The 118,501-nt window shown below is 41.1% G+C and overlaps 3 protein-coding genes across 8 annotated transcripts; 2 read left to right on the top strand and 1 right to left on the bottom strand.

Annotated features, from left to right (window-relative positions):
• Positions 1–4,111: 4,111 nt before the first annotated feature.
• On the top strand, positions 4,112–75,706 carry ptprz1b (protein tyrosine phosphatase receptor type Z1b). Of its 3 annotated transcripts, XM_056368072.1 has the most exons (32): positions 4,112–4,421; positions 29,369–29,437; positions 47,678–47,857; positions 50,241–50,392; positions 50,489–50,584; positions 50,712–50,778; positions 51,693–51,850; positions 53,005–53,155; positions 55,320–55,504; positions 56,976–57,102; positions 57,263–57,315; positions 57,740–58,243; positions 58,478–58,667; positions 60,167–60,394; positions 64,375–64,519; positions 64,641–64,732; positions 64,846–64,931; positions 66,755–66,775; positions 67,385–67,481; positions 67,558–67,640; positions 67,734–67,868; positions 69,183–69,314; positions 69,452–69,609; positions 69,734–69,869; positions 70,005–70,151; positions 70,257–70,350; positions 71,453–71,526; positions 71,618–71,746; positions 71,852–72,004; positions 72,136–72,278; positions 72,467–72,602; positions 72,785–75,706. In XM_056368072.1, exons 1-32 carry the CDS (start codon positions 4,358–4,360, stop codon positions 72,926–72,928), a joined length of 4,329 nt encoding a protein of 1,442 aa, XP_056224047.1. In that variant the 5' UTR covers positions 4,112–4,357; the 3' UTR covers positions 72,929–75,706. The 3 variants fall into 3 exon arrangements, with proteins under 3 accessions (XP_056224047.1, XP_056224048.1, XP_056224049.1); XM_056368073.1 differs by lacking the exon at positions 66,755–66,775 and having other exon boundaries at positions 4,113–4,421; XM_056368074.1 differs by lacking the exons at positions 4,112–4,421; positions 29,369–29,437; positions 47,678–47,857; ... (9 more) ...; positions 58,478–58,667; positions 60,167–60,394 and adding an exon at positions 61,245–62,862.
• Positions 75,707–76,111: 405 nt separating this feature from the next.
• On the bottom strand, positions 76,112–85,106 carry LOC130163725 (HMG box-containing protein 1-like). Of its 2 annotated transcripts, none has more exons than XM_056368079.1 (13): positions 85,072–85,106; positions 83,855–83,959; positions 82,922–83,029; positions 82,572–82,782; positions 81,781–81,916; positions 81,483–81,594; positions 81,262–81,371; positions 80,839–80,995; positions 80,610–80,754; positions 80,324–80,448; positions 80,013–80,196; positions 79,783–79,924; positions 76,112–79,705 (listed from the first exon to the last, which is right to left on the bottom strand). In XM_056368079.1, exons 2-13 carry the CDS (start codon positions 83,943–83,945, stop codon positions 79,688–79,690), a joined length of 1,539 nt encoding a protein of 512 aa, XP_056224054.1. In that variant the 5' UTR covers positions 83,946–83,959; positions 85,072–85,106; the 3' UTR covers positions 76,112–79,687. The 2 variants fall into 2 exon arrangements, with proteins under 2 accessions (XP_056224054.1, XP_056224055.1); XM_056368080.1 differs by lacking the exon at positions 85,072–85,106 and adding an exon at positions 84,327–84,433.
• Positions 81,501–103,193, top strand: pik3cg (phosphatidylinositol-4,5-bisphosphate 3-kinase, catalytic subunit gamma). Of its 3 annotated transcripts, XM_056368078.1 has the most exons (25): positions 81,501–81,628; positions 81,732–81,941; positions 88,320–88,539; positions 88,656–88,827; positions 88,913–89,175; positions 89,381–89,467; positions 89,578–89,678; positions 89,833–90,002; positions 90,108–90,295; positions 90,996–91,103; positions 91,229–91,313; positions 91,396–91,837; positions 91,935–92,033; positions 92,126–92,261; positions 95,119–95,184; positions 95,415–95,558; positions 96,126–96,207; positions 96,491–96,594; positions 97,248–97,394; positions 97,479–97,569; positions 97,663–97,793; positions 99,206–99,317; positions 100,233–100,390; positions 100,626–100,707; positions 100,922–103,193. In XM_056368078.1, the coding sequence occupies exons 3-25, from the start codon at positions 88,327–88,329 to the stop codon at positions 101,119–101,121; spliced, it is 3,381 nt and encodes a 1,126-aa protein (XP_056224053.1). In that variant the 5' UTR covers positions 81,501–81,628; positions 81,732–81,941; positions 88,320–88,326; the 3' UTR covers positions 101,122–103,193. The 3 variants fall into 3 exon arrangements, with proteins under 3 accessions (XP_056224053.1, XP_056224050.1, XP_056224052.1); XM_056368075.1 differs by lacking the exons at positions 81,501–81,628; positions 81,732–81,941 and adding an exon at positions 86,777–86,950; XM_056368077.1 differs by lacking the exons at positions 81,501–81,628; positions 81,732–81,941 and adding an exon at positions 86,777–86,950 and having other exon boundaries at positions 88,324–88,539.
• The last annotated feature ends 15,308 nt before the right edge of the window (positions 103,194–118,501 follow it).

Below are 118,501 nucleotides of genomic sequence, written 5' to 3' on the forward strand. Positions count from 1 at the left end.
ATGAGCTAAATGAGCTGTTCATGAAGTGTCCTTGTGAAAACACTGGTTGGTCCACTTGTCTCTCTTTCTCTCTCTGGGGACTCATACAAACTGTCAGGTAAACACACTGATCTGCTTCATTGGAATAATGCTAATGTCAATGTACAATCTACAATCTACACAACTGGATTTCTGCTCTGTCCTCCCAGTAATTAACATATGCTAAAGACACCATATGCTTTATTTTTATATTTTACAGTATTTATGGGGCCATAAAGTCCCATATAGTATAAAGGTGGATGTCCATGTGTTGTTTGATTATAAAGCAGGTCTAGGTTCTATATTAATACTGTGAAAGTATCAAAGCGCTCAGTCCACAGAGAAATGCACACAGCCTGTATTCAGAAACTGAGCCTTAAAACCAGTCGTCAGGACTTCTGTAACTTTGTGATGTCACAACAAAGCAGTCACAACTCTCAGCCATGCACCAAGCCCCGCCCACCTGGACCCACCATCCAACCTTGCAGGATTTGGTTTCTCTGAGTGTTTACACCAAATCTACTATAATCAGAAAACAGTCAGCCAATCAGAAGAGAGGCTCAGAGCCTCCTCTCTTCTGATTGGCTCACTGACCTGTTGTTACTAGAGTTCCAGAGAGAATCCTGAGAGAGGAGATGTAAAACTACATGCAGATGGTTTTTGGTTCTTAAAACCACAAATATATCTTCTTATGGATCAACACTTCAAATAAAACACAAGGAGAAGAGAATAATATGGGACCTTAAAAAAATAATAATTTTAGGTCGATAATTAGAGAAATTGTGGTTCAAAAGCGAATAGCGTGAAATGTTGTAATACGTGGTAATCCTCATTCTTCACATGATGAGTAGAGAGTGTCTCATGGGTGAGATGAGTCATATGACTTTAAGATCTGTAGTGAAACCTTTAATAAGCCAGGGAGGTAAATGTCAGATCACAGTCAGACACACACACACACAAAAAAAAAGGCCAAAACACACACACACTCTTGATCACTTTCAGTTTCACTCTCAGAAACACACACACATAGATACAGGCAGGCAGCTCTCACAGTTTTCTGAAGCTGGTTGATGCAGATGACAAATGACAACCTTGGCATTACTCTACTCTCCACAAGATGTCAGATCCTGGGCTCTTTGATTTCCTGTACTCTTCTTTCCTGAAAGAGGGATGATCCTGAAAGGAAAAATGGATCTTGAAGAATAAGAATTTATTGATCGCTACAGGGAGTAGATTCCCTCTAAAGGAACATTTTCTTTCTGCAGTGGGTCTCGGCCAGAATTAACGGGAACACAACAACACTAGCATCTATTGGGTGTGTTAACAGAGCGTCCTTGACCACAGTGTTTACATGCTAATATTTAAACATACACCAGACAATAGCTTCACACACACACACACACACACACACACACACACACACACACACACATTAATAAGCCATACACATGCAGGGCTAAGTTGCGCCATGGCAGGCATCAACCATTGATGGCATCTCGTGCACACACACACACAACACACACACACACACACACACACACACACACACACACACACACACACCAACACGCACACACATCGACCGTATTTGTCAGCCCAGAGGTGCCCAGGATATTGACCTCCAGTTGCCACCGCTGGAAGTCAATATCACTGTCAACCGGCAAACAGCATCCACTGTCATGGCAACAGGGGTTCTGACACACACACATGCACGTAAACAAAACGTGAGGTGGATATAGTGATTAAAAAAAACCAAACTATTGCAGCATTTTTTCCATTTAGTTGTAATACTACTGATGACTTCTTCAGTTGAGCTTTTAGAGAAAGAAAATGTTCAGCAGGATGTCTCCAAGCTACTTAATTACTCATATCTTATGGTAACAAGGTTCATATTAAGTGGTCTATATAGATTTTTTTCATGTTTGGATATTCTTGTGTGCCCCCCTTGTTTTTTGCTCTGTGAGTAGTGTTGTCTGAAGATGGTCAGGTTGGTTGATTTCCCTTATTTTAGGTGTTCATGGTCCCCAGATGAGTAACCCCACCTATAACATAATATTGGTAATTATAGTGGTAGTTTTTAGGTCATTAAGACTTTTTTGTTTCGTCAAACTCAGTTCACAAACACCTTGTTGAATCAATATGTCGTAGAGTCGATTAAATTAATTGTCACGTCCCCTTCGAACAACCAGCGTAACAGTAAAAATTATGGAGTGAAGCTATGTTGTGCATCTTTTCCCAGAGCTTCATTCAAGTGTGATCAGTGAGATATTCTGAGTGATAGACAGAGCAGGGCCTGATACGTTACAATGGTCGACCTAAATGAACTCCAGCTGAGTTGTTGACTTTGTTCCACTCTCGGTATGAATGCACAGTCAGAGAGGAAAGAGAGAGCAAACACATAATCCATAATCCATAGCTGCCAGTGTGCAGTGAAAACAGAATCAGCTTTCCACAGTTACAGGATGTGTAAAAGCTGGGGATATTTTGCAGGAGGCGAATCACACGGCTCGTGTCTGTACACCTGTCACAGCGCACAGCTGCTCTGTGTGTTTTGTTGAGATGATGATGCTTTACTTTTTCTTCTTTTTACACTCACGTTGTGTCATTTGGCTTCAGGTCAAAGAACGCTGTGTGTGCATGAAAGTGTGTTTGTGTCCTAGTGTGTGTGTGTGTGTGTGTGTGTGTGTGTGTGTTATATAATACTCCATAAGAGCACTTTTTTCCTAGTAATTTTTATGTTCTATTCTTTCTATTTTTGTCTGTAATTACACAGACTGATGTTAAAATCAACATGTTGCTATTCCACAAGCCACACACACACACACACACACACACACACACACACACACACACACACACAAGCTTATGTCCTGGAAGCACGGAGGCAGAGAGGATATTGTAACAAGCATCTGAAAAAATGTTGGTCCAACAAGTGAGACAAGGCTCCCGTCTGAATTAAAGAGGATTATCTCTCTTAATTTATGCTAATTAATGCACACAGAGTAACGAGAGCAGCATGTTATTGTGTGAATGAAGCCTGCCTCACACACTCCCGCTCTCACAAACATTTACGAGCTTCCACAGCTGTGTGTTATTCCACCATTGAAGCCTGTTGCTTGTGGAACTACACTCATTCTTTTTCACCACACACACACACACACACACACACACAACACACACACACACACACACACACACACACTGAGTATTATGCCATTGTGTACTTCATGGGAATCTTGTAGTCCAACCATCACACACACACACACACACACACAACACACACACACACACACACACACACACACACACTGATTCTGCTGTGGGACCGTCCTGGCTTGGTTGGATCTACATTCTTGCTCCATTATGTGATTCTTCCTCTGCTCAGCAGACCAAAGAGGTTTCTTCCTGATTCTCTTTCAAGTAACTCAAATGAAACCTCTCATGGAAAAGCACCAACATAACAAGATATAGACCTGTTGACTGTCTGGTACCCAGCAGTAAGATTAGAGATGTTATTGTACCTGTTGTTTACTTCCTATGATGTCACCGCTGCTGTTTACCTGTAAGGACCTTATTTGTTATCCTTATTTCCTATCAAGCACTTGTCTTGTTGTAATAATCAGGTCGGATTGTGGAAATACGATAAAACACAGCCCATCATTCCCTCTATAAATACTGTCACATGATCATCACCATAGGAATAACATTTAAGGTAACTCAGCGTAGAGCACCCAATGGTGAATATTCAGTGACAAATCTACCAGACGCTGCTGCATGGTATAGAATTATCATTACAGGGACACTGTTGGAGATGAGGTGGTAAAACGCACATAGATACGCTATTGTTTGTAATATCAGGACAAGTTCATAGTAAATAGTGTTTTTTTACGGCAGATATTATAAAGATACCACAGGAATATCATATGAATCCCACACTGCTGCCCTGCTAGATAACAGCCACTCCATCACAGCCGCCCGCTGCAGACGCACACTGTGTCCCTGGAGTAATATCATAAGAATATTACAGGAGTGATTTCCATTAAGGGCACTGGGAGGCGCGCGCGCCCAATCCGCCTCTTATTGCTATACGCGCGAGTGCGCGTCCCTAATCATCCAACCAGCCCGCGAGACTGCACTCCTCAAACCAAACCCAGCCGAACCAAGCTGAGCCGAGCTGAGCCGAGCCAAACCAGTCCGAGCATTCAGCCCCTGCCGCCCCGCACAGAGGCAGCGGAGGAGGAACGATGACCTGGTAGCGCATCTTTACGCACCCGACCCGCCGTCCGTCCCTCAGAAACCCTCATTCTGTCTCTTTACGTTTAATTCTCACGCCGACACTATGGAGACGGCAGTTCCCAGGACCGAGCTGATCATTCCCCAGCTGCTGCTATTCAGCCAAATAGGTAAGAAACTGAGAAAGAAAAAAAAAATCCCGATTGAATTGCCTGTGGTGGCTGACATGTGATGCTGTGGACGTTTTGAACGCTGTCAAAGATTGAGCGGTGCGTCTGTGTTATCCCCTCGGAGATTCTGCACACTCCAGAATCTGCAGTCGGCGCCAATGAAAGGTGAATTTTACACGTAAGATGACATTTGTTCAAACACGCGTTGCCTACGTGGAAATTTGCTCCTACAATATGTTCCACGGCTGAATGTTCCCGTCCGCTCAGATTTTGTTTGAAGTGAATCCTCTGCAGTGCACGCGGGGATTTCTCTAACCATGATCTGAACATGCTGAACCATTTTTCCAAACACAAGTTGGAGTCTGAATGAGATGCAGTGTTGTGTGTGCAGTGTGACGATGCTCTGTTGTGTTCTGTGCTCCCACAGCCTCTGTTGAACTTACTTGATGAAGGCGTTTATTCATGTGTTGCTGGCGTTTCCTTCAAAATCTCAGCTGGAGTTCCTGCAACAAAACGCTCTAATTGTCCCTTTAATACATATTTTCTATACTATATATACTATTGGATGCTGAATATCCATTTTAAATTTACCATAGCTCTTCTTAAAGAAAAAGCTTTGGGAAATTTAAGTCCACAAAGTTTTAGGCATGTAGCTCTAAAACTTCTCAGGAATCACCTGGTTGATTTTTTTAATACACTATATAGGCTGCTGAAGTGTCAGCACAGCAGATGTCAAATCTCAGATCCTCCCACAGACATCCAAGAGTAGAGCTTGGTTCTAATTTGAGTAACTGGGTCGCAGATGGGGAACTAAAATAAAAAAAACAAACAAACAAACATAATTCCTTTACATACTGTTTGTGTACTAATTCCCAAAAAGAAAAAAAAACCCAGCAACACACACATTGTCCTCCAGTCAGTAACAAGATGAGTCATCACTTCAGGTTTCATCAAAACCAGACTAGTGGAGCAGTCTGAGATTTCCACCTGTTACTATCACCTCATCATCAGATCAGTCAGTGCAGGCTTTTAACATAATGTCATGCCTTTACATAGTGAGTCCTCCAGAGAGCGCTGATGAGTCCCACTCGGTATACTATAAAAATGTCTGTTATATTTTTATGTTAAGAATATTAGCTGATGTATTGGTACCAGATTTTAAATCCTCGAATATTGATATTGGCCTCAAAAGTAAAAAAAAAAAAAAAAAAAAGATCTTAATTCAAACTATAAAGAGAGCCATATTTACAGTATCATCAGCTAATCTATGTGAAGTTTTGTCCAGACTCAAGGACAAAGCCTTTTTCACCAAAGTTGAAAATTAAAATCAGAAATCTGTTGAGGACTTTGAACTCTCTGAAGGAGAGCCGTCTGCTTCTCGCCATCTTCAGTCCGGCTTTGGTCGACGTTTTGGTTTGACCTTTGAGAAATCAAATCGCACGCTAAAATGTCCAGCATTGACTCTTAACGAGGTTATCTTATTGTTCAATCAGAGAGCAGGAGATGAGTCTCAGGACATGACGTTCAGGAAGCGTCAGCGATCAGAGGTTTCTAAATGTTTTCGTGTCCTGAACACAAACCTGCATGTCCCTATTTGATGAGATTTTGTGTGGTCAGATTAACTCAGATGACTCTGTGAGGCTTTTTTTTTTTTTTTTATATTCTTTGACTTGGTGCAGAAATAGACAAATGGTGAAAGATTTGTTGAGTGAGCTCTGTTAATGTCTTAAACTTTCTGTAGCTCCTAATCGCAGATCTTGTTTCACAAAGTAAGTAACATTTCCCATAAACACAGCTGGCTTTGGCTTCATCCACTGTCACCAGAGGCAAAAAAACTGTCCCCTGTTATGCTGGATCCTAAATTCGGCTCAACTAGCCTGAGATCATTTTTTGGTGGAATCTTTTAAGCGCTCAGTGTCTGTTTTCCTGGGGCCTGTTGCACAAAACACCTTGAGATTTCTACTTAAGTATAACAATTTCTCCTTAGCTGAAGGAGTTACTTAAGGATGTTGCACAGAATCTCTTAAAAGGTTTCCATAATTAAGGAAAAAAAAGTTAAGGCTTTTGCAGCAGTGAAATAGATTTTAAATTCCACTGTTTCCATGGAGACTGTTGTTTTGCTTCCATTAGCACCAGTAGAGTGATCTAACGCCAGACGTTCAGACCAATTATAAGCTGACTGCCGGTCAAATCTGTGATTCCTGCGTTCCTCATCGTTCATGGTGTCCATTTGTGTTCTCCCACTCTTCCTGGGTTGTGTTCATTTTCTTAATCTATCACCATAAACTCAGCCCATGTTGCAGTCAAGATAGAGTCAGAGGTACCTTTAGTTTTTTTTTCTTTACCTTATATGAACAACGGTTGGCTCTGCTGTGAAGCTGCAGCCGTCGAGTTAGTTTCAGAGGACGTCGATTAACTTTGGCTGCATTGTTACAGCTCATGCAAGTTGGTTATTTTCCTTTGAGATGTTTGTGTCAAAGATTCTGGGTTTTTGTTGTTGTTGTTGTTTACATACACAGAGAGAAAAAGATTGTTTCCTTCAGGGAAGAGAACAAGAGCATCCTCCAACCATCTGTCCTGCAATATGCCTGGACGCCACTCAATATCACACACCAGCACATCCTCTTACTTGGCCCTTTTCAGTCATGTCTCCTCCATGCGAACCCGACTTACAAATCTCTGTGGTGATTGGAGTGCACTCGTTGTGACTTTGTTCTGCCAGTGAATGCAATCTTCGAGCTGGAGTCCTTCTCTCTACCATATGCTTTTTCAACAGCATGGCTCCCTCTGTACATTATACATCATGCATCTGACTTCTCAGGGGCTGCTCACCTGCTGCCTGCCATTCCATATGTGCCGTTCTGCAGGAAGCCGGGGGGGGGGTGGAATGCATCCAGTATTTTGACAGTGGATACATGTAGACTCACAGCCGTCAGAAGTGTTAGAAAATCCCCGTAAGAGATCTAAAATGAATGAGATTCAGCTCAGCATGACGGTTGTATCTGTGTGCATCTCTTCTTCTCTGGTGTTCGTAACACTTGACTCCAGACCCCCAGACTTCAATTTGTTCTATTCAGCTCTCCAAACAGGAAATTGCTTCTGATGCTTTCGGACAATAATTGCTTGTGTTTGTTGGTTGTTTCCTGTTGTTAGCGGTGATACATGTACTGTCCTATCAGTCCGCATCTGATGACTCCCTGTTATGTTTTCAGGGGGTTTTGTTGCAAGGATGTTTTACAACCAGTGCTCACGAGGCTTTTGTCTCAGTGTCTTAAATGGCAAGTAGTCTCGCTACAGTCAGTGGCACTATTTAGATGTTTTATTAGTGAGTTGTTTAGCCACAGTGATTGAATTGGAAATGGTAGCAAATGCTGTGGAATTAATAGATTGGAGGTGCATGGTGATTGGTTAGCTGGAGCGACACAGCCTGCAAGCCATTGATCATTCAGCAGCTCAGTGGGATCTATACTGGAGTATACAGGCACCATTCACTGTGTTTGTATGTGTGTTTACTATACAGGGATGTGCTAGTTCCAACACTCTCACCACTGTTAATCTTATTTAAATTCCTCTAATGATAAACAAAAATCTCAGCATCAAATAAGTAGCACACACTAATACATCTCCTCAAGAAAAATCTGGCCAACATACGACCGTACCCAATGTGTAATAGCTAATGTGTTATGTTTAATGTGAGTTCAGTGATCGCATGTTCTCCTTGTGAGATACCATCTGGCCACCCAGTGCACTCGCAGCATTTGAACCAGAGGGGTTTCATCCGGTGGCATAATAGGATGCCTGATGGTGTAATAGTAATTGCCTACAAAATACTGGCACACACACATTCTGGCACACTCGGCATACTGAGTGTGTAAATCCATAAATAATATAAATAGAGCAGCGATGACAAACAGTGAAATACATAGTAAATACAGTAGGGATGAAAGTGTCTTGAGTTACAGAAAAGTATGCTTTTAAATGTATCAGCAAATTTACATACGACTAAACCTGCTACAGAAACAAAAAGCTGCCGACAATATATTATTTGTTAATTGGTGGCTTCACTTTCATTAGTGAATATAACAAGCCCCTACCATTGACTGTAAATAAAGATGGACGTGGCCTCCATGACGTCACCCACAGGTTTCTAAAGAGCGGTTTTGAAGCTCAGAGTGACCTGCTCATCTTGGCAGTGCCCGACTCCCAGCTAATCCGAAAATGGGAAAAGAGGCGGAAGCGTGTGGGGAGCCAAGACTTGCGCATGTCGGTTTAATAACCGTGGCAAGCATCAATAGCACAGCTGGGCGTCTTGCTCGAAGGCTAACCCAAAGTTAATTCATTTGCTGGCTAATTAGCTAGTTAACGAGCTTAGCTAACAAGCCAAGTATGACGAGTACAGATACTGATACCTGCTATTTAGCGTTAACATATAAATAAAATGATACTAAAATTTCGATCACCTCACAAAACAGGAGCACATGTTCTGTTCATCAATTAACCTACAACAAGTCAAATTATCTGTCTGATATTTACATCAAAAATCCTCCAAAGGACACCGACACCACAAACACGGCCGAGAGCTCACGTTCACTGACTGAATTAGCTGAGGTGATGCCGAGCAGACAGCTAGCGGTTAGCCACCTATGATAGCCCCCACCTGCTACTCAAAGTGACCACGCCCTCAATTATGCATAACCTTAAGCCGTGATAAAATGTAGACAGGTGAGTTATAAAAGAATTCACCCTCGTACATTTGTCACGAAGGAAGAAATTAGCTGTAGAGACCAAAACTGTTTTTTATACCAGGGTGTAAACATGTTTATGTCTGCTGTAAATTTTGACATTTTAACATGAGATTCTGTGGGGACTGACTCGCTTTTAGAGCCAGACTCTAGTGTTCATTCGAGGAACTGCAGTTTTTTGTCATTTCCGTATTGGCTTCAGTTTTCAGCCCTGGAAGTTGCTGCTTGGTCTCTACACTGCAGTCACGTTAGCATTCAATCTGAATTTGGAACACATCTCACAAGACACTTAAACTAGGGACACAAACATCCGGGCTTCTTATCTACCAAAAAATGTTCCAATAATAAACTCAGGGTATCTGCTGCTTTTTTTTTTTTTTTTTTTTTTACCAAATTTAAAATCTGTAACAGCTTGAAGCTCACTGTGTGCAACTCATTGGGATGAGTAAGACAGTTATTATACTCCAGGATCTTGTAGTAAGGGACCACAGTGACTGAAAAAATTTAACTTGATATAGGAAACAGTGAATTTTATAATGACATTGACAAAGAAACTATATCAAATGGCGATTGGCCTCATTGAGTAACAGGACCTGGGATATGATCTGATGCATCCCTTACTTTAACAATGTTTTAATGGATTAAATACCACAGTTAATTTGGATCTTGCTGACTATCACTGTAAAGCTGCATAACAGGCAACTTTTTAGCAGAATTGGCAAATCATCTTGAAATCCTCTGGTGTGACACACTAAGAGACTGGTCTGTTAACTCAGGGACTCTGGCACCAACATCATATATCAGTGTCGAAGCCAAAGTGTTCACTCATATTCTGTGAAGCACCACTGTTCATCTCAGTCTCTCTATTCTCTACTCCTCTGTTTTGTGACTGTATATAGTACATGAGATATAATTGTGTGTCTCCTTCCTTCTAGCTTTAACTCCATGCTTAAGATGAGATTATGTGTGCACTAACACACACACACACACACACACACACACACACACACACACACACACACACACACACACACACACACACACACACACACACTCGCGTGATGGAGTCAAGCTCTGTAAACCAGCCAAATAAAAATCTTCACTGAGGGAAATAAATCTTGTTAGCAAGATTTTCCAAAGCCTTCTTAACTGTCTGGTTTTAGCGGAAAAAATATAATCAGATTTCTTTTTTTGGCACTCAAATTTGAGAGGTGATGATATTGTAGTAAAAAGTCTCAGTCTAAAATGTCCTAATGCAACTTGTTAAATCATCAGAATGAGGCTATTCTTTTTAATTTTGTAGAAATTGCGACTTTTATCTACACCAAACTTGAATGTATTCTGAGTACACTGATAGAAGTGGGTTGCACTGTTATCATCGCCACAGTGTTGGCAATGCTACAAACCACAGATGTTACATTGAATAATTGATTTGCTGCTTTCTACTGTGGTATTTTGTCTTCCTTCCCTCTGTCTCGCCCTCTCTCTCTCTCTGCTGCGTTTTCATCTGGCCTCTCCATCTAAAGCATTTTATTCATAAGTGCTCTTATTCTTTAATCCACTTAGCTGTAGTCTGCTCTCAGTGTGGCAGCGTACGGTCACAGTTATTTTAGAGCCGGTCTGTGCCACAAAGACAGCTGGATCCCTTTGATGCTGAGCCGCCCGGACAGGAAACTCCGCTCAGCGAAACACTTATGTCACTCAAAAGTTTGTTCAGTAGTTACCGTGGCTGCTCTCCTTAGCAGGGATTGGTAGACGTACAAAGTCTCAAAGGTAAAAGTGGAATACTATAATGGGAAGGCGGAAATCCACAGAGCAGATTTAAATATAAGCCTAATACTGGTAACAAACAATAAGAGTTGTTTGCACAGATAAATTGTGTCTAAAGGTTCCAGGTTTTGGTTTTTCCTTCTCCCTTCTTCCTTCCTTTAACTTCTTCACTTTATCCCATCTAACTGTGAAAAGTTTACAGCCTGCTTTGGTGTAGAACAGCAACATTAGTCAGCTTTCCAATAGGGCTGAACAATTAATTGAAAGAAGATGGCACTCCTCTGCCACACAGTTGAAAAAACGAAATATCTCGGTGTTTGGCTTGACATGTAAATCCCATATTAATCATGTCCTACATAAAGTCAACTATGGCATCAACATTTTACATCGTTCAAGAAACTGTTTTACACTCGCTGTCCATAAAAAAAACTTGCCTCGCGGCTCATTCTTCCATTCTTTGATTACTATGATGTTATTTATCAGAATGCTTCACTTAACACAGCATACATTACACTCTGCAGATTTGTCCTTGGATGTCCATTTACTACCCATCACTGCTCAATCTATGCTACATTAAACTGGCCATCTCCGAATATAAGAAGACATATACACTGGCTTCAACTCACATTTCAACTACCCATCGTACTTATAACAATATCTTGTTCCCCTCACATCACAATACCAAACTGGACACTCTGATCAGCTCTATTTCTCTGTCCCTCATTACAATAAAACTTTTGGTAAAAGAGCTTTTAAGTTTAAATCCCCAACTGATGAGACTTCCTACTTTATGATACACCTGTCACTTTGTATTCCATCTGTTTTTACTTGTGAATTACTTGTAAATCATCATATCGTTCAGCTCTAGTTTCCAATGGTGACCTAGGGTCATGTGGCAGAAATAGAAACTTCTCAAACATCTCTTGCAGCATCATCCAGTTCTTCACTGTTGAATCACTAAATCAACACATTTTGTTAGAGCTTCTGAGTTACGAGGAGGAGAGTAAGTGGTGTAATTAGCTATGATGTGGATGAGTGTTCGGAGCAACATGAACATGAGGCTCAGTAATAGAGAAGTGTATCATGCAGCTAATGATGGTTTGATAATTTCCTATTATGACTTCTACATTGGAATCCATTGTAACACAGCACACTGCTCTGAATCCAGGCAAACTACAGATAGAGTCCTCCGCAAAGGAGCAAGCTGAAAACCTTCCAGAGCCACTTTTCAAGGTTAAACAGGAAGTTAGCATTTGAGGCTAATAAGATACAGTAGACTTTAAGTGAAGTATTTCTTTTTGTTTTGCCCTCCTTTTTCCCCTTTTATTTTAAAACAACATAGCAGAACATATCAGAAGAGCAATATTCACAAAGGGTCATTTTAAATACAAACCTTTCTTTAAGAGCTGTCCTGAAGAAATGTATTGAGGGAGGACCACTCTTTTACAAATTCATCTACGGTTCCATTAAATACACTGGAGGTGCGATCCCATCGCCTAGTGGTTCCCTGTGAAGTGGACTGCACACGGTATTCATTAAGATTCCAAACTGTAGGGAGCAAAAGGTGCTCAGTTCGAAGGGAAGCAGAGAACAAGAACTGAGCAACCGTTCATCAGTTCGCCAGAAGTTGACAAGAAGATTACCCATCAGTCATTGTGCCTCGCAGGTGCAGCAAAAACGACGATGGACAACAGCTTGTAAATCAATCAAATCACATTTATTCACAAGTTACATACATTTAAATAGAATGAGTTTTTGTAATGGTGTCAGTTTTTGTTTCAATATATATTCAGTATTTCATTTCAGTAGTGTTAAATGTCCACAGTAGCAGCAACATGTCTCTGAGGTGTTTACGTCACCAGGATGACGCATGAAGGAAGGAGGATGTCCAATGAATGAGAATGAAGGAATTTTGTCGAAGGAAGTTCCCTTAACTGATATTCCCTGAGCAGGGAACAGGAAGTACTGTTAATGTACACTGTGGATCGGAACGCAACCAACCATCTTTCAGAAAATGTGTTTAAATACACGAGCTGTTCTGAATGGCCGCAGGGAGAGGGACGAGATGTAATAATCACAATCAGTTTTAGAACAGACATTTTTGGATGCAGCCTCCTCAGTTTTGGTGCCGCAGAGATGGAGGTTCAGATGCCGTTCGACCATCTGATAAGCACCTCAGTTGGAGCGTGGTTGATGTTTAGCTTTCCCTGGAATAACGACCACTATGCCAATGAGAGGTAATTGTGACCTTTCAGTACTTCCTGCCTGAGGAGTCAGGTATTAATAGTAGAAAATAATGGTTTGTCTCTGATATCTTTCCTCTGTCAGTCTCTAAAAATGTAGTGGATATAATTAGAAAGGGAAGGAAGGAGGATGGTTGGTTCCACGGAGGAACGACTAGAGAAAGAATTTAGGAAGTAAAAGAGGATAACGAGTGAGGTAGAAAAGGAGCATGGCACGATCGCAGTGAACAAAAGGTGAAAAGGAGAGGAAGAGTGAAACCAAGTCACTGAAACCACAAAATGCCAATGCTCTCTCGGCGGTCTCTCCAGTTGAGGAGGTCTGTCTGAAGTTACAGCGGCTGACAATGGCCGTCTGTCTCTGTCCGTGCCCACATACAAAAGCCACTGTTGTGTTTTTAAAAGGCTGGCACCAAGGACTGAGGCTACCGGAGAGGGAGAGAGTCCTACTACCACTCGGCCGGCCAGCTGATTGGCATGTGAGACTTTTACATGTACCAACATGAACACACACATACAAACACACACTTCGGCCTTCACGGCAGTTCCTCACAAGATATACATTTAAAGTTGGAGAAGTGTTAAAGTGATAATCCGACTACTGACCTTAATCTAAGTAAGAACTGGACACATCTGGTTAAATGAGCAGCGTATTTCATTCATATTCATATTTCCATCCTATGGAGCAGAGCTTGATTAATGAGTGAAGATGTTCCCTCCGCAGTGCTTCACGACCGTGGGGTTTCTCTGTTGTATAGTATTGTTCTTTCTGTCACGGTGCTCCTGTTGTTCACCCCTGTGGCTGTTGTCTTGCAAATTTTGCAGACACTGATTCAAAGCCTTTGTTTAACATCTATAGACCTACATCAGAGGCTCAGCCCGGTGCACTGCTCCTGTGAGCTTGCCTTGTTCTGTTGCGTGATGTTGCAAATGCCGTGCGTTTGATTATTACTTGTCTGTTGTAGAATATCAGTGATGAAACACTGCATAATATTTAATCCACTAAGACCTAAGTCTCCCTCTCAAACCTCAGCACTGTTTGAAAACAACCTCCTAAAACCGGAGGGTTTTCTGAGAAACTTGACATTCACTAAAACCTTTATCTCTCAGACTCTGAAGCAGATAGAAACGTGGTAAAAACCATCTGAATCCTCAAACCTTTGACCTTTATTTTTAATCATTGGCTTTGCCTTGTTAAGAAAAACAAGCACATTTATCAACATTCACAGTTCAGTTCAACATTTTTAACGTGTATTGAATTTTTTTTTTTTATTGTTGATGAACATTCGGGTAAAAGCCAAATGTTTAAGACCTCAAATGGTTTTTATTTCATGTTTCTGTCTCCTTCAGAGGCTGAGAAATAAAGGTTTGAGTGACAGCGTTGCATCAGGTGAATCTTTACCTCTGCTGGTTTGCCGAAATCCAGGTAACAGCCGTACCCTGCTTCAGTATTGCTCTCCTCGTGCAGATCGTCAGCCATTGAACGAACCGCGACTTTTTTGCAAAACTTTTTTACACCGAAAAAACAAACGAAATATATTCCCCATGATTCACCTTACTGTAACGAATTTCATCGATCACAAGTCTTAAAACGATGAAATCGAATACTAAGTGTGTATGTCTGATCACTTTAATGATTTTCTGGTGTTGTATAGGATACAATGATGCTTAGAGCTGCACCAATTAGTTGATTAGTGAACTAATGACTGATGTTTTTTAAAGGAAAACCGCCAAACATGGTTCCAGCTCCTCAAGAGTCAGTTTATTCTGAATCAAGCCATCACGTCTTGCTCGTTTCCAATTAGCGTCCACACTGACACCAGTGATGATATATTTGCAGTATCCTCTGAGTTGGGATGCCCTTTCTGTTGTAACTCCAATTTATGACTTAATTTGAATTGACAACGAGACATTAAACCAAGTCAGGGAGCCAGTCAGACAGAAAACAGGAGCATTTGTTGAAGTTCGTCAAGTTTAGATTTTTTTTTGGTATGTGAAAAGCCACTGTGAAAAAGAGTATGAATGAAAGTAAGAGAGGGACACGCAGAGTGAATACAAGAAGTGCTGTCAAATATGGCTTCGATTGCACAGATGATCAAAGAGAGAAACATAGACAGAAAACTGAGTATCTCCTTTTTTTTTCTGACATTTTGCTGCAGTGTTTTCATCTCATGAGCTGCAGGTAGGTTTGTTCACTCAGGCGATGAAGTTAAGTGGGAACCAAAACCAGTAGGTGTGATGGAAGTTAATGGGGGCTTTGTGGAATTCAGAGAGGAGCGGAGTGGAAGTGAAGTCGATCCAGCGCGGGACGATCTTTCTTTTTCCCATTGGGAAAGTTCTTCAGGGGGCTGCAACTGTGACTAATTGGTGGGTTGCAAGTTGATTAACCCCCCCCCCCCAGTCACACACATTTCAATAGAAATCCTTGGGTTGGCACTTGGAGTTGTCTCCCCTCCAAGATGACCACATACATAAAGCACACACTAAAACAACACTCTGATGCGTATACAAATACACGTGTGGAAGGGTTATGCTTGCAGACGTATGAGTGCAAATGTGTATGAATACCTGTCTCTTTGTGTCGTTATCCCTTTTTGTGTGTGTGTGTGAGTGTGTGTGTGTGTGTGTGTGTGTGTGTGTGAGTCTGCCGCCTGCCAGACAAGTGAGGAATTGGGGGCGTGACCCCGCAATGAAAGATAGAGAAGCGAGGGGATGGTTTTGTATCCATGGCGATAGAGAGAGTCGGAGCAGGAAGCCGACAGGAAGTCAGGGTGTTCCACACGCCATCGGGGGCTCTTCCGTTGTCATGACGCTGTGAACTGTTGTCATGGAAACTCCGCTGATTGAGTCTGAATGCTGATGTAAAACATGTTCACTGGAGAGTTTATCATCCTCCGCCTCAACACAACTTTTTAAGGTTGTTCCTGTAAACCGTCTCTAGATCTACTCAACTCTCTCTGCTCTTTGTTGTCAGGACAGAAAACCCTGAAGTGAAATCATTTCTTTCAGGCTTTAATGAAGCCAGATGTGTTTTCTTTTTTTTTTCCTTCTTTGTGTACTTTTACATCTTCTCCCACAGATTAAAACAGCAGCCTCTGCTCTCCTCATAAACAAGTGATCAACGCTTTCAGATAGCAGAAAATATTACAGAAGTTGCTGTATTAGTTTGCAGCTGTGCTTCACTGAACTGCTACAGGATTACTAATCACATACAGTACACGTGCGCACACACACACACACACACACACACACACACACACACACTGTAGAGTATTTTCTCAATTTGTACCGAGCAGATGGAAATGGTGCATCTCACTGCTCTAACTGTGCAGGCAGATTAGTGACACACACACACACACACACACACACACACTCACACACACTCACACTCAGCTCCCTTGCAGCTGAGGTGGACATGTGCAATCATACATGCTCGGTGGATAAACTAGAAGTTGCTGCTTGCTTGCACAGAACTCACACGACAACCAATGGGGAGTGAGAAATTGGGTTGTAACATTGAATACACTCGCATATAAACACACACATACACAATTGTGTGTCAACTGGCAGTCCCCTGAGTTCATTTGTCACCCCTCATTTGTCAGACACATTGGTCTGTGTATGTCCATGTCCGAATCACTGTGTGTGTGTGTGTGTGTGTGTGTGTGTGTGTTTAAGCATGTCTCTGTGTCGCCGTGCGTCTTTTATTCATAGCTTTTAGATAAGATACGTCCTGCCTGGTTCTTAGCTCGGAGCAAAGATTTGAGGTCAGTCCCCTGCAGGGCCTCTAGCACTCACAGCTGATCAGAAATATCTCAGCTCCAGGGTAAACGGTGGAGGAAACGTGCTCCACCCTGCCCTTAACACCCAGCTTCAAACCAGAGCTCGGGGGGATCCGGGTGTAATTGGGCCGCTCAGAAAAAGGAAGAAACTCGAGGTTTAACAGCAAAATGCACCGAGGGAGAAACAGCATTTGAACCAAATGAAAAGGACAAGAGACAGGAGCTCTCCTGCATCTCTCTTGAACAAGTACAGTGCAAGTATGAACAACTGAAATATCAGCTGACCTTTCAATTATACTCAGTTTCATAGTGATCAAGGTTATGTCATGTCTGACATTACTGAGTGTTCAGTAGGACATTATAGATAATGGTTTTTATCATTGAATCATGCTTTTCCTAGTTATACATGATATAAATGGATTAAAATGACAAATCAAATTAAAGTTAAATTTAGTTTGTTAAATTAGCAGATTTATCGTAATGAAAGTAAATAGTTGCAGCTTTATGCATTTTAAAACTTAGTATAGCTGCATTATTGCCAATGTAGCCTAGAATAGGCAGATGTAGATGTTTTACAGCTGAATAGCTGTAGGCCAGGAACACACTGCTTGTGTTGCGTGTGTGTGGCGGCTGCGTTTCTGAACTGCTGTTTTTTCAACATAGAGTTTTTAGGCTACTTGAATGTTGGATTTCTTTTCATTATAAATGAATGTCTGATTTTTTTTGATAGAAACATACAGCTGCTAAAATGGTTAAAAAATACAATTTCTATTGTTTCATGTCAATGTCATCTTCAGATTCAGCCTAGACATTGATACTATAGTGAGAGTTTTTTCACTGGGAGTCGTACGAGCACCACACCTGAAAAATAGGTGAGACGTCGAATCTGTAGCTCACACGGCCACGGGGCGGTCAGCGCATTCGCTCAAACCCATTAACATGGGCGCCAAAATGAAAACCAAGATGTTCCACAGCCGCCACGCAGCCAGTGTGTTCCTGACCTTAGAAAAGGAAAGTCTCAATCCCAGCTTTCATTTTGTGTTTAAACAAAAGCTTCACCTCCAAACTGTAGTTGAAATGGAGGCGAGGCGACCGTGTTCTTGAACCCTGAGCAGCTCTGCCTGCATCACTCGCTGACTCATGCCGTCAGTGAGGGTGTTACTCATCCAAATTGCTGTTACTAAACACACAGATCTGTCTGAAGTTCAGAGTGTGTTAGGAAACAGTGACTTTATGAGCACTGTGGCTCATTTTATGCATTTGGTGTACTGGAGCGTACTAGGTTTCAATAACACGAAGGTTCAGAAAGTCTGGCTTCGTGCTGTACATGTGGTTGCTAACTGTGGCTGTCCCCAGCTCTGCCTTTGAGTAATGACTGAGTATCAAAACTCTGATCTATTGCCTTGAAACGTATTAAACCTGTTGCTCTTTTGCGACCCGACAGAAACGTAACCATGCGATCACTTCTCAGCTGTTTTTGGTCAAAGCTGAGCAGAGGTTTGAATATCAGAACAGTTCGGTTTTATTAGACTTTAGTGGAGCCAAAGGTCTGCAGAGGAAAATTGTGATACCCCATCTGGCTGCACATAGCGGGGTGATACCTGACACTGTGTGTGTGTGCGCGTTTGTATGTGTGTGTGTATGTGCTCGTGTGTGTTTTTTAACCCCGCCAGCTGTTCAGCTGCATTACCACCTCCAACACAGGGCCCCAGATTCTCACGGTCACCTCCAAACACACACACACACACACACACACACACACACACACACACACACACACACAAAACTTACTCACTTGTCCCCACCAGAACAACTGGAGTGCACGACACTCCACACACTCTATTACACACACACACACACACAACACACACACACACACACACACACACACACACACACACACACAGAGATTCTAGTGATAGGCTTGTCTGATAAGGTTTTATATTGCGGCTTTAATACAGTGGAGTCCCTGTGGAACAATGCTCGGTTTGTTTAGCACTCAGAAACAATATCCTCCATTTAATAAGGAGCCTAATCTCGTTAACTCATAACCTGTGCTGCCGGACTTCACTGTGAGGCTTCGTTCATCCAACCGGACTGAAGAGATGAATCAGAGACGTCGGTCTCAAATGGATCATGACGGATCCCAAGCTGCCTGGGCTCATATGAGCTAATTAATGATTTTAAAGTCGCGTTAGAAAATGTTCACTAACCAGACGACATGTTACGAATCCTCTCTCGCTCTTCTCTGCTCAGACTGTGTGTGTGTCACCATCCTGTTAATGGTTCTTTAAAATATAGCGATAAAACAATGAGACAGGGAATGAGGGAGAAGTCAAGCGTACTGATTTAACCAGCTGACACTCGACGCAGCTGAACGCTATATAAGTTATAGCTTGGCCCCTGGAGGTATGTGCCTGTGTGTGTGTGTGTGTGTGTGTGTGTGTGTGTGTGTGTGTGTGTGTGTGTGTGTGTGTGTGTGTGTGTGTGTGCCTGTGTGTGTGTGTGTGTGCCTGTGTGTGTGTGTGTGTGCCTGTGTGTGTGTGTGTGTGAGAGAGACACTGAGGTCAACAGGTGACACGTTTCCTGTGTTCGTCTGTGATCACTCATGTCAGCTGTTGTCTGAATCCTTTCACTTAGCGAAAGATTTTTACCAGTCATCAGTTGAATTTGTCTGAGTTTTACTGTCTCTGATCACAGAGGGCTCCATAGATGTACTGTGCTGTGCTTGAAGGACAGCATGGAGTTGCTGTGAACACCTTCTATTTCTATACAGTCAAAAGCAGATTTACCATCATGCTTTGCTTTGCTTTTGTAGTAAATGAGAACATTGCGAGTTAATTGAATACATTTTTCTACCATTGGTGCTGGTATGGTTGTGAATTACCTTGTGGCTCAATTACTACTCTTGTTTACTGTGTTATGAACTTTACACTTCCTGCTCCAGTACTGAATGTAAACATGTTGTTTGAAGACAGATGAAGGAATGACAGATGCTCTCATTTTTCTACAGAAAGCAGTTTTGCCTGTGAGTATAAATCCACAAAACCTCAGACGCGCTTTTCCTCGTGTGAGTTGAACACAGAGGAGTTCTGCCCCTGAAGGAACACAGGGCTTCTTTTAATGAAACAGTAACCACATCTACTGTTAAAAATCAGTTTGTGGCGGTGAAAACGCAGCCGTTGAACGATTCCCTGACGTGAGGGATTCTGGCTAAATCAGTCCCAGGAGTCGTGTAATCCAACACGGTGCTATTCATCAGTGTTCAGCTGGGACCGGTTCACTTATCCCAGCACTAATAACACAAAGCCAGCTTCAGTGAATCCTCCCTGCAGCGTCTCCATCCCAAAAAGCCATATAGGGCTGTTGCTGCACGTAGTTTAAAAATCCACCCAAATACTAGCTACTACTGGGCTTGAATTTAATGCAGTTTTAGATACCACTGATCCAGTACAAGCCCAAGGGTTCACGAACTCCAGTCGACCCGCTACTGTAGCCATGTTTCTTTGCCCATACGTCTCCATTTGATGGAATGCAACAAGTCCACGCGCCGTCTCTGGGGGTCGTCGAAAGGCCCTTCTAGGAAACATAAGAAACCAGTAACTGAAGAAGTGCAAGGGCCAAAACACCAAAACGGTAAATTTCAACACTTCATCACAAAATCACTGCCGGACATGATGGATAGATGTAAGTGGATCAGAGGGGACACACTAGCCTGTCTGGAGGGTGAGAAAGGCTGTGATCGTCATGTGAGGATCGAACTCGTCGTTATTTCTTCAATACTGTTCACCTGATTGACATATAGATGATCGGAAAGACAGTATGAAAAGATAGACGATAAAGAATTAGATAGTAGGTAAAACTTCCCAAATACTGCACAATTCTATATGGAACTAGAATCACCGTCTCGTTGTTGTATCCCTCCACCAAACAGCCAAGTTGCAGTAAGTATGGTCACCACCTCTCCTTCCTGAGTTACAGCTTGAGTGTTTTTGCAGAACATTGTGATGTCACAATGAAGTTGATGTTTGACCATATGGATATTAAATGCCATCCCTTGATTTTATCCTTGAAGATATTTGGGTTAAATTGTGTCATAATTAGTGTATGAATTTGTGAGTTATGGCCACAACGTGTTTTGTGAGGTCACAGTGTCCTTGACCTTTGACCTCCAAATTCTAATCAGTTCATCGCTGAGTCTTAGTGAATATTTGTTGTAGATTTGAAAAAATTCCCTCAAGGCGTTACTGTGATATACACGAGAATGTGAAGGACCTACAACCTGACAACATAATGCCTGCGGCTCTGGCTGCTGCCGGCGCGGAGGCATAAAAGAGGAAAAAACATGACTTGAAGCAAACTCATTACCAGCTCAAAAAGATCAACGTTAAGTGTTTTTTCCATTGTGCCTTTTCAATTTGTGCCTCACAAAACCTGTGTGGAAATACGAGACATTCAAAAAACCTTCGAAATTTAGTGTATCAATAAAAACAAAATGGCACAAACAGCCATGTTAACAGACAAACAGGCAAATAAATCATGACATAGAAATTGCAGGAAAATAGTGACCGACAAATTCTTTCTTTCGCTGCACGAATGTGTGCGTCTTTTTAACATTAAAAGCACAAAAATGGCCTTAAAAACCAAGACAAAAGTAGGGAGTTAATCACCCCAAAAACCATCTTTCTTAAAGAGACAGTGTCACTCTATCCACAGACCTAGACAACTTACATTACAGTTAGAGCCACTGAAGAGACAAAGAATAGTGGGAGACGATCTGAAACATGAACCAAGCTTAAATCTCACATTCCTGTAACATTTCCCACATGGTTTTAGTTTTACTTTTGATTGGCGTTCTTTTAATTAAATTGTCTCACTGTGTCCTTGTGTGATGGTCTAATGGCACTAGAGCATCCGAACAATGTGCACAATTCTTAATATTGGCATAATAGTAGTGGATGGAAACACACATTTACTTTTGCAGATTTTCTGAAAATTAATTTTTTGGGTACTTTTCTTTTCATATTCTAAATATCCCAGAAAATCTCACCTGTGTTTGCATGATGTCAGTCAAGGACTTAAATTACCTACTACATGATTTAAGTAGCATACTCAGCTCAGCTCAGATGTCCCTTTTATTGGGAAATGCCTCAAATAGTGAAAGGTCCTTTGCCATGATAGGGATTTTAAAATCCAGCTGACTGACAAGTGAGAAGTAATGGTCTTTATTCTGGTCAACATGTTTATGAGTAGTGCTCTTGCAGTAAATTATGCTCAGTGACACTTCAGTATGAGAGTATCAGGTGTCTGGCTGACACACATCCTCATTTGGCATTTCATTTCGCCTCATTATTCTGTCTCACTCTGACAGACGCGGACTCATCCTCCCTCTTGCTAAAACACGGGGGCATAGTTCAAATAGGGCTGAAGCATAATTTTGTTCCAGATTCATAACTGTAAGCCAGACTTTTACTGTCACATTGTGTGAATGTATGAATGTGTGAGGGTGAAGCAGAGCATTGTTGGAAAACTGCGAGTCTGTTAACCTTTCCTATATGAATAAAGCACCATCCGTAGAAAATGTCTTGTTGCTGCAGCAGTCACCTAAACCTTTAATGTCAGGGCTCTGAATCCCCCTGGGAAATCCGATAAAGCAGATCGAGTGCAGATGGGTGGAATAATACAGTGATTCAGCTGCAAGCTTCATGCGTGGCCAACCTGCAGCGATGAAGTCCCATCACTATCCGCTGTGCTCTTAAAGCCGAGCACCAGTGTCTCTCTGCTCCTGGCCCGTGCAGTACCGCCTCATCGCCTCACTCCTCTCCTATGACTGACAACCACTCTGAGTGTCTCTTGAGCTCTTACTACAAGCACACCACTGCTTTAGAGTCCATTAAAAGCATTTTGTCTTTTTTTTATCTTGAATGGTTTTAAAATGGAAATTAATCTTAGTTTCTGCAGATTCCACTGATTGTAAAATTATGGCACAATAACCTTTCCCCTTGAAATAAACATAGAAAGATATCTGGTGAGAAAGATGTTAATATTTATGTGACTGAAAGAAATCATTCAGGCTTCTGTTATAAAATCAAAGACTTACTGTAAGTACTAATGATATATGTATAATAATGTATAGGAATCGGGTGCATTTGAGTGCGTTTAGTGCGAGTATTTTCTGGGACATTGTTAAGGAGAGGGAGATGCAGCTGCATTCAAATCTGGTTCATGGTCAGTGAATTAACCCACTCTGGCAGCTGTGCATTGATTCATCTGAAATGAAGTCTCTGTTACGTACTTGCATAGTTGTTACATAGTTCATTTTGGATCTTTGTGATCCTTAACTCATGAACTGTTTACCAGTCTTATAAGAAAGTAAAAGTCATTGATTAAGGTTTTGTTTATCATGGTTTTCCCACAAAATAAGTGAAAAAAGAAGGGTCTGAAGCTCATCTATTCTTACTTCCTCAATGACAAGTTCTGTATCAGGCCTTGTGCCCCGCCCACCACCTGCTTGCTCCGGGTGGACAGGTGAAAGAGCAGAGAGTATCAGACTCAGATGAGGAGTCTGTTGAGACCAGAACCAGAGACTAGCAGACGGATCAGAACGGTTTGCGTAGTTAGCATCTTTTATTTGTTTATGTTGTTTGTTAGCAGTGGCTGACACAGTGTTAGTGGTCGTGCTAATGCTAACTTTATGTCGCTATACTGACAAGGTTTCAGGTTTATTTAGCCCCGCCCCTCGTCCCAGACATCCCAGGTTATGCAGACAGTTTGAACACTGCAGGTTGGAGCAACAAAAACATTTCTCTCCAACAGTAATCTGTAAAGAGCTGCTCAGACACAGCGGTCGGCTGAGAGGTGTCATCCATCACTGTAAAAGAATTGACTTGGCCACATTGCTCCTGTGCAGCTTCACTGAGGTGTCTAAAAGAAACTTTTAATTGATAGTCCCGTCAGGATACATCAGCTGATCGACCTGACTCAAAGACAACAGGTGTCAGTCGGTTCACCTGGTTTTACTTTAGTAAATGTGGCCAGATGCAGTTTGAGGAAAGATATTGTGAAGAGCAGGAGAATGTTATGCAACACAGACATGGACAAAATCAGCCAGATGGGATGTATAGCTGCCATCCTAAAGAACATACAGTAGATTGATCATGTCGTCCAAAATTTCAATTCAATATTTCAGACGAACTTTTAATGCATTTCCACTACCTCATCGTTCATTTCCCATGCATAAAAGTAAATTAAAAACCATTTCAATTGTACAACTTCTCTTCCCTATGCCAAAAAATATAAAATTAGATTGATTTCCTTTTCAAATGGAAACTCTGTTCTCTAATAAGATCTCAAAAATTACAGTGTGTGTGTGGGTCTGTGTGTGTTGTACTGAGTTGCCAGGGGCAAGTTAGATTAAAATCCCTCATAGTGTGATGTTAATGAAGCCATTATTGATGCTACAGCCCCACAGTCAACTCCATTTTTCGCCCTTTCCCCTGCTTTCATTCATTTCTCTTTCTCTTTCTCTTTCTCTCTCTCTTTGTGCCGACATGAATGTGATCATCAGATACACAGAACTCACAGAGAGCAGTCTGAATGATGCTGGACTCTCACAGTACAGACTGGTACACATCTTTCAAGTTTCTTTACATGATCTGCTTTTGTGACACAGACATTTAGGTCCATCTATCTTCACAATATAATATATTGGTCTTGTACTGTGTAGCACTGATCATGTTTACTAAACTTAAATGCACACTCTATAACTTCTGCCACTAGGAGTCTCTCAATCAAAACAAAAAGAAAAGATGCCGTTTGGTGATGTTGTGAAGCAGCATGGGATCATGGGAGTTGTTGTCTTCACCATCATTGCCATCTCAGTTTGGATTCCTTCAGTGTCGTTCAGGAGGTTTTTACCTGGAGCTGAATTATCCACAGAGGTCTCCTCCTCTCCTGAACAAACAGACCAGGGGATTAAAACCAGTAGAAACTCTGAATAAAGCAGTTTCACATTTAAAGTCAGTGATTCACTGACGCAGTTCAGTGGACACAGGACGTCTTGGAGGAGCTGGGAGCTGAGCTGTCTAACATTTACTTGGCTTTTTTCTCTGATAACTTAAAGGGATAGTTCAGGGTTTTTTGGGGTTTTTTTTACGTGGTGTTGTGTGAGTTGGTCAAATGTAGGTGGTACAGTAGTTTATGATGAGCACAGTCACAGTTAGGAAAGCTGACCGGGGCACCGGCAGAGTGGCAGAATGCACCTGCAGAGTGCACTGTATTACTCCGCAGCCGCAGATCAACTGAGTGAATCAGAAAGCGGCGTAATACAGTGCACTCCGTAGGTGCACTGTATTACGCAATTTTATTACAGAATTCGGTAGTGCCAAAGAAAAGTGCTGTTTTCACAGAAAGATAACCCGCTGAAAGTATTCTACATGAAGTTAAACTGATATTTGATTGTTTCTTTGGACGTCTAAAACATGCTTTTTCTAATGGCCTCGTGCACAGCAAAACATTGCTCTGCTGCTCTGCCGGTGCACCCGGTCAGCTTTCCTAACTGGGACCGTGCACAACATAATCTACTGTAGGTAATGTACCAACTACATATGACTACCTCACACAACCCCACGTCAAAAACCCCCAACTATCCCCTTAAGATCCAGACGTCCGATGACTAAAATCCTTCCTCTGGTTAAAATACAGAGTTAAAAAAGACCAAATTGTAAAATATTTATCTTAAAAATGTGGCTTAAAACTGGATAAAAAGGAAAAACATGACACTGACGCATACACATAGGGGTTATGACGTCACTGACAGGCAACCAAATGAAACGTACCGTTACCATGATTAAAATCACAGATCTCCACAGGTTTGGAAACATTGGGGATAATGTAAGTACACAACTCAACAACATTTATAACATAGGTCTCATCATCTTTAGACATTTTAATGTGGTAAAGTTACATATTTTAACTTTAGAATATAATTTCCCACAGGAATTCATCCATCACATACACATTCCCATTCATTAGCTATTTCTAAAATGCATTTCTCTATGCTTTTTTCTCAACTTATTCCCAGGACTCAAGAATGAACTTTCAAAGGTGAAGAAGCATCATGAAAAATGCTGTGATTACATGTCATTAAATTTTTTTTAATGCCTAATAACTGAGTTACTTCTCAGACTCTTAAAGACCCATAAATACCCTGTTCTTAGCTCCGCATCCAACTAGTCAGCAGAGAGCTCCATGCAACCTCCAAAAGCAGAAAAAAAGGAGAATATTTTTTACTTTTAGCATCAGTCTCTCATGGGAAAATGGGAAAGAGGCAAAAGTAAGTGAAACAAGTCTTGAAGCACAACATTAAAATCCCCCTGTGGCTGCATCTGTATCAAGGTTTGTTGAATATTCATTGATGTGGAAGATTTTACAGATGACACAGGAGGCTTTTTTGTTTTCAGAGTGGATGCGCTTCATGTTACAGTTTGATAAGAACTGTATGAACAAGTGCAAGTTCTCGCATATGTGCAGTAATTTACCCAGTGTTTTATCCTGCTGCTCTGCACGGTAAACAATAGGATTATGCTGAGTTCATCTGTGCCACATGGACAGACTTGTGGATGTGATGATAGTTGTCCATGTCCTAAATCTGACTCAACACAGGGCTTTCATCTTGTTGGAGGACAGGTTTGTGATTAACTGTGTTTGTAAGCAGCAACAAAAAAGAGAAGGATTGGTTTATTCCCTTTACTTTCTGTTTATTTGTGTTGTTTAATGCTAATTCCCCTTTATTTCTATTATAATCTGTATTAGCATGTGACCAATGCTCCCCCCTCCTCACTATATAGGGGTAGTGCAGCAGTTGTCTAAGTGCCTGCTAGTTTTAACTCCACGTAAAAAACAAGATATGCCATCTGTCTATGTTTTAAGTGCTTTACGGTATCACTGTAAATACATATGCGTACATTAGACTGCAAAAACTCAAAATTAAAATGCTGAGGATGAACTGTGTCACTCTTCTAACACAATTAAAACTTTTAAAACATGAAGCATGTTTTCAGTTTGTGTCATTATAATGAGAATGAAATCTTGGCAGGGTTATTGTGTTAATATTGGGATAGTTGGATAAATGACGTTCTCATCAGGGCGTTATACTTGATAATGTTGCTGCCATTAGCTACAAATCAGATACAAATTAAAGGTCCTTTACACTTTTCCCTTGTTTTGTTTGAAGTGTTGATCCTTAAGAAGATATATTTGTGGTTTTAAGAATCAGAAACGTCAAAAACCATCTCAATGTAGTTTTACATCTCCTCTCTCAGGCTTCTCTCTGGAGCTCTAGTAACAACAGGCCAATCAGAAGAGAGGAGGCTCTGAGCCTCTCTTCTGATTGGCTGACTGTTTTTGGTGTGGTCGAATAAAAATTTAGCAGATTTCAGGTAAACACTCAGAGAAACAAAATCCTGCAAGGGTGGATGGTGGGTCCAGGTGGGCGGGGCTTGAGGCATGGCTGGGAGTGGTGACTGTTTTGTTGTGACATCACAAAGTTCCAGAAGTCCTGTCAGCTGGTTTTAAGGCTCAGGTTCTGAATACAGGCTGTGTGCATTTCTCTGTGGACTGAGACTTTGATACTTTCACAGTATTAATATAGAACCAAGGCCTGCTTTATAATCAAACAACACATGGACATCTACCTTTATACTATATGAGACCTTTAAAGGATTAAAAATACTGGTTAGCACAGTGTTCATGCCAGCTATGGAAAAAAGCACCATCTGTGAGGTCTTTTTATAAAGATACAGTGAATTCTTTGTAATCACATTTTTGACCATTACACACAGCACTGACTCACTCCAGTTAAGGTTAGCAGGAAGAGAAAGAGTGGGAGAGAGAGAGAAAGTGAGAACAGAGAGAGAGAGAGACTGACTTTAGTAGAGGAAGAGAGAGCTATGCTTATGTGTGTTTGTGTGTTTATTCAGTGTCATATGTCAAGGAGTAAGAGTGGAGAGCTAGAGAGGGACACAAAGCTGTTAGTGAACAGATAGATTTAGATTCAGTTAGATGATTATCTCTCTCTCTCTCTCTCTCTCTCTCTCTCTCTCTCTAACACACAAACACATACACACACACTGATTCCTTCACCTGTGACTTCATACATCAGTGTATCCTCTACTGTCCCTGAGTGAAAATTACTACCATGAAATAGATAGTGTGTGCTTGTGTGTGTGTGTGTGTGTTTGAAAATAATGATAGTGGTTAATGGTGATGTAGTGCCCCTTGCACCCTGTAAAGTGGTGAACTGTGTGGTGATAACAAATGATGTTGGTACCGTGTGTGCATGCAGTGTGTGTGTGATCCAGGTATTACTCATGTTGTGGGGGCCTACTTCTGTTTACACACTCACATCATGGGGCCTTGTCTTCCTTATGGGGACAAAAAACCGGCCTCATAATGGAAATCATTAAATTCTAAGGTGATGACATGTTTTGAGGTTAAGGTCAGGTTTAATTGATACTAGAGCTAAAGCATAATTACTATACTTGTGACGCTTGGCTGCTTTGTGGGAACCAAAATATGTTTAAATGGCTGTTTGAGGGTTGAGATTTGGTTTCAGGGTTAGAGGGTTGGGGTTAGGCCTTCAGTTATGATGGTTAAGGTTAGAGTAAGGGGCCAGGGAATGGGTGTTTGTCTGTCAGAGAGGCCAGAGGTTAGTGTTGCATTTCTGCTACAACTCAGAAACTTGTATGTGTTGCTAAGAAATGATTTCACTCTCACCTTTTGAAAAAATATATTAAAAAAAAAAAAATCCACTTCATGTACAGTGGAGCTGAAAAAAGTTGTGAAAGAAAGAAACACTAGAACACAGAACACTATGTTAGTCGCCATCTTTGGTATATATATGGCATTTGTAAAATATGCAAATGTCCCTAATGCAGGACTGATAAAGAACTTATCTTATGTAGCTTTTGTTACGTAGGCTGAAGATTGGTTGTTATACATATATATATATATATATATATACATATATACGTATATATATATGTATATATATATATATATATATATATATGTATATATGTATATATATATATATATATATATGTATATATATATATATATATATATGTATATATATACATATATATATATACGTATATATATATATATATACAACAGTGACATCATATATGACAGTGTTAGCACGTTTGGCTCCTTTCAGTCAGAGAAGAGAAGTCGGTCTCTCTCCTAACAGGCTGAACAGTTATGAAATGTATCCCATGACAGAAAAGCTTGCCACTTATCATATGTCAGTGCCACACAGCAGCTGCTCTGGTCATGGTTTCACCTGTCAGTCTGTGAGTTGTTGAAAATGCAAAATGACACTAAGAAATCTCTGTCTCTCTCTCCTGTAGTTGTGGCAGCGGAGCCGCTGCTCCGAGGCCTGAAGAAACTCCCCGAAGACATCGACTGGTCGTACTCAGGTCTGTAAGAGCCACTCGTTATGGTTTTGATTTCTTGTCCTTGTAATTGTGAAAGACGTTCAAGTGTCATGTGATGTAAGCTCTTTGCCACACCAGATTACACAGATTTACAGTGTTTTCAGTGGAGGTGTTATTGTGACAGGAGGTGGAAATTTTTGGGAGTGCCCAACAGAGAAAAAGGCAGCAACAGGCCTTTGTAGTGAGTGAAAGATTAAACCCAGAATAAAAGAAATCAGTCAGTAGAAAACTAAAACTACTAAAATTGCAAAATCATATCATTGCTGGTGTGACTGGTAGTATCTTATCTTTGTCATCTGCTACAGTCACATAGTACATCATACAGGTATTTAGCTGAGACTTTAAATAAAGATGCACAAAGCCTCTGTGACATCACCCACAGGTTTCTAAAGAGCAGTTTTGAAGCTCAGAGCGAGCTGCTCCGCCGTTGCCATCTTGCCAACTTGCCAGTGCCTGACTCTGCCCCTAACTCCTGGTTAATCTAAAAATGGGCAAAGAGGAGGGGCGTGTGGAACTAAGACTTGGGTGAATGCCGGTTTGTGGCAGACATACTCACACTCACCCACCTGTCACTCAAATTGGCCATGCCCTCAGTTATTCAGAATGTTAAGCCTGAATAAAATTGAAATAGTTGGGTTATATAAAAATTGACTCCCCTAACAGTTGTCATGAAGGAGGAAATTAGCTGTAGAGACCAAAACTGTTTTTGTACCAGGCTGTAAACATGTTTGTTTCTGCTGTAAAGTTGGACATTTTAACATGGGAGTCTATGGGGATTGACTCACTTTATAATAATAAAGAAGCAATATAACATAGGTAGAATAAAATAACACTGCTGTACACTGCAAACAGAACTGTTTCTCTGGGTCCTTCAATAACTCAAATTTGATTTAACCATCAATCAGTGACGGGAAGCTTAAGTTGGAAAGTCTGTGTCGTTCTGCTTACCTTTCAAAGCCACACAGACACTTCCTGAGGCAGACAATACAGGAGACAGCTACATCAGACTGTTAAATATCAGTCTGAATATCACATGAGCCGAAGGATTTATCCATTAACATCTCCTGTGGGAGAGCCTTGATCTGCCTCAGACCATATGGTTAGGCGACATCAGCTAACTCAGCACTGAGCCCCTGCTGCGCTAAGCTGTGGTCCCACAGAAACAAAGACAGTAATGGTCCCAGAGGGAGACATTAGCTCCTTACTGATCAGGGGGGAATCAGGACAAGCGATCAAGCTCAACAGGTCGCCAGTGAGCTAAACACAGAGCTGCTAAACCTGTTAACCTGCACCCAAATGGATAGCTGGTGATAACTGACACGTGTCATTTGAGTCGCATAATATGATGCAATACAAAGTATAAAATACAACTTCCTTTAGAATGACTGTGAAGCAGAACAGCAGCTTATTGGCTGCGAGGCTGTTGATAATGGTTTGTTCACTTTTAGCTGCAGCTGATGCATTAAACCTGTAGTGAATAAAAACAGATTGATAAAGGTCTCAGTTATAGAGACCCAGTAATTATAGTAACTTTAGGACACTGTACATTTTTATTAATCATGTACATCATTACAGTAATAGCCACAACATGTTAAATGCTTAAACATCAACTACATAAAAACAAGCTCACTGCAGTCTATACCAGATCTTTCGACAGCAGCCATCTGACCACAGAGCTGCTCAAAGTGCAAGATGGTGGTCAACCAAACTTTCTACCATATCAGAGATTCATCAGTTTTCCAACAGTCAGATCTTTAATCATTCGGGCAATTAGCTCAGACGGTTACTGAAATCGCGCCCCCCCCTCACCCCCTCACCCCCTCACCCTAAACTGACCGTCAAATGACAGCCGATCTGGTGGAGATTCAGCAGGATTCTATAATTAGTTGGGGGTGAGAGAATGGTGCTTAATCTGTATGTGTGTCGGCTCCCATAACATGACTGCTAGTGAGATTTTGAGCAGGCAGTTGGTAACACTGTTCTCCCGTACACTACATCCAGCTCTCAGGAGCCGCGCCTTTGCAAAGACGCACAGCCAATGTCACTCCGTCACTCAAAAACCGAACAGGAGCCAAAATGCAAAAAAGGAAATGATGCGTGAGACGTGATAAACACTATGTATTTATTTTCTTTCATTTACCTGAAAGATTCTTTTTTTGTTCATCATTCCTTCACCCATATTTCTAAAAATCCCCACAAAACCATGCCTGAACAATTAATTTTAATTAGTTTTTAAGTAATTATTTGGGCATTTGTAAGCCTTTATTTGATAGCACAGTGTAGAGTGACAGGAAACTGAGACCAGGGGAATGACATGCAGCAAAGAGCCCGGACAGTTGGGAGTTGTTGAAATATTATTGAAATCGCAATACAGCAAATGCAACGTCCAAATCGAAGGGGTGCAGTTTTTTTGATAAAGGTAATATGTGTCACAGCAGACGATAAATGAAGCGTCGTGGTGCTACAGGCCTGCAAATGATTTTCTCCAGATGTAAAGGATCATGCTCGTCCGTTCCAGCTGAAACTGTGACTCATATCACAATCGCAATATCTCCTAAAATAATCTATATATGATTTATTCGCTTATCATTGAGCCCAACTGAAGGAACCTTCTGCTGGACTGACACAGACACGTGACTTCAGCTCTTGTCAAACTTTCTTCAGGGACGTCTGCTCAATGTGCTTTGGAAGAGCAGATTTATTATTCTTCATTTATTATTCATTCATCAGTCATTATATAGTCCTTACATTCTTGTACTTACATTGAGTAAGTATGAAATAAGCTCACTGTATTAAAATCAATTAAAATGAAACATGTAACCCCAAACAGAATCGAGTTAGTGCAACAACTGTGATTACATGAACTTAATCGCTTTTCATGGGTCTGAACATCCATTTAAATAAAGTATTTGCACACAGCGTTGAATGTGAGAATGCAATGACTTGAGCCACACACACACACACACACACACACACACACACACACACACACAAAGTGCAGCCGTGAGATTTAGTTTATCTGACTTATTCCCGCTCACATTTGACAAAGCAGCATGAATATCAATAGATTCACACGTATTACCATCCTGCAGATTGTTTTCTTCCCCTCTGTCAAATCTTACAATCAAGTCTGAGGCCTGTACACACACACACACACACACACACACACACACTCAAAGTGTAATAGATTTTCTTGTGTGATACACAGGAATGGTCATGAATGATGAAAAGCCTGTGGAGATCCATCGTTGTCTTCCATTTGTAATATTAGTTTTTCTTTCTTTCTTTTCTTTCTTTCTTTCTTATTAAATTCTGTGCTTCTCATTTTTCACTCTGTTGGGTTTCTTAGTTCATCATCACAACTGAAGGCAACTCAGTGGCAGTTCATTTGGATTCACTGTAACTTTAGCCATTCTGCGGTGTGTGTGTATGTGTGTGTGTGTACATAGTCTTGTTTTTCCTGACCAGGTCTGTTTCTTGCCTTGCGCTGTGCACTGAGCCGTGAGTAAAAAGCATTAACATTTGAAAGAAACGCACTTCATTGTGAGGCTGTGCGCACAGCTTTTTAGTTAGGTCAGAAGTAGGGGGGGGACAAAAGGAAAATAAAGGCAAATAAAAGAAAGAGGGGGGCAGGAGAGTGAGAGGGTGACTGACGAAGGGAAGGAGAGCTGAATAAAAAGAAGAGCTGTGCTGAAAGGACAAGAGGGGCAGAGGAGGAAAGTTTAAAATCAGGTTACATCAAAATTGCAATCCACTTCTTCAAGTAGCTTACATTACACATCTGTGCCTGCTTGGTTTATTTTTAACAACAGGTTTAAACTTTTAGGTAACTAAAACATAATTACTTATATCAGTTTGTTATATGTTAAAATTAGTGGCAGGGCACAGTGACAGTAAACTCATGAAATATAAATTGTGTAGAGCTAATGAACGGAATCAGAGGAATACAAAGTGATCACAGAGGTATAATATTGATTAGTTACGTTCATGCTCATAGTTTCTTTGAGCCCGTTGTTTATTTCCAGAACAGTTCATGATCTAATGTGTTAAACCGAGAGGACTGGCAGTTTGGGTGATTGTGAAACTGTTGAGGATGAGACCCGTGTGGCATATGCGCCTGCAGGCGGCCCGCCAGTCTGTGAAGTTATAATCTGTGGGATTTCGGTCCTGGTTGCTTTTGGCAACACTTGTGATGACTGCGGAAATTGCAAGTGCAGTTTGATACCACATGTCCCAGAATTCTGGGGGGGTATAAAACACTTGTTGAGCAGCTTCTTTATCAGAAGTGCAACAGAAAAAAGCAATCAGTGAGTCTGTTACAGTGCAGCCAAACAAACACACGTTGATGTAATAATTTTCTCAGTAATTTGAACCATGAACTGGTTTCATGCTGCAGATGTTTTTTGTTTTTTTTTTGTAGTTGGAGGCATGCAGCCTTTCTGCCTGCAGCTCACTGTGGCTGCCGACCTCCTCTTATTACTCACTACATAGTTATTATATATATATATATAATGTGGTAAAATGATCAGGTCTTGTTTTGAAGACACATTTTAGATTGACGATTGCTGTCAGCACTGATCTCTGTGACGAATGCAGCTTATTTTCTGTGGCTGCTTCACAATAAACCACCTCATATTCTGTCTGTCAAATGGTTTTAATGTAAACTAGCAGCAGCAGCAGGAATGTTTGGTTTGCATTAGCAGTAACTTAATCCAGCTCTGATACAGTGTCAGGAGAGAGAGTTGTAACGGTGAGGCTGAAATAAAATTACACACTAACATCCCTTGTGTGTGAAGGCAATTTGAACCCCAGGCAGGAATGACCACTAACAATAGAAACTAGTACATACAGAGAAAATTATGAATGTAAACATGTTGAATGATGTAATACATACATAGTAAAGCTTTGATTTCATGAAAACCTTAAAGATTATCTCTGTAAAAAAAATGATTTAAGATGTTCAATTGGAATTTGCTGCATTTGAAATCATATCAGTCAGGTTCATGAGTGTTGTGACTATTTTCTGAGTGATCCAATAAAAATATATCAGATTTCAGCACTCAAAACTGGGCGGGGCTTGGGGCATGACTGAGGGCTTTGTTGTGACATCACAATGTCACAGAAGTCCTGATGGCTGGTTTTAAGGCTCAGTTTCTGAATACAGGCTGTGTGCATTTCTCTGTGGACTGAGCGCTTTGATACTTTCACAGTATTAATATAGAACCTAGACCTGCTTTATAATCAAACAAGACATGGACATCTACCTTTATACTATATGAGACCCTTTCAATTTGATCACTTATGCTTATGGCAGCTTGCTTTCTTTATTTTGGGCTTAAACTCAGTCGAAATTTAAATCTTGGTAGCTTTAAAATGTGTTCAGAAGTATTAACAATAAACCTGCAGGTACACTCTGTATATGTGTGTTTGTGCATGAAAGATTCCCCTTTCTCCTCCATTCCTCTCTGCTTTGTCTCTAGGGGGGGTCCCTGGGATCCTTCTGCCTGGAAGACACCCCCTAGGGCCCCATCTGTTATGTGTGTGTATGGGTGTGTGCGTGTGTATGTGTGTGCATGTTGGTGTGTAATTGTGTGCTCTGATAACCCAGAGTTTCCTTTTCAAGCCAAATGCAATGAGACTCAAAACACTTCTCAAAGGATAATATTCAAATTACACAGACTCACAAACACTACTGAGATCCTTTACCATCACTACTACTTATAATTAACATCCATCAAAATAATTTAGGGGTTTCTTTCTCTTATTTTGAGTGGTATTAGAGCGCCATTATAAACCATTTACCTCGGAACAACTTCAATATGAAGCAGCAGAACAGTCGAGATTACAGATTGAATACCACCTAGAATTAAATGCAGAGGGAGCAAATTTATTCATGCCCTCCACTGCAACAGTAATATCTGTTTTAAGAGCAAGACATAAGAAAAGAATATAATTTTATCAAAATGTTGGATTCATTACTGATTAAGTTGAGTATGTTTTGTTCACCCTCTTTTTTTCTGTACCTCTGTATCTGTGTCTCTCCCTCTCCTCTCTGTGTCTGTCTCTCTGTCTCTTCTCTCTTCTTGATCCAACTAAGTCATAGCCGGAGGGCATGCAGGCTTCAGTACTCCCCTAGTGCTTTGTCTGGAGAACACACACACACACACACACACACACAGACACACAGACTGATTTTGAAAATGAATACATCTTCCTGTCCGCATGAATTCATAAGACTCTGTCGTTAAACCATTCCTTTATGTTGTCTGTATGTTGTGAGTCCGATCACACCCTGGATGAAATGGTGCAGTAGTCTCCTTGAAACATGCGTGTCTCTCCTCAGCGTTCGTACGGGCAGCTTGTCCTCATGCACCACCATCATTAGGATTAGGCTGATATGGATAACATGAGAGGCTGCGTGATGGCTCCGTCTAATACCCCAGAAGAAATCTTTATGTAAAATTCACACTCATCATGGTAATACAAATTTGGGTCAGTGTGCGAGTGCGAACAGTTCACACACTCATTTCTATGTATAAGTGTACCTGTCATTTTTGAAATTAAAGGGGAGATAACATCAACAAAAGAGTCATTTTCAAGACGCAAAAGGCTCCAGCAGGGTGATCAGCAAAGAGGGCAAAACACAATATCACGCATCATGGCAACAGAACTGTATTTGTCATATACATGAGTAGATGACTTTGTAACATGGAAAAACATAAATCTCCTGTTTATTCACAATCACTGATACAGACAATAAAATGATTGTTGCTATGACAACTTCAAAGAGCTGTCGAATCCAGTCTCATAGTTCTGTGCAACACCATGCAGTGTTTCGGTGTCTGAGAAGCCTTCACGCTCGTGGACTGATCACTCGAACGGTCATGTGTCGACCATATTTTATCTCGTCAGTGGAGCCTGAAGCAACGTGCTCCCACCAACATGAGCCCCTTGATTTCTTTTTTTTTTTTAGATGCAGTTCTGTTTTCAGTATGAAGGCCTGCTAAAATGTTTCACACAGACTGACACCTTATCTGTGGTAACTAGGTTAAAAAAATATGCTAACACTTAAACATGGTATGAAAAGTAGGTTTGGGCGATATCCAAAATTTGAAGGTCCCATATTTTACACGTCTCCGGTGTTTATTGGAAGTGTTGATCCATAAGAAGATATATTTGTGGTTTTAAGAACCAAAAACCATCTCAACGTAGTTCTACATCTCCTTCTCAGGCTTTTCTCTGGAGCTCTAGTAACAACAGGTCGGTGAGCCGCTCTGGGTTTCTCTTCTGAGGCAGACTGCAAAAACAAAAAGTCGCTCATGGAGGGAAATACTGTGATGTATCAATCTTATCAAATATGTGCCGAAAGCTGATGAGAAGTAATTACAGGTGATTAGCATAATCCTGGCAGTGAGACAATGAATTATATTTTATTTGAGATTTTACTAAACCCGCTTGGCTTGGCAAATTGAGACAAAAAGAGCACAACTTAAAGCTGCACTAAGCAATATTTTATGATAACAATGGATCAAATTTGTGTAATGAGAAAGGAGTTGCTTTTAGTGATGAACCCAAAGAGAATTATCACCCGACACCACAGTTCCCCTTAACTCTGCAAAGCATTTTAGGCTACGTCCACTACTAGGAACAAGGAACAGCAAAGACAGGTGTAATGTCAAAATGCAGAATTTAACTGAACAACAGCTGCTAGCAAAGACTACAACGTCAGTAACACTTGTATTCACCACTGGTAGTGGAAACTGATAAGACCCCGTGAGGGAGCAACCGCGGGTGTCTACATCATCGTTTCCAAAGGTCTCAGTTTTCGCCCGTGCAGACTACAACAGTTTTCAAACTAAAATGGGGCCAGTATCATTTCTTTCCAAAAGTCTACGTTTTCGGTGCTCGGTAACTCCGGAGTAGTGTGGACGGCACATCAACGTAGCAAAAGAGATCTGTGATTTTCAGCTAATTGTTTTGGTTCTACTGGCTGTAACTTTACTGTAGTGGTTCAGTCCCACCCCTCTCATCATCAGCTCTGGTTGAAAGCTCTGATGAATCAACTGGACAGACGGACTTAGTGACTAGCTGGTGAATATTGTAGCTTTAGCAGCTGAAGACCAAGATATTTTCCTCAAAAGTAGGTAAAGTGAAGCCAAAAGAAGAGAGAATGTTGCAGTCATCAGGAGGCCAGAAACGTGACTCCACATGAACCATAATGTTGCTCTGTCCCTGCAGGATGTAAGAATAGGCTACTCTTTGCAGACACGTTCCTTATAACAAAGTGACAATATGTCAGTGTTGTGTTCTCAGCTTTTGCCCAGGTCCCAAGTGGCCAAAGAAAGACCTCAAAACAAATCAGTGAATACTGCTTTACTGTCAGATCCTATGTGCGATAGCCAGATAACTACAACCGTTGGCACTGCTGACTCCTAATGGACTTCACAAATCATGAGGACAGATTTTGTTTTCAAGTGTTATCAATCTGCCGGCCAGAAAATGAAACCCCTGCCAATTTTGGATGATTAATTTGTTTATCATACTCACAATAATGCTCTGTGATTAGCGAACATACACAGCGTCAGTGTCCTGCAGTCATTTGAAAGTCAGATCAGTCTTCATCCTTGCATGTGTATAATGCAGTTTATTTGAATACATATTTATTGTGTTATTTATCAGTGGGTATCTGCTGGAAGCCGTCGACCTGAATAGGTTGTAATCCTCGTAGGATTAAGGATAAGTGTGCGTCCCCACGTCTTTGTTGTTCTGTCATTACCACATTATTAATAAGGGGTTTTAGAGTCCCATCATGGTCTAAAGGCTGTTGCAGAGGCTTTTACACTGCGACAAGCAGAGAACACTGAAGCTTTGATCCCAGTTATTTGAGTGTCTCTGAGCCAGCCTTCTCTCGTCTCATGCGTCCGTTGTCTCTTTTTCTGTGTTCATGCGAGTGTTCACCACCCACCACGTTCTCAACTGCTCTCTTAGTCACCAAATACTTTAGGCTGGCTGCTCTTCTGCTCCAGTTGTTGCTCAGCCTGTGTGGCTGCTCCTGGAGCCTTGTAATGATGCAGAGGTGTGTGTGTGTGTGTGTGTGTGTGTATGTTTCTTTATTCACAAATACACACTCTGCGCTCCCCAGATTCTGTCCTTGCTTGTGCCAGTGTGTAGCTGGTGTAATGAGTTCAGTGGCTGTAATCCCCCCGACCATCAGAGGTAACTGTGAAGTGTGAGGACTTCAATAGGAAAACTGTTTGTTGATTTACTAACTTAATAAATATAATAATAATGATGATGTAGGAAGAGCAAAAACGTCTGTATGACTGTACTTTGTATTTATGATTTCCTGTTTTATTTTTAAATTGTTTTCCTTGCCTCCCTTATGTATTTAATGTCGGCCTCTCACATTCTTGCTCAGTTCAGTTCGCTGCCTCCTGTTTGCTGCTGGAGAACGTGTCATTGAACGTCTGCACTGTCTGCATGAAGCAAGACTAAAAACCGATGATAAGATTAAACATGTTTAATTTTTTCAGAACGCTAAGACGAAAAATAGACTGACGCAAAACAATCGAGATGACAGGAGTGCGACGCAGCTCTCACATTGGAAACGACAGTGAAGTCTCTTGAAAAGTGATTTAGTGTGAGACCAACATAACGGTCACAGCTTGGCAGACTGGACTCTTAAGTTATACAAACGCAGGCAGGAGTAGGAGGCACTGAAGAAGCACTAAAAAGTACTAAAAAAGCAGGGACTTTTTCAAGTAAGTTTTATTTTTGTTCTTAACTTTCATTTTATACATTTAGCTAAACATTAAAATCTGTTCAGAGCCTCTCCCAGTGTTTAATATTTCACTGAGCTGCTCCATGCAGAGAGTCTCGTCCCGGTCGCGTCTCGCTCCAGAGACTTTTTCATGTTCATGTCTAGACGGAGTCATCAGAGATCACATGAAGAGCATACGGGGGGACTCTGATTCATACCCCGAGTCTTTTTTTTTTTTTTTTTTTTAATCTTCTTTTTCTTTTTGAATAATCTGACAGGTCTGATTGTCAGATACGGCGGCTGCTGACAGTCCGTCATTACCATATAGTAGATCTCACTGAATGAGTGATGTGCGAGTGTGTGTGTGTGTAGTCCTTTCTCTGCCATACATAATAGATTCATTTAGTAGCTTAGATCTTGTCAGCTTCAGGCTTTCTCCATTATGTCATTGTGTGTGTGTGTGTGTGTGTGTGTGTGTGTGTGTGTGTGTGTGTGTGTGTGTGTGTGTGTGTGTGTGTGTGTGTGTGTGTGTGTGTGTGTGTGTGTGTGTGTGTGTGTGTGTGTGAATACATTCAGAGACATTGATTCCGCAGACTAAAGATGACTGAAGTCTCCTTTCACAGAGAGGAACAATTCTGATTTCTGTGCTCAGGCTCAGGCTGCGTTATAATCAAAGAGTTTTACTGATTGAAACACATCACACCAGCTATGACAGAACAGTTGTTCTTCAACAGTGAAATTCACCATTGAATGTGAACACAGTGATTTATTCTCTCTGCTAAGAAACAAACTGTTGTGACTTTTATATAAGTTTGCACACCGACTGTGCTGTATTCAACAGTTTTAAAGCGAACCCTACCAGTAGTTACACAGAGATATGCTGCATGTAGCATGATCTGTCAAATGAATTGAGATGATGTCGGTGTAATTTCAAAAATAAAACAACAGCAATATAAGATTATTTCCCATCAGCCTTCTCCACATCAGCGGCAGTTGAGAAAGGAGACGGTGCACTTCCTGTATGTGTCGTGTGGGTTTCTACACCTCTCCGCCCCTTTAGGAGACCAGCAGCAGGTCTGAGTTTTTTCACTCTAATGGGAGAAGTGAACCTGATCACAGATTGTGATTCTTTTGCCCCATAGTCAGTGAAATAAATGTTAGACACAATTTTCACAAGCCACGGATCTCCCAAACATTCTGACACTAAAATGTCATTTTTCAGACAAATCAGGAGAAAATCTGATTCGAGACCTGTCTCAGTAACACACTCTGAGATCTGGCAACACAGATCTCTCTTCTCTCTGTTGGTTCTGATTCTGGTTACACTGCTGCCAATGTCACTTTTCAACCAGGTAAACAGAAGCTTGAGGGACTTGAGGGATAATACTATTGTTGTCACTATTATTTCACTGTTTTTGGAGGGAAAACAGAGAATAGTATTAGACTGATATGATCTTGTACTGGGTTGATCAGATATTAGGCTGGCAGATAAAAACAAGCTGCAAAATCAGGGACAATTTTGTACTGTATCTAGTGTTGTATTCATCATAGTGTAAAAAAATACCTGCAATGAACAGGAAAAACATGTCTGTCTTTTCTTTCTCAAAGGATGCAGACAGTTAAGTCTGCATCAGGTTAGATATTAATATTAGCTGCTGTCACATTTCATAGCAGTTGCACAGGCCTGAATGAGCTAGCTGGTGCCGCTTTGCAACACCCACTTCAGAGACCTGAGGTGTATAGCATTTCATATCATTGGCGTTGCTTGTAATGCGTCATTGTTGTCCACATCACTGAAGAGCAGACATTTGAAAGGGTTTTTCTATCAGCTGCTGTCTTCTATCATCAGAAAGTCTAAAAGGTTTTGCTCCATCCTCTTCCTGTTTGTTTTCCCAGGAACAACCAGAGTAACTAAGATAGCACTACCTCTAGCAAGCTAAACTGCTTGTATACTTTTTTATTCTATAGGATAAACAGTTGATTGGTTGACTTATGGATTATGAATATAAGCAGTGGTTCTAAAACAGTGTGTCTAAATTCATAAAATGCTAAAACATTCAGGAGATAAAGGGCTCTCAGTGAGTGAAATGAGGTTAAACTATTCAGCTGCCTCTGCTTTATGCTGCCAGACAATAATGCAGATTCTGAAGCGCCACCGTGGGTTAAACTAAACCAAGAGACAGTTTTTGCTTTAATATTTGATACATATTCAGCTATTTTTGCCGGCAGTGATGCAAACAGGAGCAGACAGTCACCAAAAAAGTCAAGCCCTACATTATTCAATTTAATAATCCTGCAGGTTTTCTGAACAGTTGGCTCTCTCAGCAGCACACAACCTTTTCACACAGGGTGAAATCAGCTCTGTGTGTGTGTGTGTGTGTGTGTGTGTGTGTGTGTGTGTGTGTGTGTGTGTGTGTGTGTGTGTGTGTGTGTGTGTGTGTGTGTGTGTGTGTGTGTGTGTGTGTGTGTTTGTGTTTGTTTGTGTGTGTGTGTGTGTGTGTTTGTGTGTGTGTTTGGGTGTGTTTGTGCGTGTGCTGTTCCAGGGAGCTTAACTGATGTAAGCATAGGCAGGAGAGAGTGTCAGTTGCTGTATATCTGCATGAAACACACATCTGTACAGTATATCAGTGCCTGCATACACACACACACACACAGACACACACACACACATTTACACTCTTTATTTTCTTCCTTTTGTCTCCTCTCTTTGTCCTCCTTGTCTTCTTCTTGTCTCATACACCTCTTCTTTTTTGTCTCATCCATTTTTTCTTTCTCCTCCTTTTGTGTCTTCTCTTGTTTTTTCTCTATCACCTCTCTACTCCTCTGTCTTCCTCTTACCTTTGTGTCCCCCGCTGCTGTATCTCCGTTCCTCGCTTTGTCCTCTGTGCACTCTCCTCCCCTCTCATCTCCCCTCTCCTCCCTGGACAGCGAGGGGTGAGGTGAAATCATCGGGGTGTTGTGTTAAAAAGAGCAGCCGCATCAGGTGTAAATGGTTTCTGTCTTGACCACTTTAACAGCTGGCTGCTCCTCTGGCAGCTGCAGAGAACAAAGTTTCTTCACAGAAAGTTTCCCCACTCATCTTTACTCGTTGCTGTTACAGCTTCAGTTGGTAAATCAAACTGAACTAAAAATTTAACTTAAACAAATCATGATGCCAGATTAGTATCATTTCCTTCATCCACTTTACAAAGGAGCATGAATTAAATCCAAGATGGCCGAACATGAGCACGGATTTTGAGCAAACGTGTGTGTATATGTTCACACTCAAAGCCTGAAGTGTTAAACACAAAAGTTGAAGGAGCATCCTTATGCTGACAAGTTAGCTTAACGTTTTTAGATAAGCTGTGTTGGTTGTTAAGCTGTAAACTGCTGTTTGCCAAGTTTACACTCGACTTTTTTGTCATCGATTTTAACAAAATGAAGCCACGCCGTTGACGTCTTTGACACAGTGTCAGTTAGTTTGGCAGCAGAGTGCAAAGAGGCGGGCTGGACGGAATCACCCAGTAGAAGTTGGATGTGGAGGCTTTGTGGGTAAATCTGCCATCCAACTTCTCCGGCAGCGAGTTTGACTCAAGCAGCAACATCAGAGGCTGAAAAATGAAGCCAACATGGAGCTATCAGAAACTGTAGTTCTTGCAATGGCCGCTTGAGGCTGGCTCCAAAAGCAAGTGAATCCCCAAAATGTCCAATTTTACAGCAGAAATAAACATGTTTCAGCCTGGTAAAAGAAACCTCTACAGCTAATTTCCTCCCTCATGACGTAGTCTCAGTTCCAAACATGCCCCTCCTGTTTGCCCATTTTAATCAGGAGGCTGTGTCCATCTTGATTTTCAGTCTATGGTTTGACTAGAGGGCCATCAAAGACCTGGCTGGGGGGGGGCTCAGGAGTCCAGTGACTGGTTGTGGCTCCGGAGGAGGGACGGTTTCTGGGGCTCGACTCCCCAATAAGGGGAAGCTGCAGGGGGTGGCGGGGAGATGTCCCCAAACAGCTATTGCCCCTCCCACCCTGGCAGGGGTCGATACATCAGTGAACGGTGGCTCCAGCTGACGATCCTGCAACTGACCCAGTATGCACATGCAAAGTTTTGGGGTTCAGAGCCGACCTCAAGTGAACGTTCAGTACAGACCTAAGCCCTGCTTGAAATTCGTATTTCATTATTTCTAAAATTATCTATATAAGTTTGTTTAAAAAGATGAAGAGAAAGTTCAAGAAAGGACAAAAGAAGGAAAAATAATACTGATTATAATTTGTTATCAAATATGGCAGACTCTCTGCTGTAAAAGCCCCCCCAGATAAATTTGACAACAATAGGTACAACATCCTTACACCGGCAGCATCAACGGACCTTATTCTGGGACTTCTGTGGAAAAGCAAGTGGAACTCAGAGATATGAAATGTAATTTCCATATTTAATCATATAAGTTTTACCCCTTCACTGAATGCGAGTGTGTGTGTGTGTGTGTGTGTGAGTGTGAGTGTGTGTGTGTGTGTGAGTGTGTGTGTGTGTGTGTGTGTGTGTGTGTGTGTGTGTGTGTGTCTGTGTGTGTGTGAAGAAGAAGACCGGAAAGTCTAGCTTTTAGCTTTAAGGGATTTTTGTTTTTTCCTTTCTCCAACCTGTCAGTGACTTGTTGCCATGGTAGCATTAAGACAGAGGAGAAACTCAGTGAGTGTGTTTGTGTGACTGTGTGTGAAGCTGATGGATGAGGCTGCAGTGGCCAGATGTGGTCATCGACACACCCCCTGTCATTTCACTGGCACACACACACACACGCACTGTATTAGCACTTTCACACAAAATATAGATGAAGATTGAAATGTGGAACTGACAAGATAGTAGTCAAATTAAAAAAATTAGTTGTGCTACAAGAAGACAAACAGTTTTGTGAAAAACGTGATAAAAATGTTTAAACACGTCCATAATTGTGTTTCGACCTTAAATTCCGTTCAGTCAGTGTAATCTCAGTAAAATGTTGAGAACTTACTGCACTGAGGAGACATGTAAAGGCTCAGTGGTTGATCGTGTATCTGTAAAATCTTGGGTAATAAACCTGAATTCATCTGTACGCCTCAATACCACAAGGGATAACTAAGCAAACTCTCTCTCTCTCTCTCTCTCTCTCTCTCAATGGTTTTTTTTTCAATTCAATATGCTTTATTGGTATGATTGTCAGACAGTATTGCCAAAGCGTTACAGACAATATGATAATCATAACAAGAAAAAATACACGTACACACATATAATGTATTAAGTAAAACAGAATGAATCAGTAAAAAGAACAAGAACACTAATCATTATAATCATTGTATAGAAGTCCGACCAAAGTAATTAGTGTTTAGGATCAATAAAGAAACAATTAACAACAATATATTGTTACAAAATGGTGAGTATGAGATGTGACATAAATAAATGAAAAGGCAGTGTGGGGAGACTGACTATAGCTGTCATGGGTTTTCGTGCCGTGACATGCTCTAACGTGTCACGCTGCTTCTATGGCGCTGAATTTTTATTCTGGTCACAGAGGGAATCAAAACTTTTAGTTTTTGTTAAAGAACTCGTGTAGCAAGTGTGGCAGGAAACGTCTCTGTGTCTCCACCCGTCTCTGTGGACAGAGCTGACACGGCCTGTCTTCTCTTGGCGGCCGGGTCTCACCTGTGTCGGCCAGTTTCTATGTCCCGGCTGTGATGATTGCGTCTGTACATAGTCGGGGTCTTTCTCAGTGTCTGATCCCTCATGATGGTCACACAGTCTGCTGCTGCGTACTGACTGTTTACAGCCAAATAACATTGAAGTTTGTGTTGTATTTGTGTGCTCCATGTACAATCACACCAGTTCTGTTAGAGTCTTATACTGTGTGATGCTTATAATGAACTGTAAACAGTCTTATTATGCACCCTGTGGACTGTGAACCACGACTCATGAAAAGCTTGGTTGTGGGTTCTGATGGTTAAAATTAAGACTGTCATCAGTTCGTGTCAAAATTGTGTCATTTTCATTTTCACATCACACTCATGAACATCTCCTACAGCAGACTGCACCAGCATATTGACTAGTAAACAACTCCATGTAAACAAACAGCTGGATGCTGTTGAACCAGTGAACTTACTGGACATATTCACTTCAGTCCGTTTAACTGGATACAGCAATACAACAAGGATGAAACTGATTTAGTTGAACTGGGATTGAAAAACACACACACACGCACACACACACACACACACACACACACACACACACACACGCACACACACACACACACACACACACACACAGAGGAATGTTGAGCCAATACCTGTTAAGTCATGTGTGACCAGTAACAGTTAAACCATCTGCTCTGACCTCTTTAGACCCATTGTCTTCACTGTATACTGTAAAGCACAGTCACACACACACACAATAACAAGAAGCTAAATCAAACCTAATGCTGAATAATGTTACTGAATCATAATCATTATAGCACTTACGGCTTGTGGATTCATATGATACAATATTTGTCAGTTTCTAACCTTCTCTGCTGTAACTTCTGAAATATTAGTGAGCGTGATAATTAAGAGTGTTTACTCTCTGAGACCTGGAGGGAAGAACGGATAAATGGATGCACAGTAACACATTCACTCATGCAAAGACGAGAACTGATCATGTTCGCATGTGAACAGATACGTAACTTGCACCTGTGAATAAATATTTTACAAACACTTGCAAATAGTGCATGACAATAAATGAGAAGGAGCTGTATATATATATACAAAAGATAAATAAGTAACAAGTAAAAGCATATCAAGCTTATGTTAGATGCAGATAGTCTGACACTCGTGTCTTTAAATATCTTAAATACAAATTGTAAATTCAGACATGCGCTCATAAACAATTAATTCACTCACACATTTTGAGCTAGACCCGGTGATACTAAGAGTAACACTTGTGCTGTGTGCTACGTGTCACGTGTTATGCGTTATGTGTTATGTGCGTGTTACGCTACTCCCACAAGCACTACTATAGAAAAATTTCACTTTTGCTTTTCCTATTTTGCTTCTTTGATTGGATTTATTGTGTTGCGTGTTTGGCCTCAAAAATGTTTCCAGATGCTGTTAAAATTATTTTACATTATTCATGTGAAAAGCACTCCCTGTTTAAAACACACACACACGCACACACACGCACACACACACACACACACACACACACATACGCACACACACGCGCACACACACACATACACACACACACACACATCAATAAGACAGAATTCATGCTGTGCTCTCCGAAAAACAATTTACAAACACATATCCACACATGCACAGAACATCAATAAATGTACACAGAATATAAGGTGTGCACTCATGCATTAACAATGTACACACACACACACACACACACACACATACACACTCACACAAATACACGCATACCCTCACACTCAGGGTGCTGGAATAAAGTGTGACCTGAGGCCAGCCAGTCACGTCTGACCACAGGTTGACCATCTGCCCTCCTTAAGGCTGGACTCATTTAGCAGATGGCTTAACAGCAATACACATTTCTGAATGCATTGTACAGATACATTAAAGGTGCTATGTGACACTTTTCCACATCTATAAATCATGACTGCATTAGTGTTATTTTCATACACTGGGGTAACTGGTAGACTCTGCCAGCCTCAGAATTTTACATTGGTTGATTTTCATCAGAAAAGGAAGAGGGTGCTGTTTTCCAACACAAACACAATGGTGCTTCCAGAGTTTCTGGTGACAGCTGATGTAAAAGAAAAAAGGTTTTATAATGAACTTTCAGGTAGTTTTACATTTTCACATCTGTTGTCCTTGAACACTTTTATCTCTTTATCTATCTCACTCAAATTCAAATTCAAAGGTGCTTTATTGACACAACAGATTTAGCAAGAAAAATGTTGCCAAAAGCATCAAAATGTAATATCCAAAAGTACTAAATACAAAATGCAACAACACCAAGGTTAGGTCTAGGTCAGACCAAGGACTTCACCATTAAAATAAAACTCACAGATCATCTAACTCCTCAAACATCCCCAAAAACCAATAGGGCTTCTACTTCAGTAGTACTGTGGCGAGCTTGCATGTCATCCTCTCTCTCTCTCCCCAACTATCCTATCCCTCTCTCTCTCACTGTGACTATTGTAAAAGGCAAAAAGCCAAAAAAATAACAAAAAAAACAACCAATTCAAGTAATAATGTTTGAATTTACATATGAGTTGATTTATAATTGAAAACAACACGTATACACTCCTCACTGCTAGGTCTTGTGCTCACTCGCAGACAGTTTGAGAAACACAAAATTTAACATGATATTCTAACACATTTACTGCCCGACCACAAGGGGTCGCTTTCCACGGACCACTCTTTTGAGAAAGGCTGGCCAAGGTCAGTCACTGTCCCCTCAGGTCGATATACTGTATATCATTCAGCAAGCTCTCACTCCCTCTCTCACATCCAGGTACCCTGAACCAGCGCAGCTGGGGTAAGAAGTACCCGTCCTGTAACAGCGCCAGGCAGTCTCCCGTGGACATCGACGAAACGTTTACCCAGGTTCGGCTGCAGTACCAAAACCTGCAACTAGAGGGCTGGGACCGACTGACGGCGGAGTCCAGCACCATTCACAACAATGGGAAGACTGGTATGTTGATGTTTCCCCATGTTTCTCCTTAATGTTCGTTCCCTGCAGTGCCTGGTATTTAGCATTTTGAGAAAAAACAAATATCACCATAAACAATATCAACATAATAAAAAGACATTAAATCTAAGTTGCTGAAGCCATGTTAGCAATGCTGTCATACAAGAAATCAAACAACAAGCTGTTTCACTTGTATTGAGAGAGAAGCAACATGTAGGGTTTTTCTTTTTCTCTTCAATCCCAGACAAGAGCTTATTGAAGCAGCAAGCAGAGTAGGAAGCTGCAGTATGTAATAGATCCTACGAACATGATTGAGACATTATTCTGCTGCTGTAAAACACAACATCTTAATCCCTAGATGTGGAAAGAAGCTTAAGTCTCAGATCCCCCCCCAAAAAAAACAATTCACAACCTGGAGGTTAATGAAGAAGAGAAGCAGCGAGGATTTAAAGGAGAAAGAGTCAGACAATGAAAGAGAAGAAGACGGAGAGAGCAAGTAATTCAGAGAGAAGCAACCAGAGGGACAGCAGCACAGAGAGATCATGTGGAGAGAGACGGAAGATTGATAGAGATGAAACTGAGCAACAGAAAAAAGGCAGCAAAAAAGCAAGCAAGAGTTGTGTAAAGTGTGTGTGTGTTTGTGTGTGTGTGTGTGTGTGTGTGTGTGTGTGTGTGTGTCATACATACATAGATAGAAAAAAGGAGCAGGTGAGAGAAATGTGGATGATGTGAAGGGACAGTGAGAAGAAGGAGAAAGGCAGAGTGTGGACTGAAAAACAAATGAAAAGATGTCTGAGCTATCTTCACCATCTTTCCAATATCGCCTGGTGTGTGTGTGTGTGTCTGTGTGTGTGTGCGTGTGTCTGCCCCCTCTATATGTTAATGGTCCTAAAATTGATCTCCCTTTTTCTCTGTGAAGTCAGAGAGGAAATTGCATATTTTAACAGAGATTGCGTAGCTGCCATGTTATTATGAGAGAAATATACGGCGGCTCTGTTTCGCTGCACTGAATGTCCTACGATCAACACAGTGACTGTCACAGAAATGTGTTAAGAAACTGTTATCCAGCATTAATCATTTGGATTTTTTTTTTCTTTTTTGTCTTGTTTTTTGCTTTGTTTTTTGATTTACCGCCTCATCAAACAAACTCCAAAATCCTCTACATTTTACACACAGCTATTAGAGCGTGGAGACGTTATTTCAATCCTCTGAAAAGATATGGGGATTGAAATTAACATAACTTCTGTACTTTTCTAGTGGCCAATGTTTTTAGTTTAAGTCTCCAAATGTGAGATTCCTCACTGATGGAAATATCAGGATATTATTTTCACTTATATTTTGTTTTGTTTCTTCACCTGCAGTCCGCCCACAATCAGGGATGGGAATTAATAAGATTTTATTGATATTAATGCCATTACCATATTTTCTTAACTATTCCTGATCAATTTTCTGTGTGAAAAAAAAAAATCTTCAAATATAAAAAAACTGTTCATACTATAACTTGGCTGAATACATGATGGTTACTATTTTGTTGTTATTTACTGAGAGATGTGCATCCGTATATCCCAGTATGCCGAGCTAATAAACAATATTTAATCAATAGTCAATGTCAATCCATCTTGCATTCGTCCAGAGTTGTTACTAAACCTCGACTGAGAGACTAAATAATGACTGTCCTGTTTTAGGATGATGGCTGTTATTAAGTAGCAGAACAGCCCTGAAAGTGGGTGGTGAGCGAAAGGCTAGAGACGCACAGACAGAGAGCGCTGCACTGTAAGCTAGCACCAACAAGTTCATTGCTGTTCCCTGCAATTCGCTGCCATTGTGTTGTTTTCTCTTCATGACCAGAAGGATAGTTCCGCTTCATCCTCTCATCAAAGCTGTAAACACTGACACCAGCTTTCACGTGAAAGAGAGGCTGGGTCCTTGCGTAGTTTGCGGAGCCCTATACAACTTGCGTCGTGAGCATATAGACCCGCCCGGCTCTGAAAACATGCAGGCATCCATAAAAGCTCGGTGGCATACGATTCTGATGGTTCAGACAATTAAGATCCAGTTTTTTGATTCCCATCCCAACCCACAATCACTTTTAACTAGCACCCATCATTAAAATATAGTTTTTGCAGGTTACATGTTGGTTTATCTTTGTCTCTGGTCTGGGTTTCCCTGAAAACAGCCTCTAGTCTCCATTAAACTACCTGTGTCTTAAGGCACTTGAACTTTAGCTTCATGTTCTTGGTTGTTAAACCAAGGAAAAAAAAAAAACATTTTACAAATCAACCCATCATGTGCATTTTATCGGACCCTCCCATTCTTTGCCACACATCACCTTTTCAACACGTTGGTTTCCACAAAGGTTAAATTTAAGCGCATGTGTGTGTTTTAGTGGCCATCAATGTGGAAGGGGAGTTCTTTGTGAGTGGAGGAGGGCTGAGCTCCAGGTTTCGTGTCAGTAGGATCACCTTCCACTGGGGCCGCTGCAATGCAACGTCAGATGGGTCCGAGCACAGCCTGAATGGGATGAAATACCCTCTGGAGGTAAAGAAAGTGCCCTTTGTCCTCTCGCTGTTCCTACATGTGTCCACCATTGAAGCCTGAGTTCAGCAAACCTCCCTGTTTCTTGCTCTCATTCAGATGCAGATCTACTGTTACGATCCAGATGACTTTCATAGTCTGGATGATGCGATTAGGGAGGGAGGGAGGGTGGCTGCCTTGGTTGTGCTCTTTGAGGTAGGTTGACGAGTTGGTTTGTGACCCAGTGTCAGGGATCAATCTGTTCCTCCTCAGATAAACTCAAGTAATATGGCAGCTTCCTGTCTGTGAAAGCCAAAACAGAATGTCACGTTCTCATCCGCAGATCAGCCTGGACGACAACGAGAACGTTAATCCAGTTGTTGATGCCGTCAACACCGTCAGCAGGTTTGGTAAGTCACTTCTACATAACAAAAATGCAGGTGTAGCTGGGTACAGATGGTAACATAATACTCTTTAACCTGGAGGGAGTAGAATAACAACACACATTGAACACTGTACAGATTTGTTTTTTTCCAAGTAGAAAACACACTGAAGTAAATTTGATTTGTTATTCATCAGCTAAAATTATAACAGTGTTCAGGAGAATATTTTATTTAAAGGTCCCATATAGTCTAAACGTCTCTGTCCATGTGTTGTTTGATTATAAAGCAGGTCTAGGTTCTATATTAATACTGTGAAAGTATCAAAGCGCTCAGTCCACAGAGAAATGCACACAGTCTGTATTCAGAAACTGAGTCTTAATACCAGCCGTCAGGAATTCTGTAACTTTGTGATGTCACAACAAAGCAGTCACCACTCTCAGCCATGTCCCCAGCTCCCAGACCCGACATCCAACCTTTTTTTGATGTTGATGTTTTTTCTGAAATGCAGTGTGTCACTCAGAAAACAGTCAGCCAATCAGAACGTTCAGAGCCTCGAATAAAACACAGGAAAAGTGTAAGTTACGGGACATAAAATCAACAGAGAGAGCAGCAGAATAATGGTGGTCAGCAGAGCAACTAACAGATAAATCATGATAGCCCGCACATTCATTCTAAATAAGAGTTTGAGACAGTGTACTCTAATGTCTTTGGTGTTAAAATTGTGGATCAAAGCAGCGTTGTTTCATGCGAAAACACTAGAAGTATAATTACACAAGAAATGATGCTTTTCTCTCTTAAATGATACAAATATTAAAGATCTCTCATTGGCTCATCATGAATATCATAGACTTAACAAACAAACATTTTAAAACGCTTGATTCAAGGTCGTCATTCAGCTCAGGACATTTTTTCGTGATGAAATTTTTTTTTTTCTTTGCCAGGTAAGAGCGGGTCATTGGAAGCTTTCACCCTGCGCTCCCTGCTGCCCAACAACACAGATAAATATTACATTTACAACGGTTCCCTGACCGCTCCTCCCTGCTCTGAAACGGTGGAATGGGTCGTCTTCAAACAAACCGTGGCCATATCAGAAACACAGGTCAGTAGGTTTTGACACACACATTCACACAGGTGTCCACTGTGACTAACCAGCGCTCGTTTCTTTCTGAACAGATCAGCATCTAGAATCACAAATCCTGTAATAAATAGAAGAGTCGGCTTGAGTCAAATTGGTTTTCATTCACTCGCAGTCATGAAAAAAGCTTCTTTTGAAATCACTGACAGCAGCTACTACGACCAAATGGATGCAGCATTGTGTCTGATGAGAGCTCGCAAGCTTTATGATGCAAATTTTCAATTTTTAATGTCAGACACTCGCAGTCACACTCATGTAGAGCTTTGAAATAATGAAAAAAAGAAAAGTCCATATGGGTTTTTTGGTGCTGCCTCATGTAAAAGTCATAAAAAAACATCAATGGACGTTGGCTTCAGGGTTCAGTGTAAAAAGACAAACGTCTCTTCATTGCCGCCGGTGGCTGTTGTGTCTGGTAGTTTGTGGCTGGTTTCAGGTCAGCCGTCTTTGACGTGTGCACAACAGAAAAACCAAACGTCACACTGAAGTGATGCAATGTGACAGGCTCAGTAAAATGTGAATGTACAAAATAGGGTTTTTGCAGAGGTATAATCTGGCGAAGAAGAAGACAGCCTGCCGTGCAGTGACAACACACACTGACACTGTCGCATTACTGCAGTTTGATCCAAGACATTTTAGGAGGATACTCCTTTTGTCTGAGGATGAAATCATCTGTGTAATAACCATCAATTATGTAGCTGAATAATAGAGAGTGGATAAGGTCACGCCACGTGATTGTGTGTGTTTTGTATGTGCATACTTGTGTGTGTATGCTTGTGTTTGTCTGTGTTTGCGTGATTGAAACGGGGGTGGTAAGGCACGGGCACATCGTAGCTAACCAAAAATAGAGCAGTGCTGTCTCTCTGCTGCTGCCTGGCACCAACACAAGCCTCTTAAACACACACACACACACACACACACACACACACACACACACACACACACACACACACACACACACACACACACACACACACAAACACACTCACATGTTTCAGTTTCTGGTTTATTTTGGCAACTGCCAGGAAAAACAGGAGAAATGCAACAGACACATGTTTCTTTGCCGTCCGTCTGTTCACCCTGTTCTCTGTCTCTTCTGCGTCCGCCTGTCTTCTCGCCAGTTGGAGGCGTTTTGTGAGGTGATGACCATGGAGCAGGCCGGATATGTGATGCTGACAGATTACCTCCAGAACAACTTCAGGGAGCAGCAGCAGCAGTTCATGGGTCAGGTGTTTGCCTCGTACACCGGAGTGGAGGACGTGCTCACACCCAGTACGTCAAGTTTTCTGCTTGTTTGTTTCATTTTAGTTGATTTCTACCTTTAACTCACAATAATGCAATTCAGTTAATTCATTTAATTTTGCATTCAGTTACTTCACTTCCATATAAAGTTTTTTAATCATAGGAAAACACACTGTACATGTATTTTCATGTTGCTTCTAAATTTCAGAGAGAAATATTTTACTTTTTACCCTTCTACATTTATTTAACAAAAGTAGTTACTAGTTTCTATTCAGATTCAGTTCATTCAACTAATTATATACAATATCTGTGATCAGCTTGCAAAATAAGATGCATTAATGGTAAATGGACTGCAACTATATAGAACTTTTCTAGTCATATGGACGACTCAAAGTGCTTTACATTATAAGCCACATTCACACACACGCGCATACAGCACATTTTCTATGCATCCTGTGTTTTTCTATCACACACGGATCAAACATTGGGCACAATTTGGGGTTCAGCATCTGACTTGAGGAGCCAGGAATTGAACCACTGACCTTCTGATTAGTGGACGACCCGCTCTGCGTCCTGAACCACAGGCCCCCCGTTCTTACAGATGAAACCACCCAGCAGTGTGTAATGTAGTTAAAAATATCTCCGTCTTGAGCAGCTGCAACATTTAAATGCTACTTAAATAATTAAACAGTAATAAAGTACAGTGAACAGTCACCTTCCAGTCACAGACTAGAGTTGAACCTTCTTTGATGTAATTCTGTACTTCTTGGTACGTTAGGGTCTTCTATGGACTTATGGTGGTCAGTAACATTCATGACCATTTATCTAAATTTAGTTTGTGCTCCCACAGTAATCTGTTAGTGATACAAACAGAATGTGTAACATGTTACAGTAAAGACTCAAATACTACTTTAAATCAATAAAGTTTGAGTTTAACATGATGTTTTCTGGCTGGAGAGTGAAGCTTTTTTTATGTGATCAAATTCAGAAAAATCTTTTTTTAATTCATTATTTTCATAATGAATCATTTCAGTCATTTCCTAAGCAGAAATAGAAAAGATACAAAAATTCTGTGGTTAAAAAAACTGAGAGACTTTGCTGCTTTTCTAAGCCGAAGCTTTAGACTGTTGGTCAAACGACACACAATGTCTTAAGATGTCACTTTGGACATTTCATAGACTGAACCATGAATCAATGAACATGATTAATGATTAATTAATTAATAATAAAAATAATTTTTCGTTGCAACCTTACAAAATAATACCGTACATAAACAAAAACAATCATTTTCTAACAAAATAAGGAAATTATGACCAAAACATGGAATCAGTTATCATGTAATTATTGTATAAAATAACTGATTTCCATTCTCTGATTCTGTTGCTGCTTTAATGCGTCTCTTCCACCTTCGCTCTCAGTTTTCAGTTTTGTTTTGTTTCAGTCTTCTCGCTCTCAGTGCCGAGCCTGTTTTGACACAGAGGCTCATCTGACAACTTGCATGTTGGGCTGTGACATGTTGTGAAAAATCCTTCCCTATTAGGCTTTGAAGTGGTCGAGAGTGTCCTCACCTGTTTAATTTATACCAAATTCTGGACAGTGCGGTGGAGGATATTCAACCCCCCTCGGAGATCAATATAAATTATATTATTCATCTTATTTTTTTCCATGACTGAAAATATTGCCCTTCTTCTCCTTCCTCTGCAGCACGATCATCAAAAGATATAATTCAGACGCTCTCCATCTTCATAAAGTCGCCCCTCTAGTAAAGTGAGTCTTTTGGGTTGCCAGGGAGCTCGACTTTGTAGTTCAGTGCCCCTGCTTCTCTCAGCGCAGGCAATTTATTTTGCTGCTCTTTTTGAAATTGAAATAAAGTATTCAGAAATTCAGAGAAGGGTCTTTTTGCCTGTAACAAATTTGTGATCCCACACACACACGCACACACACACACACACACACACACACACACACACACACACACACACACACACACTCAGCTCCCACTCATTGCCACACTCACCTCCTGAATTGGCCTTTTTGAAATGTATTCCTATTTTCCTCCATTTTCGGTGCAGTTGATTATCATCACGTCACCTTCAGCAGCATTGATCAGATTTAAATGTTTTCCTGCCTCTAAACCGCACAATCTAATAACTCAACTTCTTTCCCGACCTCCCTCTCTCTGTGCTGTCTCCAGCCTGCAGCTCAGAGCCAGAGAACGTTCAGGCCGACGCCCAGAACGACACCACCATCGTGGTGACGTGGGAGCGTCCCCGCGTGGTTTACGACACCACCATCGACTGGTACACCGTCACCTACCAGAGGCTGCAGGGCCGAGACCAGAGCAAGCAGGAGTACCGGACCGACGGGGACCAGGATGTGGTAGGATGAAGATTTCTCCACCTTCTCCAAGAACCAAACAAAAGCGTCACCTCACAAACACTCGCTGTTGAATGGATGTAATTTCAATAATTTGCACCATTATCCACACAGACAGATGATTTACGCAGGACTTATAAATAAATAATAGGTATAAGTTACAATCATTTTGTTAGATTCATCTGCTCTCACTCTCCAGCTCTTACTCGCTGAAAGTGCTGTCGGGCTCTGGATTGATCAAAGTAATCGATTGATTGATAGTGACGATCAATCTTGGCCTCTTAACGGGTCACTTAGTGTCCCTTAATGTGACCAATATTTGTGTGTGTGTATTGACCTCTATATCTGTATATGCGCACACACTCTGCATATATGTAGACTAAGTCATCAATATACAGACCAACCAAGCACAACACAAATGACGGACTGTTGTAAACCTTTTGTTTACACCTTTTTATGTGCATGTACATAATCTGTTATTACACATGTAGAGTTTTCCATTCTTATTTCAGTGTTTTTATATGGTTCTTTATATTGACAAAAGATTACAACTAATAATATTAGATATTTCTTCTAAAATCGAATCATCGAATAAGAAGCGACAAGGACAATAATTATTTATTATTTTAAGATTTGTAAACGATGATAATGCAGTTATAACGAATTTATGACTGGAGACAATATCAATGCATTTATGCACTCAAGTTCATGTTACCATAGTTATTTGCATTTGTGCTATACAAATACACCATTATTGGTGATTATGGGAAAACTTTCAGTAACCTGTTCTGAAGAGAATTAAACATTGACATATTAAGAGTCTAAAGGATAAACAGGAAGTCACCATTAAGAACTCTTGTTCTGTGATTTGTAAATTTGTATTGAAAGTGAAAAGAAATTTCATAGTAGAAATATATTTCAATCTGTGATTCCCAGCCAGGTTGACAGGTGATTCTGCAGGAAGATGAAAACATTGTGGAGTAAAAATAGAATTTTATGACTCTCTAAAAATTTGGAGGAAAATAAACATGTAAATATGATTACAAATCGCCATGATGCCAATCTTTATTTATTTTCCCAATAATCAATAGACCAGCACCTGTGATGAGGTGTCTGACAGGACACTAGTCGTAATATCTGAACTCCACCTGCAGTGAATGAGAGAGCATGAAAACCAGTGAGAAGTCAAGCAGAGAAATAGATATTAGATACTTAAATGTGCTAGATTAATGGTTGAAAAGTCGAGTACTGCCACTCCATGTGGTCGTAGTATGAATGAAAACTTCATCAAATCTACTGGGAAAAAAAAAAAACCTCTCTCTTTCTGCTTAGTAGTGTGAAATAACATCCAGTTCAAAATTGATTCAAATGAAAGACATTGCAACAAGAGAGGTGATGATGAAGGAGTGCTTGACAGGTGTCATACGAAAACAGGTTTGGAGCCACTAATTTAAACTCACCTGTTACTTCATAGGGTGCCATCATTTCCAGCCTGCTGGCCAACAGCAGCTACGTGGTTCAGGTGGTGGCTATTTGTACCAACGGACTCAGAGGACGATGGAGCGACCAGATTATAGTGGACATGCCGCTGGAAGACCCTGGTACACACACACACACACACACACACACACACACACACACACACACACACACACACACACACACATACACACACACACACACACACACACACACACAAACTGGTACAGTGTAAGAGTGAGTATTTTAACTTCTAAGATTTTATTTCTGTCCTCTCTGTAGAAAGTGATTCGGATCCTGACGCAGGCACAAAAGATTTGGACGACAACAGGGAGGTAGGGCAGTCTGTGTGTGTGGTTTCACCTGACACCACTCTGCATGTTGGTATTCAATCATATCATTGAGACTAATTATTATGCAAATGGTTGTAATTATGTCAGTAGAGGCTCGTCGTTGAGTGGTACCAAAGTTTATGAGGGGACTGTTCAGCATGTTTAGGAGAGATTAAAAAAAGCAATGAAACACCAGTGCAGACTCTGCTCTTCCAAACAGCATTAATGTAAATGACTTTATATGTCTTCAGATAATTGTAGAAGCAAACAAGACAACTACACCACCATTTTGACTTTGGTCCAATGTTCATATTCACTAAAAATCCTTGATTTTTCTGTGATGTCTGTCCTTCATAATCATGTACAATATGTAACTGAAGATGTGGTGACGCAGCCTCACACAGCAGTGCTTCTTCCCTCCTGGCAGCTCTCATCTAAATCCAGATGGGGGAAGCCTGAGGACCAAAATCAGGTGGATTTGTCTCCAGAGGACCACAGCCCTGTGGAGGAGATCCCAGTGGAGCAGACCAGAGTTTACCAGAACCAGCCTACACGCCACCAGGACCAACCGAGAGACCAAACCCAAGCGAACCAGAACATCCCGGTCCAGTTCAGCACCCGTTCAACCCCAAAGCCTTCCTCTGATTCTGCAGTTCTGCAGAAAACTCGACTCAACCAGACTGTGAAAAAGAAACCAGGCCGAAACAGGTCTAAACCAGATGATATGGATCAGAACTGGATTGATCAGGACAGGAGGATCCCAGCACACCGGACCTTTACTAATGCGGGTTTTGACAGCAATGGTGCGATCTGGGTAACTGAGGTAACTGAACAGCCGGGCTTCCTGTTTCCAGTTGCTCGGACCACAACGCTGCCGACGATCCACAGACAGATCACAGAAGAGGCTTCACTGGCAGTGCTGCCACATCAGGTACTTTACTTGACCCTCCTTTGATATCTGATTAAATTTGATGCCTAATGTTGAAACAAACAATTAGTTTACAAAATGTACTGCAGTGTTTGTTGTAGTAAGTTCTAAATACCAGACTAGTATGTTTTAACTCAAGCTTGTCCAGAGTTTTGTCTCTGTTTCTTCTTTTCTTCTTTTGTTTCTTCGTGTAAGAACCCACAGTCTGTTTTTATCCACTGTCTCGTTCACTCACAGTCGAGAGATCCCATTCCACCAGACCAAGCTGGTGAAAGTGGCCTCCCCTCTGCCCAGTCCGAGCTCTACACCCCTCCTGTGGAGGAAATCCAGGTCACAGATATCTTCTATGAAGACACAGTCAACAACTTCCCATCGGACACCACCACCACATCGGCTGCATCAGAGTATCCTGCCGCTGTGCTGCCAGGTCAGATTTACAGGAAGAGATTTTTCTTTTTTGGCAGGCTTGTTTACCAAAAACATCTTTGGTTGGTGGGCTGCTCTTCATCCAATGCTGGGGAGGAATACTAAGGGGATGAATAATGTCTTGATTGTGTGTTTTTATAGTTTTTATAGTTTTAATTGAAACATCTTTTTAAAAAGGTTCTGTAAGCGATCGTCACTGCCACTAGATGTCGCACTAGAACACCAGCATCTCAGATCAAAACAAATGCTTTGTCTGCCACACATCTGGCCTCCCTTCCACACATGTTAGCAAGTTAGCTAACGTTATCATGTCTACTGTAGCCAGTCAGAGATGAAAACAGACATGTAACATTATGTAGCCATCAACTTATTTACGCATGGAGGAGAAGAAAAGTCAGTTCTGAGTCAAGCTGGACCCTTAAGCAGCACGTAAGGCTCTCCATCTCGAAAAAGCCAGATCAGTATTGACTCCAGGGTCAGACTGGGAAAGAAATTCAGCCTTGGGACTGGCCGCACAAATGACACTGACGGGGCCAGTAAACACTTTGGTTACCAGCCGAGAGGGATTTGAGCCGGTCGTCCCCGTGGCTAGTCCACTGGTCCCTGTGTGTTTATAAACGTAGGGAGGCCCAATGGTTTAACAGGAGGGACACACTAACATGCATGTGCTGCCAGAAACACAGACCAGAGAAACTCAGATTACAACAAATATCTTTACATATATCTTTACATATAAAGTAGTCGTTTGCTGCCATATTATTGTTGAAAATCTTGTTTACCGAACCTTTGAATTTTAATTTATGATTTTTTAAATTGTTTTCAGCTTAATAATATCAAAAGCTACTGGTGTTACTTTATATAAGCTCAGATGACTGCAGTTAACTGAGTTGTTGTCATTATACTGTAGGTAATGGCTGTGAATGGCTGTTGAATTTTAGTCTGTTTAAGTTTGTTTCAAAAGCTTGGAGAAGAAAACAATGTAATTAGTATTCACTCAGTTTTCTCCTGTATTTTTCAATACATGATATAAGTGATTCATGAATTTATTTGTAGATATCAAGATCTTACAATGTGAAAAGAAACTTTCTTTTGTAGTATTTTTGTAGTAATTGAAAAGGTGTATATGCTGTATTCCAGTAAGCTGGTGCAGGCTTACATTATTCATTAACAAGAATGTGATCCATTCATATGACTCATGTGATGTGATATGTCATTACGTCATTTCACATGACATCCCACATTACATCATCATTGCACGTCAGGTCATCTGACATATCAGGTTGTATTACTTCACCTCATGCCACACATCCTGTTGTGACATCAAGCTGTGGCCTTATGTCATACATGAGGACTCCTGTCATGTTATGTCGTGTGATGTCGTGTTATGTCGTGTTATGTCGTGTGATGTTGTGTGATGTCGGTTGATGTCGTGACACTGCCTAACACGTCACGTCGCGCAGCATCACGTCATGTCACCACTGTGTCCATTTTGTCCCACAGGTGATAAAGTGGACAGAGTCTCCCTGCCATCCTCTGAAGACGGCGACGCCCCTGTGAACAAACCCGTCCCAGAAACGCCCAATTCAGTTTCCTCCTCCCCCTCCTCCCTCTGGATCACAGCACGGGCGGCGACTCCCAGCAACACCCTCGCCGAATCGGTCTACAAAACATTCACCACCTCCTCTCTTCTCAGGGTGCTGATGCACACGACGCAGCCCATGTTCACCGGTAAGACAACACAACCTCTCTAGAAATATATCTCATATGTGAAAAGATAAAAAATATACTTCTACTTCTTGTGAAAAGTGTGAATTAGGGATTTACACAACTGAATGGAGCAAATACATGTTCTCTGGTGGTGGTATAGAGCTGGACTTAATTGCGGTGGATGATTGCCTTTTCTCCTCTAATTCGGCTAATCACTGCTGTCCTCTGTGATCATGGTGGCATTTTGTGTAGTGGCATGATGTTCATAATGGCGATGGTGGTGGCTGATGGTGGTAATGATGATGGCTAAAAAGAAGAAGGCCGGCGTTGATGGCGATTAGAGTGATAATCAGCGGCTTCCTCGCTCTCTGAACTGGCTCAGAAATGAAATAAGCTTGACTCTTCTTCAAATCTGTCACCACTTTACGACTCCACATGAGGTCAAATTTCTCTAGGTTTTGTTTAAACCACTTGAATCCACTCAAGCTTGATGATTAGCATCTACATCTGGGATTCATCTGTCTTCATTCTGGGTCTGCATTCTTTTCTGTGGCTGAAGGGCGCCCTCTGGTGGCTGTTTCTTTTTCCTCTGTCCTTACAGAAAGCAGGATTCACAATAACTTCCAATTCTTGGCTCTCTTCTTGCACATTCTGCACAGTGTGAGCATGAGGTTGACGACAAACTCTACCTTTGCTGAGTCAAGACTCTTCACTTCCATCTGAATTTCATGACTTCATTCAAACTGTCACCATATCTGGTAACTCGGTTCCTATCTTTTCTCTTTCCTGGCATGAATAACACGTTTTGAAAGGACACATTTCAATGCCTCGGGGGTCCTGGAAGAGTTTGTTTTTTTTTCAGACTTTGACTTTTATTGCAGCGAACATGCCCACGTCCAGGTCTGAGGACTCTGAGGACTCTGAGGACCTCTCCTCTGGTCTAATGAATTCTCCCGATACTTCCAGTGGAGCGATGGTCCACCCTGCAGACCCTGTACTCTCTGTCCCAGGAGGAGGATTCTCTGCCAAAGAAGATTTATTCAGTTCACCGCCTCCATCACTCAACCCCTTCAGTGAATACACCAGCAGCTATCGTCCTTCTCCTGCCCTCCCTGAAGAGAGGAGGAGTGGTGTTAACTTTCATCATAATGACATTTCATCTGAGGAGCACTCTGCACTCCGTCTACAAACAGATTTAGAGCGCCCTCAGTTTTCTACCACTTTGACTTTTCAGGATCACTTAAGTGCTGTGTACTCTCCTTCCCTGCTGCATCATTATGACTTGAGGGCCATCAGCTTATCAAAAACAAACTCTGCTGAGGGAAATACCCCGAACACTTCTCATTCTCAAAGCGACGGTAGGATTCAAGATGGTCTGATCATCTCTCCCGAACCTGACAATGACGAGGAAGCCATGACGGCTGGACATAAAGACGACCACAGCTCCGGCTCAGTCACATCTTTCTTTGACTCTGAAGACGATTTGTCAGACAGAGCAACAGAGGGCAGTGGATCAGGCTCTGGCCTTGATAGTAACAGGCTCAATAGGGACTTTGATGGAGTCGCTATAATCAGGACTGACCTTTCTACTCTTCCAAGCTTAGCTGTGAGCTTCAGGGTGGATGATACTGGGGAAAAGAGTAGATCAACTCTGACTAATACGGCCGCTGAAACAGTTAACGAGGCAACAAGAAGCGTAAAAGGTGAAACAGAGGGAGAGAAAGAGATAGCAGAGAATGAAAGGGAGCTAAGTCATGAGGAAGGAGGAGGAGGAATAAATAAGATTGGGGATGAGGGAGTGAGAAAAGTGGATGGAGAAACAGAGGAGAGTGCCAGACAGCTTAAAAGCACAGCAGGCTGTGACATGCTGAAAGAAAAAGAGAGAGAAACTGTAGTAGGAAAGACGACGTACGCTGAGACTGGCAGTGGAGCTGAAACCAGTGAGTCCAGTTTTAGAGTTTTTAGCTGGACTGAGGACATGAGAGGCTCTGGAGAGGGTGGCGGAGACAGAGGGGATGATGGGAAAGGAAAAGGCGAGAAAGACAAAAATGAAGAAGAGGATATCAAAGCTGTAGCTGGCAAGGAAGGTGGTGGCAAAAGTGATGCAAGGAGAGAAGAAGTTGTGTTTGGAAGAAGAGATGGTCTGCAGCTGAATGTCAGTCCAAATAAACCTGAAGCAGAGTTCCCGCTGTTTGACAGCAGTGAAGATAATAGCAGTGGTGGTGGAGGCGGTGATGGACACGATGAAGAGGATAAGAACACAAGTCTTGACAGTCCAGTCGTCGAGGGTAACTCCGCTCTCGAGGAAGACGGTGATGGTAAAAGAGATGTGGGTACAGAGAGCACGGAGCACGTAGGAGGAGGAGGTAAAGAGGAAAGTGAGGCAGACAACTCGTTGTTTGATGCTGAGAGAAGTCCTGTGTTGAGACGCCTGGTCCCTCTGCTCAGACCGACAGACATCAACAAGGTCATGGAGGAACAAAGGGAAGGTAAATGTTGCACATTGTGTCACCACAGCCTCTTTAATAAAATGTGACATGGCGGTTCAGCTTTTCCTTCTCAGATACTGTCTATACATGTAACTTAAAGGCCTAACCTATAAAGTTTGAGTTTCGGTCACAGTCTTTGTTTTTACAATTCAGCCCTGATAGCAGTCGCTAATCATGTTACATACTGAGTTTGTATATTTATTGAAAACAACCATGTTATTGCTGTTGGGAAAATAAGCCCTTAAAGCTGCAATAAAAATTATTTTACAGTTTTTACAACAGAGGATGAAGTGACTATGTGCAATGTGAAAGTGGTTACCTGTAGTGGTAAACACAAAGAATTATCTGCCTGACTCAGCTCTTGTTTTGGTTTTATGATGTCATTGTCCCGCGTAGTGCCAAACAGAAATGCTGTGTCTTATATCAGATACTTCAGTCAGCACACTCACATGTAGTACAGTGTGTAAACAGTAGGGATGCCCCGATCATGTTTTTCTGCCGCTGATACCGATCATCTATGAGTGAGATCGGCCGATTCCGATCATTTTTGACATGCATCTCAGATACTGTACATTATATCCGTCTCACACACTGTAAAAGCTCCACGCGGCTGACATGTTTTGTTTTGGTGACCTGTCATGCGCCGGCGTACTGAACAAGGTGGTAGGTGGGACTACACTACACAGAGTAGTGTATTAACCACAGGTGATCAGTGACTAGAAGCATTAATACTGTAATCACATATTTATAATGAAAACCGGCCGATCAATCAGGGCAGCCCTACTACACAGTGCACTGGTGCCGTTGTGCACTCACCTGAAATGACGATTGATCACATGACAGTGATTGCCGACCACCTGCCGGCTGCTTTGATCACTTGACTTCAAAATTAACATTTTAATTTCCTGTGTGTGGCCCCTGTGTCATGCCACATAGAAATCACACTGCCATCGGCCGTTTACTGTCGCTGTTTTCATAAGTTTTGAAAATACATTGGTTGTCCCTCCCCTTCCGCTACATAGCTAGGATGGCGACCGTTGAGGGTGAGAAGTGCCCATTGTTCTACACTCACCTTTTTGGCCGTTTTGAGTGCAACATCCGGGTACTTACAGTGCACTGCGTGGTGCCATACTTGTCAATGTGAACGCACTTCAGCACTCAAGGCAGCGAGTGTGAGTGTAGACGTACCTGAGTTGAGACACAGCAACAGACTAAGTTAGCAGCTCCACACAGTGGAGCAAAAGAATGCTAATGTTGCTCCATGTCTGCTGGATGTGATATTGTTGCTGCTAACACGTTTCCCATATGAACCTAATAAGGAGATGATATGTGGATATTGTGCTGCACCCAAGTCGCCACTACACAGTTGGTGCAGGTTTAACATGTGACCGATGACTACGGGGGAAGATGGAAAAAAGCTAAATCATAGCTTTCTTTCTCTCCCCCTTTTCTCTCTGCCTCTCACCCACCACACCCCACCCCTCTCATCTTCGTCTCCCTCCTCTCACTCAGAGGGCAGCAACAGCAGTCATGAGTCTCGGGTCGGGCTGGTCGGAGGCCTGGAGAGGGAGAAGAGGACGGTCGTTCCTCTGGCTGTCGTCTCCACTCTCACCATCCTCTGTCTGATGGTACTGGTGGGCATACTCATCTACTGGAGGTATAAACACACACACACACACACACACACACACACACACACACAGAGACAACAAAGGTCAATATCTTTCTCCATCACTTTTACCTTTGTAATTAATTTAGATTCTTTTTTTTTGGCACAGAAACTGTTTCCAGGCGGCTAATTTCTACCCAGATGACAGTGCATCACCTAAAGTCATATCTGCTCCATCTACACCCCTACTGCTGGCCACAGGTAACACACACACACACACACACACACACACACACACACAGTTTATTAAATCATCATTGCAGTATGAAATGGGGTGTTACGCCTGCAGCTGAACGTTCACTCTTGTGTTGCAGACGGTCACGAGCCACTGACAGTGAAGCAGTTTGTGAAGCACGTCATGGAGCTCCACACCACCAACACCTTCTTCAAGGAGTTTGAGGTACGAGGAATGTTCGTGACGAGCGATATGAAGTGTTTGAGTTCAGCAACATGTCTGTGGAGGGGAACAGAAAGAACCAAGAGGCGTTTCAGAGAAACGATAACAGATGGCTGCTCTGTTGGGAGACTTGTCGAGGTTTTGCTGACTGAGGTTTAATCAGGATAAAAAGACCACTCAGTAGACAGTACCTCATTGTCATAGACCCTTAATGCTCCTCCATATCGCTATTAACATCATGCTCTGCAGGAATATCATTTAGCCCAGTGTTGATGTGTAACTTCCACCTCCAACATGTTATACAACAGTGTATATGGTATGAAGAGGGTTTGGTACTAACCATGGTTCTCAATCCAGATTCTAAACACAGACAGAAGTTCGGATTTAACAGGTTTGAACAAATCTGTACAGATCAATAAAAACTGAAGCTTTCAGGCTGCAGTTTCCATCTCTGCGTGTAATAAATGTGAAACAAGATGTTAGCAATTAGGCTTTGGCCGATATTCAATAATATAGAATATCATGATATTTCCTGTCATGCGATTTTCTTTTTTTTTTTATCCCTCTGCGCCTATGTGTTCAGGTTGTCCGTCCGTCTGTATGTCCGTCCGTCCGTCCCATTCTCTTGAACGATATGTCTCAGTATCGCCTTGAGGAAATTTCTTCAAATTAGATTAGATTAGATTTTTGTGGTCAAAGGTCAAGGTCACAGTGACCTCACAAAACACAGTTTCGGCAATATCTCAGGGACGCTAAAAAGGGAATCCCTTCACATTTGGCACAAAAGTCCACTGGGACACAGGATGAACTGATTAGATTTTGGTGGTCAAAGGTCAAGGTCAGTGTGACCTTCACAAAACACTTTTTAACCATAACTCTGAGTGGTGGAGGCAGACGACCACGAGGCCGTATTTCTAGGTTGGTTTTTTTTTGTAGTTCTGCCCTGCTGCCGAGTCCAACCCTCATTTCACTGCTTTGCTTACTGAACATTGCACCTCACAATGTGACAAACAAAACTTACAAGTGCTGTTTAGCGGCAGCATCACTTATACCTGAAACATAAAATACAGTAATTTAATATTGTATATCAAAATATTTGGACTGGACTGAATATAATAATGCATTATTTGAAAAAAAAAAATAACTGAAACATACTTTAAAAAAAAACATTTATATTATAATTTCACAATATACAATAATATGTATGTGTATCGCAAAATTTGGGATTTTTGGATATTGGATATCACCTGAGCCTATTAGCAACGTCTCATGTGGAGAGTTGATATCTGAATGTTGGTGACCTGCTTGAGAACAGTTTGTGGGTTAGTTTCAACCAACAGGTACATGTGCATGGCATTAGTCACCTCTGTATCCTGGCATGACCCTCTTGAGTAACACACACAGACAGGATTAACTGAAGTATTCTTCTCCTGTGTAACTGCCAATGTATTCATGTGTTTTCCTCTATTTTGTTCTTAATCTTAATTTTCATTCAGGACAAAACACAAAGTCTAAATTGAAGCGTCATGTGTGGCCTTGACTTACAGATTTATTTAGAGGTATTTGTACAATCAAGATCACGCTGTAGAATAATATAGCCACAGATCAGGTGGGAAAATCAGTGTATTTCCCACACAGCACCGCCTCTCTGTGTGTATCTGAACCCCATATTCCTGTACCTGCACTGACTCCTTGTCTGTTTGTCTGTCTGTCTGTCTGTCTATCTGTCTGTCTGTCTGTCTGTCATCTTGTCCCCTTTCCCACTCTCCTTTCACCACCTCCACCACCATCGTCGTGCTTTCTGCATCCTCACCACCCTCCATTAGATTGTCAAAGAATCCTATGAGGTAAGACACCTACAGTATCACCCCTACCACCCAGAGGTGATGTTTGTCTTTTTGACTTTTGTTAAGTTAAATCTCCCATATCTGACCCTGTGTCGACCCCTCGTTGTCCTTTTGTAGACCGCATCATCTGTTTTTCAGATGTGATATTAAATGTAAACTTTTTAATGGAGGTAGAGCTGCTGTTTCCTGCTTCTCTAGGCTTCTGTCTATATTTTAGTCTTATTCACAGACATGAGTTAAGTCTTTGTGAGTCATGGAGCCTTCAAAGTGGCAGTTTACATATTTTCAGTCAATAGATGTTTTCATAGAGATCCCGTAGCATCAGTTTCTTGTGCTTATTCATGTTTCTCTCACAAAAGTCTTGTTTTTTTTAATTCTATACACAGCTCCTCTTCTTAAATCAAATGACAGCTTCATTCATAAGTGCTTCATCAGCATATTGTAATATTATATAGCAAAAACCTACCTGAGCAGAAGAAAAACAGCCACATTTGATGTCCACTCCAGCGGCTCCAAGGTGCTCATTGTGCTAATTAGCATCTTTAGCTTCCTCTGAGCCATTAGTTTAACTCCTGTTTGTGTTGTACTGTATGTCGTGTTGTGTTCCAGGAGGTGCAAGCTTGCACAGTGGACATGGGCATCACCGCCGACAGCTCCAATCACCCCGACAACAAAAGCAAGAACAGATACATCAACATCCTGGCCTGTAGGTCTCTGTTCAACATGAACATGTAACTGTACAAAATCCACAGTGAAGCTGACTGTGTGTTTTCCCCTCCCAGACGACCACAGCAGAGTGAAACTGTCCAGCAGCTTGGACAGAGATGGGAGATGTGGCGACTACATCAATGCTAACTTTGTTGATGTAAGAACACGTTTGTTAAATTGTGCGTACTTACTCATTTCAGCATATGCAAGTGTTTTTTGGACTAAATAGTTGTCTCCTCCTCCTCCTCAGGGTTACGAGCGAACGCGGGCGTACATCGCAGCTCAGGGGCCTCTGAGAGCCGGCAGGGAGGACTTCTGGAGGATGATCTGGCAGCAGAATGTCGGAGTTATCGTCATGATCACCAACCTGAAGGAGAAAGGACGGGTAGGGGGGTCACCGTGCTACCAGTCTGACACCACAGAGATCAGGAACATTTCGTCTGATCTTACACATCTGACATTTTTGTGTTATGTTTCTTATCATTTATATTCTAATTTCGTGTTTGAGCAAGAAGCTCAAATTAACTTGAACGTATTAAGACCAAAGCCGTCCTCTAAAACCTCAGCATTGTTTGAAAACAACCTCCTGAAAATGTGACGTTCACTAAAACCTTAACCACTCAGACTCTGAAACAGGTAGAACAAGAACATTTATCAACATTCTCAGTTCACTTTTTTCATGTTTAATGATTTATTTATTTTTTTTATGTTGATGAACATTAGTGTAAATGCAGTGATTAACAATAAAAGACAGAGGTTTATTTCATGTTTCGATCTGCTTCAGAGAGAAATAAAGGTTTAAGTGACAGCGTTGCATCCGGTCAATCTTTACCTCCAGCTAGTGTGATACTGGCTCTTACTCGCCGCTCCTCCTCCTCCTCCTCCTCCTCCTCCTCCTCCTCCTCCTCCTCCTCCTCCTCCGACATGTCTCACCCTGAGCTTTGACTAGCTGGTTAGCAGCTTAGCAGGTTTAAGTCAGTGTCTGAATCTAAGACATCTTTGTCTTTTTATCCAGGTAACAGCTGTAATCTGCTTCAACATCTCTCCCCTCGCTCAGGTCGTCAGCCATTGTCTGAACTGTGACTTTAAAAACGTATTTGTGGTCAAAACGTAGAAAAATCAAACGAAATACGTTTCCCTTAATGGATTTCACTTCGCTGACATGCATGTTACCAGTCATGTGTCTTAAAGGGTTTACAGTGAAGCCATCTTGAATAAAGAGCAGGCAGGCAGCATCAGTTTCCACAATACAAATGGGAAAATGAAACATTGTTTGGATTGAAACCAGTCGCAGAGGTCTGCCTACAAGCATGTGGCCAATGCATTAGTACTTGAACATTAGAATTTCAGCAACAATAACACCAACAATAATGAAACAGCAACAGTATAAACAACTCCTCCGCAGGTTAGTCTGACGTTTTTCACATTACACCATCATTAATGTCAAAATATCGATTCAGAGCCTCAGTATCACTTGAACTTTAAAATGTTTGCTGAGAGATGAAAATCAGTATCTGATAATCATCCAGCAGGACAGTGGAAACCTTTCTATTTGATTTCCGCCAGCTTCTGTAAACCTCTGTAAATGTTGACATGCTGAAAATAGATGAAATATTTTACTTTTTCCTCGTCACACTGAAACTCTCACACCTCTCCCCTGGTCCTCTGCTCTTGTTTTATCTCCTCTGTCCTCCTACAGACAAAGTGTGACCAGTACTGGCCGGAGGAGAACCAGGAGGAGTATGGCCCGTACCAGGTGACCCTGAAAAGCAGCCAGACCCTGGCTTACTACACCCTGCGGACGTTCACTGTCAGAGACACCACAAATAAGGTGCATCACACACACACACACACACACACGCACACACACATCTGAAAGCAGGTGCTGCAGCAACAAAGTGAATCTGAGGTTCAGTTGCAACTTGGGAATTGTGGGTAATAGTGTCCTCACCTTCTCTGGTCCCTCAGGTGTCACACAGGAGAGTTGAACACACAGTGCTGCATTACCACTACACCCAGTGGCCGGACATGGGCGTCCCAGAATACACTCTGCCTGTCCTGTCCTTCATCAGAGCGTCCTCCCGGGCCCGGACGCAGGAGATGGGACCTGTCCTGGTTCACTGCAGGTAGTGACACGTTCAAGAGAGCTGCGGTTTCAGATAGGATGCACTGTTTCTGACATGAAGAGTGTGTGTCTGTGTCTGTGTGTGTGTGTGTGTGTATGTGTGCGTTTGCGTGTGTGCATCACAGTGCTGGTGTTGGAAGGACAGGAACCTACATAGTGATTGACAGCATGCTGCAGCAGATCCAGGATCAGGGGACGGTCAACGTTCTTGGTTTCCTAAAACATGTCCGGACTCAGAGGAACTTCCTGGTTCAGACAGAGGTAAGAGAGCACTGTCACAAACACACACACACACACACACACAACACACACACACACACACACTGATAGTGTTCTCAGTGTCCATTCAGTCCTCATTGAGTGCACTGTCTCTCTCTCTCTCTCTCTCTCCTGTAGGAGCAGTACGTGTTCATCCACGATGCTCTTGTGGAAGCCATCTTGAGCCGTGACACCTCGGTGACCTCTGACCACCTCCACACCTACGTGTCTGACCTCCTGACCCCCGGGGCGTCAGGCAGGACACGCATGGACAAACAGTTCAAAGTAAACTTGATCAACCTCGTACAAACCTCTGTGAATTTGCCCTTTACACCGCAGTGAGTTTACACACTGAATATAACGAGTGTAACTGTTTTCGTTGTGTTTCAGTTGATCAGTCAGCGTCAGGCGAAGCACGCAGACTACAGCACTGCGCTGAAGGATGGCAACGCTGAGAGGAACAGAGCCAGAGCTCTGATGCCCGGTAAGCAAACCCGGATTAGAACCCCAGACACCCAGAGGACCCCCCCCCCCCCCCCCCCCCCCCCCAGCCACAGCTGGTTTGTGGTAATTTGATCAACTGTTACTCTGTGTTTGAGTTTGGGAAGCTGACATGATGAGGGCCTGAAGGTGTCAGTTACCCAGCAGCTCGTATTTTCCTCAGGTTGTTTTGATCATGATAACAAAAGCTGCAACATCTTCCCAACATCACTCCACCTTCGTTCTTGACCTTGCAAACAGCAGTTGATAGATAAAGCAATCTCACCTCAAGTTCCATTTAGTAGCTGGATCTTTCAGTCATATCACATGACCATCATCACCATATGGAGTTTGCGTAGTTGTCATGGAGATGAAGATGTTTAAATTTCCTTTTTTTTTTTTTTTTTTTCTGAGCACTTTTAACAACTTCTCATCCATGTTGGATTAAAAACTGAGGTTCCAGGTTTGATAACGGCGACTGTGCTGTTGAGTGTGACATGACACTGTAACATGTGACAGCAGCAGTAGTGGTTGAATGTAGTAAAACATTCAGTCACATTTATTTTCCATGTTTTAGTGCAAATTAAAAAAAATAGTGAAATGATGAGAATCCTCACTGTGTGTTGTTGTGTTTGATGTTATGTTCATGTTTTATTTTGACACAAGATTTGAGCACAGCTGGTTAAAATTTGGACAAAGGATCAGGATCATGACGATGAGCTGTGTGTGAAAGCGACATCGTTTCATCCACAGCCTGTTCAAAAATCACACAGTCACATTCTTTAAGTGACTCTATGTAACTTTTACTGAACTGTGGTCATTAATGTCGATCACAGCTTAATGATAACTGCTGAAATGTAGCGAAACTCTAGCACAATAAGACGAGTCAGAAAGTCAGACTGAGCATTTTATCACTTATGAATTCAAAATGTATTTGTAGGAGGAAAATATGTCATTTCTTCTTTCAAAAGTGGCACAGACTCACTTTAAGTCAGAGGTACAAGACCATATGACACTTGTTGTGACTGGTCATCGGTGACATGGAGGAACAGCTTTCTCATTTTCAGATGTTTTATTTAAACTCACGTCTTTGTGTTTTTGTCCAGTGGAGAGATCAAGAGTGAGTCTGAGCACCTCTGAAACAAACTCCACAGGCTACATCAACGCCTCCTACGTCATGGTAACAACACTGACAACTGTGTATTCATTAGCAGTTTACTAAATGGCGCCTTACTGTTTTTAATACATAATATGTGCTGGTGTTTCCAAAGGGACGTCACCACAGTAAGGAGTTCATCGTGAGCCAGACTCCTCTGAGCAGCACGGTGGCTGATTTCTGGAGGATGATCTGGGAACACAACACACACACTGTAGTCCGTCTGCCAGACACACACTGTCAGGTATGACACACACACACACACACACACACACACACACACACACACACACACACAGGCTCTGTGTATACTTAATAAAATGACTGTATACAAATTTTTTCATGTCAGAGTGAAGAGGCGGAGCGTTGTGTCTACTGGCCCAGTAAAGACCAGCCAATGAGCTTTGAGGGTTTCATTGTGTCGTACTCAGGGGAGGAGCATGTGTGCTTGTCCAATGAAGAGAAACTTTTGATGCAGGACTTTGTAGTGGAGTCTCCACAGGTAACACACACACACACACACACACACACACACACACACACACACACACACACTCTTACACAGAAAACCACGATCAGTCACTGCACTGTCTCTGTCACACGTCCTCTCTGTTTCTCTCTGCACCCATCCAGAACAATTATGTGTTGGAGGTGCGTCAGTACAGCGCCCCCTGCTGGCCAAACCCAGACAGTCCCATCAGGAACAGCTTTGACCTGGTCAGCACAGTGAGAGAGCACAGCAGACACTCAGACGGACCCACAGTCGTACATGATCCGTGAGTACAACACAGACAGGACCACTCACTCACCTCACTGTCTCTTACATCTGCTAAACCATGACTAACACGGTACTCTAAATTGCTGCTGTGTGTGTCTGTGTGTGTCTGTGTGTGTGTGTGTCTGTGTGTGTGTGTGTGTGTGTGTGTGTGTGTGTGTTTGTGTGTGTGTGTGTGCGTGTGTGTAGGTTGGGAGGTGCCACATCAGGGCTGTTCTGTGCTCTCACCACCCTGTCCAGCCAGCTGGAGGAGGAGGGGGCTGTAGACGTGTACCAGGTGGCTCGGATGACCAACCTCATGAGGCCCGGGGTGTTTAATGATATAGTAAGTACTGACATACACACACACACACACACACACACACATTCACTGTTATTTTCAGTCTTTTTTTTTTAATTTTTTTTACCAGTTTTCAGTTTTGGAAAATTTCCTGATGTTATGACAATCAATATCAGTCAGAAAGAAGCAGCCGGTAAGGCGTCATTTTGTGTTCTGTCCCCCCACAGGAGCAGTACCAGTACCTGTACCGGGCTGTGCTGAGTCTGGTGAGCAGCCAGGAGGACCAGCGAGCCCTGCAGAGTCCCGAGACCAACGGATCTGTACCACTGGGGCAGACCAACATTGCAGAGAGCCTGGAGTCACTCATGTAGACACACACACACACATGCACATTTAACACGCACAGAACACACATCATACAAGCACACGCACACAAACAACGGCACAGACCGAGTGATGTGGTGACTGAGGTTCAGCCTGACGTGTGAACAGCTCTGTGTCTGTGGTTCACAGCTGTGTCCACTGAGCCTGCTGATGCTTTCATGTACAGCATGTTAATAACCTGACAACATCATCATTCAAAATCTAAAATAAAGGTTAATGATCCAGGATCATCCAGTAATCAAACACACTGTAGCTATTGAGTCTGACAACAGTCTTTATCGACACATTTCTTATCTGCTTCAGAAACTCACTGAACTCGTGAACACTGTCGGTGTTAGCGTTAGCATGCACAGCAGACCGAGCTGCAGAATCTACCACAGACACATTTGTGGTGTGGTGACCAACAAGCCGACTTAACTTTCATAGAGAAGAAGAAGGTACCACTTTCTAATAAGGCAACCTCTATAAGGGCTTCATCAGTTGACTGACTGACTGACTGACTGACTGACTGACTGACTGACTGACTGATCATAATTCCACCATTGGTCAGCCGAATGCTTTGTAGTTCACTTCACCTGTGCATTGTGAACACAAAGCGTTCCAGATTCACTCGACCTTTTGCCGTTGTGTTTTAGTCCCGCTAAAATATATAGACATAACCACGGCTGCTGGTAACGACCGGTGGACGATGAACTCACAGAGCACAGAGAGCAGGAGAGGAGCAGACAGATAAAGGGCTGAAACCAGCTGACACTAGGCTGACTGCAAACAGCCTGTAACACAGTCCAGCCAGATGCCAAGTTTTGAGCAGTGTTGTTATACATCAGTTAGAAGCCATTATATAAACAGTGTTTGGATGAGCAGGCTGTGAAATCTCTGGTCAAAAAGCCTGACCACTAACTTCTAGGAAAAAAAAAAGGGCTTCAGACGATGTGGACCAAAACAAAAAAACAAAACAACAACAACAACAACAAAAAGAATCAAAGTTGATAATTAAAACACTTCATCAATAACATGTTGACTGTATAATTACAAATGTGATGACAAACCCATGAGCATTTAGGTTGATTATTAAAAAGTGGTACCAAACGAAACTTTACTGCCTTTTTTAGCAAAAACCTACAAATAATCTTAAGTGTGTATCTGTTGCTGGTCAGCATGGAGCCTGGAGCAGCAGAGCTTTGACAGTGTCTGAGAGGAGGCCAAACATTAACGAACAAAACTCAGTAAATATAGAGTAAATACATAATAAAAATATAATTCCTAATTTTGTCTCATTTCGTCAATTGTCAGTGTTTAATTAACTAATTAAATGTTTCTTTTTAATTCCAATAACTTCTATTTGAATCTTTTCTTCAACATTTATTTCTTTTCTTCATAGTTTCTCACTTTCATTGTCTTGTTTTCCTTTGTTGTTTATTTTTTTCTCGTTTATTTTTCCCTTTCTTCTAGAAATAAATATGAATAAAAATTCCAAACAGGAAAAACACAGCAAATTAAAGCCAGAACATTTGAGAATACAAATAATTATAAATAAACACTAATGACACTTGAACCAGAGGCATTTTCACCAACCGGTTTTCCTATAAGATGTTTTATGCACTGCACATGAACCAGCTGCCGCAGACCCGTCTTTAGAATAATGTTTTAATACCCCAGATCTCTGAGGCCTCACTAGTGACAGTAAAGTGACCGCTGGTGTTTACTGCTCGTTGTCTTTGTCTCGTTGCCACTGGCTCCATGGTCTCTGGTGCCCTGTGCCTTTTGTAATACATGTTATTGTACTTTGAATCTGTTTTGATACAACAACTGTGTGACTAATATGCCAAAATAATGACGTGTGATTTTTATCTATTTTCTTAAAGGGTATCTCGTCGTCTCGTTTGCGCTCATTGGTCTCGTTTGTAAAGGTCAGAGAGGAGATGGAGAAATGTCAGCAGACTCAGATGTTCTGTTTAAAATGCAACCTGGAATTTAAAGTGATATTTCACCTAAAATCAGACGTTCCTGTAGGTTTGAATCGATGTAAGTTGATAATGGGTTCTGATGTTTTCAAAGTAGACAGAAAATATCTTGTAGCAGAAAAATCAAACCAGAGGGAAATCATCACAGCAGCTGTGAGTGAGTTAAAGAGAGGAAGGAGCGGAAAGAAACACAAACGGCTGAACAAAGTGATATTAATGGAGATTTTCAGCTCTGATAAACCTCAGTGGCTCAGACTGAAAATGAAATTCAGGAGCTGAGAGCTGCAGCTTCCTCTGCATCCCTGTGCCACTTGCTATGACTGTTTTCATTTTTGAGGGGGTCCAAATGTTTCCACTGCGTCAGACTAAATCAATCAACGTCTGAATCACTTTCCAGCAGCGCTGCAGCTTGAATCTGTGTCCCCACTGTAAACAGTTGTCTTGGGAAGCAGAATCATGAAGGCAGCTGCAGATCTGTGTGTAATCTGTCTCAACTCTTTCTGTGTAAATATCCCTGAATACATCATAAGGCCAAATTACTGTATGTTTATATTGTACCTCTATATATTTTCTATTTTACTATAAGAGGTGATTTTCTAGTCATTTACACATATATAACTGTGTGGATTCTATTTGATAATTTTAGCCTGGAAATATTGATCATGTTTATAGTTTTAATGGAATGTTTCTCTTTTTATCTTCATGATTAAGTAGCAGCATAATGTCTACACCTTTATCTCCAGATGTAAACTGGTGCAGTATGTATATAGCAACAAAATTAAAGATTTGATTCAAACCTTGTTTATGTGTTAAACTCATTTTCTGGAAGGGAACAAAACCAAACTTATCCCTTAGAAGTCCCATATAGTGTAAAGGTAGATGTCCATGTGTGGTTTGATTTTAAAGCAGGTCTATTTCTATGTTAATACTGTGAAAGTATCAAAGCCCTCAGTCCACAGAGAAATGCACACAGCCTGTGTTCAGAAATTGAGCCTTAAAACCATATTTTTATTCGATAAATCAGAAGACAGTCAGCCAATCAGAAGAGAGGCTCAAAACCTCCTCTCTTCTGATTGGCCTGTTGTTACTAGAGCTCCAGAGAGAAGCCTGAGAGAGGAGATGTAAAACTACATTGAGATGTTCTTTGGTTCTTAAAACCACAAATATATCTTCTTATGGATCAACACTTCAAATAAAACACAGGAGAAGAGGAAAATACCTTTAATTTCCTTCAACAGTCTAAAACATGTGAAGACACAGGACAAAAAGGATTATAGATTCATCATGCTTTTATTTATACTATAATACAATATAATATTGCATTGTCTCCCCTGATGGACCTGTACATGACATGATAGTAAAGACAAACAAAAGTCAAATAATCAATGCACAACCATGAAAGGTTAACAAAGATGAAGTCAAAACCAAAAATATATATTTCTATATAATCATATTAATATTTGTCATTACACATACTGTAGCAGTCACATAAGATAAAGTGTATATAGTGCATTAAGAATAAACCTCGCTATGCAGTGAGAGTATGAGTGCCCAGCCTGGAAATACTTCACACTTTTTTTTCCTTTTTTTTTTTACCATTTCTGTAAAAATGTCATTTTTTCAGACACTTAAACCTGAAGCAGACTCCTGCCTCCACACTCTGCATGGACACAACTCTGAAGGTCAATACAACTACTTTCATCCAATCACATGTTGTCCTTTAAGCCTCACACATCTGGGTTTGCGGGTGTTTACTCACTATCTGAGGTAATATCACTTTACAGAGGCACATGTTTTAAGACGGGAATTTTTTTTCATTAACATTTTGTGCACTATCATGCTGGGTTTTACTTTTCAAGAATAATATTTAATGAATTAGCAGATCTGTTAGCTCATCCCAGTGCTAACAGACGGTGTCTGTGTCTCAAACACTGTAGCTGGTTAGAAATCAGCCCTGAAGCTGAAGGATTGGGTCTGACCCCAATGCCCAATTCCCAACAAGTGCTCGAGGGCCCGCGGCTGTCTCATTGTATAATCATCATATCTGAGGGCTCTTAATGTACAACAGTCTAAAAGAAGCAGTCTAAACATCTCAGGGCTTAATAAGCATCACTTTCCTCCATCTTTCAAACCAAAGCTGTGACAGATTAGAGAGTGAAATGCTGATTCCATGGTTGACATAAACGCATTCAAAGAGATGAGAAAAACAATCTTGTATTTCTGACCCCAAAAAAAAAAAATCCAAAACATTCTTATTAACAGAAACCATTGATGCTTTTTTTCTGATTGCTGATCATCTTGATACGCAGCCCACTTTTATAGCAACAACTTCCACCACATGTTCAGAGTAGCTGTTAATCAGTGACCACATCAGCTCGGCGTTAGGTTGAATTTTATCTCATCTGTACCGTGGCACAGATAACTCAACACGCTGCAACTGGAAAAAAACGCATGCAGACAAAACACAAACAAATTCAGGAGCTATCTTCATCAATCTGACAACACGTGCTGCGAATACTCACAACACGATCAAATACACAAACACGCTGCATGTAGCACAGTGTTTCCAGGGGAAACAAAAAAGTGATGAACCCAGCTTGGATGCTCTTGTTGTTCAATACTTGTGAAGTTAAAAGCATTGAACTAGTGTGCATGGTATTATAGTACATCCATGCAAGTGCGTCCCAGACAGGTTCATCACTTCGTGTCCCCTGGAAACTCTTCTGTTGGCGACTGTGCTACATGCAGCGTGTTTGTGTATTTGGTCGTGTTGTGAGTATTCGCAGCACGTGTTGTAAAATTGATGAAGATGATTTCTGAATTTGTTTGTGTTTTGTCTGTTTGCATGTGTTTTCTTAAGTCGTTGTGTGTTGAGCTCTCAGGGCCACCGTACATCTGTTTCTTCCCATCTGTCTGAAAACATTTAGATTTGCCTCATACAACTGGTTTTATAATCTTTTCCTATTTTTGACCGAGTAAAGTCATTGGTGTTTTTGTTTTTTTTTACCCAGAAAAAAGTTAGTTTAACTGTGGTTCTTACCTTGTGGGTAAGTGGAAGACTTTTTTTTTTTTTTTTTTTTTTTTAAATAAAGCTTTTGATTTACATGAACCTCATCACCCCTCACCCCACCTGTATTTATGTTTCTTTGATTATACACAAAGACACTTGGATAGAACACATCTAAAAATGTTATCATTGGCACACAAAGATGTTCAAATCAAAAGCTGTAACATATTATGGAGAATCTTTTCATTTGCCCTGCAGCCGCTGAGGGTCAGTGTCCTGCTAAAAGACACTTCAGCGGGGTAAATGATGGCTGACAAATCAAAATCATGTCCTTACGTTATCCTGCTGCCTGCGCTATAATGGCAGTTTACTGTAAAGTGAATTCATAGCCTTTGTGACAATACTTATTAATTACCGTAAATTCTCAAAAAAAAGCCCCTACAAGTTAAGTCTGAGGGCAGAAGGGGGAAATGCTCTTATTGTTGCCTTGACTATAACGGCTAAATTTAGCATGATCAGCATTTCCACAGCAGTCACTCCACCAGTACAATGTGGTCTGCCTGTGCTTTCTTGAACAACTGTCAAAACCAACTCCTTTTTTAAAATAAAAGCCTTCTAGGGACGTAAAGTGATTCTGAAGAAATGTTTTCATGTTAAAAACCAAACACTGGTATTCAAAAAAAATCCTACACACTGTCTGACTTGCAGCAAACAACTTTATTGCGACGTTCAGTCTTAGACCCTCATCAAGGAAAAAGAGGTCTAAGACCGAAACGCTGCAAAAAAGTTGTTTGCTGCAAGTCAGACAGTGTGCAGGATTTTTTTTAAATACCACATTGGATCCCACATCCCGTTACTACGCACCTGCCTCCCAGAGTGCTTTAAAAACCAAACACTGATCAGATGTTGAAATATAAAATAAAATAATTATTAAAATTGGACATAACCTACTGTAAATGGCCTGATTCTTTCTTATGTTGAGGTAAATGAAAACCTGGGCTCCTATTTGAGAATTTACGGTGTACATTTGTTTAATAACTATTATAAATTGTACATGATGAATTACATGAAAGCAAAGTTAATATGTTGTCATGTGAGTGCAAATACAAGTAATACAGGCAAGAAAATACTTTGAATATTTCTTTATATATAAAATATAATTTTTGGGAAAATAGCTACATTCTCTACCTAAAATGCTACAGCACCAAATCCTCCACCTGTTTCAAGCATATGGTGAGAGACTGAAAGTGATCAGACTCTCTGTTTTTTTTTTCCTTTTACTGTCACAGTTCTGTAAAATAATTTGTGGAGACTTGATCTGAGTTTAAGTGTTGTTTGGAATTGCGTCCTCTCTAGAGGGAGGCGCTGTGGCGCTCCACAGCATTTCATACCTTGTTATAATTACCATAAACATATAATGATTTATTCCTCTTAAAATCAGAATCTTTTCAAAGCAAGAGAGAAGGGAGTGACATTTTCTGAGAGAAGCAGACACTGCTGCTCGTTTTTTTCCGTGACAAGGTTTGTGAGAATTTGAATTAAATCCTCACCTTGGGAGATCAAGGCAAGTCTGTTGTTAACAAAATATAATATTGAAGCAAAGTATTAGGTTACACATAGCTCTCTTTGTCACTTCTGAATGTGTGTGTGTGTGTGTGTGCGTGTGTGTGTGTGCGTGTGTGTGTGTGTGTGTGTGTGTGTGTGTGTGTGCATGTGTGTGCATGTGTGTGTCTCCTACAGGCTCTGTCATTTGTCCTCTTTTCTTCTCTGTAGCCTTAATTTCCCTGACAACCCTGTTGGGCAAAGAGGAGGCATTAGATAGCAGTGGGTTAAGCAGTGTGTGCTTGTGCGTGTGCGTGTGTGTCCTTACAGAGTTGGTGCGTTTGCGTTTCCAGCAGTCTGGGTTGAGTCTTTTCTGTTCATCTGCGAGGGCTTTGGCCTGTAGGGTGAACGCCCGGCGCTCCTCACTTCGCATTTTCTTCCAATGCTCACCAAGGAGGACGCTGATCGCTCTATGACACACACGCACACACATGTTACCATTTAACAAACACAGATACACTGTATGGCTTCATAATACACACCGCAGAGCACACCTACCTATTGTCCTTGCCTGGGTACATCTGTGTGTACTCCACCCTGAACTTCTTGGCAAAGAGCATGAAGGCGTTCATTGGCCGCTTGCACCTCGTGGGCGTGGCGTTACTACCTCCCTGTGCACCGGCGTGCTGGCTCTTGGTTGGCTTTGGATGAGGAGAGCGGGAGTGGCGGGGACTGTGGACATCTGTGGGTTTTAAACAAATTCACATGAGGCTGGAGGTATTTTAAAACATCCTCAGTTCTTGTTCTTACTGTTTCTGCTTATCCACACAGAGGGTTAACTCAAAGTCAGGAGATTTGAAGCACAGTACCTCTACTTTGACACGTGTCTCTGTCTGGAGAAGCAGCTCCCCCGCTGGACTGGGAGGCACGCCGCCGTCTGGCCATACTGCTCAACACGTACACCGCAGAGGAGTCCAGAGGAGTGAAGTCATGACTAAGAAAGAGACACACACAATAATCAATCAGATCGGCCTCCTTGCCTCTTCAGGTTTTGAACAGCATCCACCATTTAACACTGATTCATCTTCAGTTATAAATCTATGTGGTTCTTTGTTTACTGTTAGTGGAGAATTCCACTGTAAGTGTCTCTTCTACCTCCTAAAGGCATCAAAGACCAGTGAGTCATCTGTGTGTTTGGCATCTCTGTGTCCTGGAGGCAGGCACACATCTCCCACCTCCACTTCATAGCATGGTATCCCATAATGCACCACAGTCAAGCTTGGGTAGAAGGATGACCACCCTGATAGGAAGAAGGACAGACAAATGTGTAAAGAAGTCACGGCCGGTTGAACCAGTGTCAGTGTTGTCTCGTCATCACTCCTACCTTTGTGTTTCACATAGAAGGGGTGGTCAAGTTGGCACCTGGCAGTCATGCGGGTGTGTCCAAATGCACCGGGGTCAAAGGTCAGCTGCAGGACGGCCTGACCAGACAACACGACCTCTGAGTGCTCCACCAGCTGCAGGCCCTCAGAGCCATAACCCTGTCAAAGAGAGAGCAGCGTCTTTATACGGTAAATATTTAGTCTTCTTTTCTGTTCATCTCTGATTGTAATGAACCAAACTGCTATTTTTTTCTTCTACTTAAATGACACAGAACGCTGGTATGCTAATGTTACAAATATAACACATTAACACAGAGTAACCTGAAAGAAAAAAGAGCGTTTGGAAGAAGAACTCGAAGGCCTGGCAATCTAAGTGTAGACACAAGCTACTTACAATAATTATATATAATTATAGATAATTATACCTTCAGAGATCTGGACTGGTCCTCATCACAAGAGTCTTCCTCAGCAGACTCCAACTCCTCAGCGTCCTGCCACTCCACATTACAGCCGCTGTGGAAACGCAGATGAGTGCCTGACGACAGAGGAGAGTGGCTTCCATCACATAAATGACAAACACATATGACAGAAAACATAACAGAGAGGTTCTTTGTTTTTTTTAATTCAATTTCTTGTGTGTGTCTACCTTTAAGAAAACAGTGCCAGGCGGTAGCTGGCCAGGAGAAGCTCCAGCCCATGTCTTCATCATCAGAGAGGGAGGATCTGGTTGACACTGCGGAGCCACATTCACTGCTCGTCTGTGGAAATGAGGAGAAGCATGATCAGGACACTGTGAGCCACTAAGTGTTTCAAACTCTAATAAACTAACACATTGTCAGTGTTCACTTATAAACAGCAGATTATTCTTGAGATGTTGTGTTTGCATTAATGACAGCGAGTGGCGATGAGACAAAGAAAAGGAAGCAGGTAAACGATAGCTCTACCCTGCTGCGTCGACGCTCCCTGCTGTGACCTCTGGGGGGCGACAGGCTGCTGCTGCTGCTGCTGGGGAGAGGAGGAGGAGGCCGGGCATAGGAATGTAGATCACTGCTGGTGCTGGAGATGCAGACCACAGAGGAGCTGAGAATGACACAGAATATATAAGGTAACTTACACAGCTGGTGCAATACGGCAGATTTAGCAGAAGTTTATTTAGTTAAGAAGTTCAGAAGCTTTTAGTTTATATCTTAAAACGCCTTAATACTCATGTTGTTGCTGTTTTAACTTCATCTCTTCAGTATTGTCTCTGGGAATTTGTTGGTTTCAGTGACCTATAAAAAAGTCTACATTCCACAATTTAACTGTCAAAGCCAAACTGAATAAACTAAAGGGATTTTTTGGAGGGGGCTGGGGCTGCAGTGGGACTTTGTTTGGACTCTTGCCCTTAGTTTTCTTAAATCCTGGCTACAGCTACTTGTTCTTTAAGGCCTTTAAGACACATTACAATGATACATACTGTCATAACTTTATTTATATTGCATTTCTTTAAATGGTCACAAAGTGCTTACAAAGTAAAACAAATTAAATAAAATAAATAATAAAAATGTCAAAAATAACAAAGACTTCCAGAAATTTTTAGACGTAAATAATAATAAAAAAAAAAACCTGTCTAAAAATAGATAAAAGTTAAGAAAAGTCTCTCCAATAAAAGTGAGTTTTAGGATGTGATATAATATTCATGCCTTTCATCCATAAGACTCATGTTTTAGTGCATGGAGAGACAACGTGCACCTGCCTGCTGTGAGTACAGTCCTGTAACAGTGGGCTCTGGGGCCCAGTGGCGATGTGAGCCAGCTGCGTCAGCCAGTGTGTGTCAGGAGGCTGTGGGCTGTGTGCTTCTGAATGTCCATGTCGCTCCTGGTGTGACACACCCATCTCCACCTGGTAAACAGGTGGTGCTATTGGCTCTGCCTCCTCCTGAACCTCCTCTAGATCTGGCAGGTCGTCTGGTCGGAGAAACAAACAGCAGGAGAAAAGTTTGGTTCAGAAATTTATGTCTGAGAAAAACAAACAAACACCACATGCACTGTGTTGTTATTCCATCAGCTGTGTTATAAACCGGGTGTATGCTAGTGTCTTATTTACCATATTCCATGAAACTGTCACTGGTGGGGTAGACAGGTGAGGAGGAGAAGTGTTCCTCACAGTGGAGCAGGTCATGTGATTGGTCTCCATCTGTATCCATAATCACTCCTGAAGGTGAGAGCAGACAAACAGGAGGTTACAGTGCAGGAATCACACTTGACTAATGGAGACTTTTACAGGTGGAATTTGTTGTTGAATTACATTTACATTTTAAATTTTATTTAAATTTATATTTACTGACAAGAAAAGCAATATATCCGTATTATATCAATACAAAGTAATATTAACACAAATGTGTGAAAAGCATTACAAACACTAAAATATAACACTCAACACAAGTCAAATAAAATTAGTATATGTTGTGTTTTCCTCATCTATTCCCAATCTATCATTATCATTATTAATAACCCTCAACATAATATTACTTATTAATAAATAAGAATAATTACAACAGTTTTTGAATTTTCAAAGATTAGTCTGGCAGTTGGTTTGTAGTTAAAGGGAAACTCCAGCAGTTTTACTCAGCTGTATGTCTGTAGCTTTGGAGCAGCTTCCAAAGTTTGAAGAAAATAACCATCTTTATGTCATATGAGGGTTATTACAGCCTGGGCTTAGAAACCAGACATTTGTGATGGAAAGCCTGCGTTACAAACTGGAGATGAAGAGTTTTAAGGACACAGATGTTGATGAGGTAGCGAGGGTCTATCACAAAACGCAAAAGAGTAGTGTGGATCCAGTTTTTTTTAATCTTGCTTCATACTAGTGATTAAAGGCCTGAATATCTCATCTTCTGCTGCTTTGATTTTAACTATTCTTTTTTTTTTTTTTTTTTCTCTTGTGAGTCCCCAAACTGTATGAAAATGCAATTCTAGACCACTGAAGTGCCCAATTAAAAGATTTCTATCTAGTAATGATGCAGTATAGGGGCATTACCTGTGTGTTCTGCCTCAGGCTCGGGCTCCTGGACCTTGTGATTTTTTGGGTCGCTGGACAGCACAACTGGGGTCACCACCTCCCACACCATGATGTCCGCAGTCACTGAAACATGAAGAGTTAAATTATACACTATAGTTTTATACTTTTTTGTGTAGTAGTTTTTTTTAATGTAAATGGACTAATTTGAACTTTATGACCTAAAGATACTTTAATCTACACATTATTGTCATAATCCAAAATCCCCATAGATATATCACCCACCATCTGCACACACACGCGCGCACACACACACACACACACACAGAGGGAGAGAGAAACAGAATCCTTAACTGAGCTGTATATGGTTGGGGTGACATCGAAAGAGACAGGGTGACATAGGGTAACTGGGCTGGCTGCCATTACCTAAAAAACGCACCTAAGTTTAGACACATTCTCAAAGCTCCAGTATATTCTCATATTCATTACTTACATGTTCATTACTTAATGTAATGATATTGATGTAATTTTAATCAACACCATGAAATAGTCGGTTTGCAACATGTAAATACGATAACATGTTGCAGTCTTATCTATTTCACAATGTCCTCGTCATGTGACTCCCTCTTGTTTATAAACTTTGAGATCCTGCACGCATGCGCATAAGAAGCCCATTCATTCAATACAGAGAAGGGCAGCGATAATACACTTGAAATAAGTGGTTGAAAATGAGTAAAAAGCACCAAGTTAACCATCCAGGACGAACTGACAGTCGTGACATTACCCACTGACATTAAACACTACAAGTCTCAACGACTTTACACTTTGTTAAACTAAAGACGAAACTGTGTTATTTGTTGTCACGCAGCAAAAAGTGCCGTTGAAATACTGAAGTTACGTCGACGAAAACTAGTATAAGCTCTATCGCCTGTGTTTTAACGGAAAAATGAACGACGTTAATTGGGTTCAGACTATGAAAATATGATTATATACGTTAAAATGGACGAGCCATCTTGTTACGCAAAGGCAGTTACAACAAAACAACCAGCTAACGTCAACAATGAAGCTTTACGGGGCGAAGAGAGAAACTGTATTTAAGACAAAAAACAAACGTTGTCAGCTCCACATTTTTACTCGTGTGACAAGTTCGAGGAAAAATCATTCAACTTGTGTAAGCACTTATCAAATTTAACGCTTTAAAACCCATAAATGATTTCAATGAACTTTCCTTAACTCACCAAAACAGTCGCCTTGTACGGGAAAGGGGGCAGGTATAAACATAATTTCCCCAGCGATCCTATTGGTCAGATATGATGTCAATCTACAGCTTCTCTCGCTCTCATTGGTCATTTAGTGCAGGCTTGTTTTCTTCATTATATCACCACAACAATAAAACTCTGGGTGGGTTAGAGTGATGAAAGCGCAAGTGACAATTACAAAACAATTAATGTGCCGTTTATTCAGCTCATTTACTTTTTAGGAATAACCAGAATAAGCCTGTGATACTGCATGATAGGAAGAAATATATTACCCCCATATTTAACAATGTGGCAAGATCATTTAATTTACTTAATCAACTTTAAATCAAATTTAAAGAACTCAAATACATACATCTGAGCATTGAAATTCGAAGACTGAGAGCGTATGGTGCATGTAATGCTGCAAGTGTTGACATATAGTGATGAAACAGACTTAAAACAAGGAAAAATATGTTGGTTCCGTTTGCAGCAACAGACATATAGCCTTCAGCTAAATTGTAATGTGCCCAGTGTAACTAACAAGTGCAACATGTAGTTTCAGCCAAATAATCATCCGTCTATTTCTGTTTCAGAACCATTCATAATCATTGTATAAAATCCTTCATATCCTTAAGTACATTCTTCAGAGTAATTATAGAGGTTTCACTGCTTCTTATGAAGCGAGTGAGAGCAGTATATTCAGGTCTTTCCGGTGAAATTATGATAAAAGTACATGTCTCTGTGGACTTTCTGAAGCAGCTGAACCAGTCTGTAATCTTATAGGTCTACATTTAAATGGCACAGAAAGAACACAGAGGGGAGGTGGGGTCTCATCTAAAGAGCAAGTTCACTGCCCTCCAGTGGCCACAGTGAGGAGCTGCGATACTACATCAATAAGTGGCAACATACTGTGTTAATGTTGGTACAGTTAATTTTGGTACAGTGTTAATGTTGGTACAGTGTTGTTACCAATATGTACTATTATAATATGTACTATTTTAATTGTACATATTATACATAGTAATACTACTATGTACTGGTGTGATTACAGATGAGTAAAAACAATTATTCTTAAAAGAAAAGACTGGTCAGGAGCTGACAATAGAATCATGAGTATTCACCGCCCCTCAGTGTTCACAGTAAAGAACTACTCCAAGGCCGGATACATCATGTTAGACATTATCACAACGGTCAGTACTTTCAAAATAAATCAATAAAATATCCATAACCGGTTATTTATAAAAATGTATATTTTTAAAATAAATAACAATAAATAAAACCTAAACTGAAGCAATTTAATTAAATTAGCAGAAATTAAAGATTGTATGCATTATCATGTTATTTTTTCTCTAGTGGTCAGAGAATGCAACTACACTTTCGTAAATGATAATATTATTCTATTTGTTATTATTATGATGATAATAATAATAATAGCAATAGCAATAACCATAACAATAACAATAATAATTATTAGTATAATTAGTTGTAGTAGTAGTAGTAGTAGTAGTATATCACCAAGGCTGTTAGTTAGCTTAATTCAGTTTTTTGGAAGATAAATATTTAATTCTTTAATAAAACAGTCTTACATACAGTATTTTGGGTTCAGGTTCAGGTCTACATTTGTTCTTCGCGCCGGTATAGTGTTTTACTTTGAAGAGAAACCGGAAGTCTTGTTCTTGTTCTGACTAGATAAAGTTAGCCGGTGCGTTTGACAACCTTCCTGACAAGAAGCGCAGCATTTTCTTCATCCAGCTCACATACCCAAACTCACAAACTTAGACACAGTTTTCTCCGGTCGTTGGTCTCTTCATGTAGCATAAATGCCGAAACTTTCGTCCACAGCTCCGGGTTTCGTTCCCTTCTGCGTCTGCGTTCATTGGTGAGTCATAAAAAAGACTTCTATGTTTTACTAAACTGACGCCTCTCCTTTCGATTATTATGGCAGCTGTACCGTTACATCCACCACAGACCGACCAAGTTCGGCTGTGGTTGAATTTAAAAGTTGTATTTTCTCCTCTCGGGTGGTTACGGTCAGTTTTAACAGCAGATATTTACTCAGAATTGTTTATAACACTGTCGTCTGAACAACGGACTGTAAGAGTCTGTGTGGTTTTAGTAACATCCATGCTGTGTCAGTTTTGCTTCCTGCTTTTCAAAACTTCCTCTGTTAGTGTGAAAGAAGCAGAAACTCCATTAATCCTGTGATTTACGAAACTCCAGTCAATGAAGACGATGACTGTGTTATAACACCTTTAATATGGATGTCAGTGGCATAAATGATATATTTTACATTATTATTGAAATGTCATTATTGTTTTAGAAGGCAGACAACAACAAAAAAGTGCAATATGCAACATGACATCACATTTTTCAATCTTCATATTCTATTTTAATGTCTAACATGTCTGACAAAACTCCACTGGGCTTTAATATGAACTTTATAGAAAGCAGTGTAGTTTCAGTTGTTAATTAATGCTTACAGTAAAACAAGCGCTAAGCATAGCTACTATACTGATACAATCCATATCTTAATTTTGACACTCTTGCTCACAGTGTCAAAATTAGCCATCTGCTAACTGCAGTTTCTAGCTGACACAATATCCATATATCAGTGGATTCATTGACTAGTCCACTGGCTGTGAATTGATCAAGTATTTTGATAATTGTTTGTGTCATTTTAAAGCAAAAATGTCATTGTCTGGTTTCAGTTTCTCAGTATGTGAGGGTTTGTTTCTTTTCTTTTCTTTTCTTTTCTTTTCTTTCTTTCCTGTAAACTGAATATGTTTGGGATTTGAGCTGTTGTCCAGACAAAACAACACAGTGGGCACAGGGAAATTATGATGGGTACAATTTAAAAATTGATTGATTAATAGAGAACATAATCAGCCTGTTTATGAATAATGAAATCAGCCCTTACTTACAGCCTAGTAGTATATTAGACCGCAGAAACAAGATGAAATGCAAATTTCTCTGGACTGGAAGTGCTAATAAGAAAATGAATAGTGTTTATTTATGTTGGCCCAGAAGGTTAGAGGTCATAGATCAGTGTCTTCTGATAGATATGGGGCTTGTATTACAAATATCTATCTCTGTAGGTGAGTTCTGTGCATTTCTGGCTAATTTTCTTTACTGTTCTCTACTTAATCTGCCTTGTAGAGGTACATGAAATACAGCATCACAGATTAATGATAAACAGCATAAGAGTATCTCCTTTCGTTTCTCTGTTTGTGTCTGTCCTCGCCCTCAAGCTAGGCGATGGATGGGCAGCAGATCCAGGTGAGCGACGAAGAGCCTAAAGTCCTGAGAGAAGACACCCGGAGGAGGAGGAGAAAGAAAGCCATCACGTCGTCCTCTGGCACGTCCATGGATCAGATAACTGTGGAGTTCGTGCTGCCCACTGTGGCACGGGGCGGAAGCGGCCCTGACAGTCTGCTGCTGGAGGTCGCTGGAAACTGGACCGTAGAACAGGTCGCCTAATTTACTACTGATGATTATGGATGTGACAATGGCGGTCATGGTGGCTTTAAACATTCTTTACAATGATCCAGTTTCATTAGTTGACGTGCATATTTCTTGACTCCCAGGTGAAAGCTCAGGTGTGGCTGAAGGCGGTGACTTCAAACCTCTGCCCTGAGTTCTACCAGCGGTTTTCCCCTGACCACTGCATCCTGCTCTACCAGAAGAAAGGCAACGTGTGTGAGATCTACGACAAGCACCAGGTCTTCCAGACGCTCGACTGCATTCGCTACTGGAGAGGTACCGACCAATCACAAGTGTTTTTACTTCCTGATGAGGGTCAGGAACTGAGTTACTGTGAACATGTCTGTTGTTGTCTCAAAAGCCCTGAAGAAGGACGTGGGGCGGATCCAGCTGGTGCCCCGCCCCCAGCCCTCGGACGAGTCCCTGCAGTACCAGCGCTACCTGAACTACCTGATTGGCTACGATGTGACGGATGTCAGCAATGTGCACGACGATGAGCTGGAGTTCACCCGCAGGAAGCTGCTGACGCCGCGACGCATCGAGCTGTCTGACCGCGACCCTAAACTCTACTCCATGGACCCATGGGTGACCCGCAAGCTGCTGCCTGAGCACCTGCTGAGCAAGGTACATGTGCATGATTGTCTTATATGTATGACCAATTCATGCATTACCTGTTGCATATAGAGCAGATGTTCCCAAACGTTTTCAGTCATGGCACAGACTCTTTGTCTCTGTGTAGAATTAATTTGCAGGATTGTCTGAAATGAATTCTTTATTCAGTCTTTTCCTCAATTCTAATTCTGCTCCGTTGGTTTGTTCCACCTCTCAGGTCAGTAACGGTCACATCCTGGTGGTGATCCACATCACCACGGCCAGCCAGACCATCAAGGTCTCCATCGACGACACACCGGCACAGGTAGACAAATGTGGTTACTACTAATGTGTTTACCACTTTCTGTTCTATTACTGCGCTGTTTTTTTTTGTTTTTTTTTTACTGTTGTCAGACTATTTTCCTTCTTGTTTAGGTGCTGGCAAGTTTTTTCGCCAAGACAGCAAATAAAAGACCGTTGCTGGGCATCCCTGAAAACATGTGTGAGGCGGACTATGTGCTGCGTGTGTGTGGCAGGTATGTCACCTGAGCTACTTAAACATGTAGCCAATATAATCAAGTTTGCATTGAAAGTGAAAGAGCAATTGATTAGATTATGTTATACCAGATAAGCATGATTTTTTTTTGTTTTAAATTTTGAAAGTAACCGTTTCAGTATCTGTTCACACAGGGAGGAGTACCTGTACGGGGATAAACCACTGCAGAACTTCAACTGGATCCGTCAGTGTCTGAAAAATGGTGAAGAGATCCACCTGGTTCTGGAGATGCCGCCTGATCCCGATCAGGATCTGGTCCAGAGGGAGGACTGGGCCCAAGTGGATGACTGCACCGGAGTAGCAGGTAACAACTTGAACTGAGGCAGCTAGACTGTTATTTATATCTGATACATCTATTCAGTTTTAGTGGCCAACTTCCTAACTTATTCTCCTAACATTTCCTCATCAGGTACCCATGAGCAGTTGACCATCGACGAGAAAGACCATGAACGAGTGTTCACCATCTCCATGTGGGACTGTAACAGGAAGTTCAGAGTGAAGGTGCTGGGTATCGACATCCCATCCCTGCCCAAAATCCCAGAGTTCATTGTCTTCATAGAGGCCAGCATCTTCCACGGCCAGCAGCTTTTAGCCCAGGTCAGGAAAACATACCAGGATGTTGATTAAACTTATCAGCACGCAAAAGATTATAAGCATGGTGGCTGTGATATACATTGATTTAGGGGCCACTAAAATTGTTAAGCTTGTCATTAAGCATGAAAAATACAGTACATTGTGTTTCCTTTGACTACTTCACCATAAAAGCAACCCAGTGTTTCTCCAGTTGAGCGCTCTTAATGTGAACTAGCAGCAGTAGGAAATACAGCTGTGATAGAGCTGCAGGAGAGATAGAAGTAAAAGGTGAGGCTGATATCAGTGAGATAAATTTAAAAAAACAGTGACGCTGGATTACATGTCACATGCTGTGATATCATATCTTTCATGTGTGAAGGTAATTTGAATCCTGCAGGCGGACTGCCCACTGACAATATAAACAACCATATAAAAAAAGAAATTACAGAATAATAAACTGCAAGAAAAAGCTTTTATAAGCACAACACAAAGTTACAATGTGCTTTAGATCAAAATGGAATAAAGTGGATTGAAATACCAGTAATATAACATAAAAACAATAACACAAGTAAGACATGTTGGAAATAAAACAATATGCAAGCAGTTTTTTGGAAGTGCTCTATGTTGGTTTTATAACCAACAATTTCATGAAGTGGTTTTTTTTTAAAGAGCAATGTCTGGACAACAGAGACAACAGAGTTTAACACTGAATTTATTCTTGTAGGAGAGGACGACCTCCAAAACCTTCAACGAGGAAGTGCTGTGGAACTGCTGGTTGGAGTTCAACATTAAGATCAAGGACCTGCCGAAGGGGGCACGCCTCAACCTCCAGGTAAACAGACATTTCATTCAAAGCTGTTGTAAAGATTAGAAGAGGAAGGAAACAAGGAACAAGGAAACACGTTTCTGAATCTTGCTTGGATCGCTGATCTTTCTGTGCTCTGTCATACAATCCAGGTGGTTTGTGGGAAGCAACCTCTGACACCAAACTCCAAGGGAAGCTCCTACCAGGACAATACGGGAGGAGGGGGCAGCCATGATGGTAAGGTCTTCTCACAGGTAGCAGCATCATGTTGACAGTTTACAGAATGAGGCTTATCTCTGTCTGTTCGTCCTCGTCTCAGGAAAGACCAAGAGTCGTCTCCTGTACTATGTCAACCTGCTGCTGATCGACCACCGCTCTCTGCTCCGCCAAGGTGAGTTCATCCTCCACATGTGGAAAATGCCAGAGAAGAGTGAGGAAAGCAGCAGCAGCATCAACGCAGACAAGCTCACCTCGGCAACCAACCCAGACAAGGCCTCCTCCATGGCCATTGCCATTTTACTGGACAAGTACTGTTACCCCGTGGTGCTGCCCAAGAGCCGGGACGTGAGCCGGGACGTGAGCCGGGACGCGGTGGCTGGGGGTGAGGAAGCCGAGGCAGGGGAGCGGGGTCAGAGAGAGATGCCAAACCATCTGAAGAAACAGTTTGGGGCTATCGTGGCGACCGACCCCCTGCATCCACTCAGTCCTGAGGACAAAGAGCTGCTCTGGCACTTCAGACAAGAGTGTATGCGCGACCCCAGGTACTTGTTTTATTGTAATCCCAAGAAAATGGAGTACAAATGTTATATGATTATTGTTTTTTCCTCTTATTGCTCAATAATATCCCCCTGTCCTCAGGGCTTACCCAAAGCTGCTGGGCTCAGTCAGGTGGGGGAAACAGGAAGATGTTTTGGCAACACATCGTCTGTTGGAGCGCAGCAGTGCCTGGGACAGCAGGTAAAAAGGTTTTCACACTGTCACTGTATGTACGTACGTGTCCTCAGTGGACTCGCTGTTTCATCTCTGGCGGTCCTGTTGTTCCCGTTCAGTGGCCTGGATGTCGGTCTGGCCATGCAGCTGCTGGACTGTCACTACTCTGATGCTCAGGTTCGCTCGATGGCTGTCAGGAAGCTGGAGACTCTGGAGGATGATGATGTGCTCAGGTATCTCCTGCAGCTTGTACAGGTGAGTCTTTTCTTTTCATTTACATGTACATTTACCAAAGTATTGTACTTAAATTCAGCTTAAAGTGAGGTATTTGTGTTTTACTTGAGTATTTCTATGTTCTGTTTCTTCATACTTCTTCTTCTTCATTTCAGGGACAAATTTTACACTTTTTACTCCACAGTAACTCAGATTGAACTACCCAACAGTAAATACAGTAAAATAAATTCTTTGACAAAATTTCTTGGTTGAAATTAGTTCGACCATGATAAGCTACAGCATTAAAATGTTCTGTATCTGTTGATGTGTCAGTCATCATTACTGTAACACTGTGACAAGGGGCCACTTTATATAATGAATACTATTAGTTTAAAGGAAGAGTAAAGGAAACACAGTCATTCACTTTCTTGCAGAGTCACATATCTGTAGCTAAATATAAAGCTACTGTGAGCAGCCAGTTAGTGTAACATAAAACCTGGAAACATAGAGAAATGGCAAGCCTAGCTCTGTCCATTGGTACCAGTTTCCAGGCAACCAGCAGCAACTCCAGAAAGTTACTGGTCCCAGCGCAGAAATAACATGTCACAACTCTATGCAAATGGTGACTTTATGTTGATTTTGACTTTTTGCACGGCTGAAACAAACAACATATAACATAATAATTGTTCAGTTTTAAGTTAATTGTTTTTTCCATTAGACAGAAGCCAGGCTAGCTGTTTCCAGTCCTTGTGCTAAGCTAACTGGCTGCTTGTGGTACCTTCATATTTAGGATACAGATATAAGATTGGTAAATATCTTCTCATCTGTAGATTTCACAGAAAATCAAACTATTTCTTAATTATATTTTGCTGCTGATACTTTTGTACATTTACTTAAGTGAAATTATGACAGCAGGACTGGAACAGTTTTACAATGAGCCACTGCTACTTTCACTTAAAGCTCCATATTTTACACTTTGTTTTATTTGAAGTGTTGATCCATAAGAAGATATATTTGTGGTTTTAAGAGTCAAAAACCATCTCAGTGTAGTTTTACATCTCCTCTCTCAGGCTTCTCACTGGAGCTCAAGTAGCAACAGGTCAGTGAGCCAATCAGAAGACAGGATGCTCTGAGCCTCTCTTTTGATTGGCTGACTGTTTTCTGAGTAATTGAATAAAAATACAGCAGATTTCAGGTAAACACTCAGAGAAACCAAATCCAAGCAAGGTTGGATGGCGGGTCCAGGTGGGAGGGGCTTGGGGCATTGCTGAGAGCGGTTACTGCTTTGTTGTGACATCACAAAGATACAGAAGTCCTGACAGCTGGTTTTAAGGCTCAGTTTCTGAATACAGGCTGTGTGCATTTTTCTCTGTGGACTGAGGCTTTGATACTCTCACAGTATTAATATAAAACCTAGACCTGCTTTATAATCAAACAACACATGGACACCTACCTTTTTTACTATATGAGACCTTTAAATAAAATTACATTTCTTCCTCCACTAACCAAGGGTTGAATAGCAACATACTTATTACTGTGGCTAAATTATATTTTGTATGACTACTGGGTCTACTGAGCGCATCATCTGCTTTTTACAGGTTAACCTCTGATTGTAGATCACAGTAGTTACAGTAATTACACCATATTTTCTTTTCTTTTCTTTTTTTACATCACATGCCGATTACTTAAAAATGTAACACACATCACGTCCGTCTTACAGCACAGAAAAAAATCTGCTCCACTTGAGTCACAGTTACATTATTTCACAAGCTTGTGGAAAGAGGCAGTTCAGCACATACATGCTGCATGATTTTCTCCTGATGTGTTTCCATATTTGACTCTGTGGTCAGTTTTGCATGAGCAGTTTGAATTATCAGCTGAGGCCAACAAAGAGTCTTTTGGCCTGATAGGAAAATGACTCTTTCCTCCATATACTGCTATCATTGTATCCTATGGACCTCAGTGACTTGCAGGGTATAATCCCAGTGTACTTTCCAAGACTTGAATGTTACAGAGAAATGGCTCTGTGTTTCATATACTGACGTAGATTCTTGAATGAGTTTTAACTTGCTTTGCAAAGGTGTTACACTGACTCACAACAGGTATTCTAGGTGTAATCCTCTATTTGTTCCAGTTTAAATGCAGGATTGTAATTATAAAATGAAATGATGAAATTATACCAAGAATAATTAGTCTTTGCCTCCCGAATCTTCAAAATAAAAGCATTGTGTTACAGAGGGATAATGATTTTGTTTTTTCAGATCACATTCTTGTACTATTCAGGAAACAGTTTGGATTCGTCATATTAACCCAAACTGCCCAGCTGTTGTTTGTTACCCCTGTTTCTACTGTCTGTCTGTCTGTCTGTCTGTCTGTCTGTCTCTGCTCTCTTCAGTTAACATCTGAATTGTGCAGTCCTGTGTGGGCACAACAAGCTCAGTGTTTTCACTGCACTTCACTCCCTTACTGCCCATCACACTGTGACCTCAGTAACCTCAGTTTGCTGAAGGCAGCCTGTGAAATTCTTGTCGTGTCCATTCAGTGTTTTCACCAAAATGCATTTTGTGTGTCTCTGAGGCCTTAAAACATTTTGCTTACACTTCAGAAAAACCTCGACTTGATCAAAAACTGAGTCTTTAATCTCAGAATTCACACAAAATCAAAATCAAAAAAGCCAAATCTTTGTTGCAGCTTTTCTTTATAGATAATCGGCTTATTTTCAACATCATGTGTTTTGATGTGTATCCAGAGGGTTTTTGGACGGGTTTCACAGTAATGTAATGTGTGTGTTTGCATGTATGTGCACTGAAACTTGGAAATCCTCTTTACATTTGAATATGTTTTAATCAGAGGTGTGTGTGTGTGTGTGTGTGTGTGTGTGTTTGTGTGTCTCTTGCAGGCGGTCAAGTTTGAGCCCTACCATGACAGTGCCCTTGTGAGGTTCCTGCTGAAGAGAGCTCTGAGGGTAAACAGGACCAACATCTGTCTGTTTTTACATTGTCACACAATGTTTATAGTGTGTGTGTGTGTGTGTGTGTGTGTTTGTGTACGTGCATGTATTTTTATATTTGTTTGTTCCCATTCATTTGTTTTGCCTGTGTCTTCCTGTTTTGTCTGTGTCTTCTGGATTGATGTCATCATGACATAAACTCTCTCTCTCTCTCTCTCTCTCTCTCTCTCTCTCTCCCTCCACAGAGTAAGCGTATTGGTCATTTTCTCTTCTGGTTCCTGCGCAGTGAGATTGCCCAGTCCATGCACTACCAGCAGAGGTATGCTGTGCTGCTGGAGGCCTACCTCAGAGGCTGTGGTGAGGCCATGCTGCAGGACTACAGGAAACAGGTGAGTAACAAAGGGCAGCTCCTTACACAATATGGTGTGTTCAGTATTGTGTAACTTTGTCTTTGTCTCTTATTATGACAATAAGTGATGAGGAAAAAAAAAGAAAAAAAAATCTCTGACCCCAAACTGTCAGCTGGATGTAAACAAAAGAGTTTTCTACGTGTGTGTGTGTGTGTGTGTGTGTGTGTGTGTGTGTGTGTGTGTGTGTGTGTGTAGTCAGTTCTAGTTTCATCCAGGTCAGGCCCAGTCCCCAAACAGTCTGACTAGGAGCTCTATGCTAATTCACAAAGTTTAACACAATCTCATCAAAAACTCAACAACCATACACATCACAGTTCCACAAGAGGCAGAAACAGACTCATTAGATTGTTGACTGATGGGTAACTGATGGACTAAGAACTGAGGCAGACGCTGGTCACTCATTCTCTGCCAGCTCTGTGGGGTTTCACACTAAGAGCAGAGGGAGTCATGTGACCAGTTGTCACCTTGCAGTCTGATCTGCAGCCTGTTTGCAAAAGTGTTAAAAAGCTTCTTCAGCACCTGACAAGATGAAGTGATGCTCTGCAGGTGGAGATGACTGAGGCTCTGCAGAAAGTCACTCGTGAGATGAAGGCCATGTCGGCTGACAAATATGACGTCACTGCACAAGGTAAGGAAGTCGACTTTCAGAACGTCCTACAGCTCTGTTCACTGAGCGAGGCACCGACAATAACCTGTGTGACTCTGACAGAAAAACAAACTGCATTTTATCTTTCGATCCTCTGGGGAGTTTTAATTAATTAGTTTTTAATCTGTCATTGATTCAAAGAAATTCAAGAAGTGAAACTAAAACTCTGTGTGTGTGTGTATGTGTGTGTGTGTGTGTGTGTGTGTGTGTGTGTGTGTGTGTGTGTGGGTGTGTGTGTGTGTGTGTGTGGGTGTGTGTGTCTCAGTGGTATTTCAGTTGCGTCAGAAGCTGGAGACTCTGCAGTTGTCGGGTCTGCCAGAGAGTTTCAGAGTCCCTTATGATCCTGGGCTGAGAGCTGGAGCCCTGTTGGTGAGAGTCAAACACACAGACTGACAGCAGAAAATGTCATATCATATATATCACTAACACATTTAAGTTTTAAAACGCACCACTAAAACTTTTTGTGGTGCGTTTTTGAAACGATGGCACAGACACCTTCCTCGCCTCCTGATTGGGTCTTAGCAGCCTCGACTTCCAGTGGTGAACGCAACACCACACAGGCGTTACAGACCCTGCTGTTTTGGCTAGCAGCTGTTGTTCAGTTAAATTCTAAAATTTAATGCTACAGCTGTCTTCGCTGTTCCTCGTTCGTAGTGTTTTCTGTTACTAACCACCTGTAGAGTAGACAATCTGCTTCCTGTTCACACCAGCACGAGCTTGCCCAGTGAATGGTCATGTGATATGCAGATTATTTCTGATTCGACAGCCAAAACGCTGTTTTAAAATGAAAACATAGTTGTGTGGAAACAGCCTTTCACTCTGGTCTCTGCAAGTTTCACTGATTCATTTCAATCTCTTTGAATCAGATATAAAACCACTTTTATGAAAGATATAAACACAGAAGTGAAAACAAGTGACCTCAAAGTGCTGTAGCAGAGATGAGTACACAGAGGTCACATCAGAACAGTCCGATTACCCTGAAGCACATCGCTGAATTTCAGAATATATGTTTGTGCGTACAGATCGAGCAGTGTAAAGTGATGGCGTCTAAGAAGAAGCCATTGTGGCTGCAGTTTAAAAGGGCCGACCCCACCACTCTGTCCAAAGACCCCATCGGCATCATCTTCAAAGATGGCGACGACCTCAGGCAGGATATGCTCATCCTCCAGGTGAGTTAGTCTCCAACACAGAAGTCAGCAAATCATTGAGGAAAGACTCTTGGAAAGACTTAGTTTCGTCTTGTGTCCCTTCAGATCCTGCTCATCATGGAGTCAATCTGGGAGACTGAGTCCCTGGATCTGTGTCTGTTACCGTACGGCTGCATCTCCACTGGAAACAGAATAGGTCAGTTACACAACCGGAAAACAAATGCATCCAAATACCGCAGCCGTTCTGTGATAGTTACCCCCCCCCGTCTCTCCGTCTTTATCTGTGTAGGTATGATTGAGATTGTGAAGGATGCCACCACCATCGCTAACATCCAGCAGAGCGTTGTTGGAAGCACTGGCGCTTTTAAAGATGAAATCCTGTATCAGTGGCTGCGGGACAAGTGTGTCAGCGAGGACAAGGTACAGCAGGCTCAGTCTGATTACAGCCAGCTGACCTGATAACATGCAAATAAGTTCAGTTGATTAAATGGAGAGAACATTAAGATTCTTTGAGCAGAAACACAAACACCAATTCTCCAATGCGTCAACCCTCCAGGTATAAAACGATCTGTAACTTACTGAGTTGATAACCAACGCTGTGGTTGAGGTGTAACCGTAGGCAGAACCCGGTTTTCTCAGTTTTGTTTTCGGTACAGTGAAAAAAAAAGACATGAAAAACATTACCTTTAATTTATTATGAATTTAACTTATCTAACTAAACATAAAGGTGTAATTGTAAACTTGTAAACTGGTAACCCTTTGGCAAACTGGCCATCATTTCAAATTGGAAAAAACAATACCCAAGTCATCAATGTATTATTGATATCGCTGCGATCTACTAACAAGACTTCAGTGCTTCAGAAGGTTATCAAATAAATAAATAGATAATCTAATAATAAGATAATATATATAAAATATATAAATGATAAGATCCATTAAAGTGCAGCATGTAGAAAATTATTGATAGTTTCACTTTTCATTTTAAGAAATTAACCTTTACTCTATGTGAGGGTAACAGTGTCACAGTGAAACGCCCTCTACCCCAGGAAAAGCAGATATACTGACACTAACAATGTCTCCTGCAGTTGAAAAAACCCTCTCGCTCACTTGTATGACTTTATTCGCATAGACTGACCATCAGAACACAAAACTTTATTCACGTGACGTGCACAGTTAAAACTAGATTATATTAATTTGAATCACAACGTTAACCGAACCAGACATCCTGTACTTAACGGCACGGCACAAATACGTGAAGCTTTAACACCCCTACTCCGTGGTTATCATCTCGATCAGTAGTAAACCCGTGTGCAGAAGTGTTAATTACACAGTGATGTATCATGGGCTCAGTGTGCTGATGGAGCAATTTTTCTCTCCAGCTGTTTCTCAGTTTATCAGATGTTAGAGGAAGTAGCAGCGCAGCAGACAGGAAGGAAGCAACCCTCAGAGTTTTTCCTGTCACCATAACAACACACACAGACACAGACACAGACACAGACAAACGCACACACGCGCACACATGCACACACACACACGCGTGCACACACACACACACACACACACACACACACACACACACACACACACACACACACACTACTTTTAGCCACAACACCTGCACCCCCAATGTCTATTTCTGCTTTTTTTTTTTTTATATATATATAAATGTGCTTGTTCTGTTTTGCAACACTTCATCTTTTAGCTGCAGTTAAGGAAAGGAAAGCAACTTTGTGTGTTCTGTCAGATCTCTTTATGTTCTGGCCCAGTCATTACTGTGGGAGGGAATGATTGGCTGAGTGGGAACTGACTAGAAAGTGTTTGTCTCTGTTTAGTTCCAGCAGGCTGTGGAGAGGTTCCTGTATTCCTGTGGTGGCTACTGTGTGGCTACATACGTCCTGGGAATTGGGGATCGCCATAACGACAACATCATGATCACTGAATCTGGTAATGATGGTGTTCGTCTGTGTGAGGGAACATCACAACCTGCATGAAAGTCTCTTGTTACATCTTGTTAAACAGGTTCTTATTAACTAAGTGTTAAGATACCTATAAATAATCTGAACAGAAATTTTAATCTCTATTAATACTGAACAAAATTCCTCCCCAGTGTGTTTCAACCACAATTCTGAAAAGAAAGAGTTCAATTAAAATGCCATGTTCTATTTTCTCTGTTTGAAGTTTGTTTTGTAGTTACTCAAACTCATCACTCATAATAATGATGATAAGCTGTATTTATATAGCACCTTTCAAAACACAGTTAACAAGGTGCTTTACAACACAAGATACATTTGAAGACGAACAATAAAAAATGAATGATAAAAATAAACAGATTAAAAACAGTTTTACAATGTTGGGGAGGAGATATAAGAGAAAAAGTGCAACAGTGAGGTAAAGTAAAAATGAGATAGATCAGTGTAAAATGATTAAAATAATCAATTGAATAAGAATCAGGAGAAAGACTTCATGCAATATAGATTTAACTGGTTAGAAGTAAATTTAGCTCTCAAGCTCTGAGAACGCACACCTGTAAAAATGTGTCTTTAAGAGGGATTTAGTTCTAAAATTTAAAAATGAAGTACTCTTTTTTTTGGTTTTGGTGTGGAGTCTGTTTTGTTCAGGCTGAACTGGTTATCAAAGGTGACACCAAGAGTTTTACAGCTATCTGCTATGTTTTAAGACAGAGAGCCAAGGTGCTTTGAGGTGTAAGCATTAGCTGTGTTAGGTACAATAGTAATTACATCAGTCTTTTCAATGTTTCGCTGCAGGAAGTTCTGGGTCTTATATGTTCTGAATATAATACAGAAATTCAACCTGGAGCTCAGGAAACACAAAAGAACAAATCTCCTTTTGTTTCTGCAGGGAATCTCTTCCACATCGACTTCGGTCACATCCTGGGGAATTACAAGAGCTTCATGGGAATCAGTAAGGAGTGGGTTCCCTTCGTGCTAACACCAGACTTCCTGTACGTCATGGGGACATCAGGAAAGAAAAGCAGCCCCCACTTCCAGAAATTCCAGGTGCAGAAAACAGTATTTTTTTTACAAAATACATGCAGGTCATCCACACATGCACAAACACCCATCCACTATTCTTTAACTAGGCCTGAAAGGTCACTAAAAGTCATCTGAGGTGATCTCTAACATGGCAGCCAGAGGATGTGTTACCTCAGCCCAGATGTGTCATAGCTCCATATCTTTTGCATGTCTGTATGTACAGTATGTTTTTATTATACACCCTTTATCTCTGTCTCAGGACGTGTGTGTGAAGGCTTACCTCGCCCTTCGGCACCACACCAACCTGCTCATCATCCTCTTCTCCATGATGCTGATGACCGGTACGACCTCCTTCCTAACAAATGCTTTGATAAAGATTTATACTTTATACTATTTATACAAAACTAGTGTCTTACCATGGTTTCTTTTAATGGAATCTGCAGCTGGATCATGAGGAGTTGTAGCTTAAAATATTTCGTTTTTAGATGAAGATTTTTATCTGAAACTATTTCATTTGTAGCCAGTGATTTCTTCAGTGATATTCGTTCTTCACAGGAATGCCCCAGCTGACTAGTAAGGAGGATATTGAGTACATCCGCGAGGCGTTGACTGTCGGCCGCAGCGAGGACGATGCCCAGCGCCACCTGCTGGACCAGATCGAGATCTGCAGGGAGAAAGGCTGGATGGTTCAGATAAACTGGTTTGTTCACCTGGTGCTGGGGATCAAGCAGGGTGTGGAGAAACGGTCCACTTAGGACAAGTTAGGAAAGATGCAGATTTTTTTTGTTCCTCTTCACATTTTGTAATTTAGACTGTGAGTCATCTCAGAGATGAAGAATAATGAGAACAGATGAATTATTAAGACATGGCATGTGACATGAGTGTAAATCCTGTGGAGCAACAAAATCATAAAAAAACAATAATTTAAAAAGAGACTGGAACTTTTAAACAAAACTACGTCAGGTGTGCAAAGTGAATAAAGATAATGAGGATTTTAACCTGTGACACTGCACACATGCTGAAGTTAATTAACTTAATTATATTTAATGATGAAGATAACCTTCAAAGTTTCTTTTTTTTTTTTACCTCAATCACCATCAGTATGGCAATCAAAAGTCTTTTCCTGCTGTCAGAGTTACCTCTACTCTCGTTTCCAAAATCTTCCAAAATCTCCACAATGAGTGTGAAGATTGAAGTGCAGGTTGAGTGATTTGGAGACTTTTCTATGTGACAGCAGAAACTGAGCATAGACAACAGTTAAAGGTCCCATATGTTACATTTTTCCAATGTTTTATTTGAAGTGTTGATCCATAAGAAGATATATTTGGGGATTTAAGAACCAAAAACCATCTCAGTGTAGTTTTACATCTCCTCTTTCAGGCTTCTCTCTCGAGCTCTAGTAAAAACAGGTCAATGAGCCAATCAGGAGAAAGGATGTGATTCCTTCCTCTGATTGGCTGACTGTTTTCTGAGTGATCCAATAAAAATATAGCAGATTTCAGGTAAAAGACTCAGAGAAACCAAATCTAAGCAAGGTTGGCTGGTGTGTCCAGGTGGGCGGGGCTTGGTGACTGCTTTGTTGTGACATCACAAAGTTACAGCAGTCTGACGGCTCGTTTTAAGGCTCAGTTACTGAATACAGGCTGTGTGCATTTCTCTGTGGACTGAGGCTTTGATACTTTTACAGTATTAAAATAGAACCTAGACCTGATCTATAATCAGAAAGACATGGACATCTACTTTTATACTGTATGGGACCTTTAATGATAGATTTTGGTTAATGAGAATAGAAAGTTTACATGAGTGAGGAATTTGATCTCTTACATCTCTTATTTTAATCATTTTCACTTGAACTACTTCCTGTTTCTACATTTCTCATTCAAAGTCCTTTTCTCTTGAGGAAACATTTTTCTCTCTCTTGTCCTTCGCATCATTCACATATTAAAACCCTGTAGATGTCGCACTGTTAATTGAACTTTTACTGAAGTGAAGCTGCACTGTCTCAAGAAGAACTGTTAGACTAAAGATTGAATGATCAGCTTGTTAAATAGTTAGCAAAATGTTAAACATTTGGAGTATTTGGTTATAGTGAATAATATGCAAGGTTCTCCTGATCAGAGGTTGACGCTAATAGATTATTGATGAATATTAAAATGTTTTCTTATTTATGCAGCAACAATCTTTTTATTTGCACTGACTGTTTAGGATTACTTTTTACATGTCTTTACAAACTTGGTGCTCATGAAATTTTAATTCCAAAAAAGTTTTATTAAAAGTCAAATTTAATGATGCTGACAGTTGCACATCTGTGCCATTGTAATGCTACAGTGGCCTGTAACATACAGCACATGCTGGTCAGTGCTGTCATCACTTCTTATTGGATAATGGTGTATAGCTCTTAATCTGTGTTTTTATTACAGATCGTATTCTCAAAGTAAACATCCTTATAAACCATTTTAAACTGAAGACAAAAAGTCGTTTGTCAACATGCATCAAGACAAACGTATGAAATCACAGCAGGTAAGAGTAAAAGTAACAATCACAGATTATGGATAAATATTCAGAGGATTTCATGGGCATAAGTTGGAGATAAAAGCTACGACCAGTGTCAGCAGTTGCAGAATCAGTATTTTTTAAAGCTCTCATAAGAATGTGTTGGACAGATCTAAAGCTTTTTATGTTTTGTTTTTTGTAATAAAACCTTTTGTGCCTGTAAATACTTTCAATCATCAAAGTCAAATAATTGGAACATGTCAGATTTTATGTCTATTTGTATCAGAAAACTAAAGTTATGTGCAATAAATACTCTGGGGTTTTTCTTCTTTAACAGGTCAGAGTTAGTGATTATTTGCATTTCATAGTTCAGCAGAGAAATAATTTATATTCCTCTCTTCCGTTCTGTATCTTCCATCTTTACATGAGGATTAATCTGAGCCAGACGTAAAAATATCAGCTGTAATAATTAACTTTGACCACAAGGTGGGGCAACACCACAACCCTTTTCCTGTAGTTGTCTCATATCAAGCAATGGCATCCTTTCCTCTTCCGACCTCCTCCTCCTCTTTGTCCTTCCCTCCTTTCTTTTTCTTTTCTTCTCAGTCAGATTAAATCTCGCTCTCATCACAAAGTGGGTGTAAGGTGTAAGTCTCTTTCATGTCAGTGTGTTTTATGGCTGTAAACTGTGATATATGTTTTGATATACAGGGTGTTTAGGGTGTAAATGGATTAGATGTATAAACCTCTTCATTCCCTGCTGCTCTGAGGCCTCTTTCTATACTGTTACTCTGGTAATTGTGATCCTTCCAGGAGCCTGTGAACTGTGGAGAAGCTTATCTGACAAGTGATGAGGGTGTTTGTTGAATAGAGCGAGAAGAAAATGGATTGCGGAGCCTTTTCTCCTCTTGTTTACAATTAGCTTAACATTTTTATCATATCATACCGTAACCTTCCTGTATGATTTTTTTTTCCTTTATGTGCTGCATCTCTGAATGTAAAAAAAATTATGCATCTTCAGATTTCCTGAAAAATGAAGAGATGCAGCTTTATTTTCAAACGAGCAATAAGTCCGTTTAGGTAATTACATGGTTTGCTTCCATTCTTTTTCAAGCTCTATGGGAAAGAAATAAAAAAAAAAAGGAAAAAAACAACAATCATAAAAACAGATTAAAGGTCCCATATATTACACTTTTTCAACGTTATATTTGAAGTGTTGATCAATGAGAAGATATATTTGTGGTTTAAAGAACCAGTTTATCTCCTCTCTCAGGCTTCTCTCTGGAGCTCTAGTAACAACAGGTCAGTGATCCAATCAGAAGAGAGGATGCTCTGAGCCTCTCTTCTCTCTCTCTCTCCCTACATTTCCTGTCTGTCTCCATTACCCTATAATAAAGGGATAAAATGGCCAAAAAATAACTTAAAAAATTAAGAAAGATTAAAGGTAAACACTTGCAAGGGCGTGACTGAGAGCAGCCACGACCGCTGCTTTGTTGTGACATCACAAAGTTACAGAAGTCCTCACGGCTGGTTTTGAGGCTCAGTTTCTGAATACAGTCTGTGTGCATTTCTCTGTGGACTGAGGCTTTGATACTTCACAGTATTAATATAGAACCTAGTCCTGCTTTATAATCAAACAACACATGGACATCTACCTTTATACAGTATGGGATGTTTAACAAAATTATAGACTGAATTAGATTTAGTCAGTAACACAGAAAATCTAGAGTAAATATGAGTGGGGAATATTTATTTCCAATAAAATCAATAATATTCAGTGGCATCAGTTCAAAGCAATCCCTCTGTCTTCTTCTTTCTGCTCTCTCTGCAGACAGACCATATTGTGATGGGATCACAGCAACATGTTGATGTTCTGACCCATGAGTACTCAGTTGTCATTACTGCATTATTACTACATTATTACATGAGTACACAGTATGGTTGTGACACACAGACAGACATACAAACACCTGTCAAAGTACCCAAAACCACCTGTGGTAGTTCCTGCTGCAGTGTGTATCTCCCAGACCACATTACACACACAGATGCACACACACACACACACACACACACACACACACACACACACTTATTCTTGGTCACCTCTCTGACCGAGGCCTTCCTCAGTTTGGCTGGACTGTTCTCCTGAAACACAGAGTTCCTTGGACTTAATGTTTTGGTTTTGTCCTGACATGCAGTGTATATCCCATCGATTCAGTTTCCCACACTTTGATTTTTAATAAACCTGCAAAAAATTCCAAAAAGATATTTTCTCTTCCTCATGCATTATTGAGTTTAGATTGATGGGCTAAAATTATCATTTGATCTTTTAAAAATTAAAATCTTTAACATAGTGAAGTGTATAAAAAGTTAGTTTGTAAGGAGCTGAATACTTTATGCAACTATATATGTTGCTAGCTGACAGAACCAAACACATGTCGTGGTGGAACAAAGACTATTCTCAAGTTGATTGTAATATAATACTAAAGTAGACTATAATTTTCAGACATTCATAAGTCAGAGCCGAATGAATTACTCCCAAGGTCTAAACTCAATTAAAGATCCTTGATACAGAAATGTTTTTGCCGGACGTACTTCTGCTTTTGAATTAGTGACTGACTGAAGAAATGTGCTCTGTAGCCTTTATGGAACAACCTCCTGAGCAGTGACAGGTGTGTGAGGCTGGTGTGGGAGGAAACTGGAAGAAACTGGAGTGAACTGGAGCATCGAGAATCGATTCACTCTCTCTCTCTATTATCTCAGGTTCCTCTCCAGGAAGACGTGAACCAGATCAGACGACGGGGGAAATCACTTTGTGTGTGTGTGTGTGTGTGTGTGTGTGTGCACTCATATGGACTGTATGCGTGCCTCAGTGTGTTCCTGTACTTCTTAGCAGGGAACTATTTGAGTGTTAGATCTTCGGGGTGAGGACATCTGGCCTGTCCTCACTTCCCAAATGTGATTATTTTAGGATCAGGACTTGGGTTGAGGTCAATTGGAGTTAATTAGTCCACATGAAACTGTGGGTGCTGGTGAACTGTGGAGCTAAAGGCCAAGAGCTGGGAAAAGCAGTGAGGGTCCTCACAAGAACGGAGATGCTTATGTATGCGTGTAATTTGTGCATGCGATTGTGCACATATCTGTGTATGTAAATGGGAATGCTGTGCATGTATATGATTATGATGTGTGGGTGTGATGCACTTCAGTCTATTTATGGCGGCTGCCTTTAGAGTATAAGTACAGATTTAATGCTTTCCCTTTGAATTCACAGTGAATGTGAACTGTACATGGAAGCGGATGAAGACGTCTCCATTCATGCATCTACTTTTCATCTCCCTTGTTAGCGTAGCATAAGTCAGTGTATTGTGAAAGCTAAACCATATGTTACTATTTAATGGAGGTACTACTGTACCTGAGGTCAGTACCAGGAGCACAGCTGTGTTCCTCTAGCTGTGTAGTAAAAGGCTAATTGAGGTTAATGTTACATGTTGTTTTATTATTGCAAATGTATCTTCTGGAGCATTTGGGCTGTTCTCTGTTTGTCCAGGTGTTAGCTGTAGCTGTTTGCTTGCTAGCTGTGCTGCTTAGAGTGAATTTGCATCAGTTTGCATCAGTTTGAGTCTTTGCTCTGACTCTGAATGGAATTTTGTTGTTGCTAAAATTTGCTTCACATGCAATTTGAACACGCCTTAAAGGAGTAGTGCTACATTTTCGACTGGGTGGGATTTTCTGGGGGCCTCTGGGTCTATACCACCACCTCTGCTGAATTTATTTAATCTAAGTAAAAGGCTGCAATATGAGAATGGTCTAACAATAACAAATAACGTTGAAATTATAAATAGACTTTCACTGTCAGCCCTTGTGCTGTAGCATTTCGAGATTATTTTGTATTAAATATTGAATTTTATAAATCAGTGTTTTGGCATACCGGGCCGTGTGGAGCTATCCGTGGTACTGAAAGGTGGATTTAACTCTGGCATGTTACATGCGCCTTTAACCATTTGTTGTACATGATCACAATCTCCATGTGTTTGTATGTGAGTGAAAATATTACGCTAGCTATGAATGATAAATATTCCTGCAAATGCAGTGGTTCAATTCGAGTTTCAAATCGGTTTTTATTAAAGTTCATAATTATTCTATAAATGTAACTTTAACAGCTGCAAGAAACATCTTTTCAGGCTTCATAGTCTATATAGGCCCATCAATTTATTGTCTTGAATAACAACATGAATTGAATTGTAATTTGATGTTTTTTTTAAATTTAATTCATTGTACAGGTTAAACAAATAGGAAATAACATGTTGGCAAAATTTGGTGACCACTGGACAAAGCTAACTGTATCCCTTGTTTCCAGTCTTTGTGCTAAGCTAAACTAACCATCTGTATACACATAATAGTGGTATTGATCTTCTCTTGTAACCTGGCCAGAATAAAATATAATAAGCATTTTTCCCAAAATATAACACTATTGTTATAAAGCCAGGTGTATCATATTTGGTACATGAGTTTTTGAGACCTCTATCTAATCAACATGATCAATCCTTTCCTAAAAACCCCATATTATACAATCTGACACGTTTTCTGCCCTCTGGTGGATTATCTGTGCACTACAAGCAGTGGCAGGCTTTTGACTGCCATTTCCAAAATGGCTGCCTTCATGTTGTGAGTCACTCGGCTTTGGCAGGGACGCTAATTTTTCAAAATGAATATTTACTGTATTGAAACACCTTATAATTACTTAATATTTCGTACCTAAAATCTTGTTGAATATGTGTGTAAAGAATATGATACAGCAGGTATAAAAGGTAAAGAAAATTCCTCAGTCGTCATTGTATGGCATGATGCAATGCATTATCCCTATCACAATGACAAATACAAAGTTTATTTAATTAAACTAATTAAAGATTGAAATGTCATCTTAAGACATGGCATATTTACAGTGAAATCTGAGATATTTATATGTAATTTTTATACATGCTATCTGGACTCATGATAATCACACAGCAATGGCTCACCTGCTCACAATTGTCTTTTTCACTAAAACCAAAACTTACCAAACTATCAATCTGTATGTTATATTGATTTATTTAGCCTATTCAGAGAAGAAAGTCAGACTGCACAATAATTAATATTTTGTGTTTATTTTAGATGGCAAAAAGGTAAACTGTTCAAAATGTCATCAACATGATTATTGATGGCAATTCAAGCGACATTGAGCAGTGAAGATGAGGATGAGGATGATGTTGAGGAGGAGGAATGGACTCCTAATGCAATGCTTACTGAGGGAAGCGCAGAAAGTAGTGATGAGGAAGACTTCAGAGATGAAACTGTCAAACAGACTAGCGCAGAATTAGAGGGCCCAACAACAGCAACAACAACACAGAGCACGACAACAAAGCAGTCAGCAAGGCACAAAGACAAAAGGAAAGAATACAGATGGAGAAAAGTAGAATATGAACCTCCAGCTGTTGGATTTGAAGAGTGTGTGGAGGAGGCCTTGGAAGACAGTTGTGAATCGACACCATACATGTATTTCAAACAGTTTGTCACTGATGAAATGCCACAGGTAATTGCAGAACAAACAAACTTGTACAGTGTACAGAAAGATGGAACGTCATTAAACACAACTGCCAAAGAAATTGAGCAAGTTCTGGGTTTGTACATGCACATGGGGTTACTGCAGATGCCCAATGTACGAGCCTACTGGGAGTCGGAAACAAAGCATCCCACAGTTTGTGATGTAATGTCTCGAGACTGATTTCTGTGATTGCTGACACTGATTCACTTTCAGGACAAAAACCATGATTTCTTCTGAAACAGATAAGACTGTTGTATGTATAAGTTGTGCACCAGTGCTGTGCCATGCAACAGAACTAAAAGCAGGACTCGTATACTGTATGCAGGAAGCACTTCTACAGTGGTCGTGTGCATTGCTCTTCTGTTTGAAATTCAAATCAAAATGAGTAACTTGATATGAATACTTTTAGGCTTGTTATGGCATGTACTATTCTGTTCAGTAATGTTTTCTTCTCAACATGAACAGAAATATGCATAGCTTCATAGATTACAGGATAACTTTACATGAACAGCTTTATGGCTTGCTGCAGAATACTGTAGCATTTTGCACATTGAGTGTACTAATACATCGTACAACAAATGTTGGAAATGTAAAGTCTATCTTTGTCTACGTGACGACAGAATTTTATTATTTGCTGTTCTTTTTTCCTACCTCAAGGCAAAATGAAAAGGTTGTGAAAGGTTCCTGTTTGAAAAAAACAGAAGCAGAACAATTGGAATGTTCCAAATGCAATGAGCAATATTTGATTGTGTTTCTAAAATAAACATTGTTGTGGTCAATAAATTGCCATTAATTCCGGATTAATCAAATATGATACAAAAAAAACATCATATATGCAAATGATTTCATAGACATTTTTTTTTGATTTTGTCAAAAGGTCCAATGAAGACTTCAATTTAAAAAAATTAGAATTTCCTGATTATTATTTCATGTGTCAGGCTTCACAGAGAGCAAATAAAACAAAACATTTTCTAATAGGACGAATGTAATAAGCTCATGAATCTCTGTGTTTTTTGCTCCTGGATAAATCACTTCTCAGTTCACATCTTGATGTTAATACAATGCAACAGAAGGTTTCAGTTTAGCTTTAGGGACAAACGTCTGATTGAATTACAGATGGATCGACACATTATCATGAGGAAATTGTGCAGGAACGGAGGCGAATGAGGAAACACGTTTGGTTGTACAGTACTTAAACCAACCTTAATCGTAGTTGTAATTGTTTAATTTTTATGGAAAATGAGTGTTATATGTTGTGGCCAAAGCCAGATGAAATATGTGCCTGAGTAAAGATGGACTGTGCCTTTAAAAATGCAAAGCAAGTACAAATATATCAAAGCTTTGGGAGACATCGTCCACCTGTGTCCTCTCAGACACTCCCCACAGGAGGCTGCTTTGAATGCCACCATCTACATCACATCCTGAAACTTAGGTCCTCATGTGAGTTAATGTTGAACTTCGGTGACTCCTACACGTCAACATCTGAGAAGAGCCAGCTGGGGAAGCTACAAAACACGACGGTGGACCACATGACCACAGAGCAGCCTGTAGTCTGAACTTGACCTCTTAGCGGTTTTTCTCGATTACAACACCTAGCCGTTAATATTACAGCCTTTAATATTTAACACTCTGAACATATCTGTACCCGCTGTAACTGGAGACCGAGCATGGAGGTGTGTATTTGGGTGCGTGTGTGTGTGCGTGTGTGTGTGTGTGTGTGTGTGTGTGTGTGTGGGCGCTGCTGGTCAGTGTGCCACATCAGATACCCTTACTGACAGAATATGAGGGCGCATGGTTGTGTGTATTGGTGTGTGTGTGTGTGTGTGTGTGTGTGTGTGTGTGTGTGTGTGTGTGTGTGTGTGCAACCTGATACTGCCTCTCACACTCTATCTGTATTTAGCATCAGTTACCTTCAGGTAGAACAATTAGTCACTGAGGAGGTTGGCCAAGCAATTAGATGGGGAGGAAGTAGAATGTGCAACACACAACCCTGCGATGCTTTGAATTAAAGGGAATACGAGGTGAAGCAAATTGAAGGTTTTCCTAGAAGTTTGTTGGAGGTCTGTGCTGCATAATTAGCATGGATTTAAAGGTTCCCTGTGTCATAATGTCTACAGTCACAGTTTCTCACCAAAATGCAATATGTGGGTCTTTAAGGCTGAAAAGGTTGTCGTGTGTATTACCCTCCTCATAAAACCTTTGAAATACCAATTCTTTGATTCTTTTTGAGTCCTCCATATGTGAAAAGGGAGGAGATGTCATGTGCGCCGCTAAAGACATTGGGAGATAAAGATCATGTTTTTGAGAAAATAAAATTTTACAATCTGCAGTTTATTTCAGTCCACTTTGGATTTCTGGGTACGGTGTTCATCACTTTATTGTGTCTGCTGGAAACACTCCTGTTGTTTGTGCCACTTGCACCGCGTTTCTGTGTTTGCTCGTGTCTTCAGTAATGGCAGAACGTGTGTTGTCAAATTAATGAAGAGGTTTCCTGACTTTGCTTGTGTTTTGTCTATTTGCATGTGTTCTTCTTATGTTGCAGCGAGATGAGCTCTCCGGGCCACCGTATCTGGGTCTATTTAGGGTGAGTTCGGCAACTATCATGCCACCTTTTGTTTGCAGCTGCTTTGACGGCCATTTTGAATTTGTTTCAGCTCTGATTTGTGTCTCTGACTGGCCTCCTCTCCGTAGCAAATCTATGATTTTGTACAGCCTTAGCTTATGCAGTATCTAAATGTGACAGGTTGAACCAGCAGCAGACTGAACATACTGCTGAAATGAAAACAGAAGGTTATGATTGTTATAAACAGTGATGCACTACTGATGCGCATACTAAAGTGCATGTGAACAGTGATGTAATCAGTTAACTTAAAATAAAAAGAATGAACTACATAAAGAGTGCTGCAGGGATGACATATTAGCATGTTAGCATCACTCTGGTTCCCTCGACAAAAAGCCAGTGGGATTTTTACGTTGTCTTTTGATTATTGCATAAAAAGCTAAACTCTGTGACAAACACCAGTTTATGATACTGACATGTTTTTCAGCAGGATAATATCTAATGAACGCCACTTTATGATGTTTGAAGCCAGGGCTAAAAAGCTAATGTTAAAAAGCTAATGTTATAAACCAACTGCACAACAGTCACATGATTTCAACGTCACCACCACTAAACTTCCAACTTGTAGTTTGATTTAGCTCTGACTTCTTCTACTAAAGCTTCCTAGTTTGCAAAAGCACGAGTAAAGGTGGACTGGTGAGTAGATCAGTTTTCATGTTCGCTGTGATGATGTTTTACCGTCCCCAACAACTTCTGTCGTCACATTTAGACACTTGTTTGCAACTGACATTTCGTGACTTAAAAGCTTAAAGAAATCAGGACTGAGGTTTCTACTGATGTATTTTATGTTGTAGAATAAAACATGAAAATGTCTTGAATCTTTGAACTGAACTAAACAAACAAATTTGAATCAGTAAAGCCCTGCATAATTTAATGATGAGCTTTTTTAAAAAAAACCTGAGAACTTCCTGTAGATAAAGGTGTGGATTTGTTTTTCTTAGTCGTTTCTGGTAAGTTCTCTGATTCTCTGCTATAATTTTCAGCTGGTGAAAGCCCGACTTTGTCATTGTCCTGATGAGGCTGTCGCTGTAACTTCAGCCTGTCAGTGCAGAACCTAAAGTCAATATGTCACATATGCCCACACATGATTGTCATTGACTCCCTGTCTTGGGAACCAGTCCTCATTGTATAACTTTAATTTGCACTGGGATGTCTATTGCCTGGTCTTAAGCTCCATGAAGCAAACCCTTAAGATCCCACAGGTTTGCAGCTAAACCTAAACAGAAGGCGCAGTAATTAATGCACATTAGAGGGCCCAATAATCTCCACTTGTCTCTGTGAGACTGTAAGTCCTTAGCCAAACACCCAACCGGCCAGCCGGTCTGTTACCCACGAGTCCGGTGTGCAGTGCTTTAAGTCAGTGTACACAATAAGCTGAGTTGCGGAGGTTCTGTTCCCCAGCCGGCCAGTTGGAGAGGAGTATTATCTCGGCCGAGCTAAGCTTCTACTGAGCTGAGGATTGTACTTCTGAGTCAGAGTGTCGCTGGTTTCCTCTCACCTGCTGCTGACAGCAAACCAGCATGGCTGACTGACTGGGAGATCACAGGAAACAGGGGCCCGTCTCTCAGTTGGAGTCTCTCAGAGTTGAGGTGCGATGGCTCTCCGCAGATCCCCCTCCTCTACCTGTGCAGGTGAGTGCCACAGAAACCTATAGGAAACCCTCTTATCTCTCCTTTGTGTGGCCTGTCCTGTCTGCCCCCCCCCCCCAACTAAAAAGACACACTAGACAGGACCACAGTAGAGTAACCCGCCTATTGTCCCTTCCCATGTTCCCCCAGTGTGTGTGTGTGTGTGTGGTTGTGTGTGTGTGTGTGTGTCAGCAGGCCGTGTGGGGCAGCCGTCAACAGGCAGCTCTCTACAGCAGGCAGGGTATACAGTTGCATGTGAGGCTGCTGTAGTTTAATTCGATTATGCATTCAGACCCCTCTGTACTAATGTAGTCTCATTCTCCTCTTGTCTCCTGGAGGAACTATTTTGAACAGAATTAATCAGTTTTTAAGGACGGCTGTATCTCAGACACGTGCTCCCTCGCAGTAAGCCTCAGGCGGCGCAGTAATCCGGGTTAGTTTACATGGCTGACTGCTGCTGCGCTTTACTGTAAGTGAGGTGAGGAAAGTGTTGCAGCTGAAATGAAATGATCCTTTTGGTTTAAGTGAAACGGCAGGACGCGACTAAGCTAACATATATTCATAAACCCTGAACGACAGGCTAAAGGAAGCTTCCTCTGCTGTTCAGAAAAAACGCCTGCAGCTGAGAACATGACTTCAGAAGAAGCAACGCTGTGGTGAAAGAACATTTTATTGGGCCGCTCCAGGGGTTACAGTCTGAAAAGATGCAGACAGGAGATATCGGCTGCAGCAGAGGAGTGACTGTGCAGCTCTGGAACGCAGGGATTTACTATCGAGCCACTTGGAGTCTTTATAAAAGACTTTATACTTCTGTATCCTTGAAGATAGAGATGGTCGATTAATAAACAATAATGAAGTTCCAGCTGTTGCTCACACAAAAGGCTTCAATGTAGTTTGTTTACCCAAAATAGCACATGTGGAAAATCCCATTGCTGCTTTTGTATGGACAATTAAAGACCCCCAGACATGTTAGAAAAACATAAAAATGCTCTGTAATAATAATTTGCGTATGATGCATTTTTCTAAAAAAAACAATCACCTTGCACATCCCCTTTTTTTTGCTCATTAAAAAACATCCAGAATAAAATGTATGAACATAAAAGTTTTTATTACTCACTGAAAACTAAGTAAGTGCACTGGCTTTAAGTCTCCACATCATACTCATGTGAGTTGCATGCCGGGCTTCCAAACTAGTTGTGTCATCACAAAGTCCTGCTTGGATGTACAGTAAATGCCTTAAAGTAAGATTTTATGTCAAGATGGTGTCGGCGTAAGATGTTGGAAGACATCAAATTTTGGTTACTTAAAGGTCCCATATAGTGTAAAGGTAGATGTCCATGTGTTGTTTGATTATAAAGCAGGTCTAGGTTCTATATTAATACTGTGAAAGTATCAAAGTCTCAGTCCAAAGAGAAATGCACAGAGCCTGTATTCAGAAACTGAGCCTTAAAACCAGTGGTCAGGACTTCTGTAACTTTGTGATGTCCCGACTTTTGAAATGCACTGCAAGCACTGAAATCTTTTTTGCCCAAATTTGACCATTTGGCTCAATTCATTGTAGACTGACCACCACCATTTGCATTACCTGTGAGTTTTACCAAGCTTCTGTAGTAGGCTACTGTCCGTGTGGTTGGCCTGGTTGTGTGTCACTCACAAAACAGCAAGCCAAATCAGAAGAGAGGTTTAGAGGTTCACACAAAATGCTCTGTTCTCACTAGAGCTCCAGAGAGAAGCCTGAGAGAGGAGATGTAAAATTACATTCAGATGGTTTTTGGTTCTTAAAACCACAAATATATCTTCTTATGGGTCAACACTTCAAATAAAACGCAGGATATAGGAAATATGGAACTTTAATCAACACAATTTAAAACCAACAAAATATCAACATCAACTTGCATTTAAGCACAGTAACAATAAGAGGTACATTGATAATTAGGAATTATTTAATTTATTATTTAATTTCAGCACAACAAAGTGCATCTTTAATGCTTTTGTGCAAAAGAGATAGATGTGAAAAAGAGATCTCACTTCAAAGAGCTGAAAATCTTTACAGCTGTGATACAGTATTTTTGTCTAATCAAGATGGTTAATAACATGAAACCAAATGAGACAGAGTTAAAAATGTATTCAGCTGCGCCCTGGCAGACGCTTCCATACAATCAGTGAGCCAGAGCTGAGACAACATGTGATAAAAGCATCAGCATTAAGTCTTTGTGCTGTGTTGCTGCCCATTAGCTGTTCCCTGAAAGATGCCCTTTGTCGCTGCCATTAGAAATTAGTGTGAAAATAGAGAGAGTGTTTTCTCCTACACAATCGTTCTGAGAAACAAGCTGGGAGAAATTCCAAAAGCGTCGGATGGAAAGCCACATTCTGAGGGAACTCAAGAAGCGTCTTCACCGCTGGCACGCAAAGGGAAGTTAAACAAGGCATCCCAAGTGTAGATGATTTGTCTCCAGGACACACATTACGGAGTTGGATGTGATTACAGAAAAACAAAAATAATAAAAAACTAACACGTTTTTTTTTTTTGTTTGTGCATATTTTCCAACAGCTTTTCCAAATTAGGTGTATAGTGCATGACATCGTGCAGAAATGATGCTATTTCTTGTTTGGATTTGGACCCCCACGTATTTTCATCGAAGACCCATGTTGGTCCCTTAAACCAGTGGTTGTCATACTTTTTCACATCATGGACCCTTAAACTGACACAAATTAGACCACAGGCCCCCATTTGATAAGATTTTGCCCCAAGCTGATAAGATTTTTGCTTTTAGATGTTTTATTATGACTAAAATAGTCAAACCTTCTGTCATTGGATGGAATTATAGTGAAAATAAATTATACCCCTTTTTGCTGGGGACCCCACTTGCCTCGAGCCCCACTTTGAGAACCACTGCCCTGAACCCTCAGACCCCTTCCACTAGAAGAGGCAATGAATGGTTTTCAGTTGGACAAAAAATGTAAATTGGTTAACGAATTTTATCTAGAGCTATTCAACGGGAACCTTGCTTTGGTTTCCTGTGATGCTCTCTGGGATTTTCTCATTCATGTCCCCTCCTCCTAGATTCAAACTGGCGACCTTCCAGTTACAAGCCTGCCTCTCTAACCTCCAGGCTACTATGCTGCTGTCAAGTGCTGCTGTAATGTACAGAAACACAACTGTTGCCATAAAATGTTCTTTATGGCTTGAAAAATAACATTATCAACACCCCCCCACCCCATCCCCCCGTTCCCCTCCTCCGCCCCCCCCATCCCCCGCCCCCCGTCCCCCTCCCCCTTGACCCGGCTGACAGATTTCATGGTTGTACAGTATTTTTAGGTGTCGCACAACTGTGTGTGTGGATGAGAGAGCCGGATGATGGTCTGTATATGGTACTGAAATGAGAGCACAGCACGTGGCCTGGTGCGTTACTATGGCTACAGCTGTCTGTATCCCTAAAATAACCATACACGCACACACACACACACACACACACACACACACACACACACAGACACACACACTAACCTTATTACGAAAAATGGCAATCTGTTGTGGCTTCTGACAACACGGTAGTCAGATTGATAATGATGGAGAAATGTCTGTTTTGTCACTGCTGCACTGACAGGAAGTGTCTGGAGAAATCACAGCTCTGAACAGTGGCTGAGCAACAAGTAACCTGCTGCTGTATTTGTCCCTCGTCATCTGTCCCTTGTTCAAAATGAAAATTTTAACACCAATTGCAATATATTTTTTCTTTTGCTTTGTGTCTTTTGTTGCCTGGTGTTTTATTGTGTTCTTTGTGTTTTGAGACTGACTGTCGAGGATTCGGCTCTATGTAGGCTTGTCCTTTGTAAAGTGCTTTGAGACAGTTTGTGATTGACTGACACAAACATCAATTTGCACAGTTTAAGACAAAGCTTCACAGGGCCGCTTTGCATATTTGTTGCTCACAGTGATGTTGAGCGGTGACGGAAAATGTTGGTTTACAAATCCCGGAAATTGTGAGACTGCAACACAACCATAAATGGAGAGGAGGACATGTGATGCTTGAATGATGGGAGAATATACATGAGTGGATGAATAATGCTCCTCACTTTCTTGAAGATCCCGTATTTTACACTTCTCCTGTGTTTTATTAGAAGTGCTGATCCATTAGAAAATATATTTGTGGCTTCAAAAAGAGGCTCAGACCCTCCTCTCTTCTGATTGGCTCACTGGTGACTGTTTTCTTAGTGATCCAATAAATATATAGCAGATTTCAGGTAAACACTCACAGAATCCAGGTGCTGCAATGTTAGATGGTGGGTCCAGGTGGGCGGGGCTTGGTGCATGCCTGAGAGTTGTAACTGCTTTGTTGTGACATCACAAAGTTACAGAAGTCCTGACGGCTGGTTTTAAGGCTCAGTTTCTGAATACAGGCTGTGTACATTTCTCTGTGGACTGAGCACTTTGATACTTTCACAGTATTAATATAGAACCTAGACCTGCTTTATAATCAAACAACACATGGACATCTACCTTTATACTCAATGGGACCTTTAACCCCTGAATACTACCACAACAATTTTGTTGCTGAAAATACAAGACCGTGTTTATACTGGGCTGCAAATCTATGGAACTGCAAAGCATGGAACCGTGAAAATTTAAAAATTGAGAAACATGATGATGCACCAAATGATCTGAGTGCAAAAAGTGATCACAGAGAACTGCAAGGAGAAGAGCCACCGGTGCAAAGCCCTGTATGAGTGTGACACAATTACCTTCATCTCTGATGCCCTTAGCCCCTGTTTCAGTCACTGTTAATAAGCAAACAAGAAAAAAATGCTCCATTGAGTGTTAAATTATTACACTATATATTGTATTATTTCAATGTCACAGTGGGGCTAGCTTGAAGTATTGTTTTTCATGTTTTCTATGTAAAATCTCAATTTGCACCTATAGCTGTCATGTAGTAACTAAGTCCTTCAGTAAATGTTACATTGTACCACTGTTTGACTTTGCGTGGATAAATAAAAGAAAGCTGGTAAAGACAAGATGTGAAAATACACCTGAATCAATACAAGTGAATCATCCAAGAAGCTGCAGCTTCACCTTGCTTCAGTTTTGTGTTTGGTCCCTGGTGTGAAATCACAGAGTAAACTAAACTCACTGCTTTGTGGTTGTACCTCTGTACCACCTCCAGCTCTAAGAGTTTTAGTGATACATAATTTCTGATAAACAGATTCCGCAGCGTGAAGTTGCCTCTTGTGGATTTAGATGTTCAGTCAAGATGCTGAACCGTGGATTGTAATCATTTGTATTCCACTTAACTTCCAAAATAAATGTCTTTCAGAGTCATGGACCAATGGTGCGGGCTTCAGCCGAGTGGCCACGGCACTCAGCGAGTCTTCCTCAATCCACAGCGAAGCCCTGTACCACCTGACCAGGGAAATGTCTGGGGTGGGACTGGACCTCATGTCTTACAGCATCCTGGAACCTGAACCTTATAAAGAGGAACCCCGGGCTGAGGAATCACAACGTCTGCTGCAGGTGACTAAAGGAGGAGAGAACGTTTGTGTGTAAAAGAAAAAAACCAACAGCTTGAGGTTAAGACTTTTGGGGTTTACACTGTTGGGTTGACTGCTCATAAAAAATGTGCAACTTGTTAAACTAAGTTAATCATGTAATATTTCCTGTGTGTGTAATGTGTTTCATCACATTGCATCACTTTATGAGTTAGCATAAAGTATAAAAAAATCTCATTCAAATGATTCCAGAGAATAAGATGCCTATTCTTATAATTTTTAAATAAAAGTTGTACCTAAGTTATTTGGATGGTTTAAATTGACCT

This window comes from Seriola aureovittata, chromosome 22 (assembly GCF_021018895.1).
Source record: "Seriola aureovittata isolate HTS-2021-v1 ecotype China chromosome 22, ASM2101889v1, whole genome shotgun sequence".
Classification (NCBI taxonomy): Eukaryota; Metazoa; Chordata; class Actinopteri; order Carangiformes; family Carangidae; genus Seriola; species Seriola aureovittata.

What these genes read in the sequence shown, in the direction of transcription:
- ptprz1b (XM_056368072.1), top strand. Translation starts at nt 4,358, where the DNA reads ATGGAGACGGCAGTTCCCAGGACCGAGCTGATCATTCCCCAGCTGCTG. An exon ending in GGATGAAATACCCTCTGGAG is followed by an intron (nt 50,393 to 50,488) that starts GTAAAGAAAGTG and finishes GCTCTCATTCAG; the next exon opens with ATGCAGATCTACTGTTACGA. An exon ending in CAACACCGTCAGCAGGTTTG is followed by an intron (nt 50,779 to 51,692) that starts GTAAGTCACTTC and finishes TTTCTTTGCCAG; the next exon opens with GTAAGAGCGGGTCATTGGAA.
- LOC130163725 (XM_056368079.1), bottom strand. Translation starts at nt 83,945, where the DNA reads ATGGTGTGGGAGGTGGTGACCCCAGTTGTGCTGTCCAGCGACCCAAAA. An exon ending in GGGAGCGTCGACGCAGCAGG is followed by an intron (nt 81,595 to 81,780) that starts GTAGAGCTATCG and finishes TCATTTCCACAG; the next exon opens with ACGAGCAGTGAATGTGGCTC. An exon ending in CTGGCACTGTTTTCTTAAAG is followed by an intron (nt 81,372 to 81,482) that starts GTAGACACACAC and finishes CTCTGTCGTCAG; the next exon opens with GCACTCATCTGCGTTTCCAC.
- pik3cg (XM_056368078.1), top strand. Translation starts at nt 88,327, where the DNA reads ATGGATGGGCAGCAGATCCAGGTGAGCGACGAAGAGCCTAAAGTCCTG. An exon ending in AGGAGGGGGCAGCCATGATG is followed by an intron (nt 91,314 to 91,395) that starts GTAAGGTCTTCT and finishes TCCTCGTCTCAG; the next exon opens with GAAAGACCAAGAGTCGTCTC. An exon ending in TGCAGGACTACAGGAAACAG is followed by an intron (nt 95,559 to 96,125) that starts GTGAGTAACAAA and finishes GATGCTCTGCAG; the next exon opens with GTGGAGATGACTGAGGCTCT.